A 144,126-nucleotide genomic window follows, 5' to 3' on the forward strand; every position below is an offset into this window, starting at 1 on the left:
TGGGTCTTCCAGCATGACAATGATCCCAAACACACCGCTCGGGCAACGAAGGAGTGGCTCCGTAAAAAGCATTTCAAGGTCCTGGAGTGGCCTAGCCCGTCTCCAGACCTCAACCCCATAGAAAATTTGTGGAGTCCGTGTTGCCCAGCGACAACCCCAAAACATCACTGCTCTAGAGGAGATCTGCATGGAGGAATGGGCCAAAATACCAGCTACAGTGTGTGCAAACCTGGTGAAGACTTACAGCAGGGGTGCACAACTTCTTTTTACCAAGGGCCGATTTCACATAAACACCTTAACCAGAGGGCCACAAATTTCATTTTTACAGACCTGTCCACATGAATTTGTAATACAGTTAGGGCTGGGTGATATTGCAAAAAAAGAAAATCTCTTTTTGTATAATGCAATTGAAAAATTTTAATTTAAAAGACTGCAGAAGTGCAAAAATAGTAACAGCACCACCTATAATTATCCTTTCAAGGAACTCAAACTTTATAACAGTAACAATAGAATAATAATTAACAATAATTTAAACAAAATAGACATCTTAATTAGCTATATTCTTTATATAAATAGCTCACAAACAACTCACTTTAAATAATGTGCAGCATAAGAAAAGTGCAAAACCACAAATAGTTCTTTACAGGTTTTTTAAAAGGAACACGAGCCTGTTTACTGTTTCCACCACTGAAGTGGATCTGTATCAATATCTACACTGGGGGGCATCAAGTAATCACTCAGCTCAGCTTTGATTTTGTCCTCTTGTGACTGGGGGGTGGATAGAGGGGGCAAGTTCTGCTTCTAACAATATGGACTACAATTCCCATGCGCCCACGGACTCTCACGTGACTATCACATGTCCCGGGTCAGCCAATCCTGATCGCGCTCACCATCTCCGGAGTTTTGATTCAGTTCAGCTGTGTTCGGTTCCATGCGCATCTTATTTAAACTCTTCTGTTTAAGTCTCATTGTGAAGTTTTGCTGATCGTGTTTGCATGCCTTATTTCTGAATCTAACCATTACCGTGTATGATCCTTGTTGTCTTCCGTTTGCTGCCGGTCTGTTTATCCTCTGGTTTTGGACTCTACCTGATTTTGTACCCTGTTTTTGCCCTTTTCCCTGATTTATATTCCGCGAGCGTCTCCTCAGTTTCTGCCTCGTGACATGTTAGTATTTTCATTAAAATATAAAGTATGTAAACAATCGCGATTGTCACATTTCTAACATCGGGTGAAAACATTCATTCGAATTAACCGAATTAATCGTGAAAATCGCCCAGCACTAAATACAGTTACATAAAATCAGGTACTTACAAGAAAAGTCTTGGTCAGTGGGAGATACTGCAGCGTCTTTCTGACACCAACTGATGAATGTGGTCGCAAGCACAGCAGACATGAGAAAACGCCATGGTCCGTTTAATTCAAAAAATACTTGTTTGTCCATTCAGGGTTAAATTTCATATGCTCGCGATCCACTTTTCTTTTTTACTCGTACTTGGTTTGGACAAACACATGGTACCGCTGAAGTAACTTGTATTTACATCATTTACTTTTCAGTCGCAAGTTCATGGAATTACCCGGTGAATTTAAAGTGACAGCATCATTTATTTAAAAATGCATCAGCACTTCATCTGGCGGGCCGGATCGAGAGTTTTGCTGGGCCGGGTCTGGCCCGCGGGCCGTATGTTGTGCACCCCTGACTTACAGGAAACATTTGACCTCTGTCATTGCCAACAAAGGTTATGTTACAAAGTATTGAGTTGAACTTTTGTTATTGACCAAATACTTATTTTCCACCATAATTTACAAAAAAATTCTTTAAAAATCCTACAATGTGATTTCCTGGATTTTTTTTTCTCATTTTGTCTCTCATAGTTGAAGTGTAGCTATGATGAAAATTAAGCGTTTTTTTCTATACTATGCATACCATCACAATGTAATTTTTGATTTAGGTTAATAAGGTACAAGTTACACTGGTATTGGCTTAAAATGAAGGTGTATCGTCTTAATTGCTTAGCTATTCATTTATCTGCAAACAGTGCAGAGTTACAAAGGCTATGGTAGGTTACTAGCACACAAAAGCTGAATGAAATTGTGACCTACCGTATGAGACGCATGTTACCATCCATATGCCATAAACTACAAGTGCAAGTTAAAACTCTACCATGCAAAGCGAAAGCCATATATCAACAACACCCAGAAACGCCGGCGGCTTCTCTGGGCCCGAGCTCATCTGAGATGGACTGACGCAAAGTAGAGGTGGGCGATATCCGATACCAAGTAAATGCAGGGCCAGTATCGCCGATACCGATACCGATACTTTTTAATATTTAAGCTTCATAGATACAAAGGATACAAAAGACCTAGGATAGAATTTCGCCAAACATTGTACGTGACAACAAAATACTTTATTATCACAATCAACATTTTTGTTTAGAAACAATGGAACAGTAACAAAACAAAGTTTGCCTTAACATTAGGAAAATAAATATTTTTTGAGGTAGAAAAGGAGAAACCACAATACAAAAATAACATAAAAATTCTCCCCTCACTAGACATCTTTTCTAGTTCTTTCTTTCTTTGTTTCTTTTTTCAAATAGAATTGTTCTTAGGAAAAACAATAAAAAATAAGGAATTTTCTTTCCTTTCAGTGCAATTCCGTTTTTTCTTAAATAAACAGAGTGCAAAAAAAATATCACTCAACACTTAAACTTAAAACAAAATCTCCTGAGGTAGAGGGCTGACAAACCACAATACAACAAAATTAACACACCACAACAAATACTGTAAACAGTTTAAAACGTATTCTGTTTTTTTCTGAGGAGAGCGCTGAGTGGGCGGGCCAGGCTGAGCCTACCTGCATGGCTGTTTGGCTGGCGCCGCTGAGCCACGTGACGGTGCAACAACAAAAACCGAGAGGGGGGGTGCGCTGCTCCGTGCTGTGTGACACAGCGCAGCGCTACTCTTACAGACAGAGAGACTTTGATGAATCCGCGTGCGCAGCAGTCAGCGCGTCTGGGAGAGAAAAAAAGCTTGAGTATCGATCTTTTTACACGAGTATTGCTCAATATCAATACCAGCGTTGGTATCGATATTATCGATATTTGGATCGATCCGCCCACCTCTACAGTAGACTCTTTTCGTACTCTGCTCAGGACGTTTCGGCGGTAAAATGTGTTGGCGTTGCGTTATTTGCTGTCATTTTGTGGCAGTGACATTAAGAGCACTGCTGAACCACATAAACACCGTACATAGTCGTAGTCCAAATTTCCGTGTAATTTGCGGCATCGATGGCTGCGCTCAAGAGTACAGAGTGTACAACTCTTTTTATTACCACGTCAGAAGAAACCACTCTGAGCACCTTCTCAGCCGCAAATGCATCAGGTCAAGTGGAAACCGAATGGAAGATAAAGCAACGGGGGACAATCCAGGGCCATCTACATCCAGAACTTTTCGAGTTCAGCAGAGAGAGAGACTTTTAGAGAATTCTGATGATCCTAGTATTCAGGCAGAGTTTGAGGCAGGTGAACCTACCACAACAAGCACGCTAAATCATGGTGCGCCTGAGGCTTGCAGCATTTCGGACCTCGATGGAGCCTCTGCTTCTACTGATAGAGCAGCAATCACAGCACAGACTGGGCAAGACAGGACACTACACGAATCTACACAGGTAAGCTGACAGGACAGTTTGTTACCTGTACAGCTGTAGTGCGTGCATTTTGGTTCCAGGGCTGTCGCTCGTTTTAATGTATTACACTTATAAGGTCTATAAAAGCATCTGATTTTGGATCTTTTTTTTAGCAAGTAGAAAGTGCTTTACAGGAGCCTGGGGTGAATGTACTGAGGAAACATGCTACTGCCTTTGTGCTCTCTGCAAGAAAGAAGCACCGACTGTCACAGGTAAGCCCCTTTAGTGAAACAGGAAAACTCCACAGGTCTGAAGTTAGCCAGCTTGTAATATGTACCGCATGTGCACCGCCTGCCTGTAAATACACCCCACGCTCTACCACGGAGCTCCCTCTGCCTAATCAAGTGTTGGCTGTAACTATGTAATGAAATCATAATAATTGATTCTTATGTCTGTTACCAAGCATGATATGCATGCTATCAAGACATACACGTAATCAAAATAGTTTTAACTAAAATGTAAGTTAAAGTATAGACATCTACCATGAGAAAAAACACATTTTAGTAACCTCGATTGAAAAGTTGAAATATTTTAGCTGCGCCCACTGCTGTTTAACAGGAGCAACACCCCCATTTGAGTTTACAGTTGAGGATTTAGTTGCGCTGTGCGCCATGCTGTTGCTACTAATAAACAGCCACCTGTTTAACTGTTTCCTAATTATTTACCACCATTATTTCCACCATCATATTTCATTTGGCAAGTTTTCTACATTAACATATGCAGGTATGGTGAGTGAATTAGCTAGAAAGTGTGATTTTTTTTTTTAAGTGCAGAATTAAAAAAATCACCGTAAATCGAAAACTGGTGTTTTGTAATATGAATAAATGCAATAGCTGGATAATAGTTGTCACAGTATTTGGAGTTATGATAAGATTATGAACTTTATTTAACTATAAGCAGTATGTATAAATTGTGGATATTAAAATGTGTTTTTTGTTTTGTTTTTTCAGAGTGCTGTCAATGACATTGTAACAGGAGTGCAGCACTACCAAGCCTCATTGCTGGACACTTTAAAGAATCAGATGGCACTGGTATTTCAGAGACATTTAGAAGTTACAGATAAGCTGCGTAGTGAAGCAATGGACATTTTTGATAATTTTAAAGACCCATTTATAAGAGTTTCCACTACGCATATGCAGGACTCGACTATCAAGGAGCTGTTTGGGGTAGTTGAAGCAGAAGAAGTTGGGATTGCTCAGTCTGCATGCTATAAAAGACAGGGATCCTCTCGGGCTCTAGCTATAAGATCCCAATTCTTTTACTACATTCCTTTAGTCAAAAGCTTGGAACAGTTACTTTCACATCCTCTGGTTCTAGCCATGTTTGATAAAGGTCCAGAAAAGTGCAGGGCTGGATTGATGGCGATATTTTGAAATCACATCCATTATTCTCTGTTAGGCCCAATGCTCTACAGCTGATACTGTATACAGATGAAATAGAAGTGTGTAATCCCCTGAGGTCACATACCTCAAAAAACAAACTTCTAATGGTGTAGTCAAGTCAAGTCAAGTCAACTTTATTTATATAGCGCTTTTTACAATAGACATTGTCTCAAAGCAACTTTACAAAATCCAGGACCAACAGATACAAAAACCCCTGTTGAGCAAGCCGAGGGCGACTGTGGCAAGGAAAAACTCCCTGAAAATTACAGGAAGAAACCTTGAGAGGAACCAGACTCAGCAGGGCCCATCCTTCTTGGGTGGTCTGGAGGATACTTTAAATAAATACACGATTTACACAAAGCATACAAACACATAATTAAATGATCTAAAAGTTACAACTGGTAATAAATAGATAAATAAATAAATAATAATAAAGTTGTTATTCGGTCTAGTCTTAAATAAAGTCTGTAGTGATTTCTTGTCATTCTTGGTGCAGTTACTCCAGACCCGTCACATCCGGCAGGAGCAGCATCGTTGTCACGGCAGTCTCGACTTTTAATCCTTAACCTCGGTGGGTAAACAGGTTTCCATCAGAATGCCTTTGGAATAAAACAACAAAGAATGTAGTTAATAATGTACAATGCTAGTTAAGTAAAACAGTTTTACAGAGAATTTTTGACTCCGGCAGCCCTAATTATTACAGCATAACTAAAAGGGAGAGCGAGCAGGTAACAAGGTCATGAAGGCTTTCATAGGACATCAGCGCCCACCTCTCCTACCCAAACCTGAGTGATCGGACAGGAGAGGCAGAACGACAGCAACCCAACATCCCTGATCACCACAAGTTTCTATGACCAAGAACCCCCAAGCCCTGCGCCTTTGTCTATATTAATCAAAAGCCTGAGAAAATAAATATGTTTTCAGTCTAGACTTAAACATTGAGACTGTGTCCGAATCCCGAACAGAGGCAGGAAGATTATTCCAGAGTTGTGGAGCTTTGTAAGAAAATGCTCTTCCACCAGCTGTGGTCTTTTTAATTTTAGGAACTATAAGTAACCCTGCATCTTGTGAACGAAGTGGACGCGCTGGGTTGTAGTGATTAATAAGTTCACTCAGATACTGTGGACCCAGACCTTGTAGCGCTTTATAGGTTAGTAAAAGTATTTTGTAATCAATGCGGAATTTAACTGGCAGCCAGTGTAGAGATGATAGAACAGGAGTAATATGATCAAATTTTTTAGTTCTAGTTAACACTCGAGCTGTTGCATTTTGAACTAACTGGAGTTTGTTTATGGATCTACCAGAGCATCCAGTTAGAAGAGCATTACAATAATCTAACCGAGAAGTTATAAACGCATGGATCAGTTTTTCGGCGTCATTAACAGATAGTATATTTCTTATTTTAGAAATATTACGCAAACGATAGAAAGCAACTCTAGTAATATTATTAACGTGTGTATCAAAGGAGAGATCTGAATCTATTGTGACACCCAAGTTTTTTACATCTGAGCTGGGAGTAACAGAGAAAGTGTTTAGGTTTAGCACAACTTGTCTCTTGCAGCTTTAGAGCCAACAAGTAAAACCTTTGTTTTATCTGAATTAAGTAAAATAAAATTACACGACATCCAGTTTTTTATGTCGTTTACACAATCTTCTATCTTACTGATTGTGTCAGTATCATTTGGTTTGGCTGATATATACAGCTGTGTGTCATCTGCATAGCAGTGAAATTTTATGCCATGTTTATGAATAATTTCACCTAGTGGAAGCATATAGAGTGTAAACAATAGCGGTCCTAGTACCGACCCCTGTGGAACACCACACTTTACTTTTGTTGTTTCCGAGCATTTATTATTTACATAAACAAATTGAGAGCGGTCAGTCAAATATGATTTAAACCAAGAGAGTGCGAGTCCTTTAACACCTACTGTATTTTCTAGCCTCTCCAGTAAAATGTTATGATCGACCGTATCAAACGCTGCACTAAGATCTAATAGAACAAGAAAAGAGACACATCCATTAATGACCATTACAAGTACTGAAAGCGGTCTTCCACTCATCACCCTCTCACCCACTCATCACCCTCCCTTATACGAATCAAATTATAAGTGCTACGTAGATCTAGCTTAGTGAAATACTTAGCTCCCCGGAGCTGTTCTAAGGCCACCGGCACCAAAGGTAAAGGATAGGGGTATCTTTTAGTAACCAGATTCAAACCCCTGTAATCAATACATGGCTGGAGACCCCCTTCTTTTTTTTTTCAACAAAAAAGAAACCTGCTGAGGCTGGAGACGAGGAGGGACGAATGAAACCCTGTTGAAGAGCTTCCTGAATGTACTCCTCCATTGCTTGACGCTCCACTTGAGAAAGTGGGTATATGTGAGACTTAGGAGGATTGGCTCCTTCTAGGAGTTCAATAGCACAGTCATAAGGGCGATGAGGAGGCAACTTGGTAGCCTTCACCTTACTAAAAACTTCACAAAGTTCAGAGTACTCTAGTACTCTACTTTGGATTCCCTATCGGGGCTTTCCACTGAAGTAGCATGTAACGCTATCTTAGGTTTAGTAATGCAATGTCTCATGCAATAAGGGGACCATGTTAATAATTCTGACCTCGCCCAGGAAATCAATGGATCGTGTTTCCTTAACCAGTGTAAACCTAAAATAATAGAATATTCAGCGGTATCTAAAACAAAAAAACGTATCTTTTCGGAATGTAACGCACTCGTGTCCATCATGATGGGAACTGTCACTTGTGATACCATTCCAGAACCTACGGGATCACCATCCAGAGCTGAAAGAGTAAGACGTGCCCTTAATGCCTTTGTCGGAATGCGCATCTGCTCCACTATCCATGCGTGGATGAAGTTTCCCTCTGCACCGGAATCAATCAACACTGGGAAAACACACACAGAAGCAACACTGGGGCAGTTGAACGTAACCGGGAGGAGAAAGCATCGAGATATCAACCCCTTAGTGGGAATACTCACCACATTAGCGCTTTCCTGGGGTCGGCGCCAATTTACGTGGATTAACAGGGCAGTTGCGCAAAAGATGTCCTGAATCACCGCAGTACAAGCACAAGCCCTCATAAAGTCGGCGACGTCTCTCCTCCTTGGTTAGGCGTGTAGAATCACACTGCATGACGGTTTATGGATCAGTAGAACTTCTAGAGTTAATCTCGCCATTTTGAAACACATGCTGCTGTGCAGGAACATTCCGCTTCTGCACAAGACTGGTGGACGTTCGGTCTGGTTTGCGTGCATTCAATAGATGATCCAAACGAGTAGCTAAATTATAAAGTTCTTCCAGAGTTAAGTCCTCATCTTTGCATGCTAACTCTTTTAAAATGTCTGTGTTTAGTCCATTCCGGAAAATTACTTGCAATGCCGGCTCATTCCAGCCACTATCTGCAGCCATAGTACGAAACTCTAAAACATAGTCCGCCACGGATCGATTACCTTCAGTCAATTGTGACAAAAGTTTGCCAGAGGAACGGCCCTCGTGTGGACGGTCAAAAATGTTTCTAAACTCCTGTTCAAACTGAGCATAGGTGTACTTTTGTACATTGGGCCAGACTGCGGTGGCCCATTTCAAAGCTTTACCAGTCAAACAGGATATTAAAAACGAAATGCGGGCCTGATCAGCACGGGGAGGGGTGTTATTAAAGTACAACAAGCATTGCAACAAAAACCCCTTGCACTTATCAAACGCCCCATCATACTTATCCGGTGCACTAACAGGACAGTAAGGTCCCTGCTGATTAAGTGAGGTGTCCGCAGATGTGGGAGCGACCAAAGGAGTGAAGGTACGAGACCCCAGCAAAAAGGTGGACAGTTCCTTCAATTGGTCCGCAATGCATTCCATTTGAACATGCTGAAGGGTCTGCTGTTGAGATAAGCTCTCAACTGAACGCGAGAGATTTTCAATAACAGTATGGTGCTCACCTAACATCTGTTCTTGCGTGGAAACTGCAGAGATGATCTTTTCTGGGTCCGCCGTCTGCATGATGGCGAAGTATTCTGTCACGCTCAGTACAAAGTGGACAGACGCTCGCGGAAAAAGATCAAAGCAGTTTTAATAAAGTGCACAAACACAGCAAACAAATCCAAAAACACGAGGCAAAGAGTGGTCAAACACGTATACAAAAGTCCAAAGCCGAAAATCCAATAACCGAATAATCAAGCCGAGGAGAATCCAAAAAGCGAAATACGAAAACAGTCAGAAAAGGGTCATACACGATAAAGATTAACAGTAACTTGAGAAACGGTCGGTATGCAACAAGTGTTGGCAATACTTCGCAATCTGGTAGCAGATTGCGCAACCTTAAATAACATTTCTAATTACAAAGTGCAAACAGGTGTGTAACTAGAACTCAGGAGAGGGGGGTCGCTGAAATACGTCCATCTGGTTTCCAGATAGTGTGAACAGTTCCGCACGTTCTCCTACTGCACTCTGGAAGTTGTAGTCATGTGTGACAGTGTTCCATAGGTATTTGTGTTCAACTCTATCAAATGCTTTTTCTTGATCTAGTGAGATCAAACCCACGTTAAGTCCTAAAATTTTTGAAACTTCTATGACATCACAGACCAGTGAAATGTTATCAAATATTGATCTGCTGGGAACGCAGTAAGTCTGGTCCGAATGGATGATACTTCCCATTACTTTATTTAGTCTGTTAGCTAATATTTTGGACAAAAGTTTATAGTCACTGCACAGGAGTGATACTGGTCTCCAGCTCTTTATGTCTGGCAAGTCACCTTTTTTGGGGAGAAGAGTTAATACTGCTCTACGGCAGCTCATTGGCAGACATCTTTCGTTAGACTGTCATTGAGTACTGTCAAAAGATTGTAACGTTCACATTTTACAATTCTAATCCTTGATATATTTGGTTCAATGGAATGGAGATAAGCTAGTACGTACAAACACCTTTTAGGATGGGGCGGCGTAAATTCCCTCTCCTCTAGCTCACCACACAAACAAAGTTTTAACAATCATATAATGTATTTATTAAGCTAAATAATTTCTTAACCCCGATTACCCGACACTTTTGACAAATACACTACAAATACAAATACCAAACAAAGACCAAGTTACGTTGTCATGCACACTCCCAAGTTCAAAAGTTAATGAAGGCTCGGTGGCCACCACATAGTCTCCAGACCAAGGAGAGCAAAATCCAGGAAGATAGTGAGGGCAAGAGTCTTTTAAACTAAACAGGGACTCGGCGGTCACTTCTTAACCCAGGTACCTCACCACCTTTTAGCCAGTTGGCGTGGTGTGGTCCGTTGCAGCTCCCAAACGTGACGCTCCGTTCCTTTGTTGTTCGTCCACGCTATTCCAAACGACCACAAAGAGTGGCGTGTGCGCACACGTGTATGCGTGAAAAAACGACAGTCAAAAGTATATTCCACAAGTGGGAGAAGTTCGCAACGCCGGCCACCATGCCTCCTTTCCCAATCACTGTCTTCCTTGTTTGTATCCAAGCCCCGTTCCTGATTGGCTGACGGTCTAATGACGTACAGCAAAAAAAACCGTCTGGGGCATGTAAATACAGGGAAAAAGCAATACCCTTTTAGATTATTATAATAAGGTAATTACTTCCTACCTTCCCCCACATTTTCTTTTTAAACTAATTAAACACTTGTAACTTTGTTAAAGACCCAGCCCCCCCCCACCCCTTCACCCCCCGCCAGCGGCAAGGGAGGACCATAATATGGTTTAAGGTCTACAACATTGACATTGCCTACCTTCTCTTTATCTGTACCCCAGCTCACGCTGTAATTGTTGGGACCCAACTGTGTAGGTGCACGATGTATACGGCATTCAAGCGAGCCCTTAATAGACCGTCCCAAAGCCGACATTGCAGGCGATACCCCAGTAGATTCGTGAACAGCTGTATTGATGAAATTCGGGTAACCAGCGGTCCCAGTCTTGGTGATTCTTACCCACAAAGGAGGCAATCATAGCCTTTAAGGTGCGATTCACCCTCTCTGTGAGGTTAGTCTGGGGATGGCAAGCCGTAGTTAATTTCTGGGTCACCCCCCAGGTCTCACACAACTTGGCCATCATGTCACTTGTCCACTGTGGTCCACGATCTGAAACGATGTAAGTAGGGACACCCCAGTGTTTAAAAATGTCCTCACGGAGTATGTGGCATACCCGTGGTATCTTGGCATCTCTTAAAGAGAACAATTCCACCCATTTAGAAAAGTAGTAAGGGGCCCCATGAAATCCACTCCGATTATTTCTCCAGTCTGCTTGACTTCAGTTTGTTGTAATAACCCAGCTGGTTTGGTATTTGGATTCTTGTACAGTTGGCATGTCTGACATCCCTTTACATATTATTACGACCCAGTCTAGGGTTAGGCCGTAAGAAGTGAATTTGTTTATGAATGTGAGGGGAAAAGGTGAAATAACAGACTGACAACACAACATATTTACATCTACATTTTCTGCATTTAGTAGACGCTCTTATCCAGAGCGACTTACAGAGGTGCTTCAATAGTAAACATTTCATTTCTCAAGTTAAAGTAAACAACAGTCAAAGAACACAAATCTGCTGAAACCTGTTAGAACCAAAGTGTATTTTTTTTTTTTTTTTTTTTTTTTTTTGGAAATGGAAAAAAAAATTAGTAAATAAGTCAGCTTAAGTGCTTAGTAAAAATGTGATGAAGGTTTTTAATCATTTTTTAAAGACAGCAAGAGACTCAGATGTTCGGACAGACAGAGGAAGTTTGTTCCACCACTTGGGTGCTAGAACAGAAAAGAGCCTTGATGCTTGTCTTCCTTTAGTCCTGGGTGGAGGCTCAAGTCAAGCGAGACTAGTGGCTCGGAGGTTGCGTGGTACAGAGTGGGGTTTGATTAGACCACGAAGTTAGCTTGGGACTGGTCCATTTTTGGCTTTGTAGGCGAGCATCAGTGTTTTAAACTGAATGCGTGCAGCTACAGGTAGCCAGTGAAGAGAACGTAGCAGTGGGGTGATGTGGCAGTGTTTGGGCTGGTTAAAAACCAGACGGGCAGCTGCATTTTGAATGAGCTGCAAGGGTTTAATAGTGGACATGGGAGATTATTTTACTACATCAAAAGTACTGAGCAAAATGAGTTGTGACTGCAAATGATACACCTACAGTTCTTCATATCTGTGAAATCCTTACCTTTGGACTGTGTGTGTTCTAGCTGGCTAAATTTTTGGAACTTACCTTCAACTATTTGCTCCTGTACTTGACTTACTACCTTTAAAGCCCAGCTCATAACCTCTCTTGTTTCAGGTTACAGTTTACTGAATTACTGGTGGTATTTCTTGATTGGATTCTTTCGTGTAAAGTAATGTTGGGTTTGTGAAAGTATGTATTGAATTAAAAAAGGAAATAAAAAAAAACCTTTATAAAATGACAAAGTTTCATTTAGGTGTTTGGTTTTTGTACAGTATAGAATTATTTCCTGTCACTGTGGGCTGCAGAGCACAGTAGTAGAGAGCAGAATCTGATACTGCAGCAGAGGAGATCTTCAGATCCACTCGATTTTTATCTTCATTTATCTTTACAGATATTCCTGGAACTGGAGGATCAGCTTTTTTTTCAAAATTACCCTCAGTAATCAAAATGAGGAAATCTGGTCTGGATGTTGAGTACTGACGATACCACAGCAGTCCATCATCAGCACTACCATCACTGTAATTACAGGATAAAGTAACAGAAGTTTTCTCCAGGACATTTTCAGTTATAGAAAGTGACTGAATGTTTGCTGCAGAATTATAACCTGTATAAAAGGAAAAAGATAAATCAGATTTCTTTCTTTTCTTTATTTCTATCAGATATAAATGTAAAATTAATGTAAAATATTAGTGTGTATTTAGCTGATGTTAAATATAAACATAAATACAAATATTGAACAAGAGCTCATGATGTCTTACCTAAAATAATGTGAAGAACACAGAGATGTGTAAGCAGTGTCATGACTGAATTACAGTGTTACATTGTTCATCTTGCAGTTATGTAAGTTTGAACTCTTTACTGTCTTTCGACTTCCTCTTCAAATCTGCAGCTGGGTCAGATTATAGTAAAATGTAGATGGATGCTGCCACCTTCTGTTTATTTACATTACGTTTTTAATGCAAAATTCCATCTAAAGTTAGAGAGGTCTTTTATACTGCTTTGTACTGAATGATGGAGACTCTCACACCCTGACCAGCTTCATCACATGTGCATGCAATAATCTTTATATCAGAAGTCCTACACAATCACACACCCACACACCCTCACTAGTTTTTATAACTTATATCCCATATAATGTCATTCATTTGCACACACACACACACACACACACATTTGTAAATTAAGCATTACACCCATGTTATGTATCCTTATTGAAGATCATTTTTCTCCAGTATAACAGGAGTCTTTTTACTACAGTAACAGATATTATTTTAGTTATCTATTACTGTTGTTGCTGTGCTGATGTTTTAAATGCAGAAGAGAGAAAGTGAACATTTAGAGAAAAGGAACTGATCATTATTGTTGGATATCTAAAAGCTGATCGTGTTTGAAATGTAGAAAAGAGCGATTAATTGTTGGTTTCCCAATAATGCTTTTATATGTGTCACCCATGCTGTGAGCACTGATGTGAGCACTGATACCATGAGAGATGTTGGCTTTTGCACCTTTTGCTGACAGCACTGTGTGTAAGAGGTCAGTCCATACTGCCGGCCACCAGCAGGGGGCCTGGGCGGCGCAGTTTGTTTGTTTGTTTATTAGGATTTGAACGTCATGTTTTACACTTTGGTTACATTCATGACAGGAAACGGTAGTTACTCATTACACAAGATTCATCAGTTCACAAGTTTATATCAAACACAGTCATGGACAATTTAGTATCCAATTAACCTCACTTACATGTTTTTGGACTGTGGGAGGAAACCAGAGAACCTGGAGTAAACCCACGCAGACACGGGGAGAACATGCAAACTCCACACAGAAAGAACCCGGACCGCCCCACCTGGGGCTCGAACTCAGGACCTTCTTGCCTTCTCTTGCTTTTTATGCGAGCCTGTAGGGTTTGGGGGTTTCAGGTTTCGTTCAGCGCAGACCGTATTTGACGTGTTGTGAAAAACGACAGGTAGGGATGCCCTGTTGTACATTGTTTCACATCCAAAAAATAAATAAACACCGTTGCACTCGGCCTAGTGGTTTATAAGTGAAGTTTAACAACGAAAGAGAAGAAGCGCAAAAGCGCATTTACAGCCATGGCCACATGAGACTTTACGCTCAGCTGATTGGTTCTTCAACTTACACAACCTCGTCAATTTATTTTTAGCCACCCCCTTTACTTGACTTCAGCATCACTTCACCTAGTGAGGAGTTCGCAGCACTGTCACTGTTCATCTTTCAATGTGTCGAATGCTTTTTATTGGTTTCTGAAAGTTTTTCGATAGTTTTGTAATTGTTTTGTTGTGATGTTTAGATGCCTGCTAGAAATCAGCGTTGCCCAATGTGCGGGGTGGAATATGCAAATTTATCCCAGCACTTGCGCAAGTTTCATCTCGTTGCGAACGAGAAGAACCTCTTGCTGCAGATGGCAAGTATGCGGTAATACAGACCTTTAAAATTTCCTTTGAAATGTCATTACAAATGCATCGAAATGATAAGTATGCAGGCGCGTCGTAGTGGGGTGAAATATGGGACTGAGTTACCAGTGACGCAAGTCAGGAGAGGGCCCATGAAGGCTCCAGAAGGAGTGTGGACTGAGGTGAGGGAGGCTTATGGGCACTGCTTGTCACCGTATCATCGTTTCGGTCTATCGCCGTGCACGACTGTCGGTCATCGCTAATGTGTGTGGAGAGCCTTCACCAGGTCTTCGGCATGATGACCGGATACTTTGTGTCCATGTCCGGTCATCGTGCGGGAGTATTGAAGAACCTGAGAGTGGACGAGGTCAAGGACGCCCAGGTGAAAGGCGACCATGTGACCATCGACGTGAGTGTGTCTCTTCGTTGCCCTCGGGTTCCGAGCGGTCCGTGGTACGGGGAGGCGGGATCGGGGTCGTCGGGCCCACTAAAACTGTCGTCTCTTTCTCTGTGATCACGTAGGTGGAAGAGCACAAGTCCGTGTCCACGTACGGCCGAATAATTTACTAGCGTGAGAATTGCACATCATAACGTGGCACCTTATTTTTTTCTACAGACAGACACAAGTAAGGATGTTCCCACGGGAGACCCAAAAACCCGATCCCAGCCAGCAGACGTACACCCTCCGTGTCAGAGGAAGAAACCTCCTTGATCTTCTGGAGGGTGTCAACCGTGCCCTCGAGGCGATGGATGCGGCCCAAGAGGACATTAATCGGTTTTATGCGGCCTACGGAGAACGGGTGTACGTTCTGTCACGGGCTGATTCCACGTCTCATGTAGGTGTACATAACCATTAGCTTTCAGTGTTAGGCTTGAAAATCAACATGATATTGTTTGTTTGTTTGTTCGTCTGTTAGGGTTTCGACATCATGTTTCAAACACTCGGCTCAGCGGGTAGCACCGTCACCTCACGGCGATAAGGTCCTGGGTTCAATCCCCGAATAGGGCGGCCCGGGTGGAGTTTGCAGGTGTTTGAACGCATCGTGAGAAGTGAAAAAAAAAAAAGTACATGTATGTATGTATATATACACATATATTTTCTTTACATATAGCGTGACTGGAAAATTTGAGTGTTGCGTGCCCGGGTGTACGTCCAGGAGCGTAAAAAGGTTGGACCGTCACAACGCCACTGTGCACGGTGACATGGAGGTGATGTTTAAATTTTCTTTTAAACAATGAACTTTTTTGTCGTAAATGATCAGAATGAAAGGACAACGACGAGCTCAAACACATTGTTTCGTTCTGTTTCTGTTCTTCAGCCGTCCAAGCTAGATTACTACACCACCCAGGCGAAGGTGAACCACGTCTTGGGCAAGATCGCGGACCTGAGGGCCAGCCACCCGGTACTGCCGATGGTGAGCACCTTAGATATCGGTCACTCCGGGAGGCCGTACTCCACACCCGCGACCCCTGCCGCACCCGCGAACTCCGCCGCACCCGCGACCCCCACCGCACCCGTTGCCACAGCCACGTCATCCGCCCAGGCGGAGGTCGGTTCCCGGGAACGGGTGGACGAGGCACAGCCGGGCACCAGCGCTGAGTGCAGTAACCCCGCCTGCGTGGCCATGGCGAAGAGGTTGGCGGAAACTGTCTTTGAGCTTGGCCGCCTCCAGAGGATCCTGTCCCACAGCCCCAAGAAAAGCACGCGGAAAAAGTTTTCACGAAGGGACACCTTCCTTCGTAAGGACTCTCCTGTATACGGTGAGTCCCTTTTACGGCCTGTCACGCACAATTACATTTTCCAGGACATGCGAGGCATCGTTTTAATTCTTAATTCCGATTGGGGTTTTGTGCTGGCACCAACCCTTCAAAGAAGAAGCTGGAAAACTCCAAAGGCTCGGTGACCCACATTTGCCGTTTTTTTATATTTGCCGGCGAAGGGCGCCTCTTGAAGGGGAACTTTGGATTTCTAAAGACGCATTCTTGCATCAGAGAGTGAGTCATAGACACATATCATCGTTTCGGTCTATCGCCGTGCACGACTGTCGGTCATCGCTAATGTGTGTTTGGGTGGTGCTTTCACACATTCGTTTTTCAGTTGGGTCAAGGCGTTGATCGAACAAAAGTTGAAGCTGACCACAATACGTTGCAATCTCATGAGTCTGAAGAAGTTCTTCGGCCATCTGACGTACGTGCCACGCCACACCACGAGACTGTCTGGACTCGATTTCCTGAGGCTGAATAATGAGGTGACGAGTCGGCTGAAAGATCTACAGCGCAATGTCACCTGTCATCGCCAGGCAGTCCTCAAAGCCGCCTCCAGGAAGTATGTAACGTGGTGAGTTGAGGATACGCTCACCGAGTCACGGAGGCCGTACCCACAATGACCTCGTGCTCGTCTCACCCCACAGAAAGCCTCGTGTCCAAGGAGGACCAAGTGAGCTTCCGGCGGGACGTTCGTCGGATCCTCCCTGCCAAGATCGGTGAGTGTCGTCCCCTCGATCGTTTCCGAAGTCGTGCGAGACGGAAGCAGAACCCCATCTAACGTCTTCTCTGTCAAACTGTGTCTCTCCGTAGAGTCCCTGAAGAATGGTTCTGTGGAGAGCCTTCACCAGGTCTTCGGCATGATGACCGGATATTTTGTGTCCATGTCCGGTCATCATGCGGGAGTATTAAAGAACCTGAGAGTGGACGAGGTCAAGGACGCCCAGGTGGAAGGTGACCACGTGACCATCGACGTGAGTGTGTCTCTTCGTTGCCCTCGTGTTCCGGACGGTCCATGGTACGGGAAGGCGGGATCAGGGTCGTCGGGCCCGCTAAAACTGTTGTCTCTTTCTCTGTGATCACGTAGGTGGAAGAGCACAAGTCCGCGTCCACGTACGGCCACGCCCAGCTGAGCCTGACCATGTCCGAGCTGAAATGGTTCAAGGGGCTGCTCGATGTGCAAAATAAGTTCAGCAGCGGGGAATCTCCGTACTTCTTTTTTAACACTTCTGGCGGCAGGTGCGAGAAGGTTCTCTCGTACTTCAAGACAGAGTGGACGCGGATGGGTTTTGGAGGAAGTTTCAATTTCCGCAACTTCCGGACCTCCATGGTGCACCACGTGAGTGTACAGTCAGTCATTAAGGTGTCATGAAACGCGTGTGTTAGGACGACGACGATTTCACGAAATTTAACTCTCTCTGATCCGTCTGTCCATTGTTGTGTTCTCTCAGACCAAGAACCTGACCCCTCGGAGGAGGCGGGCAGTGCATCGGGCCATGTGCCATTCTGAGGCGGTGGCCTCAAAGTTTTATGTGCCGCTCAACACGGTGCGGGAGGCCGCTGAAGTACGCTGGTTGAAAGAAGGGATAGGAGGAAGAACGCCCCGGATGCACCGGCGTCCGCCCCAGGGCCCGCCGCAGTCTCCTCCAGGAACACGAGGAGTGGGAGACGGAGGACTCTTCCGTGGAGGGCGAGCTACCGCACAAGCTGGAGAATTCGTCTTCGGACGAGTTCAAGGGTGGGAAGCGCTCTCGTAAGTGAAAGCACTTGGTGGAATCCTCCTCGTCCTCCACATCGCAAGAACCTGTGGTGCCGAGCACGCCCGACAGGCCTGTCACTCTACCGGTGAGACATCACCTCGCTGGGTGTTCTTTCTTTTTTTGTATTTATTTATTTTAATCGTCGTATGCTACATGGCCATCTGACATTGTCTAACCTTTGTCTTTTGTGTCAAGCTAGGGTTACCAAATCTTGGGAGGTGAACCCTCCCTGGAGCATGACTACGTGGTGCCCACGGTCAGGGTGAGCCAGTTCACCCTGAGAGCTCTGGGAGGATTCCGCAGGCCCTCGGTGCGTCTGCTGCCGAGATCGCCCTCTTCTTTCTCGTCCAGCGAAAAGATCGAAAAGGAAGAAATCGGAATGGAACCCAGTGCCACTTTTTAGGACCATGTTTTTTTTTTCTAAGTTCGGTTCCTTTCACCTTGTGTTTTGTCTTGTGAATGTTAAGAGTGTGCCTAGTTGTTTGTGTGTGTTCAATAAACGTTTGATTGTTTTTCTATTGAAAGAATGGCTCGTCTCCTCCATGCTGTGACCGTCCCGACCCACGTTCATGGGTTATGACTTTTTGGTTATCTCACGACACTTTGGTAATACCATCCCTTCCCAGTTCTGACCTCGACTCTTTGCCGACCTCACGACGCCCACGTGCCCTACGACACCATAGAGGGTGGTGTTTCGGGTTTGGTGTCTCTGAGACCTTCTCTGACCTGTCAGAGGGACTTAGGGTTTCGTGATGACAACTTGGTTGTAGGGTGGTGTTTCGGCTTTGGTGTGTCCAAGACCTTTTTTGAGTCTCTCATGAGAAATGACACATTGGGAAGCCCTCTTAGTGATCCAATATTAGACCTCAGTTTGGCTCGGGAAGACTTAGGGTTACGTGATGTCACTTTGGTTATCTCAATGACAGGTTGGTGATCACTTCCTTCCCAGCTCCAAACTCGACTCTTTGCCGACCTGACGACGCCCACTTGCCCTATGCCACCCTATAGGGTGGTGTTTCGGGTTTGGGAAAAATATAGAGTTTATGAAATGTTTGCAATTTTGTGAGCCATTTGTCAAGAAAATAATTTTGAATCTATCATCTTCTATTCAAAAGTTATAATCAATTTAGCAGAAGGCGTCATTTAGCAATTTAGAATGTTCGTGTAGAATGTTCTTTTTTACTTCACTTTTTACCAATGTCAGCATACACTATAAACCAATTAAAGTGTACTTTTATGGAAAATAAAGACTACATATACACACCATTATAACCAGGAGAATCAGTTCTTTAAAATTATATGAAACTCAATGTTTTTCAAGTGTAATATAAATGTTTATAAAAACCTTCAAAATCAACCTAAAAAAATCTCTCATTTTTTACTTAATTCATAAATACTTACATTTTTAACACATTTCTGTGCAATATAGAGAAAAATATAGATTATATAAAATGTTTGCAATTTTGTGAGTCATTTGTCAAGAAAATAATTTTGAATCTATCATCTTATATTCAAAAGTTATAATCAATTTAGCAGAAGGCATCATTTAGCAATTTAGAATGTTTGTGTAGCTCCTTTTTTACTTCACTTTTTACCAATGTCAGCATACACTATACACCAATGAAAGTGTACTTTTTTCTTAATAAGACAGCAGATAAAATATATTTGACAAAATAAGCACTCTAACAACAGTGTATAGTTCAAAAACATTAAAGATTTCTATTAGAATTATATACACTTCTCATTCTATAAATAATTTCAAAACAACAATACAATATAGTTCAGCACTATTGAAGAACAATGAACAATGCATCACTCCATAAAACAAACTCTCAAATAATCCAATTCAACAATACAAGAAAAAGCAATTATTTGTTCAGGATAATCATCAATTCAGTAAACAGTTTTGAGGCAACAGGAGGTCACGAACAGGGGCTAAGGCGAGACAGAAGGGGCGGACACACACGCAGAGATGACAAAACCAAGGATATTTATTAATAACAAAAACAAAACCAGAACAAATGTTAAACAAAACTAAACACAGCTAACTAAGGTTAATCAACTAAAGCTAGAAACATAACTAAATGTGAGCTAGAAACAAGACTTAACATGAGCTATAACATGACTTCACATGGGGGGGGGGGGGGGGGGGGGGCACGAGATGGCGGCAGGTGAAGACGTGTTTCTGTGAGAGGAATTTTATACCCCAGCTATTCCCCTCTAACGTTCTTTTTTGAGGTGGTATACAAACTGAAAATCCGACTTATGACTTGATGAACTTCCACATTTGCAAATAAGAGATTTTATATCAATTTTTAAAATACTTTTACCTCAGACTATTTCTTGATAGCTACCTAGCTTGTGTTAACTTTTGGGCTAAGGACTTAAGGGCTGCTATGGCTAGTAAAGGTGAAAAACTTTCTCAACAAGAAATGCATTCGTATGCTAAGGAGGCTACAAACAACAAAAACACGAAAGAAAACAGGAGTCCTGAGAGTAAGAAAAAAAAAGAGCTCTCAATGACTGACTTATATGATCTTATAAACGAAAGGTCTGACAGAATTGAGTCCAAAGTCTCAAGGAATGCAGCCTGCATTGAAGCCTTGGGAGAGAAAGTGGACTGCATTCACAACGAGGTGGGTGGCATTCGTATTGAAATTGATGAATTGAAGCAGAGATGTACCCTCCTATCAGCAAAAAATTGCTGATTTAGAAGAAAAGTTAGCTGAGACTGAGCGTCATGGGAGGAGATGGAATCTGCGGTTATACGGTCTGCAGGACCAACTGAAGGAAGATGTGAAATCTACTGTTATAGACGTGTGTCGCTCTGTGATGCCCTCGCTGCACGTTGCTATGGTTGATGTAGTTCATCACATCGGGAGATATGACAGCAACAGTTCAAAGCCAAGACCGGTGATTATACGATTCATCTCCCGAACGGAAAGAGACATGCTTTGGAAGACAGCGAAGAGCAGTGAGTACCTGAAGGCAAACAAGCTATTGTTTAAAGAAGATCTCACAGCAGCAGACAGAGCAGCAAGACAGTGTTTATGGCCCGAGGTCAAGCGTGCTAGGAAAGCTGGAAAGGTTGCCTACTACAGAGGTGCAAGAGCATATGTTGAAGGAAAACAAATTTTGCTTAGCCAGAGTGGTATGGAATTTTAATATAATGCAAAGAAATACCAACAGGGTGTGATTAAATTTTATATTTTGAGTTATTATATATTCACACAGCATTCATAGATACATTTAAGTATGTTGTATATCTGATTTCCTTATTATTTACACCCTTAATAACTAGAGTAAGAGAAGGGGTGCTGGAGTTTTTTTGTTCACACAGAACAAGGTTCCTAAAGTCACTTACTAATAATCTAGTGTTCTGTTCATTCTGTCTTTTTCACTGGTTTCGCTTAATGTCAGGGGCTTACGCAACATAAACAAAAGAAAATCAGTTTTTTTATTATTGCAACAAAGAAGGGCTGATTTTTATTTTCTACAAGAAACACAGTATTACTTCAGACTTACATTTTTGGAAAAGTCAATGGGGAAATGAAATGTGGCTATGCAATGGTACAAACAGATCAGCAGGGGTTGCTATTCTTAAGGGGAAATACAGGGGTAAGGTAGTTCACTGTGAAGATGATAACAAAGGTAGATGGCAACTACTTGTGATAGATGACATAGGTAAACAATACATTTTGGTTAATGTTTATGGAACAAATGATTTGCGTTCAAACTCAGAACTTTTAGACAAAATGGAGGAAAGGATCATACACATGTCCAGCAAATACTCAGATGCTAATATTATACTTGGTGGGGATTTTAATACAGTCTCAGATGACGGCCTAGACAGATGGCCTCCTAAAGTAAGGAGTAGTGATAACAGCAATGGGATCTTTAAGTTGAGCACTAATCTTGGTCTTGTAGATATTTGGAGAAAAAACAACCCACTAACTTTGATGTATACATGGCAAAATAGTAACCTGTCTGTGCAGTCTCGAATTGATTTATGGTTGATCTCAGAGGTTCTGTGCTATAAAGTAGAAAAAGTTAGTATTGAACCTGCAGTTCTCACAGACCATCGATCTATTTATATATCATTTAATACAGCTGACAGGACAGACAATTTTAGATATTGTAGAGATTATTGGATGTTAAACAACTCACTACTACTTAATAAAGATTTTGAACACAAGACTTCTGACATTATCAAAAAACATCATAGACAAGCATGTATAACTAATCAATTTGGAATATATTGGGAATTAATGAAATATGAAGTCAGATGTTTAGCTATTAAAATGAGTAAAATGATTGCCAATGAAAAACGAGTAGAAGAGGAAACTATTATTAAAGAAATTATTACGCTTAGTGATAATTCAAATTTAACTGAAAAAGAAGTTCAACGTATGGTAAAATGAGGAAATTTAGATCATATTTATGAGGAAAAAAGCAAAGGGTGCATTTATCAGATCAAGACGCAAATGGTTTGAAAAAGGAGAAAAAAATACAAAATACTTTTATGGCCTAGAAAAAAGAAACTCAGACAAACTTTTGATTGATAAACTGTGCATAAATGGTGTTGTTACAAGTGATATTCAAAATATTTCAAATCATATTACTAATTTCTATCAATTTCTATATTCTAGTAAAGGCACAGATAAAATTTTGTTAGATTCATTCTTAAAAAACTTAGATAACACACGTTCTGTTACTAATGAATTGAAAGATGTATGTGATAGGGAACTTAGTCTCAATGAGATTATTGGTAACATAAATAAACTTAAAGATAACAAGTCCCATGGTAATGATGGACTCTCTAGTGAATTTTATAAGAAATTTCAAGATGATATTAGTCCATTTATTCTTTCAGTCTTTGTTGAAGCAATATATAAGGGAATTTTGCCTACATCACTTAGACAAGGCATAATTACTTTAATACCCAAACCAAATAAAGATATACTTATATTAGAAAATTGGAGACCCATTACTTTGTTAAATAATGATGCCAAAATATTTTCACTTATTTTTGCGAATAGGCTGAAACTGGGTTTGGACAGTCTTATAGATCAATTACAGTCAGGCTTCATGAAAGGAAGGCACATATGTAATAACATTCGTCTTATACTTGACCTTATAGATTATAGTGAATATATTAATGATGAAAGCCTGATTCTGTTTATTGATTTTTTAAAAGCCTTTGACACTGTTGAACATGAATTTATTTTTAAAACTTTAGAATATTTTAAATTTGGTGATTTTTTTAGAAAAGCTGTAACAACTCTTTATGCTAATTGTAACAGTTCTGTTAAACTAGCTAGTGGGACCACAACCAGATTTTGTCTCTCAAGAGGCATTAGACAAGGCTGCCACCTTTCACCTTATATATTTTTGCTGATTGCACAACTCTTTCTTGTCACATGAAAATGAATTTTTTCCAAGGTATAAATGTTTTTGGTAAGGAACTGAAAATTTGTCAATTAGCTGATGACACTGTAATATTTCTTAAAAATTGCATGGAAGTTAGTAAAGCTCTTAAGGCTATGGATGTTTTTTCTAGAGTCTCTGGTCTTAAAATAAACCTTAATAAATGTGAGCTTTTTCCTCTAAAAAATAACAACACTAGTGAAATAGAAAATATCCCAGTAAAAGAGACTGTCACATATCTTGGTATAAAACTTTGTAAAGATGAATCTTTACGTAGCTCTGTGAACTTTGATCCCATTGTTGATTTCTCTAAAAAGAAATTTAATTCTTAGCTGCAAAGAGACTTGTCTATCTATGGACGTGTTTTGTTATCTAAATCTGAAGGACTTTCAAGAGCAGTTTATTTGTCTCAGGCATTATTTGTACCAAAGAATGTTACCAAAAACATGGACACATTAATGATTAATATATTCCCCCATTATTTATTTGAACAACTTTCCTTTTGAAATGTAACTTTGATATTAATAAATTACCTATTATGCTATCTAGATTCCACAAACAAGTGCTACAAACATGGTGCTTGGTCTATAAACACAACTTCTCTCCACACAACTTTTTCATTTGGAATAACAAGTACATCACTTATCAGAATAAATCTTTCTTTTTTTAAGAACTGGTTTCAAGCTAATATTCTACTAGTTTGTCAGCTGTTGAATACAGATAATAACTTTTTAAGTATTAATGAGCTTCGTCTTAAGTTTAACTGCCAAATTTCAGATAAAGAATACTTAATGGTTTTAGGATCAATATCTGACAAGAGTTTGTCTTTATTTAAAAACTACAGCACAAATCATTATATAGACATAAACACAATAATTAAACACTTGTTTCTGGGTGACATTGATATTATTAATGATAAATGTAGCAATAAAATGGTCCGATCCTTATTTAATTATTATTATACTCCTCCTTCTAAATCTTTATGGATCTCAATGTTTCCTGACTTAATATGGGAAGATACTTGGAGTGTACTTAAACGATATTGTATTGCGAATAAAAATAAAGAAGTCTTTTTTAAGATAATACATAAGATTTATCCTGCTAAGGTTACTTTGGAAAGATTCAGACTGGATATAGATTATTGTTGTTGTTTCTGTAATGAAGACAGAAACTATTGAGCATCTTTTTTTTTTAATGTTCCATTGTATCTATGTTTTGGCATGAAATGGTTCAGTTTTTGAATGAAAAACTTAAAATGAATTTGTCTTCGGATATGCAAGTTGTGTTATTACATTTCTACAGAGATGGTACCCCTACAAATAGAAAATATGTGATTGATTTGTTTTTGATACTTGGTAAATATCATATACATCAAGCTAAATTGTGTAGTTTCAATCCCTGTTTCAATGTATTTAATATAGCCCTTCTTAACTACATTGACAGTATCAAATATTCCAAAAACAAGAAAGCTAGAAGAACTTTGGTATTACTGAAAGAGTTTGGAATTATTTCTGTGTAATGCCCACTGTGTAATGTAATGAGTGTTTATGTAGAACGATGTAAGAATGTGTCAAAATAAAGATAAAAAAAACCAAAAAAAAAAAAAAAATTGTAGAAGAGGGTGTGGCAGGAGACAGAGTGTGCTCATGGAGAGGGGGCGTGGCACACAGGAGCACCAAACCACACAGAGACAAAGTGTTACACGGGATATCGAATCTCATCTAAGCAATTTTGCCAAAAATTCACTACAAAATATTTAAGACAATGCACAATGGATAATTACCTCAAATTACCTCCTTCCAATGAACAATGCACACTGAACTTTCACCTGTGAAGAGAAAGAGAAACAAAGAACATATACACAAACACAGGGGTTGAGGAAGGATGAGAGGGACTGACGGTAGAAGACAGAAGCCCTATGTAGGTCTAACTGCAAAACTCATCTCCTTCGCTAGAATGCCAAGACAGTTTTGATTGCCAACTAAACAAAATCTTCTACCTTGGCACTCAGGAGCCATGCATGCAATCTTTGTTTTATTTTCTTTTTTGAATTTTTTGTAGCAAAGCCAGCAATTTCTTGATACTTGCTCCATCTGAGGAATGTGGGTGACGTAAAATGATGAGGAAGTGGTTGGAGCTACTGAAAGCTGAGATGGCAAAATTGAATCGACGACAATGTCTGCAAGCTGGCGCGACAGATTTTCCCTAAAGTTTATCTGGCTGTAGCCTGCTAAACTAAACCCATAACGTGATGCTGGATTGGAACGATGCCAGTCCTGAAACAAAATGAAACTATTAACGACGGCTATGTCCACAAAATGGAAGAAAAGTGCTTTCCACCACTTTTGAGTTTTCTGAAGCAGACTGTATGTGTTTAACATTTTATCAGATCTGTCAACACCTCCCATGTGTTTATTGTAGTCCTTTACTACAGCTGGTTGACGGACTACTTTTCTGTCCCACGTGGCACCATTCTTTACCATCCTAGAAACCTCTGATGAATTATCAGCATTGTGGAAATTAGAGAGGCATGTAACTGCTCGCGTGTCCTTCCACAGAACAACTAAGACATTTCCGTCAATTCTACACCACCTCATATCACCACGGTTAGCTTGCCACTCCCATTTCTTGACATCTTTGAAATCCACTGGGAATTTCTTACGATTAATCGTACATGTCCCACAAGCATTGATTCCCCACTCCTTAAGTCGGACCATAACAGTTGGTGATGTATAGAAGTTGTCAAACCAAACTGTGTGACCTTGATTTTTAAATGGCTGCACAAGGTCTTCGATCACTTTTATAGCCAAATCAGTTATGCGCCCATCAAGACTGCCTGTGTATACATCAAAGTCTAAGGTATATCCCGAATCTGAAGTTGCAATGACCCACAATTTGAAACCCCAGCGAGTAGGTTTGCCCATCATATACTGCTTGAATCCTGATCGACCTTTTGATTTTACCATTCTCTCGTCTATGCTCAGATTTTCATCAGCCTGGAAAAGCTGCTGACACTTGGTTTTGAGGTGGTCCATCAGGTAACGCAACTTCCTAAGACGATCAAGATTATTTTCTGTGGCAGGATCTACAACATGGAGGGCTGCCATTAATTCCTTGAAACGGTCACGGGACATGAATAACTTGGCCCATGAACCCTGAAGAGATCTGGTTCCCCAATATCTGTGAATGCTGTGGAGGGACGTGAAACCCATGTAAATGAGGATCCCAAGAAACCTATAGAATTCATCTGGGGTCACTTCTTCCCATGCCCCATGATGGTTCGCATAAGACGGCCTATTCAGTACAAGCTCCCACCCCTTAGAGTTTGTAAACTGGCAAATCTCAGCAACAATGGTGTACGTGAAAAACAACTTGAAGAAGTCTATTTCACGCAAGGTACTTGTGGCTGACCGTACAGCCCTATGCACACTTTCCAGATCTATGCCTACTGGATGAGAGGGATTAAATGGTATGGGCTCTGGTGCTTCTGTGTCTACATCAGCATAGGAAGGAAAGGATACAGATTCAGGGAAGCGTTTCCGCTTCCTACCTGACATGGGACAAGAAAGACTAACCAAACCCATAAAAGAAAACAAACATTAGTAAAAATCATAATCTGAGTTTGTACTCTTTTGTTGATTTTATATTTTGTTGGCAGCCCTGATTGTGTGTGTGGGTGCAAATGCTGACATTTATTGTCAGCATATATGTACACACACACACACATTTGAAATACATGTATTTACCGATAGGAGGTTGTTGGTTGATCCCTCTGCTCATCTTGCTCTTCTTCATCCTCTTCTTCCATTTCATCCAGGAGCTCCATGTCCATGAAGTCCTCTTCTTCAATGGCCATGCCTTCATGATCTTCATCGCTGTCATGTTCAGCAATAAGCCTAAGCTCGTCAGGGCCTATCCGCTGTCTCCTCTTCAGAGACTCCATAAGGCGTGCATATTGAGCCTTGTCTCCATCCATCTCAGAATAATAAAAGAAAAGAGATTACATTGAATAAAGGCGGTGACAGTGATATTTTAAAAATAATTACATATATGTAGAATTCAATCACAAAAACTCTATGTTTTTGTCAGAGAAGCTAATGTCCACAGGCTCATGTTTTGAAGTAAACTCAAGTACACTGAACCAATACATATGACAAAAGTTTCTCAAATCTGGCACATGGTTTACACATAAAACAATAATTATCTAAGAGGAGCAATAATTACAAGACAAAACTTGATGCTATGGTTATATTTTAAAATGTTGTAAATAGTCACAGACTGAAATGTTATGCACCTGTATGCTTTCAAAAAAAGCTTTCAAAAAAAGTTTGATACCATATTTTAGTCCCTTTCAAATATCTCTTGCAATACATTAGAAAATTATGCAAATCTGACAGAAATATTTTATAGATAAAACTATATTTTACTGATACAAGTAAGAATTACCACAGAAAAAAATATACCATGGAAATAAAGGTTACAAATTGCCCAGACTGACATGCTATCCACCTTTATGCTTTCTGCCTCAGCTAACTTACATTAGCCAGTCATGCTAAATGCATGTAATGCAAAATGTAATGCTATTATGAGCAAAGCTAAGGTGATTTCTAAGCAGACTTTAGACAGTATTTAAGTAAAACAAGTAAGCTATAACTGATTTCAAGATTACATGCATAAAATCTAACTTTGGACTTAGTTGAGCACCCTGTTGAAACCACATGGCTGCAGTGCAACACACAGCTCCAGTAGCTTAGCTTAGTTCACTACTATTCCCTTATTTGTGTAAAACTGCTGCATACTTTACAAACTACTAAACAAACGAGACTAAAAAGGTATCTGATAAACTCTCCACACGTATTTATTTCTATCTAGATGGACATAAAAAACATTACAATCGATTCAGAAAGGAGAGTTGTGCAGCTGACTGACTAAACTTAGAACGCAGCTCTCAAAAACACCTCAGCTTTTCCAAAGCGTAAAGCACTAATAATATTACAATTTTACCATTAAAGCCAAGTTTTCTGAGTAGAAATGAAAAGTAATAACACTAATAAACAGTTTTAAAATAGAACTTACCTCATTTCACTGACAGAATTTCTCTTTCTGTGTTGTTATCCAGTCGACTGTCTCAGCTGCGTCCGTGTTAGGGCGGGGCGAATGAAACAAAAAATTCTCCTTCTCATTAAATATGCAAACCAGCCACGACACAAACCGCTTGACCAATGATATTGCCTTTTAGCCTGGGTTGTCAGCTACCTGGGGCAGTTTTCAGATTTACAATCAGTGATTGGACGGCGGAGATATAAGGCTTTAAGCCATCGAAATTATTGTTTCGAAATTTGAATGGGCCGGCTTTAAAGGGTTAAGCTGGTTACTGTTTATCGACCCCCTGGTCCTTACTCAGAATTTCTTAACGAATTTGCAGATTTTCTTTCTAAATTAGTTTTATCAACTAAAAAAGCTTTAATTGATGGTGACTTTAATATTCATTATGAGGATAAGTGTAATCCACTGAAAATTCTGTTTGATTCTATTTTAGAATCTTTAGGCATTACCCAAAATGTAACGGGACCCACTCACCGCTGTAAACATACCTTAGAATCAATACTTACTTATGGTATGAACATAGACAACCTGGAAATTGTACCACACAATGACTTAATTTAATGATCCACCTTTTTGTTTATTTTTGCACACAGCTGTAGGGAGGGAAAATATACAAATGATGGCAGACTCCATCTACCTTTTGTCAAATGCTGCACTTTTAGAGAAGGAGAGGACATGGTTCAGATATATATAGGAATGATAGCAGTCTTTGAGTGATTCTGCAGCACAAATATTACATTGCTTGAATTTGTTTGCCTTTTTTCTATCCTTCTATTGAGTAAAAGATTACATCTAATCTGCATTGAATGGCATTTCACATAGGGTGATATGTTGGTTTTCAATAAAAAGAACACTTGGCAGGGTGGCAGCATAGGTCAGACGGACACCTGCACTGGGTTGAAAGTTTGGTTCAGAAAGTAATTTCATGTAATTGGTGGCACCATGGCAATGTGTATAAAGTAGGGCTTAAATATTTAACAAATGCAAAGCATTGGGTGATTAAAAAATTTGACAATTCAACACTTTAGAAACCACAGCATAGTGTTTTACTTCAGCATTTAACAAAACAATAGATTAAAATGCCAAAGATTACTGTAAGTTACAAACCAGAGAAAATGCATCGGTGCACATAAAAAGTACTACAGTATCTGTGACTGAATGAAGGAGCGAGTAAGCGATTAAAAAAATTAACCTGGTCTATTTAAAGGTGCCACAGATCTAAAAATGATGAGAAAATGCATCAGAACCTGCTTTTATTCCCCACTCAAATCAACTGAAAATAGGAGGAGTTTGTATAGAACTGTAAAGAAGCACAATCACCCCGTCCTTCTTTCACTTCTCACAATACAAACATGATGTTCCTGTGTTCTCTTCTTCTCAACTATACAATGTAAGTACATCTCAGTATTTTTATCCAGTCACAGTACACAATGTGTTTTAGTTTTACTGTACGAGTTTGGCACAGTCAATAACACCACTGAATGATGTATTAAATGCAGCAGAGGGACACAGCATTGTTCCCTCTTGTGAATATAAGAGTACAGATGATCTGCAGTGGTATCGTCAGTATCCTGGATCTACACCAGAGTTTATTGTTTCTATTGGTACACATCAGTCCTATGAGATCTCTAGCATTCCTGGTTTATCAGCTATAATTGATGGGTCAGAGAACTTTGTGAATCTGAAGATCTCTGCTGCAGTATCAGATTCTGCTCTGTACTACTGTGCCATGAGCCCCACAGTAACAGAAAACTCCTCTATGTTGTACAAAAACCAGTGTATACAGATCACAGACTGAGTACCATGCATTCTTTTTATAACTATATGCTACGGGATAAAGGGTGGTGGACCCAAGAGCAGAGCTCCCGGTTTATTTATTTTATGGGTAAACAGTGAAAGTGAACTAATATAAAACAGAAAACAAGGTATGGAGACTGTGTTTGTGTACTTTTACTGTTGTGAGTGTCTGAGGCTGGATTTGAACCAGTAACTCACTGAACCAGAGAGCAGTGCTTTACCACTGCTTTACAGGAGGAGTGGAAAAAGCACATGGAAAACAAACTCAAAAAGCGGTAGTAAAAAAATGGCGGGAACGGCAAACAAAAGAGATGCTGAAAATGGCATGCTCAAACAAAGGGAGATAATAGTAACTAATCCAACACAAAATTACCATCAGCTTCAGGGCCGGAAACTCTCCTTTAACTAAAATGTTTGTTTTTTGAGAAATAAACTTAAGACAGGGAGCTGAACCCTTTAAGATTTGCTCACCCTTTTAACACAGATTTTCTTACTGAGTTTACACCTCAGTTAATCTGTCTATTTCTGTTTGTTTTAATTTTCTGTTCTTTTTCTCTCTTTTCTTTCACTTGTTTGTTGTAGCTTTTCTTTTTCTTTTCTTTTACTTTTCTTTTCTCCTTTTGCTAAATACCATACCGTCTGCCCCTCTACAAAGGTGCAGCACTGAGCAATGGTTTGAGTGAGCTTTAATGCAGAGCCCTGCAGGTGTGCCTGATTAGCAATAATCAGTGCTGGGGCTTCTGGGAACTGGAATTCTGAGAGCTGCTCCCAGCTGCTCTCTTACTGTGCCGCCCAGGCCCCCTGCTGGTGACCGGCGGCATGGACTGTCCCCTTACACTATATTACCAAATCTAATGGGTTTCTCTTTGGATCTTGGTTCTTTGTGAGGTTTTTTGTGTGGATTTTGTTTGCTTAATTTAAAATCCTGACACACACCAGCAGGACAAAGACCTAAGCATAAACATAAAGTAATAGAAAAGGACAAAACACAGAGAGGGCAAGAAGGCAACCTGCAAATGTAAGAGACATGTAGACCTGTTGACGTAAGAAATGTCCCTAAATTAGGTGATAGGTGAAGAGTAAGTAATTACAGGAAGAGATCATTTCAGTTATTGATTCCAAAAGGTGTGCTATCAAATAAAATAAAAAAATTAAGTTACCTAAGTCATCATCCTCTATAATGACTTCAATCCTCAAATTAAAACAAAAGCAATCCATGTAACACTAATGTGACATTTAATGTTGTTAAACAAACTCACCAGTGTGTCCTGGGGCACTCATGGCATCATCCACAGCTTCAAATTCAGTCTTCAACATCACTGTCATCAACTGTGATCTCATCTTTAAAACAGGAGCAAGCAAAACTGAATAGGCAACCGATATTGTACGTAAGACTATGTGTGCACGAAAACCTTATGTCCATAATAAAATTTAAATTTAAAAGTATAAATAAAATTGCTTTTTCACTTTCATGTGTTCTTTGAATGCAAAATTAGGTTCATATTTGCTTCAGATGCATACCTTCAATCTCAATGTCATCAAGTGATTTGCCCTGTAGATCAGGGAGACACCCTTTTTCCATGGCCAGTAAAAGTTTGAATATTTTAGCCAACTGAGTTGTTGCTTCTGGGAGCCTGTAATAGTCATGGTGCACACGAAAGTCATGTCCCAAAAAGTCTGCAACTTGATCCAATTCATTGTTTTTTAGATTAAGAATTTGTGAGAGAGTGGCCACATGTTTATGCAAGTGTGTTGATTGGAGATGGAGAATGTAGACTCTGCCAGAGCAGCCAGACCCAAAACCTTGGTTCTTCCCTGCTGTTTGCTTACTACCCCTGGTTTTGAGGAACATCTTCTTACATGTCGCCAGAGGTCTTTCCGAGAAGCGATCCGAGAAGCAAAGCGCGCACACGGCCAGAACATCCACAGCCACTTCCAGAACAGCGGTGACACACGGCGCTTGTGGCAGGGCATCCAGGCCATCACCAACTACAGGACGACTCCACCCGTCTGTGACAGTGATGCCTCCCTTCCAGATGCGCTGAATGACTTCTACGCTCGGTTCGAGGCGCAGAACAACATGTTGGCGAGGAAGATGATCCCACCTTGTGACGACCAGGTGCTTCGTCTCACCACAGCGGACGTGAGGAGAACTCTGCACAGAGTCAACCCACGGAAGGCTTCTGGACCAGACAACATTCCTGGCCGAGTGCTCAAGGGATGTGCAGACCAGCTGGCAGATGTATTCACTGACATCTTCAACATCTCCCTGAGCAGCGCCATCGTTCCAACGTGCCTCAAGACGACCACCATCGTACCCGTGCCAAAGAAGTCATCTGTGTCATGCTTCAACGACTATCGTCCCGTAGCACTCACGCCTATCATCACGAAGTGCTTCGAGAAACTAGTCATGAGGCATATTAAGACCCTACTGCCTCCCACCATGGACCCACTGCAGTTTGCGTACCGTCCTAACCGTTCAACGGACGACGCCATATCCACCACACTTCACCTGGCTTCTACACACCTGGACAGAAAGAACACTTACGTCAGGATGCTGTTAATAGACTTTAGCTCAGCATTCAACACCATCATTCCTCAGCATCTAATTGGAAAGCTGAGCACGCTGGGCCTGAACACCTCTCTCTGCAACTGGATCCTGGACTTCTTGACTGAGAGACCTCAGTCCGTCCGGATCGGTAAGAACACCTCCAGCACCACCACACTGAGCACCGGCGCTCCCCAAGGCTGTGTGCTCAGTCCACTGCTGTTTACTCTGCTTACGCACGACTGTACAGCAATGCACAGCTCGAATTCCATCGTTAAGTTTGCAGACGACACAACTGTGGTGGGACTCATCAGCAACAACGATGAGTCAGCGTACAGAGAGGAGATACAACATCTAACGGACTGGTGCCAAGTCAACAACCTGTCTCTGAATGTGGATAAAACCAAAGAGATGGTCATTGACTTTAGAAAGACACTAAGGGACCACTCCCCACTGCACATCGACGGCTCATCTGTTGAGATCGTCAAGAGCACCAAATTTATCGGTGTTCATCTGGAGGAGAATCTCACCTGGACCCTTAACACCAGTTCCATCACCAAGAAAGCCCAGCAGCGTCTCTACTTTTTGAGAAGACTGAGGAAAGCTCATCTGCCACCCCCCATTCTCACCACGTTCTACAGAGGAACAATCGAGAGCATCCTGAGCGGCTGCATCACTGTCTGGTTCGGAAATTGTACTGCGTCGGACCGCAAGACTCTCCAGCGAGTAGTGAGGACAGCTGAAAAGATCATCGGGGTCGCTCTTCCATCTCTCACGGACATTTTTAACACCCGCTGCATCCGCAAAGCTCTCAGCATTGTGGACGATCCAACCCATCCATCACATGGACTTTTTACTCTGCTCCCGTCTGGGAGACGATACCGCAGCATCCGGACTAACACAACCAAACTGTGTAACAGTTTTATCCCTCAAGCAATCAGACTTCTAAACTCAGTACTGTAACAATTTCCTCCGGAAATTTTCTGCTGCCACACACTGATCTGTATTGACTATGTTACTTGCATTTTTGACTGTTACTTGCATTTTTGCACACCTCCTGGAAATGCACAATAATTTCTGCACCTTACTTGTATTTTGCACCATATTTACTTTTTAGGCACCTTATCTGCATTGCCAATTTTACGCTGCTAATGTACAACATGTCACTACCTCATGAACCATTGTACCATCTATTCACCATCATGTACTAACACTTGTCTTTAGTCCTGTGTTCTAATTACTTGTTTAGATTAGGGATAATTAGGAATATCTTTTGTAGTTATTTATTATAGGATTTTTTGTATTATTGTTGTATTTGCACTGTTTTGTATTGTCTTGCACTTTTTGTACCGTGTAACACCGTGATCCTAGAGGAACGCTGTTTCGTTTCAATATGTACTTGTATGTAGCTGAAATGACAATAAAACCTCTCTGACTCTGACTCTGACTTTACGCACAAACATCCCTTTGCAATACATGCAGTGCACAAATTGCTTTGAATCACAAGCTCTGTTAGGTCTTCGTTTTATTTTAAGAGACCCACTTCCTTTCTGTAAAACCTCTGAATTATGCTGATAGTTACCCTTGTTTCTATTTTTTTCCAGCAAACTTTTACTTTCTTTTGAGTACTTTGGAAATGACAGTGCTTCTGCAACTTCAACTTCTTTCATGTGCGTTTTTAAGTGGGGAGAAATTTTAGACTGTGGTTTCCCACAAATGTAACAGTAGTTTTTTCTTGTTTTCTGAACAAGAAATTACAGATGACTGAAAACATGTTTCAGCATTATCCACTGCATCCTCCTGTGCTGTCACTGATATGGCCTGGAAATCAGTCTCACTATTTGCACCTCTTGTCATCTGAGTCTACATTTGTCAACTGCTCCTCATAACAAAACAAGCCAGATTCTTCATTCAAACAAGCTTCTTCCCTGTCTTTCAGACACTGTTTGCCATTGCCTTTGCTCGCATAATTTGGGACCAACTTCAAAATGCAAATTCCACTGAACTGTCTGATTCACTGTCTGACTCTGGCACATATTCTTCTTCTGATAGTGACCTATCCTCATCAGAACTAGAATTCCTTTCCTCCTAGTATCAGAAAATAGAAGATCACTAAACCACACGGTATTAAATGGTAACAGTTTACAAAACAAACTGTAAAAATACTTACCCTTGGCACAAGATCTGTATGATCTTTTTCAAATTTTTCAAAGCAAGACTTTGCAGAAACAACAGCAAACTACAAGAGAGAAAAAATAAAGCTTATTAAAGAAAAAACAATTATGCTTAAAATAAAATTAAGGCAAGGCAAGTTTATTTGTATAGCACCTTTCATACACAGTGGCAATTCAAAGTGCTTTACATAAGGAAAAATTAAAAGCATTAAAACATTCCTGAGATCTAGAACCTCAGAAAGACTTCTTGCAAACATTTAGTTACAATTAAGAACATGAAATTCAAACAAGAGAGATAACAATTAAGAACATGAAAAATTAAAAGAAAATATTGTAAAATATACCCTACAATTTAAGACATATGAAATTAAAACAAGAGAGATAAGCAATTAAGAACATGAAAATTAAAGGAAAATATAGTAAAAAAAAAAAATTATTAAGAGCATGAAAATCACAAAGAAATATGGTAAAATGAGGGTAATAGCAAAAATTTCGAGCTCAATCATAGGCACAAGAAAAAAGAAATGTTTTTAACCTGGATTTAAAGATTTCTACATTTAAGGAACATCTAATATCTCCTGGCAGTCTGTTCCAGTTATATGCAGCCCAACAACTAAATGCTGCTTCACCATATTTAGTTTGGACTCTGGGCTCAACTAGCTGACCTGAGTCCATCGATCTAAGAGATCTACTGGGTTTATATTCTCTAAACATTTCTGAGATGTATTCTGGGCCTAACCCATTCAGTGATTTATAAACCAGTAGCAGCACTTTAAATTCTATTCTGTAACTAACCGGAAGCCAGTGTAGAGATTTTAGAACTGGAGTGATGTGCTCAGTTCTCTTTGTCTTAGTTAAAACTCTAGCAGCAGCGTTCTGAATGAGCTGTAACTGTTTAATGGTCTTTTTGGGAAGTCCAGTTAAGAGACCATTACAATAGTCCACCCTACTAAAGATAAAAGCATGGATCAGCTTCTCTAGGTCTTGTTGGCACACTAGACCCTTGATTTTGGCTATATTTCTAAGATGGTAGAAGGCTGTTTTGGTAATGGTTTTTATATGGCTGGTGAATGTGAGATCTGAGTCTATTAGAACACCAAGATTTTGGACTTGGTCTTTGGTTTTTAGAGCCCGGGAACTGAGGTGTTCACTGACACTAATGCTCTTCTCTTTGCTGCCAAACACAACAATCTCTGTTTTGTCCTTATTTAACTGTAAAAAAATTCTGGCTCATCCAGTTATTGATGTCCTCCAGACACTGACACAGTGAATCAATTGGTCTGTAGTCATCTGGTGAGAGAGCCAGATATATCTGTGTGTCATCTGCATAACTATGGTAATCAATGTTGTTAACCTGTAGCATTTGGCCTAATGGCAGCATATAAAGATTGAACAGAAGAGGTCCGAGAACTGATCCCTGGGGGATTCCACATGTCATAGCCACCCTGTCCGATTCATAGCTGCCAATAGTGACGAAGTAACTCCGGTCTTCTAAATAAGACCTGAACCAATTAAGGACTGTTCCGGAAAGTCCAACCCAGTTTTCCAACTTATCCAGCAGTATTCTATGATCTACAGTGTCAAAGGCAGCACTATGATCCAGTAAAACCAGAACTGATATTTTACCCGAGTCAGTATTCAGCCGTAGATCATTTAACACTTTTATGAGAGCCGTTTCAGTGCTGTGGTGAGGTCGAAAGCCTGACTGAAATTTGTCAAAATAACCACTGGAATTCAAAAAACTGCTGACTTGACTGTAAACAACTTTCTCAATGATCTTAGCTATGAAAGGAAGATTTGAGACCGGCCTGTAGTTGTTTAACACAGACGCATCCAGAGTTCTTTTTTAGGAGTAGCTTAATTTAATTCCTGCAATGTATTTCTGAACATTACCCTAACTGAAGTGTACCTACTTAAAGTCTACTGTAAGTGCAAATAAGTTGGGGCAACATTCAGTAAAGTTACCTTCAAGAGACCAAAAACAACATGCAAACTGATGTTGGATCTTTTACACAGTAGAGTTATGTGGAATCTGACCAGGTTCTTCTTCAACCTTAGCAGCTTTACATTTAAGAACTTAAAATGAAAGACTTTATTACAGTGTACTAAAACTGTAAATTTACTATAGTTCTAATTTGACTAAACACTGGCAGTTATTGCTCAATGGGCATAATCTTATGTGATGTCACAATTGAGAGCCTAACAATGGCTAACAATGGTACTAAAATTTTAAATTTACTATAGTTCTAATTTGACTAAACACTGGCAGGTATTACACTATGGGCTGTTACTGTTAATCACCTGTCTTTCATATGGTACTTTTGAAAATGATCAGTTCTTTTGTGACAAAGAAATTTGATGTGGGCGGAGCTGTGAATTATCCCAATCAATGATCACAGTCTGAACAGTTATAAGAAGAGCACCTGATTTATGTTCCTCAGAATGAAGGACTGTAGGACTGAGCAAGATGTTTTGAGCTGAGTCAGGTTTGTAATTATTACATTTCCATTTGTTCTTTTCAAGCTGAACTCAAGAACATGATCTTCTGTGATGTCACAATTGAGACCCTAACAATGGCTCTGACATGTCTTACTGTTATTTTTGTAAGTGCTATATGTTGGGGTAGTTTTTAGTGATTCAAGCAACTGAAGACATTCAAGTGTTCTATCTTTTTTCTAATTTAAGAGATTGAAACAGACTGGGATTACTTTAAACAAGAGCACTATTTTGTATTCTTAATAAGTGCTCTTGTTTGGGGCAGTCTCATCTGTGCAGATCCAGTTCAGTGTCCTGCAACTTTTTAATGTTTAATTTAATTCCTGCAATGTATTTCTAAAGTGTACCTACTTAAAGTCTACTGTAAGTTCAAATAAGTTGGGGCAACATTCAGTAAAGTTACCTTCAAGAGACCAAAAACAACAAGCAAACTGATGTTCGATTTTTTATACAGTAGAGTTATGTGGAATCTGACCAGGTTCTTCTTCAACCTTAGCAGCTTTACATTTAAGAACTTAAAATGAAAGACTTTATTACAGTGTACTAAAACTGTAAATTTACTATAGTTCTAATTTGACTAAACACTGGCAGGTATTACACTATGGGCTGTTACTGTTAATCACCTGTCTTTCATATGGTACTTTTGAAAATGATCAGTTCTATTGTGACAAAGGAATTTGATGTGGGCGGAGCTGTGATTTATCCCAATCAATGATCACAGTCTGAACAGTTATAAGAAGAGCACCTGATTTATGTTCCTCAGAATGAAGGACTGTAGGACTGAGCAAGATGTTTTGAGCTGAGTCAGGTATGTCATTATTACATTTCCATTTGTTCTATTCAAAATGAACTCAAGAACATGATCTTCTGTGATGTCACAATTGAGACCCTAACAATGGCTCTGACATGTCTTACTGTTATTTTTGTAAGTGCTATTTGTTGTGGTAGTTTTAAGTGACTCAAGCAAGACATTCAAGTGTTCTATCTTTTTTTAATTTAAGAGATTAAAACAGACTGGGATTACCTTAACCCTTTAAAGCCGGCCCATTCAAATTTCGAAACAATAATTTTGATGACTTAAAGCCTTGTATCTCTTCCGTCCAATCACTGATTGTAAATCTGAAAACTGCCCCAGGTAGCTGACAACCCAGGCTAAAAGGCAATATCATTGGTCAAGTGGTTTGTGTCGTGGCTGGTTTGCATATTTAATGAGAAGGCAGAGAATAAATTTTTTTCATTTGCCCCGCCCTCACACGGACGCGGCTGAGAGAGTCGACTGGATAACAACACAGAAAGAGAAATTCTGTCAGTGAAATAAGGTAAGTTCTATTTTAAAACTGTTTATTAGTGTTATTACTTTTCATTTCTACTCAAAAAACTTGGCTTTAATGGTAAAATTGTAATATTATTAGTGCTTTACACTTTAGAAAAGCTGAGGTGTTTTTGAGAGCTGCGTTCTAAGTTTAGTCAGTCAGCTGCACAACTCTCCTTTCTGAATCGATTTTAATGTTTTTTATGTCCATCTAGATGGAAATAAATACGTGTGGAGAGTTTATCAGATACCTTTTTAGTCTCGTTTGCTTAGTAGTTTGTAAAGTATGCAGCAGTTTTACACAAATAAGGGAATAGCAGTGAGCTAAGCTACTGGAGCTGTGTGTTGCACTGCAGCCATGTGGTTGGAACAGGGTGCTCAACTAAGTCCAAAGTTAGATTTTATGCATGTAATCTTGAAATCAGTTATAGCTTACTTGTTTTACTTAAAAACTGTCTAAAGTCTGCTAAGAAATCACCTTAGCTTTGCTCATAATAACATTACATTTTGCATTACATGCATTTAGCATGACTGGCTAAAGTAATTTAGCTGAGGCAGAAAGCATAAAGGTGGATTACATGTCAGTCTGGGCAATTTATAACCTTTATTTCCATGGTATATTTTATCTGTGGTAATTTGTACTTATAACAGAGAAATATTATTTTATCTATGAAATATTTCTGTGAAATTCGCATCATTTTCTAAAAAATTGCTGCATTTATTTGAAAGAGACTAAAGTATGCTATGCTACCATATTGGTGCATATAGGTAGATAACATGTCAGTCTGGGCAATTTATAACTTTTTTTTTACCATATTTTTTTTCTGTGGTAATTCTTACTTGTATCAGTGAAATATAGTTTTATCTATAAAATATTTCTGTCAGATTTGCATAATTTTCTAATGTATTGCAAGAGATATTTGAAAGGGACTAAAATATGGTATCAAACTTTTTTGAAAGCTTTTTTTGAAAGCATACAGGTGCATAACATTTCAGTCTGTGACTATTTACAACATTTTAAAATATAACCATAGCATCAAGTTTTGTCTTGTAATTATTGCTCCTCTTAGATAATTATTGTTTTATGTGTAAACCATGTGCCAGATTTGAGAAACCTTTGTCATATGTATTGGTTCAGTGTACTTGAGTTTACTTGTAAACATGAGCCTGTGGACATTAGCGTCTCTGACAAAAACATATAGAGTATTTGTGATTGAATTCTACATATATGTAATTATTTTTAAAATAACATCACTGTCACCACCTTTATTCATTGTAATCTCTTTTTTTTTTATTCTGAGATGGATGGAGACAAGGCTCAATATGCACGCCTTATGGAGTCTCTGAGGAGGGAACAGGGGCTAGGCCCTGACGAGCTTAGGCTTATTGCTGAACATGACAGCGATGAAGATCATGAAGGCATGACCATTGAAGAGGAGGACTTCATGGACATGGAGCTCCTGGATGAAGGGGAAGAAGAGGATGAAGAAGAGCAAGATGAGCAGAGGGATCAACCAACAACCTCCTATCGGTAAATACATGTATTCCAAGTGTGTGTATTTGTAAATGTGTGTGTGTACATATATGCTGACAATAAATGTCAGCATTTGCACCCACACACACAATCAGGGCTGCCAACAAAAGTTAAAATCAACAAAAAAGTACAAACTCAGATCATGATTTTTACTAATGTTTGTTTTCTTTCATGGGTTTGGTTAGTCTTTCTTGTCCCATGTCAGGTAGGAAGCGGAAACGCTTCCTTGAATCTGTATCCTTTCCTTCCTATGCTGATGTAGACACAGAAGCGCCAGAGCCCATACCATTTAATCCTTCTCGTCCAGTAGGCATAGATCTGGGAAGTGTGCACAGGGCTGTACGGTCAGCCACAAGTACCTTGCGTGAAATAGACTTCTTCAAGTTGTTTTTCACGTACACCATTGTTGCTGAGATTTGCCAGTTTACAAACTCTAAGGGGTGGGAGTTTGTACTGAATAGGCTGTCTTATGCGAACCATCATGGGGCATGGGAAGAAGTGACCCCAGATGAATTCTACCGGTTTCTTGGGCTCCTCATTTACATGGGTTTCACGTCCCTCCACAGCATTCACAGATATTGGGGAACCAGATCTCTTCAGGGTTAATGGGCCAAGTTATTCATGTCCCGTGACCGTTTCAAGGAATTGATGGCAGCCCTCCATGTTGTAGATCCTGCCACAGAAAATAATCTTGATAGTCTTAGGAAGTTGCGTTACCTGATGGACCACCTCAAAACCAAGTGTCAGCAGCTTTTCCAGGCTGATGAAAATCTGAGCATAGACGAGAGAATGGTAAAATCAAAAGGTCGGTCAGGATTCAAGCAGTATATGAAGGGCAAACCTACTCGCTGGGGTTTCAAATTGTGGGTCATTGCAACTTCAGATTCGGTATACCTTAGACTTTGATGTATACATAGACAGTCTTGATGGTCGCATAACTGATTTGGCTATAAAAGTGATCGAAGACCTTGTGCAGCCATTTAAAAATCAAGGTCACACAGTTTGGTTTGACAACTTCTATACATCCCCAACTGTTATGGTCCGACTTAAAGAGTGGGGAATCAATGCTTGTGGGACATGTAGGATTAATCGTAAGAAATTCCCAGTGGATTACAAAGATGTCAAGAAATGGGAGCGGCAAGCTAACCGTGGTGATATGAGGTGGTGTAGAATTGATGGAAATGTCTTAGTTGTTCAGTGGAAGGACACGCGAGCAGTTACATGCCTCTCTAATTTCCACAATGCTAATGATTCATCAGAGGTTTCTAGGATGGTAATGAATGGTGCCACGTGGGACAGAAAAGTAGTCCGTCAACCAGCTGTAGTAAAGGACTACAATAAACACATGGGAGGTGTTGACAGATCTGATCAAATGTTAAACACATACAGTCTGCTTCAGAAAACTCAAAAGTGGTGGAAAACACTTTTCTTCCATTTTGTGGACATGGCCGTCGTTAATAGTTTCATTTTGTTTCAGGACTGGCATCATTCCAATCCAGCATCACGTTGTGGGTTTAGTTCAGCAGGCTACAGCCAGATAAACTTTAGGGAAAATCTGTCGCACCAGCTTGCAGACATTGCCGTCGATTCAATTTTGCCATCTCAGCTTTCAGTAGCTCCAACCACTTCCTCATCGTTTTACGTCACCCACATTCTTCAGATGGAGCAAGTATCAAGAAATTGCTGGCTTTGCTACAAAAAATTCAAAAAAGAATATAAAACAAAGATTGCATGCATGGCTCCTGAGTGCCAAGGTAGAAGATTTTGTTTAGTTGGCAATCGAAACTGTTTTCAGTCTTGGCATTCTAGCGAAGGAGATGAGTTTCGCAGTTAGACCTACACAGGGCTTCTGTCTTCTACCGTCAGCCCCTCTCATCCTTCCTCAACCCCTCTGTTTGTGTATATGTTCTTTGTTTCTCTTTCTCTTCACAGGTGAAAGTTCAGTGTGCATTGTTCATTGGAAGGAGGTAACTTAAGGTAATTATCCATTGTGCATTGTCTGTTAAATATTTTGTAGTGAATTTTTGGCAAAATGGCTTAGATGAGATTTGATATCCTGTTGCCTCAAAACTGTTTACTGAATTGTTCAATGATTATCCTGAACAAATAATTGCTTTTTCTTGTATTGTTGAATTGGATTATTTGAGAGTTTGTTTTATGGAGTGATGTTCTTCAATAGTGCTGAACTACAGTATATTGTATTGTTGTTTTGAAATTATTTATAGAATAAGAAGTGTATGTAATTCTAATAAAAATCTTTAATGTTTTTGAACTATACACTGTTTGTCACACTGCTAGCCTCGGTGTGCTCATATGTGCCACGCCCCTCTTCTCTGTGTGCACACTCACTCCCCTGCCATGCCTCACAGGTGATTGGCTCCCTGAGCTAATCAGCCCCAGCTGCTCCTCATCAAGGAGCATTTATAAGGAGAGCTGGGGCAATGGGCAGGTGGGAGATTATTGTCGGTGTAACTCTGTTTGTGTCTGGTATCTCTGTCCTGGTATCTCTGTCCTGGTATCTCTGTCCTGGTATCTCTGTCCTGGTATCTCTGTCCTGGTATCTCTGTCCTGGTATCTCTTTCATGGTAACTTTGTTTGTGTCTTGTATCTCTGCTCCTGGTACCTCTGCCCGTTCTCGTCTTGTTTGCTCTGTTTGCTCTGTTTGCTCTGTTTTCCTGTTTAGTCTTTGATTAGCCTGTCTGTTAGCCTGTGTAGTCTGATTAGCCTGTTTAGTCTTTGTTTAGCTTGTCCGTTAGCCTGTTTAGTCTGTTTTGCCTGTTTAGTCTGTGTTTAGCCTGTCCATTAGCCCAGTTAGTCTGTTTAGCCCAGTTAGTCTGTTTAGTCCTGTTCTGTCAGTTTAACCCTGTCTTGTCTTTATTATCATTAAATATAGTTTATCACACATCTCCGCGTTTGTGTCCGCCCCTCCTGTCCGTCTAGCCCACACACCGTTACAGAATAATCTCCCTAAGAGGACACAGCGAGATGTTTTTTGTCCATGTTTTTCCGGACTTCGGCTCCATGAGGTTTCCTCAAACCTTCCCGCTTAGTAGGCCAGCTCCATATGATGGAAGCGACTCAGGCGTCGAAGGCTTCCTTCTACAGAGCCAGCTCTACCTGCAGAACCTTCTGGACCCCCAGCCAGCTGAAATCGACAGGGTGCGATTTATGATGTCTCGGCTGAGGGGTGCTGCTCGTGAGTGGGCTAAGCAGCTTTGGTCTGACAGGGGAGTTGAGCTGAACTCGGTTAAGGTGTTTGAGGGCCTCATGAGAGCAAAATTTTCCTGCAGCAGAGCGCCCACTGCTAATGTGGTCCGGGTTCCAGTGTCTCCAGGGTCCAAACAGCTGACTTCTGACGCATATCCAGGGTCCAAGCAGCTGATTCCGGACGCCTCTCCAGTGTTTTCGCAGCTGACTCCAGTGTCTCCAGGGTCCAAACAGCTGACTTCTGACGCATATCCAGGGTCCAAGCAGCTGATTTCGGATGCCTCTCCAGTGTTTTCGCAGCTGAGTCCAGTTTCTCCAGGGTCCAAACAGCTGACTTCTGACGCATATCCAGGGTCCAAGCAGCTGATTTCGGACGCCTCTCCAGTGTTTTCGCAGCTGAGTCCAGTTTCTCCAGGGTCCAAACAGCTGACTTTTGACGCATATCCAGGGTCCAAGCAGCTGATTTCGGACGCCTCTCCAGTGTTTTCGCAGCTGAGTGACTTTTCTCCAGTGTTTTCGCAGCTGAGTCCAGTTTCTCCAGGGTCCAAACAGCTGACTTTTGACGCCTCTCCAGGGTCCAAGCAGCTGATTTCGGATGCCTCTCCAGTGTTTTCACAGCTGAGTCCGGTCTTTCCAGGGTCCAAACAGCTGACTTTTGACGCATATCCAGGGTCCAAGCAGCTGATTTCGGACGCCTCTCCAGTGTTTTCGCAGCTAAGTGACTTTTCTCCAGTGTTTTCGCAGCTGACTTCGGACGCCTCTCCAGGGTCCACGCAGCTGAATGACGTTGCTCCAGTGTTTTCGCAGCTGACTTCGGACGCCTCTCCAGGGTCCTCACAGCTGAGTGATGTTTCCCTAGTGTTTTCGCAGCTGAGTGATGTTTCTCCAGTGTTTTCGCAGCTGACTTCGGGTGCCTCTCCAGGGTCTTCGCAGCTGAATCAAGGAGTTTCTCAAGGATTTTCGCAGCTGACTTCGGACGCCTCTCCAGGGTCCTCGCAGCTGAGTGACGTTTCTCTAGTGTTTTCGCAGTTAACTTTGGACGCCTCTCCAGGGTCCTCGCAGCTGAATGACGTTTCTCCAGTGTTTTCGCAGCTAACTTCGGACGCCTCTCCAGGGTCCACGCAGCTGAATGACGTTGCTCCAGTGTTTTCGCAGCTGACTTCGGACGCCTCTCCAGGGTCCTCACAGCTGAGTGATGTTTCTCTAGTGTTTTCGCAGCTGAATGACGTTTCTCCAGTGTTTTCGCAGCTAACTTCGGACGCCTCTCCAGGGTCCACGCAGCTGAATGTTTCTCCAGTGTTTTCCCAAGTGACTTCGGACGCCTCTCCAGGGTCCTCGCAGCTGAATGATGTTTCTCCAGTGTTTTCGCAAGTGACTTTGGATACCTCCCCAGGGTTCTCACAGCTGAATCAAGGAGATTCTCAAGGATTTGTGCAGCTGATTAATGACGTTTCTCCAGTGTTTTCGCAAGTGACTTTGGACACCTCTCCAGGGTTCTCACAGCTGTTTTAAGAAGTTTCTCAAGGGTTTTTGCAGCTGATTCCGGACGCCTCTCCAGGGTCCTCACAGCTGAATCAAGTAGATTCTCAAGGATTTGTGCAGCTGATATGACGTTTCTCGAGTGTTTTTGCAGCTGACTCCGGACGCCTCTTCTCAAGGGTCCACGCAGCTGACTCCGGACGCCTCTTCTCAAGGGTCCACGCAGCTGACTCCGGACGCCTCTTCTCAAGGGTCCACGCAGCTGACTCCGGACGCCTCTTCTCAAGGGTCCACGCAGCTGACTCCGGACGCCTCTTCTCAAGGGTCCACGCAGCTGACTCCGGACGCCTCTTCTCAAGGGTCCACGCAGCTGACTCCGGACGCCTCTTCTCAAGGGTCCTCTCAGCTGACTCCCGGAGCCTCTTCGCCAGGCTCACCGCAGCTGACTCCCGAAGCCTCTTCGCCAGGCTCACCGCAGCTGACTCCCGAAGCCTCTTCGCCAGGCTCCACGCAGCTGACTCACGAAGCCTCTTCGCCAGGCTCCACGCAGCTGGCTCCTGTTCCCGAGTTGGTGTCCTCCGACGGCACTTCTGTTCCCGAGTTGGTGTCCTCCGACGGCACTTCTGTTCCCGAGTTGGTGTCCTCCGACGGCACTTCTGTTCCCGAGTTGGTGTCCTCCGACGGCACTTCTGTTCCCGAGTTGGTGTCCTCCGACGGCACTTCTGTTCCCGAGTTGGTGTCCTCCGACGGCACTTCTGTTCCCGAGTTGGTGTCCTCCGACGGCACTCCTGTTCCTGAGTTGGTGTCCTCCGACGGCACTTCTGTTCCCGAGTTGGTGTCCTCCGACGGCACTTCTGTTCCCGAGTTGGTGTCCTCCGACGGCACTTCTGTTCCTGAGTTGGTGTCCTCCGACGGCACTTCTGTTCCTGAGTTGGTGTCCTCCGACGGCACTCCTGTTTTTGAGATGGTGCGCCCCGATGGCGCTCCTGTCCCTGAGTTGGTGCATCCCGATGGCGCTTCTGTTCCCGAGATGGCGCCCCCGGATGGTGCTTCTGTTTCTGAGTTGGCGCTTCCTGACGGCGCTCTTGTTTTCGTGTTGGCACCCCTAGATAGTGCTTCTGTCTCCCTGTCGGCGCCCCCTGATGGTGCTTATGAACTCTCGTTGGCACCCCTAGGTGCTTCTGGCTCCTCGACAGCGTTCCCCGACTGCGCCTCTGGATTTCTGTCGGCAGCCTGCGTCCCACCATTTTTATCACGCCTGCCTGAGGACATGTTTAATGACTTCAAATTTACCCCGCAGGGCCCAGGACCTCCTTGTTTTTGTTTTTTAAGGCACTCCAGGTGTAGTGCCTTTGGGAGGGGCATCTGTCACACTGCTAGCCTCGGTGTGCTCATATGTGCCACGCCCCTCTTCTCTGTGTGCACACTCACTCCCCTGCCATGCCTCACAGGTGATTGGCTCCCTGAGCTAATCAGCCCCAGCTGCTCCTCATCAAGGAGCATTTATAAGGAGAGCTGGGGCAATGGGCAGGTGGGAGATTATTGTCGGTGTAACTCTGTTTGTGTCTGGTATCTCTGTCCTGGTATCTCTGTCCTGGTATCTCTTTCATGGTAACTCTGTTTGTGTCTTGTATCTCTGCTCCTGGTACCTCTGCCCGTTCTCGTCTTGTTTGCTCTGTTTGCTCTGTTTGCTCTGTTTTCCTGTTTAGTCTTTGATTAGCCTGTCTGTTAGCCTGTGTAGTCTGATTAGCCTGTTTAGTCTTTGTTTAGCCTGTCCGTTAGCCTGTTTAGTCTGTTTTGCCTGTTTAGTCTTTGTTTAGCTTGTCCGTTAGCCTGTTTAGTCTGTTTTGCCTGTTTAGTCTGTGTTTAGCCTGTCCATTAGCCCAGTTAGTCTGTTTAGCCCAGTTAGTCTGTTTAGTCCTGTTCTGTCAGTTTAACCCTGTCTTGTCTTTATTATCATTAAATATAGTTTATCACACATCTCCGCGTTTGTGTCCGCCCCTCCTGTCCGTCTAGCCCACACACCGTTACACTGTTGTTAGAGTGCTTATTTTGTCAAATACATTTTATCTGCTGTCTTATTTCAAAAATATGGATGTTGACAATTTAGTAATAATTAAGAAAAAAGTACACTTTCATTGGTGTATAGTGTATGCTGACATTGGTAAAAAGTGAAGTAAAAAAGGAGCGACACGAACATTCTAAATTGCTAAATGACACCTGCTAAATTGATCATAACTTTTGAATAGAAGATGATAGATTCAAAATTATTTTCTTGACCAATGGCTCACAAAAATGCAAACATTTCATATATTCTATGTTGTTCTCTATATTGCCCAGAAATGTGTTAAAAATGTAAGTATTTATGAATTAAGTAAAAAACGAGAGATTTTTTTAGGTTGATTTTGAAGTTTTTTTATAAACATTTATTATATTACACTTGAAAAACATTGAGTTTCATATAATTTTAAAGAACTGATTCTCCTGGTTATAATGGTGTGTATATGTAGTCTTTATTTTCCATAAAAGTACACTTTCATTGGTTTATAGTGTATGCTGACATTGGTAAAAAGTGAGGTAAAAAAGGAGCGACACGAACATTCTAAATTGCTAAATGACACCTGCTAAATTGATCATAACTTTTGAATAGAAAATGATAGATTCAAAATTATTTTCTTGCCAAATGGCTTACAAAATTGCAAACATTTCATATATTCTATATTTTTCTCTATATTGCACAGAAATGTGTTCAAAATTTAAGTATTTATGAATTAAATAAAAAACGAGAGATTTTTTTTAGGTTGATTTTGAAGGTTTTTTGTAAACATTTATTATATTACACTTGAAAAACATTGTGTTTCATATAATTTTAAAGAACTGATTCTCCTGGTTATAATGGTGTGTGTATATAGTCTATGCTATGTACGGTATTTACACAATAGGGTTTTTTCTATGACTGTTACATAGTGTCCGAAAATGGAATGTTCCACTCAGGCATGAAAGGGTTAATTTAATTCCTGCAATGTATTTCTGAACATTACCCCAGCTGAAGTGTACCTACTTAAAGTCTACTGTAAGTGCAAATAAAATGGGGCAACATTCAGTAAAGTTACCTTCAAGAGTAAAATAAAGGTAAATAAAGAGACCAAAAACAACAAGCAAACTGATGTTGGATTTTTTACACAGTAGAGTTATGTGGAATCTGACCAGGTTCTTCTTCAACCTTAGCAGCTTTACATTTAAGAATTAAAATGAAAGACTTTATTACAGTGTACTAAAACTGTAAATTTACTATAGTTCTAATTTGACTAAACACTGGCAGGTATTACACTATGGGCTGTTACTGTTAATCACCTGTCTTTCATATGGTAGTTTTGAAAATGATCAGTTCTATTGTGACAAAGGAATTTGATGTGGGTGGAGCTGTGAATTATCCCAATCAATGATCACAGTCTGAACAGTTATAAGAAGAGCACCTGATTTATGTTCCTCAGAATGAAGGACTGTAGGACTGAGCAAGATGTTTTGAGCTGAGTCAGGTTTGTAATTATTACATTTCCATTTGTTCTATTCAAGCTGAACTCAAGAACATGATCTTCTGTGATGTCACAATTGAGACCCTAACAATGGCTCTGACATGTCTTACTGTTATTTTTGTAAGTGCTATTTGTTGGGGTAGTTTTAAGTGACTCAAGCAACTGAAGACATTCAAGTGTTCTATCTTTTTCTAATTTAAGAGAGTAAAACAGACTGGGATTACTTTAAACAAGAGCACTATTTTGTATTCTTAATAAGTGCTCTTGTTTGGGGCAGTCTCATCTGTGCAGATCCTGTTTAGTGTCCTGCAACTTTTTAATGTTTAATTTAATTCCTGCAATGTATTTCTGAACATTACCCTAACTGAAGTGTACCTACTTAAAGTCTACTGTAAGTGCAAATAAGTTGGGGCAACATTCAGTAAAGTTACCTTCAAGAGACCAAAAACAACAAGCAAACTGATGTTGGATTTTTTACACAGTAGAGTTATGTGCAATCTGACCAGGTTCTTCTTCAACCTTAGCAGCTTTACATTTAAGAACTTAAAATGAAAGACTTCATTACAGTGTACTAAAATTCAAAATTTACTATAGTTCTAATTTGACTAAACACTGGCAGGTATTACACTATGGACTGTTACTGTTAATCACCTGTCTTTCATTTACATTTACATTTACATTTTCGGCATTTAGCAGACGCTCTTATCCAGAGCGACTTACAGAAGTGCTTCTATAGTGAACATTTCATTTCTCAAGTTTAGGTAAACAACAGTCAAAGAACACAAACCTGCTAAAACCTGTTAAAAGGCTTTTTTTTTTTTTTTTTTTTTTTTTTTTTTGAAATGGAAAAGAATGGAACGAAATGTTAGTAAATAAGTACAGTCAGCCTAAGTGTTTAGTAAAAAGGTGGGTTTTTAATCGTTTTTTAAAGACAGCAAGAGACTCAGATGTTCGGACAGACAGAGGAAGTTCATTCCACCACTTCGGCGCTAGAACAGAGAACAGCCTTGATGCTTGTCTTCCTTTAGTCCTGGATGGGGGCTCAAGTCGAGCAAGACTAGAGGCTCGGAGGTTGCGTGGTACAGAGCGTGGTTTGATTAGGCCACGAAGGTAGCTTGGGGCTGGTCCATTTTTGGCTTTGTAGGCGAGCGTCAGTGTTTTAAACTGAATGCGTGCAGCTACAGGAAGCCAGTGAAGAGAACGTAGCAGTGAGGTGATGTGGCAGTGTTTGGGTTGGTTAAAAACCAGACGTGCAGCTGCATTTTGAATGAGCTGTAAGGGTTTCATATGGTACTTTTGAAAATGATCAGTTCTATTGTGACAAAGGAATTTGATGTGGGCGGAGCTGTGAATTATCCCAATCAATGATCACAGTCTGAACAGTTATAAGAAGAGCACCTGATTTATGTTCCTCAGAATGAAGGACTGTAGGACTGAGCAAGATGTTTTGAGCTGAGTCAGGTTTGTAATTATTACATTTCCATTAGTTCTATTCAAGCTGAACTCAAGAACATGATCTTCTGTGATGTCACAATTGAGACCCTAACAATGGCTCTGACATGTCTTACTGTTATTTTTGTAAGTGCTATTTGTTGGGGTAGTTTTAAGTGACTCAAGCAACTGAAGACATTCAAGTGTTCTATCTTTTTCTAATTTAAGAGAGTAAAACAGACTGGGATTACTTTAAACAAGAGCACTATTTTGTATTTTTAATAAGTGCTCTTGTTTGGGGCAGTGTCATCTGTGCAGATCCAGTTTAGTGTCCTGCAACTTTTTAATGTTTAATTTAATTCCTGCAATGTATTTCTGAACATTACCCTAACTGAAGTGTACCTACTTAAAGTCTACTGTAAGTGCAAATAAGTTGGGGCAACATTCAGTAAAGTTACCTTCAAGAGACCAAAAACAACAAGCAAACTGATGTTGGATTTTTTTCACAGTAGAGTTATGTGGAATCTGACCAAGTTCTTCTTCAACCTTAGCAGCTTTACATTTAAGAACTTAAAATGAAAGACTTCATTACAGTGTACTAAAACTGTAAATTTACTATAGTTCTAATTTGACTAAACACTGGCAGGGATTGCTCAATGGGCATGATCTTCTGTGATGTCACAATTGAGACCGTAACAATGGCTAACAATGGTACTAAATTTACTTTAGTTCAAATTTGACTAAACACTGGCAGGTATTACACTATGGGCTGTTAATGTTAATCACCTGTCTTTCATATTGTACTTTTGAAAATGATCAGTTCTATTGTGACAAAGGAATTTGATGTGGGCATAGCTGTGAATGGACTACTTGCACTCAAGGCTATGACGCATTTCCGTTTTCAAATAGTGCGGCTTGATCGTTTCCGGTAGTATTGTTTACATTCATCGGCATATGCAAAACCTTCGTGAGATTAAAATGAGTGTCCGGTGTAAAGTTTTTATATCAGAACGTTTTCAGAAACAGCTCAAGAAATATTCAGAGCACTGTTGTGTTCCTCTTTGCTCGGCGTCGGCGAAGTTTAATGGAAGTTTTCATAGCTTCCCAGCTATGAACTCAGGAGGCAGTGGCTAATAAACATCCGTCGGGACCACTTTACTATTTCGCCTTATACGAAGGTCTGTAGCAGACATTTCTTACCAGACCACTTGGTTGAACCAAAAATTCCAGATAATCGGAGAAGATTGACGAAGGGTGCAGTACCATTGCTTTTTTTAATGGAACAGCTACAGCACTCAGGCTCCACGGCAAATTAATTTCCCTTTCCCATACAGTAAACATTAGCCAGTTATTTACAGTGGCATGCCTGTTGTCAAACTATCAAAACAAAGCACTAGTTAAGGTATGGGTTAAATAAAAAATAAAGCAGTAGTTATCAACTCCAGTCCTAGGGACCCCATGCCCTCTGTAATTTATACTGTTGTATTTCTCAACACTTTAAATTCAGCTCCTGATTTCATTAAGCAAACATGTAAATAATTTGCATTACACACCGGTTCTTTACATAAAAACACAATGCACTGTTTCACAAAAACACAAACAATCTTTTATTAAGTAAACATATGATTTAATTTTGTTTGTTTATTAGGATTTTATTATCATGTTTTACACTTCACAAGTTCACAAGTTATATTGAAAAGTTACAGACAATTTTATATCTCCAGTTCACCTCACTTGCACGTCTTTGGACTGTGGGAGGAAACCGGAGCACCCGGAGGAAACCCACACAGACACGGGGAGAACATGCAAACTCCACACAGAAAGGACCCGGACCGCTCCACCTGGGGATCGAACCCAGGACCTTCTTGCTGTGAGGCGACACTGCTACCCACCGTGCCGCCCTATAATTTAATAAGTATACAGAATATTCAATATTTACATTTTCTCATTTCTGTCCACAAATTATGTATTTATTAAACTGTAAAAGAGCATATTTTAGACACACCAGGTTCTGTAAATATTTTGTATACTTTTTGTACATTAAAACATTAAGTCTAAACTAATTCTGTTTCCAATATTTATTATTTTTTATTATTTATTATTATTATTTATTAATTATTTGTTACTCTAGGCTTGCGGAGCAGATGCCACTCAGCCCAAGAACTCTGCTCCCGAGTTGACACCTCAATTTTGTGAGCCATATAAAAAAGCTCCTGTTCAGTGCACACAAAAGCACAGGTGGGTGCATCAAGGTGGTGGTCTTTCAGAGGCAGAAGTGGGGTTGATGGAACATCAGGATGCAGCGTGATGTGTCGTGATGGTAAAACAGGCTGCTGATATGACAGAACACTGCCCTCCTGCACCATACCAAATGCACACTGCACAGCTGGCTTGTTGAGGTCCATGCCCATGGTGGTCACCAGCGGCTTGTCTTCAAGGCTGAATTTTTCATAAGCCTCTGCCACTCTAAACATGCATGGATCCGGTAAAGGGCCCACCATGCCCCTGTAGAGTCCACTCCTACAAATTTAAGTAGAGACAATACCCCAAACTATAAGCATTCAGGTTAATAATTAATTAAAGTTAATTATAACTATTTATACATTTCAGGTGTGGTAGAGCAGGTAAATTGTACAACTGCAGGTCTAATGAGCAGATTTGTAAAGTAATTAATCACCTTACCTAACTACGCCTTGAGACTTTTGATTTGGCACAGGTGATCATGTTGTTGATTGGTCCTGGCTTTACACCCTAATAAGAGAGACAAACGTTGCTGCAATGTAGTTCAGACAGTGCATTAAATTAGAATGCTTATCAAGTGTGATTATTATAAACTTACAATTGTCCGAGGTTTGTGCCAGCGCTGTTCAGTTTCAGTACAGCTGTGCACAGGAGGAACTACTGGCACACTGAGCTGAGAGAAATGTGCAGTTTGAAAAAGCAAAGCCACTATGTGGTTGCATAGGGCAGTGCCTGCAACACATGAACTGCATGTGTGTGTCAGCACAACAGGAGATGAATCACGTAGCCCGATCTGTAAGGGGGTAAGCAAATTAGTAATGACTTTGTTTAATTCATGGGTTCCTATACCAGTGCTGGTGATCCCACATCACATTTTTTGTTTTAACTTATCTAAAACCTGATTGAACTAATTAACAAATTAAGTTCCTCGTGGGTGAGGCTGAGTAAAGTGTTTTAAAATGGAGAGAAAAAACATGTGTATGGCATAAGCACCCCAAGAATGGAACCTGGAACCTCTTGCTTAATTTATAGCAATAGGTTTTGGATATAGAACCTAGAACATCAAAGAACAGTGAAGACTGATTTGAACATCTGAACTTCAGAGCAAAAAGAGATCCCAACCCAGTCATTAAACCCTATATGTTGCATATTTTTCCACCAGATTTTTCCACCAGATTCAGCTCATTACCTAAGTAAAGGCTGGTCATGTGGGGGAAACACAAAAAATTGCTAAGTATGGCGTTCATAAGACTGACTTTAGGAATCCTGGATTGCCAATATGTTCATTGCTAGAGCAGTGTCTCTTAATGCTACTTCTGGTAACTCTAGATTAGGTATATTGAATTCTTGGTACGTTGAATCATGGAATATTTAAAACTGTATGGAGTGGTCAGGAACATGACTGAGAAACACTGCCATAGAGGGTCAAACTCAGCTCCTGGATGCCAACAGCTTTTTCCAATTTTAGAACAAGACAGTTATATAAGAAGTGAACATTAAATGAAGTTAATGCTAAACTCTGCAGTGCTGTGGACACAGGAGTGAAGTCTGTAACCCCTGGTTTAGCCCTACACTTCCTCCCTACTCGTAAACTGTGCGCTGACTCGTTCTTCTTCATGGATCTGTAGCACAAGGCTCTCACACTGGCCTCCCCTGACAGCCTGTCCCTATTCGACACTAAATAAAAATAACATACAAATTAATTGTACAGTTTGTACATTAGATAGCTAGTTACCTCATCGTTAGTAAACAAATTAGCAACGTTGTCATGCTGTTAAGCTGTGTTAGCAATACTGACCATTACAGCATAACAGGGTGAAAAAAGACATAAAACGTAATAATTTTAATGGAAAACATGCCTAGAAGTAAATATCATGAACAACAGCAAAGTTGCAGTTTCAACATAATACTTCCACTTGTCAACAGGACAAACTAACCCAGCTAACACTAATGTAGTTACCCTTGCTAACGCTAGCTAAGTAGCTTCTTTCTGTACTTCGCGGGCTAACCTAAAATATAAGATAAGCGTTTCCTTACCTTCGTAGTTGTGGATGTATGACGAGGCATACAGTTTAAAGCCCTTCTCCAGCTTGCTAGATGAGGCTTTACTGGTCTTCTTACATATCCGATGAATGTCGTTAATGTTCATTTTTGGAAGCTCTTGCAAACACCGACTGAAAAATACCGCCATTGCGAATGTAGTGGAAAACCGGAAACGCTGGAGCAGCACTAAAGAAAATGCGGAAGTAGTTGTGCAAGTAGTCCATTATCCCAATCAATGATCACAGTCTGAACAGTTATAAGAAGAACACCTGATTTATGTTCCTCAGAATGAAGGACTGTAGGACTGAGCAAGATGTTTTGAGCTGAGTCAGGTATGTCATTATTACATTTCCATTTGTTCTATTCAAGCTGAACTCAAGAACATGATCTTCTGTGATGTCACAATTGAGACCCTAACAATGGCTCTGACATGTCTAACTGTTATTTATGTAAGTGCTATTTGTTGGGGTAGTTTTAAGTGACACAAGCAACTGAAGACATTCAAGTGTTCTATCTTTTTCTAATTTAAAAGAGTAAAACAGACTGGGATTACTTTAAACAAGAGCACTATTTTGTATTCTTAATAAGTGCTCTGTTTGGGGCAGTCTCATCTGTGCAGATCCAGTTCAGTGTCCTGCAGCTTTTTAATGTTTAATTTAATTCCTGCAATGTATTTCTGAACATTACCCTAACAGAAGTGTACCTACTTAATGTCTTCTGTAAGTGCAAATAAGTTGGGGCAACATTCAGTAAAGTTACCTTCAAGAGACCAAAAACAACAAGCAAACTGATGTTGGATTTTTTACACAGTAGAGTTATGTGGAATCTGACCAAGTTCTTCTTCAACCTTAGCAGCTTTACATTTAAGAACTTAAACTGAAAGACTTTATTACAGTGTACTAAAACTGTAAATTTACTATAGTTCTAATTTGACTAAACACTGGCAGGGATTGCTCAATGGGCATGATCTTCTGTGATGTCACAATTGAGACCGTAACAATGGCTAACAATGGTACTAAATTTACTTTAGTTCAAATTTGACTAAACACTGGCAGGTATTACACTATGGGCTGTTAATGTTAATCACCTGTCTTTCATATTGTACTTTTGAAAATGATCAGTTCTATTGTGACAAAGGAATTTGATGTGGGCGGAGCTGTGAATTATCCCAATCAATGATCACAGTCTGAACAGTTATAAGAAGAGCACCTGATTTATGTTCCTCAGAATGAAGGACTGTAGGACTGAGCAAGATGTTTTGAGCTGAGTCAGGTTTGTCATTATTACATTTACATTTGTTCTATTCAAGCTGAACTCAAGAACATGATCTTCTGTGATGTCACAATTGAGACCCTAACAATGGCTCTGACATGTCTTACTGTTATTTTTGTAAGTGCTATTTGATGGGGTAGTTTTAAGTGACTCAAGCAACTGAAGACATTCAAGTGTTCTATCTTTGTCTAATTTAAGAGAGTAAAACAGACTGGGATTACTTTAAACAAGAGCACTATTTTGTATTCTTAATAAGTGCTCTTGTTTGGGGCAGTCTCATCTGTGCAGATCCAGTTCAGTGTCCTGCAACTTTTTAATGTTTAATTTAATTCCTGCAATGTATTTCTGAACATTACCCTAACTGAAGTGTACCTACTTAATGTCTACTGTAAGTGCAAATAAGTTGGGGCAACATTCAGTAAAGTTACCTTCAAGAGACCAAAAACAACAAGCAAACTGATGTTGGATTTTTTACACAGTAGAGTTATGTGGAATCTGACCAAGTTCTTATTCAACCTTAGCAGCTTTACATTTAAGAACTTAAAATGAAAGACTTTATTACAGTGTACTAAAACTGTAAATTTACTATAGTTCTAATTTGACTAAACACTGGCAGGTATTACACTATGGGCTGTTACTGTTAATCACCTGTCTTTCATATGGTACTTTTGAAAATGATCAGTTCTATTGTGACAAAGGAATGTGGGCGGAGCTGTGAATTATCCCAATCAATGATCACAGTCTGAACAGTTATAAGAAGAGCACCTGATTCATGTTCCTCAGAATGAAGGACTGTAGGACTGAGCAAGATGTTTTGAGCTGAGTCAGGTATGTCATTATTACATTTCCTTTAGTTCTATTCAAGCTGAACTGAAGAACATGATCTTCTGTGATGTCACAATTGAGACCCTAACAATGGCTCTGACATGTCTTACTGTTATTTTTGTAAGTGCTATTTGTTGGGGTAGTTTTAAGTGACTCAAGCAACTGAAGACATTCAAGTGTTCTATCTTTTTCTAATTTAAGAGAGTAAAACAGACTGGGATTACTTTAAACAAGAGCACTATTTTGTATTCTTAATAAGTGCTCTTGTTTGGGGCAGTCTCATCTGTGCAGATCCAGTTCAGTGTCCTGCAACTTTTTAATGTTTAATTTAATTCCTGCAATGTATTTCTGAACATTACCCTAACTGAAGTGTACCTACTTAAAGTCTACTGTAAGTTAAAATAAGTTGGGGCAACATTCAGTAAAGTTACCTTCAAGAGACCAAAAACAACAAGCAAACTGATGTTGGATTTTTTACACAGTAGAGTTATGTGGAATCTGACCAAGTTCTTCTTCAACCTTAGCAGCTTTACATTTAAGAACTTAAAATGAAAGACTTCATTACAGTGTACTAAAACTGTAAATTTACTATAGTTCTAATTTGACTAAACACTGGCAGGTATTGCACAATGGGCATGATCTTTTGTGATGTCACAATTGAGACCCTAACAATGGCTAACAATGGTACTAAAATTCTAAATTTACTATAGTTCTAATTTGACTAAACACTGGCAGGTATTACACTATGGGCTGTTACTGTTAATCACCTGTCTTTCATATTGTACTTTTGAAAATGATCAGTTCTACTTTGACAATGGAATTTGATGTGGGCGGAGCTGTGAATTATCCCAGTCTATGTACTAATACTGGAGGTTTTGATAGTTTTGTAATGCAAGCACCAACCACACTTACCAGCTCAACCAGACAACATAGTTTTGAAGGTCAGTCACACAGATCAAAGTAACACAAAGCCTCTTTTTCCTGCTGGCTGGTTGGTCTAGGGGTATGGTTCTCACTTCGGGTGCGAGAGGTCCCGGGTTCAAATCCCGGACTAGCCCTTGCTTAAGCCAAAAAACTTATCAAGTGTCCCGTTACAATCTAATGATTAAACAAAAATGACACATGCTGATACACTGGTAGAAGTTGGTGAGCTTATGTGGATGTAAATACCTTTCATAACAATTCTTCCAGTCAGCTTTAATTTTTGTTTTTCTTCTACCGATTTTAGAATCTTTGGGCAAATTCGAAGCATTGAAAATGTTACGAAATCCAAACAGCAAGAAGCATGAAGTCAACACGACAAGATAAAATATCATGGTAATGTAAATGCTACAAAATCTCTTGTATAACTAACCGATTAAAGACAGCGTCACAACGTTTGTATCGTACAGTTTGGGTGGATAAACATGATACATAACGTAAACAGTGTGAAGTATAAAGTCAGTGGGACTGCACACAGCTCCTGTCAAATGCTTCCAAGTCTTTTTATTTGACAAAGCGAGTCTTTAATGAAACCTCATGCTTATTTGTATTCTTAATAAGTGCTCCTGTTTGGGGCAGTGTCATCTGTGCAGATCCAGTTTAGTGTCCTGCAACTTTTTAATGTTTAATTTAATTCCTGCAATGTATTTCTAAAGTGTACCTGCTTAAAGTCTACTGTAAGTGCAAATAAGTTGGGGCAACATTCAGTAAAGTTACCTTCAAGAGACCAAAAACAACAAGCAAACTGATGTTGGATTTTTTACACAGTAGAGTTATGTGGAATCTGACCAAGTTCTTCTTCAACCTTAGCAGCTTTACATTTAAGAACTTAAAATGAAAGACTTTATTACAGTGTACTAAAACTGTAAATTTACTATAGTTCTAATTTGACTAAACACTGGCAGTTATTGCTCAATGGGCATAATCTTATGTGATGTCACAATTGAGACCGTAACAATGGCTAACAATGGTACTAAATTTACTTTAGTTCAAATTTGACTAAACACTGGCAGGTATTACACTATGGGCTGTTAATGTTAATCACCTGTCTTTCATATTGTACTTTTGAAAATGATCAGTTCTATTGTGACAAAGGAATTTGATGTGGGCATAGCTGTGAATTATCCCAATCAATGATCACAGTCTGAACAGTTATAAGAAGAACACCTAATTTATGTTCCTCAGAATGAAGGACTGTAGGACTGAGCAAGATGTTTTGAGCTGAGTCAGGTATGTCATTATTACATTTACATTTGTTCTATTCAAGCTGAACTCAAGAACATGATCTTCTGTGATGTCACAATTGAGACCCTAACAATGGCTCTGACATGTCTAACTGTTATTTATGTAAGTGCTATTTGTTGGGGTAGTTTTAAGTGACACAAGCAACTGAAGACATTCAAGTGTTCTATCTTTTTCTAATTTCAGAGAGTAAAACAGACTGGGATTACTTTAAACAAGAGCACTATTTTGTATTCTTAATAAGTGCTCTGTTTGGGGCAGTCTCATCTGTGCAGATCTAGTTCAGTGTCCTGCAACTTTTTAATGTTTAATTTAATTCCTGCAATGTATTTCTGAACATTACCCTAACTGAAGTGTACCTACTTAATGTCTACTGTAAGTGCAAATAAGTTGGGGCAACATTCAGTAAAGTTACCTTCAAGAGACCAAAAACAACAAGCAAACTGATGTTGGATTTGTTACACAGTAGATTTATGTGGAATCTGGCCAAGTTCTTATTCAACCTTAGCAGCTTTACATTTAAGAACTTAAAATGAAAGACTTTATTACAGTGTACTAAAACTGTAAATTTACTATAGTTCTAATTTGACTAAACACTGGCAGGTTTTACACTATGGGCTGTTACTGTTAATCACCTGTCTTTCATATGGTACTTGTATTTTAAAATGATCAGTTCTATTGTGACAAAGGAATGTGGGCGGAGCTGTGAATTATCCCAATCAATGATCACAGTCTGAACAGTTATAAGAAGAGCACCTGATTCATGTTCCTCAGAATGAAGGACTGTAGGACTGAGCAAGATGTTTTGAGCTGAGTCAGGTTTGTCATTATTACATTTCCATTAGTTCTATTCAAGCTGAACTCAAGAACATGATCTTCTGTGATGTCACAATTGAGACCCTAACAATGGCTCTGACATGTCTTACTGTTATTTTTGTAAGTGCTATTTGTTGGGGTAGTTTTAAGTGACTCAAGCAACTGAAGACATTCAAGTGTTCTATCTTTTTCTAATTTAAGAGAGTAAAACAGACTGGGATTACTTTAAACAAGAGCACTATTTTGTATTCTTAATAAGTGCTCTTGTTTGGGGCAGTCTCATCTGTGCAGATCCAGTTCAGTGTCCTGCAACTTTTTAATGTTTAATTTAATTCCTGCAATGTATTTCTGAAGTTTACCTACTTAAAGTCTACTGTAAGTTCAAATAAGTTGGGGCAACATTCAGTAAAGTTACCTTCAAGAGACCAAAAACAACAAGCAAACTGATGTTGGATTTTTTACACAGTAGAGTTATGTGGAATCTGACCAAGTTCTTCTTCAACCTTAGCAGCTTTACATTTAAGAACTTAAAATGAAAGACTTCATTACAGTGTACTAAAACTGTAAATTTACTATAGTTCTAATTTGACTAAACACTGGCAGGTATTGCACAATGGGCATGATCTTTTGTGATGTCACAATTGAGACCCTAACAATGGCTAACAATGGTACTAAAATTCTAAATTTACTATAGTTCTAATTTGACTAAACACTGGCAGGTATTACACTATGGGCTGTTACTGTTAATCACCTGTCTTTCATATTGTACTTTTGAAAATGATCAGTTCTACTTTGACAATGGAATTTGATGTGGGCGGAGCTGTGAATTATCCCAGTCTATGTACTAATACTGGAGGTTTTGATAGTTTTGTAATGCAAGCACCAACCACACTTACCAGCTCAACCAGACAACATAGTTTTGAAGGTCAGTCACACAGATCAAAGTAACACAAAGCCTCTTTTTCCTGCTGGCTGGTTGGTCTAGGGGTATGGTTCTCACTTCGGGTGCGAGAGGTCCCGGGTTCAAATCCCGGACTAGCCCTTGCTTAAGCCAAAAAACTTATCAAGTGTCCCGTTACAATCTAATGATTAAACAAAAATGACACATGCTGATACACTGGTAGAAGTTGGTGAGCTTATGTGGATGTAAATACCTTTCATAACAATTCTTCCAGTCAGCTTTAATTTTTGTTTTTCTTCTACCGATTTTAGAATCTTTGGGCAAATTCGAAGCATTGAAAATGTTACGAAATCCAAACAGCAAGAAGCATGAAGTCAACACGACAAGATAAAATATCATGGTAATGTAAATGTTGTAAAATCTCTTGTATAAGTAACCGATTAAAGACAGCGTCACAACGTTTGTATCGTACAGTTTGGGTGGATAAACATGATACATAACGTAAACAGTGTGAAGTATAAAGTCAGTGGGACTGCACACAGCTCCTGTCAAATGCTTCCAAGTCTTTTTATTTGACAAAGCGAGTCTTTAATGACACCTCATGCTTAAACTGTTAGAAATGCTTTAATGAAGCTCTGCACTGAATTTTCTTTTGTCATGAATACACTTCCCAGTGCAACCAGTCGACATGGTTTTGACGCTAAGCCACGTCGGTCAAAGAAATGCCCTGGCATCTGTCCAGGCTGGCTCGTTGGTCTAGGGGTATGATTCTCGCTTAGGGTGCGGGAGTTCCCGGGTTCAAATCTCGGATGAGCCCTTGTTAACCCACGTTTAATTTATCAACTGCCTCTTCAGGTTCTAATCCCAGTGTGCAAATGGAAATGAATTGGGGATTAAATGGCAAAACTGAACAGCTTTCTATGTGGATGCCAGACCACGTTATTAAAATTCTAACCTTTAGCTTAAACTTTGTCCTCATACAATTAAAACAAACAAAACAAAAAACCTTTATAAAATCATGCTGCCAGAGTTATTCTAAAAGCCATCGAGAGGTTTTGTGAATCCATGTTTAAATGTAAAGCACTGTCATTGTGAAGGAAAGTCAAACAGTGCAGAGGATGAAGTCAACACGACAAGGAAAATCTCATGTCAACGTACATTTCTTTCAATCTTTAGTATTAATAACCGATAACACAAAACATCATAACGTTTGTTTTATGTAGAAAAAGAAATAAATATTACTAACTTTATTATTAAAATATTAAATGCTGATTTTTTTTGTTGCCACTGAACTAAATTGTTAGACAAGATCTGTTTTATTTTTTTTATTTGTACAGTTGTGTTCAAAATTATTTAACCCCCACTGCAGTAAAGTGTTTTAGCAAGTTTTACATTTATTTTTTATCTTGTTCACAATCAGATCAAATAAGGACTTGTATAATAGACAAATGCAACTGAAATTACAACAATATTTTTTCTAATATACCAACAAATGTCCTTTTTGTGATTTCCTCATTGACAAAATTATTAGTCACATACATCATTAGTACTCCCTTTGGCAGTAATAATGTCCTTCAGACGTGAAACATAGCTTGACACAAGTTACTTGCAGCGATCTACAGGTATCTTAGCCCATTTCTCATGGGCAAAGGCCTCCAGTTCATTGACATTCTTGGGCTTGCTTGCTGCAACTGCCTTCTTCAAGTCCCACCAGAGATTTTCTATGAGATTTAAGTCGGGCGACTGTGATGGCCACTCCAGAATCTTCCAGCCCTTCTTCTGCAACCAAGCCATGGTAGAATTGGAGGTATGCTTGAGATTGTTGTCCTGTTGGAAGGTCCAACGTCTCCCAAGCTTCAGCTTTGTCACTGACTTCATGATATTTCCACCCAAGATCTCCTGAATTCATGGTACCTTGCACACGGTGGAGATTCCCTGTACCTGAAGAAGCGAAACAGCCCCAGAGCATGACTGACCCACTGCCATGCTTCACAGTAGGCAAGTTGTTCTTTTCTGTATAGGCCTCGTTCTTCCTCCTCCAGACATATTGTTGAGCCATAGACCCAAAGACCCATTGTCTCGTCGCTCCAGAGAACAGTATCCCAAAACCTTTGTGGTTTGTGCACATGGTTTTTGGCATACTGGAGTCGACTCTTCTTGTGCTTTGGAGTCAGCAGGGGGTTGCGCCTGGGAGTTCTGGCAGGAAGGCCTTCATCTCGCAGTGTTTGCCTTATTGTCTGGGCTGAAAACTGATTACCTTCCTCTGACAAGTCCTGTCACAGTTCCTCAGCTGTCAGCCGGGGATTTTTCTCCACCTTTCGTTTCAGGTAACGGACAGCAGTCACCGACAGCATCCTCTTTCTGCCATGCCCAGGTAGCGTTTCCACTGTGCCTTTAGCTTTAAACTTGCAAATTATGCTTCCATAATCCAATTCCATATCTTTTTATGTCCATATCCTTGCTTTTTGAAGAGAAATTACCTCCTCTCTTGACTTCTTTGACCATTCCCTGGACTTCACCATGTTGCAGAGACACCATTAACTGTCTAGAGGGAGCTGAGTATCTCAGTCCTTTTAAATCTGCTTAATTGCGGCTCGTTATGGTTCTGTTCACATCTACAGGTGCTTTCAACGCCTGATTGAAAACACCTGATTGAAACATTTGTTCTTGAGAGTGGTAATCTTTAAGGGGTTGAATATTTTTGTCAATGAGGAAATCACATTTGTTGGTATGTAAGAAAAAATATTGTTGTAATTTCAGTTGCATTTGTCTATTATAAGATAAGATAAGATGAGATAAGATAATCCTTTATTAGTCCCACAGTGGGGAAATTCACATTGTTGCAGCAGCGAAGGGACAGTAAAGCACTCAGTACAAAAAATAGACAATAAAAAGTACAATGTACGTATAACAATAATAATAAAAAGTCAGAAAAAACTCTGAAAAATATTTACAAATAATTAAAAATAATTGCACAAGTGAAAAATATTGCACATTATAATAATTACACATGGGGAAAAAAAAGTCACACATTGTAATAATGAATAATTTAAAGTGTGTGTGTGATCTGTCTGGAACAGTGCTGATTGTACAGCAGCAGGAAGGAAGGACCTGCGATACCGCGCTTTCCCACATTTGGGGTGAAGCAGCCTGTCACTGAATTAGCTGCCCAGTGCTGCCAGAGTCTCATGCATGGGGTGGGAGTCATTCTCCAGCATGGATGCCAACTTGGCTAACATCCTTCTTTCTCCCACCACCTGCACTGGGTCTAAGGGGCTCCCCAGGACAGAGCCGGCCCTCTTAATAAGTTTGTTCAGTCTCTTCCTGTCCGCTGTAGAGATGCTGCTGCCCCAGCATACCACTCCATAAAAGATGGCTGATGCTACCACTGTATCAAAGAAAGTCCTTATTTGATCTGATTGTGAACAAGATAAAAAAATAAATGTCAAACTTGCTAAAACACTTTACTGCAGTGGGGGTTGAATAATTTTGAACACAACTGTAAATAATACCTGCTCTGTGGGGGTCCTGACCATTGAAGAACAGGGTGAAAGCAGGCTAAAAACGTATGCAGAGAAACAGACGGACTACAGTCAGTAATTGTAGAACTACAAAGTGCTTCTATATGGTAAGTGGAGCTGATAACATGGACAGTAAGTGTAGAAACAAGGAGGTGGTTTTAATGTTATGGCTGATCGGTGTATATAAAAGTAACAGATAGGAAACTGACATTTAATTTCTGAGTAAATACAATTTGTTGCCTTAATATTAGCATAGCATTACCCACTTATTATCTGTAATGTGAAGTACATCTGAAATGTACTTATTTTATCTAAAGCAACTAAAATATGTAACTTAGTGTTTAGTTTTTGTACAGTATAGAATGATTTCCTGTCACTGTGGGCCTCAGAGCACAGTAGTAGAGAGCAGAATCTGATACTGCAGCAGAGATGATGTTCAGATCCACTCGATTTTTATCTTCATTTATCTTTACAGAAAACCCAGAAACTGCAGCTTCTTTCTTATACTCACTAACCAGAATAATGAACTCTGGTCTGAATGTGGAGAACTGATGATACCACTGCAGGTCCTTACTTGTACCAGATCCTTTGTAATTGCAGGATAAAGTAACAGAGTCTCTCTCCAAGAAAGTTCTAGTGGTTGAAACTGAATTAATTTCCTGTGCGCTGTTATAACCTGTGGACAGATAAAGAACAATGTTTATTTATTGAAAGATATAAGTGTAAGGAAAAAAACTGAGAAGAATCTAGCAGCAGATACATTGTAACTTCTATTTAAGGTTTGGATAAAGGTTCTCATGTGTTATGTGATGTTATTTCTCACCTAAAACAATGGAAAGAAGTAACAGAAATCCAAACAATACCATGACTGAACTGCAGAATAATGTAGCTCAACACCTGCTATCATATCTTATACATAATTAAACCATTTCCTCTCTTTAACTTCCTTTTCCAGCAGTACAGCCCTGTTACACAGTTTAGTAACATGTAGATGGAGCCTGCCATCATGTGCACACTTACACTCACTACATCTGTGTGGAACAAAACCTACCATCTATTTGTACTGTATAACTGATCATTTAAGCAAATATTGTATGTAATATGTTTATTCTTACAGAACTGCTGTCATTTTTATATTTGATGTAAACATTAACTTAAACTCTTGATTTATGTCTTATTATGTATTATGGATTTAATGTATTGCACTGACACAACTGTTAGTACATTTGATGAATAATAAGTGAAGTATTTATCATGGTAAGCAATAAGCCAAAGACACTTGCAAAAGTGCACTGAAAGACACGTCAAAAATCTGCACACAAGCATTTAGAAGAAAAAAAAAGAAGACTTGCCATATAATCACAACAGCTTAGTTACTGTAAAATATGTACAGGGTGAGTCAAAAGTCTTTTATTTCAGAAACGAAAGGGAAAATGACATATCTGAAAACCCCAGCAAGTAATGGGTGAGGGGGCCTATCTTTTAGGCTATGTCCGGAACATGGCCGCCATCTTGAAAGCCGCCATATTGGACCAAGGGCAAGTTTTTCCAATGGGAAGGTGGACATGTAGCATATAAAAAAAATTTTTTTTCTCAGAAATCGATTGCCGCAAGATCTCTCTTGTGTATGGTTCTCGGTACCTCAGATCCAACAATGCAGGTCTTGTCAAAGTGGTAAGAAGTGACTGATGCTGGCGTCAGCTGATGGTGAGCCCTTCAGTATAACATATGGTCTAGCTGTCAGGATTCCTGGTTTTTACCCAGGTGGCCCGGGTTCGACTCCTGGTATGGGAATTCGCCCTTGTTACCTCAGAACCAACAATGCAGGGCTTGTCCAAGTGGAAAGAAGTGACTGATGCTGGCATCAGCCGATGGCAAGATTTTCAGTTTCCCATATGGTCTAGGGGTCAGCATTCCTGATTTTCAGCCAGGCAGCCCCGGTTCGACTCCCGGTATGAGAATTCGTCTTCATGATAGGACTCGAGCAAAACTTTGTCTGTTAGTTCCTCTGTGCCATGTTGCTGTAGCTCAAGAGGTTTGTTCTGTTGGAACTATGACTGCAGTCTATCAGGAAGCAGTCGATGTGAGCTGGACGTGGCTGACCGTTGGAATGCCGTGATCGTATAGTGGTTAGTACTCTGTGTTGTGGCCGCAGCAACCCCGGTTCGAATCCGGGTCATGGCAGTGTGTTTTTGTATGCCGTGCTTTAAAGTTTTTAATTCTCTTTTTGGTCAAAAGACAGAAATGAGGCTGGAGCTTCAGGGAAGTCACAGGCACAGTCCCTCAGGGCCGGTGGTGCAATGCATATGTGTCCGACTACGGATCAGAAGATTCTAGGTTCAACTCCTGGCTGGCTCGGTTACCTTGTGCACTTTTTGTCTTTCTAACGCCACAAAGTGGAGACCTTTAAACAATGTCACGTAGGTTCGAAAACCAGACCACTGAACAAAACCCCTGAAACTCTTGCTTTCAGATCCGGTGCTGCTCACAAAAAAAATCACAACAGTAACACCAAACAGAAGCAGTTCATCTTATACAGACATTCTTTTAATATAATGTTAATGACATACAGATTAGTAACCACAGTGCAGAGAACAATAGATTAGCCATCCATCGCCTTAACCACTTGGTCACCTCGTCTTGCTTTACCTGCTTGTTTCTGGTCTGATTGGTCTGATTGATCAATGTAGATTTTGTAGATCTTTAAAAGACTAGGGATGTAACGATACACTCTACCCACGATACGATACGATTCATGATACTGAGTTCACAATACAATTTATTCCCGATTTTTTTAAACAAAATGAAATTAAAGACAAATTATGACAAAGTTTCCTTTTATTATTTCTCTTTAAAAAATAAAATAGAATAATGTATGTGCGCTTATCTTTTAATTATCTAAAAAAAAAAAAAAAAACAATGCTGCACATTTCCCCTCACATTTCATATTTTGTGTAAAAAAAACAAATGAAATTTTAAAACAAATCCCACATTATATAATAAATAAATAAATAATACCAACAAAGAAAGTAACCTCAAATAAATAAACCTAAGGTTTTGCCTGTGCTCCTTCCAAGCTTGGTAAAATGTCCTCATATCTTTTGCCACGAAAATACCAATGCACCTCATGTAAACGCGCTTGTCAGCGTAGTTTGCCCTTTTATGAATGATTTTCGCTTACGCGGGGTGACCGGAGCTTCTCACTGTGGTGAATTATATGTTTATTATGTTCGTTGCGCTATGTGTAGTTCAGTATCCTGTTGTTTTGTCCATTATCTTTTTTCATTTTCGGTCTTGAGGAAACCACACTTCTGATTTGAAAAAGAAGGGGGCATTTTCAAGTTCCACATCTTCACCTGTGGTCGCCTTTTTTCTGGAACTGTGTAGTTCTAGGGTTGCCAAGTCAGGCATAAATTACCACCGCAACCTTTGAATAAAGCTAGATTTGGCAACCAGGCGAGGTGGCTGGCGCAAGTGCCCTTCGCTGTTTAAAGTGAATATCGATTCATTTTACCTGAATTATTGATTTAAATCGTGGCAAAAATGCATCGATTTTTAACTGTGTATTGGTGCATCGTTACATCCCTATAAAAGACTGAACAAATAATGCACTAATGCAGTGTGCGTGCACATTCTGGTAAACACCCAGATATTTCTTAAAAGGCAATGTAGCTGTTCAAGCCATCTGGGTTGATCAATCAGACCAATCGGCACAGAAACACATTTTCCTAGGCAGGTTGAGACGAGGTGGCTGAGTGGTTAAGGTGATGGACTGCTAATCCGTTGTGTTCTGCATGCGTGGTTTTGGAAACAAGACCTTTAAACATTGATCAAAAGCACTAAAATTCATGCTTTCAGCTCTGATAATTAAGCTCCACCTTTACAACATATTGGTACTACTTACATAAAATACAACTGTAACACCAGAGAGAAACAGCACATCTTATATTTTTACATTATATATTTTTAATGCATTTGTGTTTTTGGCTTACTTCATGGAGGTAGAGCATGTTCTGACGTGGTGTTAAGGCGATAGCCTGCTAATCCATTGTGCTCTGCATGTATGGGTTCGAATCCCATCCTCATTGAAGTCCAAGCCTTTAAACATTGAACAATACCCCTGAAACTCTTGCTGTCAGCGCTGTGCAAAATATTGGCACTACTCACAAAAAAATCACAACTGCAACACCAAATAGAAACAGTTCATCTTATACAGCCGTTCTTTTAATATAATGTTAATGACATACAGATTAGCAACCACACATTGTTTAATGGTCTCCACTTGTGGATTTGTAGAGCTGGATTATTGTGCATGCATTAAGAATTTAAAAGGTATTGTTTTTGACGAAGATAGGATTCGAACCCACGCGTGCAGAGCACAATGGATTAGCAGTCCATCGCCTTAACCACACTGGGGTGAAGGTTTACCTTCCAACATGACAACAACCCGAAGCTCACAGCCGAGAGACCAAAGGAGTGGCTTCGGAGAAAGTCTGTGAATGTCCTTGAGTGGCCCAGCCAGAGCCCAGACCTGAATCCAATCAAACATCTGTGGAAGGAGCTAAAAAAAACATGACGGAACTTGCAAGGACATGCCCAAGAGGAATGGGCAAAAATGTCCAGAAACAAGTGTGCCAAGCTCGTAGCTTCCTTCCCGGTATGGGAATTCATCTTTATGATGGGACTCGAGCAAAACTTTGCCTATTAGTTCCTTTGCACCATGTTGCTGTAGCGCAAGAGGCTTGTTCTGTTGGAACTATGACTGCAGTCTATCAGGGAGCAGTTGCTATGAGCTTGACGTGGCTGATCGTTGGAATGCTGTGATCGTATAGTGGTTAGTACTCTGTGTTGTGGCAGCAGCAACCCAGGTTCGAATCCGGGTCACAGCAGGGTGTTTTTGTATGCCGTGCTTCAAAGTTTTCCATTCTCTCCTTAGTAAAAAGACAGACATGAGGCCGGAGCTTTAGGGAAGTCACAAGCGCTGTCCCACAAGGGCCAGTGGTGCAATGGATAACGTGTCTGACTACGGATCAGAAGATTCTAGTTTCGACTCTTGGCTGGCTTGTTTACTTTGTCCCTTTTTTGTCTTTCTAACTCCTTGTGTATGGTTCTTGGTACCTCACATGCAACAATGCAGGTCTTGTCAAAGTGGTAAGAAGTGACTGATGCTGGCGTCAGCCGATGGCAAGCCCTTCAGTATAACATATGGTCTAGCTGTCAGGATTCCTGGTTTTTACCCATGTGGCCCGGCTTTGACTCCTGGTATGGGAACTTGTATTTCGAATCCGGGTCACGGCAGGGTGTTTTTGTATGCTGTGCTTCAAAGTTTTCCATTCTCTCCTTGGTCAAAAGACAGAAATAAGTCCGGAGCTTCAGGGAGGTCACAAGTGCTGTCCCACAGGGGCCAGTGGCGCAATGGATAACGCGTCTGACTACGAATCAGAAAATTCAAGGTTCGACTCCTGGCTGGCTCGGTTACCTTGTGCCTTTTTTGTCTTTCTAACTCCTTGTGTATGGTTTTTCGTACCTCACATCTGACAATGCAGGTCTTGTCAAAGTGGTAAGAAGTGACTGATGCTGGCGTCAGCCGATGGTAAGTTCTTCAGTTTTCCCATATGGGCAAGCGGTCACCCACCCCCGGTTTGACTCCCGCTATGGGAATTCGCCTTAATTCCCTCAGATCCAACAATGCAGCTCTTGTCAAAGTGGAAAGAATTGACTGATGCTGACAAGAGCTCCCCCTACTTTTCTAATAATAAAGAAGGGATATTAATTAATTACTTTTCCCATAAAAAGGTAATGGTGAGGTGATGAACTGCTAATCCATTGTGCTCTGCACGCGTAGATTTGAGTCCCATTCTCGTTGAACACAACACCTTTTAAACTCTTAATGCATGCACAATAATCCAGCTCCACAAATCCACAAAGTGGAGACCTTTAAACAATGTGTGGTTACTAATCTGTATGTCATTAACATTGTATTAAAAGAACGGCTGTATAAGATGAACCACTTCTATTTGGTGTTACAGTTGTGAGTTTTTTGTGAGTAGTGCCAATATTTTGCACAGAGCTGAAAGCAAGAGTTTCAGGGGTTTTGTTCAATGCTTAAAATTCTGGTTTTCAACAAGGATGGGATTCCAACCCACACATGCAGAGCACAATGGATTAGCGGGCCATCACCTTAACCACTCAGCCACCTCGTCTTGCTTTACCTGCTTGTTTCTGGTCTGATTGATCAATGTAGCTTTTGTAGATTTGTTAAAGACTGAAGAGCAGAAAGCTCATTTTATTTTAGTTCTCTTTAGTTCTCCTTAAAACCGACTGTTAACAAATGATGCACTTATGCAGTGTGTGTGCACATTCTGGTAAACACCCAGATATTTCTTAAAAGGCAATGTAGCTGTTCAAGCCGTCTGGGTTGATCAATCAGACCAATCGGCCCAGAAACACATTTTCCTAGGCAGGTCGAGACGAGGTGGCTGAGTGGTTAAGGCGTTGGACTGCTAATCCGTTGTGCTCTGTATGTTTGATTTTGAAAACCAGACCTTTAAACATTGATTAAAACCCCTGAAATTCTTGCTTTCAGCTCTGATAATTAAGCTCTCACCTTTACAACATATTGGTACTACTCACATAAAATACAACTGTAACACCAGAGAGAAACAGCACATCTTATACAGGCATTTTTTTTAATGCAGTTGTGTTTTTGGCTTACTTCATGAAGGTAGAGCATGTTCTGACGTGGTGGTTAAGGCGATGGACTGCTAATCCATTGTGCTCTGCACGAATGGGTTTGAATCCAATCTTCATTGAAAACCAAGCCTTTAAACATTGAACAATACCCCTGAAACTCTTGCTTTCAGCTCTGTGCAAAATATTGGCACTACTCACAAAAAACTCACAACTGTAACACCAAATAGAAACTGTTCATCTTATACAGCCGTTCTTTTAATACAATGTTAATGACATACAGATTAGTAACCACACATTGTTTAACGGTCTCCACTTTGTGGATTTGTGGAGCTGGATTATTGTGCATGCATTAAGAGTTCAAAAGGTAGTGTTTTCGACAAGGATGGGATTCGAACCCACGCGTGCAGAGCACAATGGATTAGCAGTCCAGCGCCTTAACCACTCGACCATCTCATCTGGTCAAGCTATGAGAAATGCTCTTCTGGTCTGATTGCAGGTGTGTCATTTGTAATCAAGTGTGGCAGGAGGAGCTTCAGAGGGCTGGATTGGCCTGAAAACGGGTGGAAAGAGGCAACATAGACGATCTAAACTACTACTCTTATGTCCGTTTGCTTTTCCACATATGGTCAATAGGCTGCAATGTTTTCAAAGCACTCTGAGGTCATTTGAGAGAGCTTTTAAAAGTGCTTTCACCTCAATGAGGATGGGATTCTCCTGCACTTTTAAAGCTCTCTTGAATTACTTTGGTCTGCTTTGAAAACATTGCCGCCTATTAAGCATATAAGGAAGAACAAACATACGTAGGAGTAGCAATTCAGTACGTCAGTGTTACTTATTTCCAATGTTTTCAAAGAAGACTGAGGTTATTTAAGAGGGCTTTTAAAAGTGTGTTTACTTCAACGAAGATGGGATTCAAACCCACGTGTGCAGAGCACAATGAATTATCCATCCTTTGCCTTGTTCATCCAGTTGTAGACTTTCCAATTCTTTGTAGTTCATAGCCAAATTTATCAGCCATGCACTGATCTCTGTTACTTAAATTGTAACCATCAACCAGTAGGGGTCAAAACTTTTATGTTTTGAGGTAGTTTGGAGACTTTTAGCAGATGCAAAATTCAAACACACGATTTTGACATGTCAGTTGCTACGTCTTAGCATGTTTTACTGCTGCACCACCGAAGCACCATAATCACACATGTAGTAACACCTACCCTATGGAGCTTTTGTATTGTTTTTGTACAGTTATAGTATAATTAACACTCTTTAAGTGTATTGATCACTAGTGTCACTTAAGTGCACTGTAGCATATTGAAGATAAGTATACTTAAGTCTACTTTATAGCTTTATGAAAAATACACTTAAGTAAACCTTTGTATATGGTAAACTGAGCGATCGGGGAAGACGGGCCTTGGCCAGGGAGGTGAGCAGGCACCCAAGGTCACTCTGACAGAGCTCCAGCGTATCCTTGTGGAAATGGGAGAACCAGCCATCCAGGCAGAACTCCACAGATCACACCAGACGGAAGCCACCGCCACTTAACAATAGCTGATATAAGCACATGGGTGAGGGATTACTTTGGCAAACCTTTGTCAAGCACTACAATACAGAGTTACATGCACAAATGCCACTTAAAACTTTACTGTGAAAAAAAGAAGCCTTATGTTAACCATGTCCAGAAGCAGTATCAACTTCTCTGGGCTCAGGGGTATTTAAGACCACTGAGCTAAAACACTGATTGTTTATTAGATAAACAGACCTGGGATACAAGAAGCAGCAAGTGATAAAATGTAAAAAACATGCTAATAGCTCCCTCCTCTGATAACAGGTTTTTGTACAGTATAGCTGTATTTCCTGTCACTGTGGGCTCCAGAGCGCAGTAGTACAGTGCAGAATCAGATACTGCAGCAGAGATGATCTCCAGTTCCATTGTTTTTTTTGTTTTTGTTTTGTAGCGTTTCATTGAGATTCTTCTGTCAGACGCTTGAGCTGTTTCATCATCTTCACCATCTCCACTAATCAGCACTAAAAACTCTGGTTTTGATCCAAGTTTTTGTTGATACCAGTGAAGACTATAAACTGATCCATCATACGTACAGGACAGTGTGATGCTGCTTCCTTCAGTTGAAGAATAGCTGGTTTGATCTGGTTTAATGCTCTCAGCAGCTTCTGATATAAAACATTATAACAATTTATAACATTTAGTTAATACTATATTAAACACATTTTATTTCTAAATATAGAATTTATGCTTCTAATAGTAGGAAATACATAATATTTAAATATGATGCCTCTTATATATCACTTACCATTATCATCAACAATAATGAAAATGAAGAAGAGGAGTAACATCATTGTGCTGAGTGTCTGATTCAGATCTGGCATCCATAATTGAAAGTGTCTCTGCTGTATGTAACCACATCTGGCTCCCCACCCCCAATCCAGTTACATCCATGTCAACTCATGTCAACCTTTATCTGATATTGTGAAGATAGACTAACAAACCATTGTATATAAATAAAAACAAAACCTTTATGTAGAAAATAAAGTATAGCTGCAGTTTATGATGTGTTTGTTGCTACACTTCAACAGCATACAGATGATACTAATATTTATATTGGCACATTACTGAAACACTATATACTGTGTATTAATTGCACTTTACACATATCACTATCAATCCATCCATCCATCTGTTAGTTTTATATTATTGATTTTGAATCTTTGGATGACTGTTTAAGGTGTATGTTTACAGGTGAGTTTAATGGTATATTGTGTTACAGATTTATTCATAACAATGCTGATGATTAATTGAATCATCATTTATTTACCTACCCAAGTTTATAGACCATAACTAACTCAGGTAAAATGTCAATAGATATTAATAGGGGCAGTAGTACTTTAATTGTTAAGATGCTGGACTAGTAATTTGAGGTAATTGAAGGGGTTTAAACATCTGACTTGTCTTGCAATTTCAAACAATCAACTATTTTATCTTTGCTCGAAATAAAACGCTGCTTGTCAAAATACACACATATCCAGCCAATACATAAACACTACACAACAGTCATTACACTACATAAAACAATACAAAACGCTGTGCCTTTATTATAGCAAAACCAAACATCTTTATTCAGGAATTTTTTTTTGTATATTTGAAAACATATTTACACTGATGTGTTTATATATTTATATACTAGAGAACCAACAAAGAAATACAGTATATGAACTGTAGTATATTTATTTATTGTATATACAGTTTGCAAAATCATTTGTTTATTCTGCTTCAGGATCGTGTCTCTGGGCTGGGTCAAGGCACAGGACTTCATCTACATCACAGGCAATATTCTGCCTATCTAGACAGCGGGAAAAAATTAGTCATGCAGAATCCAGGCTTCAAAAGAATTCACTCTAATGTCATCACATGCTGCATCCATGCTGCATTGACTGGAGTAGATATGGGTATGCTGAGAAGAATTTTGCATTAAAGTGCACTATCATGCAGAATGTGTGTTTGTCAGTGAGAATGTGTTTAGAGTTTTGCAAAAAGGTTGAATCAGATATGAAAACTGTCTAGGATAAAATAGTTTAAGGTTTTGTGAAAAGAGTAATTAATTTAATAGACAAGTTTTGGCAGTTGACAGATGTGTTTCAAGAATGGGGTTTAGTGTTTTAGCGATTGAGAAAAACTGTAAAAGAAAGGCAAATAGCTCCCTCTTCTGAGAAAAGCAGAGTGAGTCTTAGTGGCTTTTTGTACAGCGTAGTTCCTGTTTAAACTGTGCAGATGTTTCAGTGGTTTGTAAGATGTAGATGGATTCTGCCATCTGGTGTATAATTTATCTTGTGACAACACTGTAAAAACTATAAAAACACTGGAAAACACTTTACTTCACTACTACTTGTAGTTTGTGTTGGCATGCAAGTCCTTACGTTTATTTTTAACGCACAACCTCTGTTTTAACAATAGTTTAACTGGTGCAGTTTAGCAAATGGAATTTTTGCCCAATGAGCTTGGGTCCAAAGATTGTTACTGCATAAAACTGATGTGAGTTTAATTCATCATTTCTTAATGCAGTGGTTGGCTGTGTTAAGTGGCACAATACCCCGATCAGGCATAACATAAGTGTTGCTCCACTATTAAATGATATAGATAAACATGTGATGTTATGGGGGTGCATCTGTACCCATAGCATTGTGCTTTCATACCACACATTGAGTGGTGTACCACTGATGCATAAGTGTATGTTGAGGTTTTAGAGAGACACGTGCTGCCATCAAGGTAATATCATTTCCCAGCAGGTTCATGGTTATTTCACTAAGACAATCCCAGGCCTCATTCTGCATGTGCTACAACAGTGTAGCTTTGTAGACTCTGAGTGCTTGTGTTTGACTGGCCGGCTTTTATTCCAGATGAAGCTTTTATATCAAGCAAAAATGTTTTGAAAAAAGTATTTTCAGTTTCCAAATTATTATAATGTGTAATAAAGTGTATAAAATGTATAAAGTGTCCCATTTTTTTATGCAGAATTTTATTATTTTTATACTTTATGCTATAAAGTTTGTCAGTATCTTTGTATTTAATATAAATAATATGACTTTATAAGTCTGTTGTGAATCTAAAAAACAAAACCATGTGATTCTCAGTCTGTGATCTGTATACACTGGTTTTTGTACAGCATTGTGGAGTTTCCTGTTACTGTGGGCTGCATGGCACAGTAGTACAGAGCAGAATCTGATACTGCAGCAGAGGAGATCTCCAGATTCACAAGGTTTTTTGTTCCATCAACTGTAGCTGATAAACCAGAGATGCTAGAATTCTGCTGTGATCCAAATGCACCGATAAGAACAATAAACTCTGGTGTAGATCCAGGATACTGACGATACCACTGCAGATTAGTTGCACTCTGATATTCACAAGAGAGAACAATGCTGTGACCCACTGCTGCATTTAATGTATCATTCAGTGGTTTTATTGACTGTGCCAAACTCTTCCCTGCAAATCAGATAAATATGTTTTATGTGATGTAATAAATAAATAGTCAAACAGCAAAACTAAAACACATTGTGTACTGTGACATTAATAATGAGATGCACTTACATTGTATAGCTGAGAAGAGAAGAAGAGAACACAGGAACATCATGATTGTATTGTGAGAAGTGAAGGAAGGACGGAGTGATTGTATTACTTTACAGTTCTATACAAACTCCTCCTATATTTAGTTGATGAGTGGGGAATAAAAGCAGAACTCTACATTAATCACTCACAGCCATATTGAGTATTTTAACTGAATACACTGTATTTTTTCACATAGATAAAAACATTCTATCTAATTACATTATATACATTTTTGTTTGCAACATAATTACACAATGTAGATTAATTAATGAACTTTTGACTGGTACTGTATACATACACACATCTGTTTAGCATTCACATTTTTTATCAGAGAAGATCAGAAGTGGAAGTGGAAGAATCTATTCCAAATTCATATGTGGAAAAATACTTAAATGATAGATGATTGTACAATTACTTTACCAATATCTTAATGTAACCCAAGTTCAGTGCAAGGTGTCATGCTGCCCCCTATCGGTGGTATCTTTCCTCTGGGTTGTGTTATTTTTTCATGTAGAAACAGAAATAAGTATTTTTGTTCAATTCTGTTCTAATTACAAATTGTGAATTGCTTCTAAACTCTCTCTGCTGTGTTTTCGATCCATGACTATGTAACTCATTTCTATGGTTAGTAAATGCACATGTACCCATCATCCTGGGATCACAAAGCCCTTCCATGGGGGCACCAAGGAATCTGTTTGTGAGGCTCAGCAGCAGGATCCTGATGTTGGTAGTGTCCCTTTGAAACTATATTCATGGCCACTACAGTGTATTGGGTTCATGTGTCCCCTGTTGTGAGACACCCAGGCAGTTAATGATGGATAAACTTTTGCTGTTAAAAATTTAAAAAGCGCTTAGGTGGCACTCAGTGGTGTTAATGACTGTGCCAAACTCTTCCCTGCAAATTAGATAAACAGGATGTTTTATGTAAGATCAATGAAAAGAAGTTATACTCACACTCTTACACAAAATGAACACATGCACATTGTGTTCTGTGATTGCATGAAGTATAATGAGATGAACTTACATTGTATAGCTGAGAGGAGTAGAAGAGAATACAGGAGCATGATTACAAAAATCACAATCACTTTTTACAAGGGTAATATGGGTGTTAAATATCATGTTTTGTTAAATAATACAAGATACTAACAATCAATCAGAGAGAGCAGGTGCTATTTATATTGTACTGTGTGTGTGTGTGTGTGTGTGTGAGAGAGAGAGCAAGTTTTGAGTTTTATTTTTTCAATTTGGAGTGGGTTTAATTTACCTTAAAACAATATGCACAAGGTGAGAGTATAATTATCACTGTTTGAAACACTGAAACTCCATCACAGTTCAAAATCATTTAGATGTCATTATCTCCCATTTGCCACTTTGTTTCAGGTTTTTATAAACTGTTCCACATTGTATGTCAAAAATAATGCCTGTTGGTCACTCTGTTTTATTTACATTTATCTGGCTTGACAGACTAAGTACAATAAGAATAAGAACCATAAGATTATAGTCAATGTCAAATGTAGATTTACAAAAAAAAAAAAAAAGAACAGACTGTTGGAGCTGTCTCCCTGGGTCCTATGTAACTTTCACATTTAATACAATAAAATGTGGCACATAGTGGCCAAACTGCCCGCAGGCTTTATCAAAAAGATACTGGGTAACTGGAAAGCCTGAACAATGTTCAGTAAAAATGTCAAGAAGATGCAGAAGAGCTACACCAGTCAGGTTGTGCCTTTTTACATACGACATGAGCAACAGCAGACTCTATCCTTTAGTGAGAGATGCACCAGGGTATACTGGGTCATCGCCATGTTGTATCTGTGATAGCAGACAAATTGCTTACTTTCATACATCAAGAAAACTAAAATGATTTAAAGATCCATAAGCCTCAGATCCATAAACCGATTTGTATTCATGACAGGAAGAAGAGAAGTAGACTGAGCACACAGCCCTGGGGCACATCAGTATTCAGGATGAGGGTGGTAGAGGTAAGATTGATGAGCTTAACAGACTGTGGTGTGTTAGTAAGAAAGTCCAAAGTCCAGTTACAGAGTGAGAAACTGATGCCCAGATCTAAGAGCTTTTCAAGTTTGGAAGGTCTAACTGCTTCCAGTCTGTGTGCTGCAGCTGATGTTGTAGGGAGGAATCAGCCCCCTCGAGCCATACTTTAATACTCCTTACAATGGGTTTCACATGACAGATGATGAGGGACAAGAAACACAAAAAAGTGGTCCAATTGTCAAATGTGGGTAAGGGGAGCAGTGCTGGTGTACACATGATCACGGTTGGGTCTGAGGATGTTTGGAATGTACTCCGTAAGCTACACCTTGGGTTAGGATAATAATGTTGTAAAGGATAATAATGTAAGTGAAGGTTGTGTAGGTTTCCTGATAAAATCCAGGTGGATCCCTTCTTTAATCCCCTGCTCTTTCACTAAAGAATGTTGACTTATCAAAATGTATCACAGTGTGCAATTAGAAATCAAAGGTGGCATTAAATTGGTAAACATGTAAAGCCTGCCTAATCACATGGGGTTACAAAGGTACTTTATGAAAACAGCACAAAGCTTTCAAATGCTTCCTAGTCCTGACAGTTGACTAATTAAAATAAGTTTTTACTATTTGGAGCCTTTAAATATTTTTCATGTTTCAGCTCTTTAAAAAGAGGTTATAACCAGTCTATGTACTGATACTGGAGGTTTTGATAGTTTTGTAATGCAAGCACCGCCCACACTTACCAGCTCAACCAGACAACATAGTTTTGAAGGTCAGTCACACAGATCAAAGTAATACAAAGACTCTTGTTCCTGCTGGCTCGTTGGTCTAGGGGTATGATTCTCACTTCGGGTGCGAGAGGTCCCGGGTTCAAATCCCGGACGAGCCCTTTAGTTGAATGCTTTGTTGAACTATACAAAAAACTTATCAAGTGTCCTGTTAAAATCTAATGATTAAACAAAAATGACACATGCTGATACGCTGGTAGAAGTTTGTGAGCTTATGTGGATGTAAATACCTTTCATAACAACATACCTTTCTTCCAGTCAGCTTCAAGTTTTTTTTTCTTCTACAGATTTTAGAATCTTTGGGCAAATTCAAAGCATTGAAAATGTTACGAAATCCAAACAGCAAGAAGCATGAAGTCAACACGACAAGATAAAATATCATGGTAATGTAAATGTTACAAAATCTCTTGTATAACTAACCGATTACAGACAGTGTCACAATGTTTGTATTGTACAGTTTGGGTGGATAAACATGATACATGATGGTAAACAGTGTGAAGCACAAAGTCAGTGGGACTGCACACAGCTCCTGTCAAATGCTTCCACGACAAAGCGAGTCTTTAATGACACCTCATGCTTAAACTGTTAGAAATGCTTTAATGAAGCTCTGCATTGAATTTTGTTTTGTCATGAATACACTTCCCAGTGCAACCAGTCAACATGGTTTTGATGCTAAGCCACAGAGGTAAAAGAAATGCCCTGGCATTTGTCCAGGCTGGCTCGTTGGTCTAGGGGTATGATTCTCGCTTAGGGTGCGAGAGGTCCCAGGTTCAAATCCCAGATGAGCCTTTGCTTACCCACGTTTAATTCATCAACTGCCTCTTCAGGTTCAAAATTTTAACAGCTTTCTACTTGGATGCCAGGTCACTTTATTAAAATTCTAATCTTTAGCTTAAACGTTGAAAAATAAAATTATGCTGTCAGAGTTATTCTAAAAGCCATCGATAGGTTTTGTGAATCCATGTTTAAATTTAAAGCTCTGTCATTGTTGACTGTAAATTTTTTATCAACAATTGATAAAACATGTTTATCTCTATTTTGTTGATAAAAAAAGGGAGAAATTCCTCACATAGATCAGGAGACTCATCAAGGTGCGGGGTCTCGACCGGACTTAAAATTGTACTAATTGTATTGTAAAGAACATGCAAGATAATTAATAGAGAAAGTACTGTTCCATCATTATGAAAGACACAATATAAGCACTACATGAGCTAACAAAGAGGAAATGTGATAAGGAAAAGATTTAAATTGACATGAATTTACTACCTGTGCCTCAGTACACCAGACTGAGGCTCAGGTAGCACCTGAAATACTGTGTCTATTAATATAGAATATAGAATAAAACAGATAAAACTTGTTTTACTTTGTGAACTTTTCCAGTAAACGATTATCTGTTAAGAAGCAAACAGCTCCACCTAGTGAGAACAAAACACTTATCACATGAAAGAGTTTTTGTGCAGCATCACTGGAGTTGCTGTTACTGTGGGCTCCATGGCACAGTAACACAGTGCATAATCTGTTACAGCAGCAGAGGAGATCTTCAGCTCCACTTTCTTATCTTCTGTATTAAGAGTTATAGACAGACGTGGATCAGCTGGTTCAGCATATGTGACATCTTTTGTGGATCGTCTAATCAGCCCCAGAAACTCTGGTTTTGATCCAGGTTCTTGATGATACCAGTGGAGACTATGTGGTGATCCTGTATATGTGCAGGACAGTGTGATGTTGCTTCCTTCTGTTGAAGATAAACTGGGTTGGTCTGGTTCAATGCTGTCAGCAGCCTCTGCTATAAAAACATAATTTACACAAACCAATATCAAATAAAGTGTATTAAAATAAAGAAATAAATAATTAAATAATAATAACAACAATACAAATACTACTACTACTAATAATAGTAATACTAAATGTTATTAACAAAGAGTAAATATATATTTACCAGTGTGAGCAACAACAATAAATGCTAAAACAAGGAGTAACATGGTTGTTCTGTGTGTCAGGTCAAATAACCAGCTTTAAGGAAAATGCACATTTTTACATTTTGTTCTCACATCTAGCTACCCTCCACAGTGATAGTGAATCATAAGGAGGGTCTAAATCTAGAAGCAGCTTCCTTAATGCTTTTCTGCCTGTGCTGACATACAGTATTATACAGTGTATTAGTATACAGTGCTGGGCTACTTACAAAGACTGTGTTTAAATCAGCTGCTTTTTACTTTCCACAGAAGATGGTAAAAAAAAAATTCCAGAAGAAGAAAATTTTAGATTACAATTTTATACATTAAAAAATATAATTGAGCACACCTGGTAGTTTTAAGAGCACTTATTATTATGCCAGATTTCTCAGTTGAGTTGTTAAGTAATTAATAATCTAATGCCCTCGCTTGTTTTATCATATATAAAAAGCACAATTAAAACACTATAAATGCCAGTCTACAAAACCAATACAGATCAATTCTTAGTATATCACTGTATGCCCACAGCAAAAAAAGAAAAATGGACTGCAGATAATTTAAGTTGTTAATTATCACATTTATAATAGTAATTTAAAAGATAAATAAATAAATATATGAAAGAGTCAAAAGTATACAGATTATCTACAAAACCAACACAGAGCAACTTTCATTGTGCTCGTCCATGTCATCACTATAAAATAAAAAATAAAAAACAGTACAGATATCAGATGTAATTTGATTGAATAAATGATATGAATTCAAATGGCAATTGTAAAAAATAAAAATTATTATAATAATAAAATGGATAGTCTACAAAATCATTAAATGTTACTTCACAGTGTGACAGTCTACGGCCACAGCAGAGCTTAAAACCCTAAACATCAAATCCCATTTTCAGAATTTTTTTTTTAAGATTCACTAAAACAAGAACCTGGGATTTGTTTGTTCTCTTGAACTTTTATTAAGATAAAAAAGTACAAAGAAAAGATTCCCTGTGTTTTTACTGACCTTTAACTGTATTTTATAAAAATAAACATTACATCACCATTTCAATTCATTCCACTTTTTAATTGTATGAGAACTGAGGATACTAATTCATCGCCTTTTGTTGCTTGATACAAAATTAAGACACAGAAAACTCTGGTAATTGTTGACTGACCGACCTCTTCATGATGCAGCATTTATTTACCATAGGAGACAGATCTGCACTGCAGGCAGGCCAGTCAAGCACATGTAATCTGTGTCTACAAAGCCATGTTGTTGTAGTGCATGCAGAGTCTTGCTGAAATAACCATGGACCTTTCTAGAGAAGATGTTGTCTTGATAGAAGCTTATGTGTCTTTTAGATCATTATATATGCCTCCAAGTCAGTGTTACCTTCATACATATGCAGATCACACACTTCATAGGCATTAATGACTGATGATAAATTTGTTTTTGTTTTTTTATAACAGTCTAGAGTCATTTTCATCTTTAGCACTGAGAACCCAACATTTGGTGAAAACACATCTTATCTGAGATTGTGCCCAAAGAAACAGGTATCATTTTAGGTTGCATTACTTGATGCGGTGATAGACTGTGTTACTTGACAACAATTTCCCAAAGTATTCCCCAGCCTTTGTAGCTATATTTATTAAAGTAACATGACAGTACGTGCAGTTGTGAGGGTACACATACTGCTCTACATGGATTGAGATTTCTTTAAATTCTTTATTGTTTTCAGAATATTATGTACAAATAGCAGTTAATTTACCAATTACCCTGCTATTGTAAAATGTTTCCAGACAGTGTCACTGAAATATTCCAAATTACCCACTCCATTGGGGACAGGTTAGGAATGCAGACAGGCCAGTCAAGTCCCCCTACCCTCCTGTGATTTTGCACTGTGTTGTTGAAATATTTATGGACATCTCTGGAAAATATGTTGTCTTAAAGGCAGCATATGTTGCTCTAAAATCTCACTGTACGTTTCTGCATTAATGCTGCCATCACAGAAGTGCAAGATAGACAGATGGGGCTAAGCAGCAATATAAACATGCATTAAGTAGGCATGGTGAAGCAAGACCATACTGTCTAATGAAATAATAAGTCTATGAAATAAGTCTTTCGTCTGGAGCACACAGCATCTATTTCTTTCAAACAATATCTGGTCTACTAATTTATCTTAGCACACACATTTACTCTGTGTGATGATCCATCACAGATGCATCTAAGCCCAGAGAACTTGATGCTGTTTCCGGACATGGCTAACATGAGACTTCCTTTTTTGCACAGTAATGTTTTAAGTGGCATTTGTGCCACTCCGTATTGTGATGCTTAACAAAGGTCTGCCAAAGTAACACTTACACATGTGGTTATATGAGTTATTGATGAATGACAGATCTTGATGCAGTGCTCTCTGAGGGATCAGAGATCATGGGTGTTAAGCACTGAAATTCATCCAGGTTTCTTAAATTGTTTAATGATATTATGCACTGAAAAAGGACAATATGCAAATCCATTCCAATCTTTCTTAAGAAACAGACAAGATAACTGAATAAACCAATATAGATTTAAAATTAACTTGTTTAAGATGGTTATTTGAAGCATGACAAGCCAAAACCCACATAATGAATAAAAGTTTAATTTAATTAAAGAATATTTAAAATGATATGCATCCCCTCTTGGGCAGCACAGTGGTGCAGTGGTTAGTGCTGTTGCCTCACAGTAAGTGGAGCCTGAATTTGATTCCCTGGCTGGGTGGCCAGGATACTGTGTGCAAGGGTTTGACCTGTGATGGACATTTTGCACAATGACTCAAACTTATCGCAACCCTGACCAGGATAAAGCAGTGGTAAAACTGACAATGAATGTTAGAATGCTCAATAATGCCATTGTGGCATAGCTGGTAGAGTGAATGCTGCACAGCAAAAGGGGACCTGGAGATCATAAATTACCTCTGGTCACTGCCTATGAGGACAATGAGCATTGCCACATATGTCCATTTTTGTTTTCTGGGTATTATAGCAGTAGTTTTTTTCACTTTCCCAAAACATGCAGATGGTGAACTAGCTGCTTTAATCCCTTAATGTGAAGGCAACATCCAGCCCAATATTTTAATCATCACTGTGATACTCTTGTTTATTTTTTTGTGTATTATAACTGGGAAAAGGGAAAACTCTTTATACATCTTGTATTTAGGGAAGACATGAATTAATGCATCTAAATCAATTAATGCACATACTGTATGTGCAACTATTCAAACATGTTGCATACAAACATTTCCTAAACTGAAACAGTCAAAAATGTATACCAACCATAATACAACATTTTCTTAGATTATATAGTGTGAGGCCACAGCTTCACCTTATTGGTAATGCCAAAGATTAGTAAGTTTTTATATTTTACAGTCTGGTGGAGATTAAGTTTGGTTGTATAAAACTAGCTAAAGTAGCTTACCAAGTTAAATACAGCTTAATTACAACAATTACCAATTAATTTTTACAAGGATGATATGGGTGTTAATTACCATGTTTTGTTTAATAATACAATATACGTATATACAGAGAGCAGGTGCTACTTGTATTGTATTGTGTGTGTGTGTGTGTGTGTGTGTGGTTAACTGATAAGATGTAAAAGGAAAAAACTAACTTTGATCTTCTGAGCTTTAAAGAGCTTCATATATGTGAGTTTTTGTACAGCATCTCAGTAGTTTTGTATCACTGGACGTCTCTAAGAGCACAGTGATAGAGAGCAGAATCTGTCAGCTGTAGATTGTTAATAATAAGTTCAGTAGATGTATCATCTGTGTTTGACTGTAATCGAGAGCCAGTGGGATTGTGCTCCAAATGGCTATATGATTTGGCACCTTTATACAGTAAAAACTGTGGTGCGCTGTTGGGATTTTGTTTGTACCAGTAAAGATAAATGTTGCTGCTGCTGGACTGATATGAACATTTTAGAGTAACAGTCTCTGTTTCTTTTGCAACAATATTTACTTCTATTGGTCCAATTTCATCTGCAAATCCACCTGCTGTAAAGAAAAAGAAAGTAATTTAAACAAAATTGATTTGTCAGCAAACACAATGTAATAAATAAATAACTTTCATTTTTTAATAAATGTGTTCATTATTACCTGATGCTACAGTGAGAATCAGTGTTATGTATCTCCCAGTGTGCAGCATGTTGCATAGTTGAGGCATTTCTGAACACAGCTTTGTGAGCACTCGGCATAACAGTTCCGTATGAAAGTCAACACTCACATAAGTATTTAGGAAGCCACACACAGGAAGTGCAGAAGCTTCAGCACAACTACACACATCAGTATCAGTTGTTCACTAAGTATAAGTATATTAAAACACTTGGTTTATGTTTGGATTTAGTTTGATAGCAATTACCTCTGACATTTTCAACATTAAGAAGTTTTACTGAGACCCCTATGAGCGAACACACACACCTACATACACACAAAATAAATAAATAAACCATAAAAATTTTAACATGTAGCCCTGATGGAATAAAAGTAGACATAAGTATACTGAGCTTTAAGTACACTATAGTGTACTTACTGTCACACTAATGATCAAGAGTGCTAAAATGGAACAACTATTTTTGTACTTATTATACTTTAATTATACAAAAATAATACAAACGCTTGTCTTTAATTGTGTTAAGTGTACTAAACTGTACTTCAATAGGACTATTTTAAGTACATTTCTTTAATTTTTATGTGTACTACAGCATGTGTATATACCTCCCAGTTTCACATACACTTAAAGTGAAATGAAAACACATTTAATCACTGTTCATGTGTATTATTATTATTCACTGAGTACATTAGAAATGGCTTAGACATCAAATATATTAATTTGAAATAACACTGTCAGAAAAACTTCTTTCTAGTCCCTATTATTTGTAGTGCATAGCAATGTGTTTATGAATCACGCACTGATCTCCATTTTTTGTTGTCTGCATGGAGGCACCATCGAGGTCAAAATTACTTCAGTTATGGTAATCCGTGATGCCATCTGAGAACCGCAAGCACACATTTATTAATTCCAACTAAAGTTTATACCAGCTTGTTGTTAAAGTGAATGTTTTTACATGTTATTAAAATTAGTAAGTCAAATTGATCTGTAATACTGATGATATGATACATAAACTGTTTGGTCACTTGAAAATACACTTGAAATGTATATTTTAACTCGTTCATTCATCAGCTTCTTATCATAATTAGGGTCATGGTGGTGCTAGAGTTTAACCCAGAGCTCATTAGGTAAAATGCAGGGATACGCCTAATAAGTAGTATTTTTAAAAGCACTTATCTAGTGCAGTTCACACAGGTTACAATATATAGTCCTTCAGAGAACATGATAAATATTTATGTAGTAAATTATTTGCAAGCATAATTACAGCATCATGTGAAATGCAAGGAGACATCTAATACATTGTATTTTTAAAAGCATTTATTTAATGCAGTTTATACAGGTTACTATTTGTACTCTGTAAGTACACTGAATGAATATTTATGTAGTGAATTCTTTACAAGCATAATTACAGCATCATGTCAAATCCATTAATTCCATGTGAAGTAAAAATACATAACATAGTAAAAAATTAAATATATTTAAAATTATTATATTTTAAAATATAATATATATAAAAATAAGTCACTTAAAAATACACTTTAGTAAAACCCTTGTATACCTTGTTAATATACATTGCAAAAAATTATCAATCATCTATTTGAAAACAAATATTTGTGAAGTATATTAAATTAAATGAAAGTATTTGTTGAAAGTATACTTTGTTTTTTGAAAAGTATGATAAAAGTGTACTTGCTATAATTTGATCAGTATGACATTAATATATTTTTAATGTTTAAAAATAAGTACAGACATTTGCTAGTTTATTAACACTATACCTAAACAAATCTCAGTGTATTTTAAATACAAGTGCATTTTTTTTTACTAGGGTGGTGTATCTGTGTGGTGCTGCTACTAGTATAACATAGTTGTGTGTGTGTGTGGTGTTAGTATTAGTGTATTATGGTAGAGTTTGTGTTGTACTGGTACAGATGTTGCATGTGCAATTAATAAAAGCATTTCAAATTTTGGTTTCTTTTTCCAGTTTGTTACATTTCACTCCCCCATGGTAAAGTATGAAAATGAGAGAGAGGAAAATAGAGGAAAACCAGTTTAGCTGGAATAACATAACTGTGTTAAAGTTTTTGTACAGTGCAGCTGTGTTTCCTGTCACTGTGGGCGTCAGTGCACAGTAATATATTGCAGAGTCTGATACTGCAGCAGAGGAGATGTTCAGATCCACTTGTTTAATGTCTTTATGAACATCAGCAGATAAACCGGGTGGAATGCTTTCACTCAGAGATCCATCTGGATAGATGTAAAGAAGGAACTCTGGTTTAGATTTTGGATATTGCCGGTACCAGTGCAAGTTCCCTACATTCTGAGTGAAGTCTTTGTAGCTGCAGGACAGAGTAACAGTTTCAACTTCAGTTACACTTTTATCTGCAAAAAGTGGCTTTACTGGATCTGCCATAGAGTCACCTGTCATAGAGAACAGAGCAAAATCACATTCTGATTACAGGCTTCTGTTTCTTAATTTAATAATTCTAACAATAGAATAATAATAATAATGAAAATAATATAAAATTGTATTAGTGCTATTAATCTTTAAGATAACTATGGGTACTCACCTAGTGAAATCCACATACACATGAATATAAAGGTGAACATGATGGGTGTGTATCAGTATGAGAATATTTCTGTAAATGCTTCTCTACAGTGGTGGTAGCATCATACATTATAATGAAGCTCCACCTCATGGCATCACATGGCAGTGACAACACCATCTTATTTGCTCCATATTCAGAGCTGCATGTGGAATCTTGAGTCATGAGTACATTGTAAGCAAACACAAGCCACATGGGATCAACTTTGTTATAGAAATGTGGTATATATAGTAGGTGTTCACTTTTGCAACATGCTTCATCTGTTATTGTATTTTACCATAAAATAATCTTGGAACTCTTATCTATGTGAACTCTTGGAATTTGCTCGATTTACAAATAATTAAATTCTTGGCTGAACTTATTGGCTAACGATCTAAAAGCAAATATACATCATATAACACATGAGGGACAGAGTATTTTGACTTATAGAGGTATACTTGAGTCAGTGGTGTAGTAAAAATCCAGGATAATAACAATAATAATAATTTGTAAATAAAACAATGATTTCACTTTGTAATTATTTCTAATATCTAATGCAGTGTCTCTGCTGAATGAGCTCGGCAGTCAACTGCACTGGCGTCTCGTCTTTCTGCGTCGCCTCTTTTGGCTGGCAGAGAGGGCATGGAGGTGCAGATGAATAATGTGTAGGTTCCTTTAAATGTCAACCATCTATATCAGATTTTTTTTCTTTCACAGATTTGTGCACATTTCTAAAAGAACAGTTACAATTGTTCTAATATATTGCAAATAATTTTAAAGGTTTAAATTGTAAATAAATGTCATTGTGTGTGTGTGTGTGTGTGTGTGTGAAATTGTTATGCAAAAATATGGCTTCACATGATTAATTTGTGCATAAATATAAATAGATTTTAGCTTCTGTATATGTATATATATATATATATATATATATATATTCTGTATAACTACCTGTGTGTCTATGTTTTATGAATAGGGCCCTATTAAATTCATGGGAATATTTAGTCATTAAATTACACTCATAAACTGCATGACAGAATCAATGGAAGCTACAATATACAGCACAACCTACCTTAATAGTTGAAAGATGAAAATTCTCATCCGTGTTTTCACAAGCCCCCCTCTGCGTCCACATAATCGGTTGGGAATTTTTTTGGAATTGGTTTGGTAGTGTTTTTAGCTGCTTTACACCTTAACAACTTGGACATTTGTTGTACCCAAAGTTGTCTTGGTCACTCTAAAGCTGTCCCAAAAAAAATTTAAAATTATTTTAAAATGCTTGTCTAGTGTCAAATGTGTACTTTTCAGTTTAATAGGGTTTAAAAATATCACACACTGTGCTAAGCTGTGATCTGAGAAATAAAACACTTCCTAAAATGTTGAGCTTTTAAAAGTGGAGATTTGCTCCCAATCAAGATCTTTTTTCACTGGGGAAACTGTTTTTCTGTATCAGGATAAAACTCCAATCAGCTGTTCGTCTTTAATGAACGGCGGTACGTTTGATATGGTGATTCTTTTTGCCGGCCTAAGAAGGGGAAGAAGACTGACGTGTGAACCGCTTATAACTACACCGTTCTCCTCTAGTTTGTTAGCTATTTCTTTTGTACTTAGGAAAACAACAATCGCGCTGTTCATTCTAGACCCAGATATAACACAGTCATGTCCAACAACTTCTGACGCCACCTTAACTGTGTGACACCACGTGAAGAAACTAAAATCACTTGCACCTGCTGCCATTGCTCCCAGTATGCACTCTGACAGAGAGAGAGAGAAACAATAAAAATCTTGTCTGTATGCATGTGGTTTTCATGTGAGTGAATGCTGTTAACTGATAACAAGGTGTAAGAATAAATAACTTTGATCTTCTGAGCTTTGAGGAACTTCAGTGTGTGAGTTTTTGTACAGCATCTCAATAGCTTTGTATCACTGGGCTTCTTCAGTAAAAGCACAGTGATAGAGAGCAGAATCTGTCAGCTTTAGATTGTTGATGATCAGTACAGTGGAGTCCCCGGTTGTTTCTGTTTTTAAGCGAGGGTCATCAGGAGTGCTCTGATATGTAGCACTTCTTGCACCTTTATACAGTAAAAACTGTGGTGCACTGTTAGGATTTTGTTTGTACCAGTAAAGATAAATGTAGCTGCTGCTTGACTCATATGAACATTTTAGAGTAACAGTTTCTGTTTCCTTTGCAACAATGTTAGAATCTTTGTCTGTTGGACTAATTTTAGCTGCAAAACCACCTGTTATAAAGACAAAAAAAAAGTTAAAAATACTTAAAACACTGTAAGGAAACTAAAGTAAGATCTTAACTTTAATAAGAAACATGGGCATTAATTAAAATGGTAATGAATTACCTGATGCTACAGTAAGAATCAGTGCTGTGTATCTCCAAATGTGCAGTAAGTTACATAGTGGAGCCATTTCTGTACACAGCTTTGTGAGGACTCTGTATAATAGTGCTGAACTCATCACATGAGGAATAAAGTTTCTAGGAAGCCACACACAGGAAGTGCAGGTGTTGCTGCAACTTCATAACTTTAGTCATTTTAAAGTATTTATTCTTTACCAAAACACTGGTGGAGAATTTTATGTATGAAGTTTATGTGCCCTGTTATTAGTCAGTATTTAAATATTAGTGTATATTAAACTCTCTCTTTATGTTTAGGTTATAAATCTGTTGCACTGCAATATATAATACCGTTGATATTAGTTTTATTTGTGTAAGACTTTTAACAATAGACATTGTGAAATATCTTTATTGAGATTGGTGTCACGATCCTAACTGCACAAACTTGAAATCGTGATAGTAACCAAGCTCATAAGAGGAACCCAAACCTCCTCTGAGACTGACACTGGACTGTGAGATTCAGAAATCTTAGTATAACAATAATAACAGTAAAGTTACCAGTACTGTAAAGAAATGTTAGAGATTCAAGCAGTAGTTTATGAATGAGAGGCTGAAAGACCATGTTAAACATGGACTTATCAGTAATTCTTTTTCTTTCTCTGTTTCATCATTGGTCTAACAGTAGCATAGTTATACCGGTACCCTGCAGTTCAACAGTACAAGTAGCCATCATTTAACAGGGGCCTCGACCGAGTCGGTATGTAAATCTGATTCTGATCTGCATATTTAATGTGGCATGAGTTTTTAAACTAAATGCCCTTCCTGACTCAGTCATCTATCTATCTATCTATCTATCTATCTATCTATCTATCTATCTATCTATCTATCTATCTATCTATCTATCTATCTATCTATCTATCTATCCATCCATCCATCCATCCATCCATCCATCCATCCATCCATCCATCCATCCATCCATCCATCCATCTATGAACTTTTTTGCACCTGGTAACAGCTGTATTTCTAACTGTAATTTAGACAGACAATGGCTTTCCTTGTCATTTCCAAAATAAGATACTAATATACACTTTAGTTTGTTAATTTGGGACACAGCCCCTTTTCTTGTGTCACATCACAACATCCTGCCAGCATCAGTTTAATATCTCATCCAGTGTAAACAAAGCACCTATGCATGGCTTCTGCAGGAACACCATACATGGTAGCACCCATGCAAGCAGCCGCACCCATGAATCAAGTATAGTTCTTTAAAGTGCATGATCTACTGAATTTCTACTAAGATCTGATTTGCTTTCAGGGGCATAGAAATAAAGATGTTATTAGCAAATACTGTATTTTGTCTAAAGGGCTGACGCAAGCTAGCAGAAATCCAAGACTGGACTTAACATGCTGACTATTCACTCCATTGTGCTACACATCAAATTTACACAGTATACCTAGAATGCCATTTGTTTCCTATTTTTAATCCTCAGGGATTCCCACACAGTTAAAGGTTCCTTTGAGAGCAGGCTTCTAGGCATCGATTAGATCAAAAGACGCGTTGAGCAAAGCTTTGTGTTTAATGTTAATGCTACAGTAGAAACTGAAAAGGGCATTTGATCTTGCAGCTATTAAATAACTTAAGCATAAGCTATTAAAGGGCCCATAGCATGCTGTTTAAATGGGTTATGGAGTGAGATTGAGCAAAAGGAGCCAGTTACCACAGTCCTCTGTCTCCTTGGAAAGAGCTCACTTTGTTTAAGTGAAGAAGAATGGTCTGTCATTAGTCTCTCCATCGATGCACTGAGACCATTTGAGGAAGCAACCAGGGAGATATCAACTGAAAAGCATGTTTCAATTTCAATGGTGACTCCACTGGTGTCACTTCTTCTCAGAACCATTAAAACGTCTCAGCGCCAAGGTAGCAAGCTAGCTGCTGAGCTGTCAGTGTAATGTCACCGTCGTTTTGGGACTATTGAAACGTTTTATGGTTTTGCTGTCAGCACCTACCTGGACATTAGATTAATAAACCTGGGATTCTGTGACTCTGCAAATGTTGAGCCTGTAAAAGCTCAACTTGTCACTGAAATGCAGTCAATAAGTCAGACTTCAGCATCTTCATCATCTGCATTAAGCTCAAACACTTTGCTGCATCCCCACCTGGTGGGATATGGACAGAATTTGACTCTCAAGTCCTTGCATCTCAGCAGCATTGGATAACTGGCACTGATGCCCTAATTGAAATGTGCAGGTACTCAGAAGAAAGGCCAATTCCTCTGGAACAGGATCCACTACTTTGGTGGAAAAACAATGCACCTCAAAAACATTCCCCTCTCTGAGCAAACTTGCCAAGAAACATCTGGGAGCAGTTGCAACATCAGTGCCAGCTGAGAGGATTCTTTCAAAGGCAGGACAGTTACTAAGTCACAGGCGATGTGCAATAAAAGCAAAAAATGTAAACATGATACTGTTCCTGAACCAAAACCTCTAACCAAAACCTTTGTTCTGCACAGGGGGACAGCGCCCACAGGAGGACTTCTGGGAATATTTCTTTGAACTCAAGCCTTTGGGGGTTGTTTAGTTATTTATACTTTATTTAATTTTTGTACCTGAAATAAAGAATGTATTTTAATTTGTTCACGAGTGATACTTTTGTGCACTTTATTTATTTAAGAAAAAATCCAGACATGACAATGTATGAGAAAGAAATGGTTTTGTTACTGTTCTATTGTTTCTGGACAAAAACTTTTATTATAATAATAAAGTATTTTCAATTTACCTATAAACTTTACCTAAATTCTGTCCTGGATTTAAACTAATTAATAAAGTATCTGCAATAATGGCCCTGTATTTACTTGGTATCAAATCGATAGTGCACACCACTACTGTGTAAATGTTTTACACTGATCAGTCATAACATTAAAACCACCTCCTTGTTTCTACACTCACTGTCCATTTTATCAGCTCCACTTAAATACTTTGTTAGCCCCCTTTCACTCTGTTCTTAAATGGTCAGGACCACCACAGGACCACTACAGAGAAGGTATTATTTGGGTGGTTGATCATTCTCGGTACTGCAGTGACACTGACATGGTGGTGGTGTGTTAGTGTGTGTTGTGCTGGTATGAGTGAATAAGAAACAGCAATGCTGATGGAGTTTTTATACACCTCACTGTCACTGCTGGACTGAGAATAGTCCACCAACCAAAAATATCCAGCCAACAGCGCCCCGTGGGCAGCGTCCTCTGACCACTGATGAAGGTCTAGAAGATGACCAACTCAAACAGCAGCAGTAGATGAGCGATCGTCTCTGACTTTACATCTGCAAGGTGAAACAACTAGGTAGGAGTGTCTAATAGAGTGGGCAGTGAGTGGACACAGCATTTAAAAACTCCATCAGCATTGCTGTGTCTGATCCACTCATACCAGCACAACACACACTAACACACCACCACCATGTCATTGTCACTGCAGTGCTGATAATACACCACCTAAATAATACCTACTCTGTGGTGGTCCTGACCATTGAAGAACAGCATGAAAGGGGGATAACAAAGCATGAAAAGAAACGGATGGACTACAGTCAGCAATTGTAGAACTATAAAGTGCTTCTATATGGTACGTGGAGCTCATAAAATGGACAGAGAGAGAGAGAGTCAGAGAGTCAAAGAGGTTTTATTGTCATTTCAGCTACATACAAGTACATATTGAAACGAAACAGCGTTCCTCTAGGATCACGGTGTAACACGGTACAAAAAGTGCAAGACAATACAAAACAGTGCAAATACAACAATAATACAAAAAATCCTATAATAAATAACTACAAAAGATATTCCTTATTATCCCTAATCTAAACAAGTAATTAGAACACAGGACTAAAGACAAGTGTTAGTACATGATGGTGAATAGATGGTACAATGGTTCATGAGGTAGTGACATGTTGTACATTAGCAGCGTAAAATTGGCAATGCAGATAAGGTGCCTAAAAAGTAAATATGGTGCAAAATACAAGTAAGGTGCAGAAATTATTGTGCATTTCCAGGAGGTGTGCAAAAATGCAAGTAACAGTCAAAAATGCAAGTAACAGTCAATACAGATCAGTGTGTGGCAGCAGAAAATTTCCTGAGGAAATTGTTACAGTACTGAGTTTAGTAGTCTGATTGCTTGAGGGATAAAACTGTTACACAGTCTGGTTGTGTTAGTCCGGATGCTGCGGTATCGTCTCCCAGACGGGAGCAGAGTAAAAAGTCCATGTGATGGATGGGTTGGATCGTCCACAATGCTGAGAGCTTTGCGGATGCAGCGGGTGTTAAAAATGTCCGTGAGAGATGGAAGAGCGACCCCGATGATCTTTTCAGCTGTCCTCACTACTCGCTGGAGTGTCTTGCGGTCCGACGCAGTACAATTTCCGAACCAGACAGTGATGCAGCCGCTCAGGATGCTCTCGATTGTTCCTCTGTAGAACGTGGTGAGAATGGGGGGTGGCAGATGAGCTTTCCTCAGTCTTCTCAAAAAGTAGAGACGCTGCTGGGCTTTCTTGGTGATGGAACTGGTGTTAAGGGTCCAGGTGAGATTCTCCTCCAGATGAAGTGTTTAGTGTCCTGCAACTTTTTAATGTTTAATTTAATTCCTGCAATGTATTTATGAAGTGTAACTACTTAAAGTCTACTGTAAGTGCAAATAAGTTGGGGCAACATTCAGTAAAGTTACCTTCAAGAGACCAAAAACAACAAGCAAACTAATGTTGGATTTTTTACACAGTAGAGTTATGTGGAATCTGACCAAGTTCTTCTTCAACCTTAGCAGCTTTACATTTAAGAACTTAAAATGAAAGACTTCATTACAGTGTACTAAAACTGTAAATTTACTATAGTTCTAATTTGACTAAACACTGGCAGTTATTGCTCAATGGGCATGATCTTCTGTGATGTCACAATGGAGACTTTAACAATGGCTAACAATGGTACTAAAACTGTAAATTTACTATAGTTCTAATTTGACTAAACACTGGCAGGTATTACACTATGGGCTGTTACTGTTAATCACCTGTCTTTCATATGGCACTTTTGAAAATGATCAGTTCTATTGTGACAAAGAAATTTGATGTGGGCGGAGCTGTGAATTATCCCAATCAATGATCACAGTCTGAACAGTTATAAGAAGAACACCTAATTTATGTTCCTCAGAATGAAGGACTGTAGGACTGAGCAAGATGTTTTGAGCTGAGTCAGGTATGTCATTATTACATTTCCATTTGTTCTATTCAAGCTGAACTCAAGAACATGATCTTCTGTGATGTCACAATTGAGACCCTAACAATGGCTCTGACATGTCTTACTGTTATTTTTGCTATTTGTTGGGGTACTTTTAAGTGACTCAAGCAACTGAAGACATTCAAGAGTTCTATCTTTTTCTAATTTAAGAGAGTAAAACAGACTGGGATTACTTTAAACAAGAGCACTATTTTGTATTCTTAATAAGTGCTCTTGTTTGGGGCAGTCTCATCTGTGCAGATCTAGTTTAGTGTCCTGCAACTTTTTAATGTTTAATTTAATTCCTGCAATGTATTTCTGAACATTACCCTAACTGAAGTGTACCTACTTAAAGTCTACTGTAAGTGCAAATAAGTTGGGGCAACATTCAGTAAAGTTACCTTCAAGAGACCAAAAACAACAAGCAAACTGATGTTGGATTTTTTATACAGTAGAGTTATGTGGAATCTGACCAAGTTCTTCTTCAACCTTAGCAGCTTTACATTTAAGAACTTAAAATGAAAGACTTTATTACAGTGTACTAAAACTGTAAATTTGCTATAGTTCTAATTTGACTAAACACTGGCAGGTATTACACTATGGGCTGTTGCTGTTAATCACCTGTCTTTCATATGGTACTTTTGAAAATGATCAGTTCTATTGTGACAGAGGAATTTGATGTGGGCGGAGCTGTGAATTATCCCAATCAATGATCACAGTCTAAACAGTTATAAGAAGAACACCTAATTTATGTTCCTCAGAATGAAGGACTGTAGGACTGAGCAAGATGTTTTGAGCTGAGTCAGGTATGTCATTATTAAATTTCCATTTGTTCTATTCAAGCTGAACTCAAGAACATGATCTTCTGTGATGTCACAATTGAGACCCTAACAATGGCTCTGACATGTCTTCCTGTTATTTTTGTAAGTGCTATTTGTTGGGGTAGTTTTAAGTGAATCAAGCAACTGAAGACATTCAAGTGTTCTATCTTTTTCTAATTTAAGAGAGTAAAACAGACTGGGATTACTTTAAACAAGAGCACTATTTTGTATTCTTAATAAGTGCTGTTGTTTGGGGCAGTCTCATCTGTGCAGATCCAGTTCAGTGTCCTGCAACTTTTTAATGTTTAATTTAATTCCTGCAATGTATTTCTGAACATTACCCTAACTGAAGTGTACCTACTTAAAGTCTACTGTAAGTGCAAATAAGTTGGGGCAACATTCAGTAAAGTTACCTTCAAGAGACCAAAAACAACAAGCAAACTGATGTTGGATTTTTTACACAGTAGAGTTATGTGGAATCTGACCAAGTTCTTCTTCAACATTAGCAGCTTTACATTTAAGAACTTAAAATGAATAACTTTATTACAGTGTACTAAAACTGTAAATTTACTATAGTTCTAATTTGGCTAAACACTGGCAGGTATTGCACAATGGGCATGATCTTCTGTGATGTCACAATTGAGACCCTAAGAATGGCTAACACTGGTACTAAAATTCTAAATTTACTATAGTTCTAATTTGACTAAACACTGGCAGGTATTACACTATGGGCTGTTACTGTTAATCACCTGTCTTTCATATTGTACTTTTGAAAATGATCAGTTCTACTTTGACAATGGAATTTGATGTGGGCGGAGCTGTGAATTATCCCAGTCTATGTACTGATACTGGAGGTTTTGATAGTTTTGTAATGCAAGCACTTACCACACTTACCAGCTCAACCAGACAACATAGTTTTGAAGGTCAGTCACACAGATCAAAGTAACACAAAGACTCTTGTTCCCGCCGGCTGGTTGGTCTAGGGGTATGATTCTCCCTTCGGGTGCGAGAGTTCCAGGGTTCAAATCCCGGACGAGCCCTTGCTTAAGCCAAAAAACTTATCAAGTGTCCCGTTACAATCTAATGATTAAACAAAAATGACACATGCTGATACACTGGTAGAAGTTGGTGAGTTTATGTGGATGTAAATACCTTTCATAACAATTCTTCCTGTCAGCTTTAATTTTAGTTTTTCTTCTACCGATTTTAGAATCTTTGGGCAAATTCGAAGCATTAAAAATGTTACGAAATCCAAACAGCAAGAAGCATGAAGTCAACATGACAAGATAAAATATCATGGTAATGTAAATGTTGTAAAATCTCTTGTATAAGTAACCGATTAAAGACAGCGTCACAACGTTTGTATCGTACAGTTTGGGTGGATAAACATGATACATAACGTAAACAGTGTGAAGTATAAAGTCAGTGGGACTGCACACAGCTCCTGTCAAATGCTTCCAAGTCTTTTTATTTGACAAAGCGAGTCTTTAATGACACCTCATGCTTAAACTGTTAGAAATGCTTTAATGAAGCTCTGCACTGAATTTTCTTTTGTCATGAATACACTTCCCAGTGCAACCAGTCAACATGGTTTTGACGCTAAGCCACGGAGGTCAAAGAAATGCCCTAGAATCTGTCCAGGGTGGCTCGTTGGTTTAGGGGTATGATTCTCGCTTAGGGTGCGAGAGGTCCCGGGTTCAAATCTCGGATGAGCCCTTGTTAACCCACGTTTAATTTATCAACTGCCTCTTCAGGTTCTAATCCCAGTGTGCAAATGGAAATGAATTGGGGATTAAATGGCGAAACTGAACAGCTTTCTATGTGGATGCCAGACCACGTTATTAAAATTCTAACCTTTAGCTTAAACTTTGTCCTCATACAATTAAAACAAACAAAACAAAAAACCTTTATAAAATCATGCTGCCAGAGTTCTTCTAAAAGCCATCGAGAGGTTTTGTGAATCCATGTTTAAATGTAAAGCACTGTCATTGTGAAGGAAAGTCAAACAGTGCAGAGGATGAAGTCAACACGACAAGGAAAATCTCATGTCAACGTACATTTCTTTCAATCTTTAGTATTAATAACCGATAACACAAAACATCATAACGTTTGTTTTATGTAGAAAAAGAAATAAATATTACTAACTTTATTATTAAAATATTAAATGCTGATTTTTTTTGTTGCCACTGAACTAAATTGTTAGACAAGATCTGTTTTATTTTTTTTATTTGTATAGTTGTGTTCAAAATTATTTAACCCCCACTGCAGTAAAGTGTTTTAGCAAGTTTTACATTTATTTTTTATCTTGTTCACAATCAGATCAAATAAGGACTTGTATAATAGACAAATGCAACTGAAATTACAACAATATTTTTTCTAATATACCAACAAATGTCCTTTTTGTGATTTCCTCATTGACAAAATTATTAGTCACATACATCATTAGTACTCCCTTTGGCAGTAATAATGTCCTTCAGACGTGAAACATAGCTTGACACAAGTTACTTGCAGCGATCTACAGGTATCTTAGCCCATTTCTCATGGGCAAAGGCCTCCAGTTCATTGACATTCTTGGGCTTGCTTGCTGCAACTGCCTTCTTCAAGTCCCACCAGAGATTTTCTATGAGATTTAAGTCGGGCGACTGTGATGGCCACTCCAGAATCTTCCAGCCCTTCTTCTGCAACCAAGCCATGGTAGAATTGGAGGTATGCTTGAGATTGTTGTCCTGTTGGAAGGTCCAACGTCTCCCAAGCTTCAGCTTTGTCACTGACTTCATGATATTTCCACCCAAGATCTCCTGGTAGTTAACTGAATTCATGGTACCTTGCACACGGTGGATATTCCCTGTACCTGAAGAAGCAAAACAGCCCCAGAGCATGACTGACCCACTGCCATGCTTCACAGTAGGCAAGTTGTTATTTTCTGTATATATGGTTCTTCCTCCTCCAGACATATTGTTGAGCCATAGACCCAAAGAGTTCCAATTTTGTCTCGTCGCTCCAGAGAACAGTATCCCAAAACCTTTGTGGTTTGTCCACATGGTTTTTGCCATACTGTAGTCGACTCTTCTTGTGCTTTGAAGTCAGCAGGGGGTTGCGCCTGGGAGTTCTGGCAGGAAGGCCTTCATCTCGCAGTGTTTGCCTTATTGTCTGGGCCGAAAACTGATTACCTTCCTCTGACAAGTCCTGTCACAGTTCCTCAGCTGTCAGCCGGGGATTTTTCTCCACCTTTCGTTTCAGTTAACGGACAGCAGTCACCGACAGCATCCTCTTTCTGCCATGCCCAGGTAGCGTTTCCACTGTGCCTTTAGCTTTAAACTTGCAAATTATGCTTCCATAATCCAATTCCATATCTTTTTATGTCCATATCCTTGCTTTTTGAAGAGAAATTACCTCCTCTCTTGACTTCTTTGACCATTCCCTGGACTTCACCATGTTGCAGAGACACCATTAAAACCCCATGTTAGTCCGGCCTATTTTTGTGCATTTTTCGCCTGAAAGACATACCTAGTTTCTAAGGCTTCTCATTCAGAAAGTTTATAAGATAACACAAAAATTATACTTCAGTGTTATAGAAAACCCTTTAAAGTATCAGAAAAACACAGCCAAATGCCATAATTATATTTTACCATGCTCAAATGATAATAAAATAACCCAAAAATGTGGGCGCTTTTTACTTTTTTTTTGAAAATCCAAAGTTTCAGTGAGTATAAGTAGGACTGCAGGTCTGTATATCTCCTAAACAACACCATATAGTTGTGCTCAAGGGTGTTTTCTAACATTAAATTAAATTTTAGGCCTCTAACCCATTCTGATCTGGAGTTATTGAAGTTGGAACAATGTGAGACCCCGCTGCTCTCCAAATCTATCCAAAGCTTTCCAACTCAATATAAACAGATTATACTGCAGATTAAATGTGTAAAAAGCATTATTTATACTTTATAAAGTGCTTATTTATAACATATGTATGTGTTTTGGGCTGTAAAAAGTTCTCACGGTCTGTCCCTGCAGCTATAATGCACCCCTCCCCCTCTCCCTTCTCTCCTGCCTGAAAGCGATACATTGGGTGTGTTCGAAAAGCTAGTGTGCTGTCTACATAGACAGCATTTTACGTCATCCTGTGCGTGCTCCCGAGAAGGAGGCTGTTCGAAATCCTAGATGCCTTAAAATCCTCACTACTGAGGTATCTTCATATTTCAATGTTATTTTGGCTCAAGAACGAGTGAGCATCCGACGCTGTCTTATTGATCAAGGCATTCACAGCATTCATTGCAGGTCGGATGCGCTTCTCACAGAAAAATAAACATGGCTGATGGGGCGGAGAAACGAATGGAGTTATTATCAAACGTAAATAAAATATTATTAATTTTTAACTTGTATAAACTTGTACCGAGTGTTTTTATTTGCAAGTTCGGGCTTGTCAGGAAATGTAACCGTTATCGGTAAATGTTATATTGACGTTAGCGTGCTGTGCTACCTCAGTTCATTGGTTTTAACGACAAGATGCTAAACGCGAAATGCGAAACCCGATGGAAGCGCTGTCTAGTGCGTTCGAATAACCTGCCTTATAAGTAACTGAGTTATTAGAATCCTCTCTACTAAGGCAGCTGCCTATGTAGACAGTAAGACAGCAAGGCAGCTCCCTAGGTTTTCGAACACACCCATTGTATCACAAGCTGCACGGTGTCAGAAAGAGTCGTTTCAAACCAAAGATTCGTTTCAATCGAATCAGAGGGCTTTCACAAGCATTTCTGCTAAAGAATCACTCACTGATTTGACTCAGTGATGAGAAATGTGTTTGCGTAAACACAAGCGCGAGTGTTTCCATGGGTGACAGTGGCTGTTTTGACCAATCCGAAAGGCTAAATTTAAAATGAAGGGCGGGATATTACCTGGTCCTCCAATCACAAGCAAAATATGCTAATATTTTTGCATTTCTCCAATGAAAATCATTTATTTCATAGTTCTATGAATAACTGTCTCAGCATTGGCTGTATAGACAGAAGGTGACACTAACCGTAACCAATGAGCAGAATCAGTAGGAGGGACGTTTTCTGAACGTATTAAGCGCTGTTTTGAATAGTTAGGCTCATAAACGCGCTTTTTAATGACTATTTAAAATTAATTTAATTTTGCCCAAAAACAAAATGGCGGCGAAAGTATGTAAACATTTACAAAAAAGTGGATTTTATCTGAATAAAACGACTAATGGATATAAATGTGGTCTCAGAGTGCAGATTACAGCACCAGGTATGCGCTCATTTAGCTCCTGTGCTATTGCTGGCTATAACTTTGTCACAGTTTTGTTGTTTACCGAGTGCTTTGATTTATGCATGATGACATGATGATGAGATGCTTTATCAGATATGAAACTTTTCCGTGATATTTTTGATGCTGATTTATTTGAAGTAAAACAGACAGCAGAAATGTGATTGTGAAGTTGCCCTGGTTTGTTTGGTATAAAAGTTGTCGGTATTCATGTAAGTTCCGCCTTATATAATAATACAAAATATAAACGCTGTACTTCTGGCAGAATTTATCAGACCTACAATTCTTTTGTGTTTTTAAAAGAACTTATAAACAAAATAAGCTCAATGTTTACGTTGCTAAAAACTAGAGATTTTAAGCTATCAGAAGGTAGCTTGTTTACCAGCAATGATATTTTGACGGTGTAGCAGTATACAGAGAAACACAATAATAAAAATTCCTAGCCCATCGACGGGCTAAGGACCAACATGGGGTTGGGAGCTGAGTATCTCAGTCCTTTTAAATCTGCTTAATTGCTGCTCGTTTTGGTTATGTTCACATCTACAGGTGCTTTCGACGCCTGATTGAAAACACCTGATTGAAACATTTGTTCTTGAGAGTGGTAATCTTTAAGGGGTTGAATATTTTTGTCAATGAGGAAATCACATTTGTTGGTATGTAAGAAAAAATATTGTTGTAATTTCAGTTGCATTTGTCTATTATAAGATAAGATAAGATGAGATAAGATAATCCTTTATTAGTCCCACAGTGGGGAAATTCACATTGTTGCAGCAGCGAAGGGACAGTACAGCACAAAAATAGACAATAAAAAGTACAATGTTAGGGCTGGACGATATGGCTAAAATTTATATCACGATATAACTCCTAATTTCGTTCGATACGATATAATTCCGATATCGATATGAATAATACAAATGTCAGAAAAACTGCCACCAAAATTGGATGGCTGTACCTGCAAACCTCTTTTCTGGTTTCTGGCAAGAAATACAAGCTGAATACACCACTGATATTCCTTTGCAATACTTGATCATTTGACTGCAAACTTGTGTGTACTGATGAGACTCATTTGAACCCCAGAACATGCTAGCGTGAATGCATGGAAAACAAATTGTAATTTTCTTTCAACAATATAATACAGACTGACCAACACTTTTAAGCCAAATCAGCATTGAAAATTGACTTTACTTTTAACAGCCTTCCACAATGCTGGAGCTTCCTAAAACTGAATATTTTCTTTTAAATGGAAGTGTTATTTAACTGCTATTAATTTTTTATTTATTTATTTATCTTTATTATTTTTTTAAACGCCCAATTTAGAGGAAAACCGCCCAATCTGGCAACACTCAGGGCTCTAGACTAACTTTTTGCACTGGTTGCACTGGTGTGCCTAACTTTTTTTCTTAGGTGCACCAGCACAAAAGTTAGGTGCACCCAAATTTTCTCGCATTTAACACCTGTTTTACAGGTTCACTTTTTTTAAATACTGATTGATATTGATTAACTAACAATCTGGTCAACATAAAGTTCTTTATTTGAAGCACAATTCTACAAGAAAGGTAACTTACTGAAAAAGTGTTGGTGTTTAAAGAGCTGCACTGAGCTGAAATTTAAACTCAAGATAAATGAAATAAGAAGAAAATCTAATTTAAAAGTGCAAGTGTTTTAAGGGCTTCAAACTGCACATCTCATTTAATGATAAGAATATTACATATGGTTAATGCAGTAACGAGACGCATATTATTGACACAGGCTACATCACATGACATTATTACATTTTGAGTCAGTTTGCTGCTGATATTTTTAAAGTGCCTTAAAAAAAAGATGAACTGTGTGATATGACGTGGTAAAAGTAACCCGGACAGAACGAACAACGTTTAACGTGAAATATAAACACCACACGTGAAGTAAATCCAGCTAAACACAGATACATGTGGAGCTGTTAGACTGGATTTGATGGTTATTTCACACAGATGGATGTTTGTATTATGGAACTTTAATGATGTTTTATCTCTCGAGTCGAGCGCTGAGCAAATCGGTTATTTACGTCGAGAGTCGCGGTGAAAGCGGAGCGCAAAACTCTTCTCACGTCAATAAACTAAAGAAAACAACAACCGAGACAAACACGTCACGTCTTCTTATCATCGATATTTGATTGATGTTTTTACATTAAAACGAACATCTATAACAGCAGCACAGATGCTCACACATATCCTACACACTCCACCATGATATTTTGCTGTGTAACGCCTGCCGTTGATGACGCTGGTCCCGCCCTTCACTATCTCTGATTGGTTTAGACATATAGATATGATTAGATATGGGCTTAATGTGTGTGTGTTGGTGCACCGGAGACTTTCAGAGTCACAGGGGGTGTTCGAAAACCTAGGGAGCTGCCTTGCTGTCTTACTGTCTACATAGGCAGCTGCCTCAGTAGAGAGGATTCTAGTAAGTCAATGACTTATAAGTCAGGTTATTCGAACGCACTACTTAGATAGCGCTTCCATCGCGTTTCGCGTTTAGCATCTTGCCATTAAAAACAATGAACTGAGGTAGCACAGCGCTAACGCTAACGTCAATATAACATTTCCCTTCATGTACCGATAACGGTTACATTTCCTGACAAGCTCGAACTTGCAAATAAAAACACTCGGCACAAGTTTATACAAGTTAAAAATCAGTAATATTTTATTTACATTTAAAAATAACTCCATTCGTTTCTCCGACCCGTCAGCAATGTTTACTTTTCTGTGAGAGCGGGTCGCAATGAACGCTGTTGCCTTGATCACTAAGGACGCTTCCGATGCTCACTCGTTCTTGAGCCAAAATAACATTGAAATATGAAGATACCTCAGAGGTGAGGATATTAAGTCATCTAGGATTTCGAACAGCCTCCTTCTCGGGAGCGTGCACAGGATGACGTCAAATGCTGCCTATGTAGACAGCTCCCTAGCTTTTCGAACACACCCACAGAGACTTTTTTTCCCCTCGAACGGCTGGTCGCAGATTGACTGTGGATGCTCGTTCACTCACAGCTGTTGAACTAATTTTGCCGCTAATATCCACCGTGTTGTAGGTAGCGTGGTGTAGGTGGTGTAATCAGAGCGGTAACTCTGGCTTCGTGCCTGTGGCATGCACTTACGTAAGCATATCGATCGAATTTGTTTAAAAATCATATCACCGTTATTGAAACATTTTCTATCACGATATAAATCGATATCGAATTATTGTCCAGCACTATACAATGTATAACAATAATAATAAAAAGTCAGAAAAAACTCTGAAAAATATTTACAAATAATTACAAATAATTGCACAAGTGAAAAATATTGCACATTATAATAATTACACATGGGGAAAAAAAAGTCACACATTGTAATAATGAATAATTTAAAGTGTGTGTGTGATCTGTCTGGAACAGTGCTGATTGTACAGCAGCAGGAAGGAAGGACCTGCGATACCGCGCTTTCCCACATTTGGGGTGAAGCAGCCTGTCACTGAATTAGCTGCCCAGTGCTGCCAGAGTCTCATGCATGGGGTGGGAGTCATTCTCCAGCATGGATGCCAACTTGGCTAACATCCTTCTGTCTCCCACCACCTGCACTGGGTCTAAGGGGCTCCCCAGGACAGAGCCGGCCCTCTTAATAAGTTTGTTCAGTCTCTTCCTGTCCGCTGTAGAGATGCTGCTGCCCCAGCATACCACTCCATAAAAGATGGCTGATGCCACCACTGTATCAAAGAAAGTCCTTATTTGATCTGATTGTGAACAAGATAAAAAATAAATGTCAAACTTGCTAAAACACTTTACTTTACCTGCTCTGTGGGGGTCCTGACCATTGAAGAACAGGGTGAAAGCAGGCTAAAAACGTTTGCAGAGAAACAGACGGACTACAGTCAGTAATTGTAGAACTACAAAGTGCTTCTATATGGTAAGTGGAGCTGATAAAATGGACAGTAAGTGTAGAAACAAGGAGGTGGTTTTAATGTTATGGCTGATCGGTGTATATAAAAGTAACAGATAGGAAACTGACATTTAATTTCTGAAATGTACATATTTTATCTAAAGGAACTAAAATATGTAACTTAGTGTTTTGTTTTTGTACAGTATAGAATGAGTTTCTGTCACTGTGGGCTGCAGAGCACAGTAGTAGAGAGCATAATCTGATACTGCAGCAGAGGAGATGTTCAGATCCACTCGATTTTTATCTTCATTTATCTTTACAGAAAACCCAGAAACTGCATCTTCTTTCTTATATTCATTAACCAGAATAATGAACTCTGGTCTGTATGTGGAGAACTGACGATACCACAGCAGGTCCTTACTTGTACCAGATCCTTTGTAATTGCAGGATAAAGTAATAGAGTCTCTCTCCAAGACAGTTTTATTGGTTGAAACTGAATTAATTTCCTGTGCATCATTATAACCTGTGGACAGAGAAAGAACAATGTTTATTTATTGAAAGATATAAGTGTAAGAAAAAAAAAAAACTGAGAAGAATCTAGCAGCAGATACATTGTAACTTCTATTTAAGGTTTGGATAAAGGTTCTCATGTGTTATGTGATGTTATTTCTCACCTAAAACAATGGAAAGAAGACACAGAAATCCAAACAATGCCATGACTGATCTGCAGAATAATGTAGCTCAACACCTGCTATCATATCTTATACATAATTAAACCATTTCCTCTCTTTAACTTCCTTTTCCAGCAGTACAGCCCTGTTACAGAGTTTAGTAACATGTAGATGGAGCCTGCCATCATGTGCACACTTACACTCACTACATCTGTGTGGAACAAAACCTACCATCTATTTGTACTGTATAACTGATTATTTATGCAAATATTATATGTAATATGTTTATTCTTACAGAACAGCTGTCTTTTTATATTTGATGTAAACATTAACTTAAACTCTTGATTTATGTATTATTATGTATTTATTGTATTGCACTACTGACACACAACTGTTTGAACATTTTTTAATAATAAGTGAAGTATTTATCATGGTAAGCAATAAGCCAAAGACACTCGCAAAAAGTGCACTGAAAGACACGTCAAAAATCTGCACACAAGCATTTAGAAGGAAAAAAAAGTCTTACCATATAATCACAAGAGCACTGTACCTACTGTAAAATATGTACAGGGTAAGTCAAAAGTCTCGGGACACTGTTTTATTTCAGAAACCAAGGGAAAATGACATATCTGAATACCCCAACAAGTAATGGGTGAGGGGGCCTATGTCCGGAACATGGTCGCCATCTTGAAAGCCGCCATACTGGATCAAGGGCAAGTTTTTCCAATGGGAAGGTGGACATGTAGCATATCAAAGAAGACCAGAATTTTCTCAGAAATCGATTGCAGCAAGATATCTCTTGTGTTTGTTTCTCGGTACCTCAGATCCAACAATGCAGGTCTTGTCAAAGTGGAAAGAAGTGACTGATGCTGGTGTCCCATATGGTCTAGCGGTCAGGATTCCTGGTTTTCGCCCGGGTTCGACTCCCGGTATGGGAATTTGTCTTTATTATAGGACTCAAGCAAAACTTTGCCTATAAGTTCCTCTTCACCATGTTGCTGTAGCTCAAGAAACTTGTTCTGTTGGAACTATGACTGCAGTCTATCAGGGAGCAGTGGACGTGAGCTGGGCATGGCTGATAGTTGGAATGCTGTGATCGTATAGTGGTTAGTGCTCTGCGTTGTGGCCGCAGTGACCCCGGTTTGAATCCGGGTCACGGCAGGGTGTTTTTGTATGCTGTGCTTCAAAGTTTTCCATTCTCTCATTGGTCAAAAGACAGAAATGAGGCCGGAGCTTCAGGAAAGTCACAAGCGCAGTCCTACAGGGGCCAGTAGTGCAATATATAACGTGCCTGACTACGGATCAGAAGAATCTAGGTTTGACTCCTGGCTTCTAACTCCTTGTGTATGGTTCTCGGTACCTCAGATCCTACTATACAAGTCTTGTCAAAGTGAACAGAAGTGACTGATGCTGGCATCAGTGTTGTACCCATGGAAAGGGTAGAAAATAGATGAGGAGACTCAAATGTGATGTTTTCTCACTGCTGTATTGAGAGTTGTGTTAACATATAAAATAGGCAAATAAAAGAATTTCAGAACATTACAGCTTCACCAAACAGTAATTATCACACAGTATAGGTCACTACTTTAACCAAATCTATTGCACATCAAAAAAATTGATGTGCAAAAATTATTCTCATAAGAAATCACTTTTTTAACCATAAAGAAGGGATATTAATTGATTACTTTTCCCATAAAAAGGTAATGGTGAGGTGATGATTGTGATTGTGCTCTGCATGCGTAGGTTTGAGTCCCATTCTCGTCGAACACAACACCTTTTAAACTCTTAATGCATGCTCAATAATCCATCTCCAAAAATCCACAAAGTGGAGACCTTTAAACAATGTGTGGTTACTAATCTGTATGTCATTAACATTATGTATATTAAAAGAACGGCTGTATAAAAGAACATAACTGTTTCTATTTGGTGTTATAGTTGCCTTTTTTTGTGAGCAGCGCCAATATTTTGCACAGAGCTGAAAGCAAGAGTTTCAGGGGTATCGTTCAATGTTTAAAAGGTTTTCGACGAGGATGGGATTCGAACCCACGCGTGCAGAGCACAATGGATTAGCAGTCCATCACCTTAACCACTCGGCCACCTCGTCTTGCTTTACCTGTATGTTTCTGGTCCGATTGGTCTGATTGATCAATGTAGCTTCTGTAGATTTGTAAAAGAGTGAAGAGCAGAAAGCTCATTTTATTTTAGTTCTCTTTAAAACTGACTGTTAACAAATAATGCACTAATGTGTGCGAGCACATTCTGGTAAACACTTATATTTCTTAAAAAGGCAATGTAGCTGTTCAAGCCGTCTAGGTTGATCAATCAGACCAATCGGCCAAGAAACACATTTTCCTAGGCAGGTTGAGATGAGGTGGCTGAGCGGTTAAGGCGTTGGACTGCTAATCCATTGTCTTCTGAATGTGTGCTTTTTGGAAACCAGACCTTTAAACATTTATCAAAACCCCTGAAATTCTTGCTTTCAGCTCTGATAATTAAGCTCCGCCTTCACAACATATTGGTACTACTCACATAAAATACAACTGTAACACCAGAGAGAAACAGAGAAACATCTTATACAGGCATTTTTTTTTAATGCAGTTGTGTTTTTGGCTTACTTCATGAAGGTAGAGCATGTTCTGACGTGGTGGTTAAGGCGATGGACTCTCTAATCCATTGTGCTCTGCACGTATGGGTTCGAATCCCATCCTCATTGAAAACCAAGCCTTTAAACATTGAACAATACCCCTGAAACTCTTGCTTTCAGCTCTGTGCAAAATATTGGCACTACTCACAAAAAATCACAACTGTAACACCAAACAGAAACTGTTCATCTTATACAGCTGTTCTTTTAATACAATGTTAATGACATACAGATTAGTAACCACACATTGTTTAACGGTCTCCACTTTGTGGATTTGTGGAGCTGGATTATTGAGCTCGCATTAAGAGTTTAAAAGGTATTGTTTTCGACAAGGACAGGATTCGAACCCACGCGTGCAGAGTACAATGAATTAGCAGTCCATCGCCTTAACCACTCGGCCACCTCGTCTAGACAACTACTGATCAGAAGATTCTAGGTTCGACTCCTGGCTGGCTCGGTTACCTTGTGCCTCTTTTGTCTTTCTAACTCCTTGTGTATGGTTCTTGGTACCTCGGATCCAACAATGCAGCTCTTGTCAAAGTGAAAATAAGTGACTGATGCTGGTGTCATCCGATAGCAAGCTCTTCAGTTTCCTATATGATCTAGCGGTCAGGATTCCTGGTTTTCACCCAGGTGGCCCGGGTTCGACTCCTGGTATGGGAATTTGCCTTTATGATAGGACTCGAGCAAAAGTTCTACTGCCACACAATGACGCTCATATAGCGATTTCGTCCATGGTGATATCTCTGTCTTACATAGACAGGCGTCCCAGGCATCTTTGCTGTTTATCCCTAAACTACGGGTCAGGTGGAACACACAGCGTCACCTTTTCTAGTACTATGGGCCAGACGGTATCACACAGCCTCGTCTGATTCCCACCGGGGTGGAACACACAGCATCACCTAGTACTGATACAACACAGGTACTATGGGCCAGACGGTATCACACAGGTGATAGGTTCGACTCCTGGCTGGTTAAGTTACCTTGTGCCTTTTTTGTCTTTCTAACTTCTTGTGTATGGTTCTCAGTACCTCAGATCCAACAATGCAGGTCTTGTCAAAGTGGAAAGAAGTGACTGATGCTGGTGTCAGCCGACGGTAAGCCCCAGTTTTCCATATGGCCTAGGGGTCAGGATTCCTGGTTTTCACCCAGGCGGCCCAGGTTCGACTACCAGTATAGGAATTCGTCTTTATCCTATATGTGCAGTAAGTTACATAGTAGAGCCATTTCTGATCACAGCTTTGTGAGGACTCTGTATAATAGTGCTGAACTCATCACATGAGAAAACAAGTCTCTAGAAAGCCACACACAGGAAGTGAAGGTGCTGCAGCAACTTTATACACATCATTATTGTAAAGTATCTGTTCTTTATCAAAACACTGTTGAGACCTTTAATGTTGTTATTGTGCTGTTATTAGTCATGATTTAAATAATTGTACATGACAAAATATTTCTTTGGGTCATTCAGTAGATAACTAATAAACAACACAGTGAATATTGGTTTTATGTTGATCAAGCAACACCAGTATGAAATTAAAGAGGTTTTGGAATTGCAGGAATGCCTATATTTTTGGCCATGACTTCTGAAGATCAATTACCTGTCTTTTGTGATTAATTACCACCCTTATAGTGTTCACATCACTGTGGAAGAATTGTGGTGCACTTGTTTTAAGGTCTTACCACAACATCTTAATGAAGTCAAATCAGTACTTAAAAAACCCTAATTTTGTTTATTTTAATACACTCAGGTCTACATACAGACATGATTGGGTATGTCTGGGGGTTAGGACAAGGCCCTGTGTTTGATTGTCACATTTTAAGTTTAAGTATTAGCAATTTTACTGTAAAGACTGTTTCAGAATTAACACAGTCATTAACTGTTACTTTAGGTGAATAATAAAAACTCGTACCGAACGTCATCAAAAATATGTGTTAGGTGAACAAAAGCAAGATGTTATTATATCAAGTTTTATTGAGAATATTGTACATGTAATGTAGGTGTTTGGTTTTTGTGCAGTATCATTGGATTTCCTGTCACTGTGGGCCGCAGAGCACAGTAGTAGAGAGCAGAATCTGTTACTGCAGCAGAGAAGATGTTCAAATCCACTCGATTTTTAGCTTTATTTATCTTTGCAGAAAACTTAGAACCTGGTGTCACGTGGGAGAAGGAGGACTCAAATGCAGATTATAAAGAAAATAATAATTTTATTTTTTAATGCAAATCAAAGAACAAATAGAAAAAACAAGAAACAAAAAACCCAATCGGAAACTCCGATGGAAGCCACTGGCGCTGCAGGCAACGAAAACTGAAAATGAAACTAAACAATAGTGAGGGACGCAAACCCTGGTCGCCGAGGCGCGCACCGGGTGCGTTAACACCGCGCTATCAGAGCGCGGGTGAAAAAAGAGAGGGGAAGCGCTATTAAGTGCTACAGCAAACTGCTGCGAGAGCAGGAGAACGGCTCACTGAAACCAGCCCCAGCAATTCGGTTGGCCTGGGCGGAACGCGATCGGCAGCCACTTTGCTGGGGTTTACAGCCGGGGAAGCGCGCCGATCTGAAAAAGACAATTAGACAAGTCAATGAAGTGGATTCGAACCAGGGACATTGGCATGTCAGCCGAACGTTTTACGGTGTCGCCACCCAGCAGTTACGGCAATAATAGCTATAAGCACTATGAAGAGGCTCGCCACAAGCTAACACGCTGAAAACAAAAGCAGCTCGAGGGCTGCGCGGCGTCGCACCACACTGTCCCTAACGGAGATAAAGCAAAAGCTATTTACCTCGGCCTTTCAGCCTACACGCCCGACTGACCTAACGCCACCCGGGGTAACCTTCTGGCCCTAACAAAAGGAGTGAGGACGAGCTGCCACTTTAGAGCAAGAGAACAAAAGGTGCGACGCCCGCTGCTGCGCAGAGCTGGCTTAAATAAGCCAGCTCACAGCTGCGGGCGATCAGCCCTAATTGGAAGGCCTACTATTAGAAGCCTTCGTTTGCTAAGCTCTGTAATGCCTACTTCGCCGGGAACCCGGGGTAAATTCACCAGCTACCACAGGCATCCTAATACCTGGAGCTTCTTTTTGATAGTCAGCAACCAGAATAATGAACTCTGGTCTGAATGTGGAGTACTGACGATACCACAGCAGCTCATCACCTCCAGATCCACTGTAATTACAGGATAAAGTAACAGAGTTGCCCTCCAAGACATTTTCAGTGGTAGAAACTGAAGTAATAGTCTGTGCAGAGGTATAAACTTAAAAAAAGGAAAAGAAAAGTTAATTTAATTAAAAACAAATAAAAAACATTAGATTATTAAAAATACATTACATATAATATTATTTCTCACCTAAAATGACTGAAAGAAGGCAAACAAACCCAAGCAATGCCATGACTGAACCGCAAACTAGTGCAGTTAAAAGTCTGTTATCATTCTTATACATGTTTGAATCACTTCCTTTCTTCAGCTTCTCTTTCCAACAGTGCAGCTCTGTTACAGTGTTTAGTAAAATGTAGATGGAGTCTACCATCATGTGTTTACTTTCCCTCCTACATCTGTGTGCAGAAAAAAAACAATTTCCGATCCCTTCTTTAATCCCCTGCTCTTTCACTAAAGAATGTTGACTTATCAAAATGTCTCTTCAAAATGTATCACAGTGTGCAATTAGAAATCAAAGGTGGCATTAAATTGGTAAACATGTAAATTCTGTCTAATTACATGCGGTTACAAAGGTACTTTATGAAAACAGCACAAAGCTTTCAAATGCTTCCTAGTCCTGACAGTTGACTAATTAAAAGAAGTTTTTACTATTTGGAGCCTTTAAATATTTTTCATGTTTTAACTCTTTAAAAAGAGGTTATAACCAGTCTATGTACTGATACTGGGGGTTTTGATAGTTTTGTAAGGGTGGCTAAGTGGGTAGCACTGTCGCCTCACAGCAAGAAGGTCCTGGGTTCAATCCCCAGGTGGGGCGGTCCGGGTCCTTTCTGTGTGGAGTTTGCATGTTCTCCCCATGTCTGCGTGGGTTTCCTCCGGGTGCTCCGGTTTCCTCCCACAGTCCAAAAACATGCAAGTGAGGTGGATTGGAGACACTAAATTGTCCAGGACTGTGTTCGATATAACCTTGTGGACTGATGAGTCTTGTGTAATGAGTAACTACCATTTCCTGTCATGAATGTAAGTGTAAAACATGACGTTAAAAATCCCAATAAAACAAACAAAAAAAAAGTTTTGTCATGCAAGCACCGACCACACTTACCAGCTCAACCAGACAACAGAGTTTTGAAGGTCAGTCACACAGATCAAAGTAACACAAAGACTCTTGTTCTCGCTGGCTCGTTGGTCTAGGGGTATGATTCTTGCTTCGGGTGCGAGAAGTCCCGGGTTCAAATCCCGGACGAGCCCTTGTTTAGTCGAATGCTTCATTGAACTATACAAAAAACTTATCAAGTGTCCTGTTAAAATCTAATGATCAAACAAAAATGACACATGCTGATACACTGGTAGAAGTTGGTGAGCTTATGTGGATGTAAATACCTTTCATAATTTTTCCAGTCAGCTTCAAGTTTTTATTTCTTCTACAGATTTTAGAATCTTTGGGCAAATTCAAAGCATCGAAATCCAAACAGCAAGAAGCATGAAGTCAACACGACAAGATAAAATATCATGGTAATGTAAATGTTACAAAATCTCTTGTATAAGTAACCGATTAAAGACAGCATCACAACGTTTGTATTGAACAGTTTGGGTGGATAAACATGATACATAACGTAAACAGTGTGAAGCATAAAGTCAGTGGGACTGCACACAGCTCCTGTCAAATACCTCCAAGTCTTTTAATTTGACAAAGTGAGTCTTTAATGACACCTCATGCTTACACTGTTAGAAATGCTTTAATGAAGCTCTGCATTGAATTTTGTTTTGTCATGAATACACTTCCCAGTGCAACCAGTCAACATGGTTTTAATGCTAAACCACAGAGGTCAAAGAAATGGCCTGGCATCGTTGGTCCAGGGGTATGATTCTCACTTAGGGTGCGAGAAGACCTGGGTTCAAATCCAGGACGAGCCCTTGTTTACCCATGTTTAATTCATCAACTGCCTCTTCAGGTTCCCATGCAGGCCACTTCAGGTCAGTCATGCAGATCAAAGTAACACAAAGATTCTTGTTCTCGTTGGTCTAGGGGTGTGATTCTCGCTTCGGGTGCGAGAGGTCCCGGGTTCAAATCCCAGACGAGATATGACGAAAATATAGCTAATTATGTTTGAAAAAAGACGGGTTGCCATATGATCTCAAAAACATCATTTTGTAACAGGACGGGTTGTGCCTCACCACTAAGGTGCCAAGTGTAGACCTGCACCTGCAAGAACTAAAAATGGGCCCAATTTGCAGGATGATTTATCCAGGGTAGAGCAATAATGTGGCTAAAATGTCTAAAACAAACAGGGAACAGGATAAATAAAAGTTGTGGCTAAAATAATAGAAACAAAATAACAAATGAAAGACACAATCATATTGTAATGAATAAGCAGCACTCCACCCCACCAACTGGTGCAACCCACACTCAGCACTGCAGATCCCATCCAAACATAGGACCTGCTCCAGAAAGAACCATGATGCCTCTGGGGCAGCTCGCTTGTCCAGAGAGGTTATATTGTGTCGGGTAAAAAGTGCCAAGTCAAGCACAAGACAAGTCTGCATCTGTGCAGGTGAAAACCTGAACCAGATCAAGCCTGGCATCACTGGTACAGGAGAAAGTATGACACTAACAGAGGAGCCAGCAACTCTGTGAGAAAGAGAACATGCTAAGTAGAAACACTTCTATTGTAGTTCCTGCCTGTAGTTTTGACCTGTACTCAGTAGAGAATGTGTGTTTTTAATGTTGTGAGAAGGAATGGCAACATTACAAAGTGGTAAATGCTTTACTTGCCCAACTTGTTTGGAATGTGTTGCAGGCTTGAAAAGCAAGAATGAATGTGCACTAATTACTTAATACTCAGTGTCCCATCATTTTCTGATTTGGGGTTGTAGCTAATGCTCTGAGCCAGGTCTGATTATTTATGCTGTAGGGCAGAGGTGCGCAGTATGTTGATCGTACAGTGCATGCTGGTAGATCGCGACTCATTTAAACAGGTCAACTTGATTGACATAAAATGTGACCACTGTTTCTTTAATTTGGGGTTTGTTACCATAGCTACGCCTCAGCCCACCTAAAGCACTGCGAATCGAGAAAGTTTTCATTCATCAGTAGCCAGTCTGTGCCATTTTTGCATTTTTCCTTTTGTAACCTACACTGTTTGTGAAGGTGAGTGCACAACCAAGCACAACGATTTTGATTATTATTATTACTAGATTAAAGCAAATATCTCTTCTTTGTGCTGTTCTCATTTAAATACAGTATAAAAGGAAATTCTAAATCATTACAGTTTGTTTTTCAGCACATGTCTAAATGAAATAAAGAAATACAACTGATTATAATGAGTGATTCAACAAGAATGTGTATGTGAGAGAAAGAGAGAAACAACTAAATCTTTTCTGTGTGTGTGTGTGTGTGTGTGTGTGTGTGTGGTTGTGGTTAACTGATAAGGTTAAAAAAAAGAAATAAACTTTAATCTTCTGAGCTTTGAGGAACTTCACATATGTGAGTTTTTGTACAGCATCTCAATAGCTTTGTATCACTGGGTGTCTCTAAGAGCACAGTGATAGAGAGCAGAATCTGTCAGCTTTAGATTGCTGATGGTGAGTTCAGTAGATGTACTGGTTGTTTCAGACATGAATCGAGGATTATCAGGAGTGCTCTGATCTGTTTGGCTTTTTGCACCTTTATACAGTAAAAATTGTGGTGCACTGTTAGGATTTTGTTTGTACCAGTAAAGATAAATGTAGCTGCTGCTGGACTGATATGAACATTTTAGAGTAACAGTCTCTGTTTCTTTCCTGATAATGTTGGTGTCTGTTGGCCCAATTTCATCTGCAAAACCACCTGTTGTAAAGAAAAAAGAAAATAATGTGTCATTTATTAGAAAAAAATGTCAACACAATAAACGTCTTAACTCCTAATAATATGAGCATAAATTAACATAATTTTTTCTACCAAACATAAATAAATATTGTATTATTACCTGACGTTACAGTGAGAATCAGTGTTATGTATCTCCCGATATGGAGTAAGTTGCATAGTTGAGCCATTTCTGAACACAGTCTACTGAGGACTGTATAATAGTTCAGTATGAAAGTCATGACGTCTCTAAGAAACCACATACAGGATGTGCAGATGTTACAACATCACTACACACATCAATTTACAGTAATAAAAAATGTCTCTATTGTGCTGTATGAACTGGAGCATGATACAGCAAGTTTGGGGAAATTTTACCTAAATGTTTGGCAGGTGGCACCAGCAGTAGAGTAAGAGGGGGGTACAGACTTAAGTTCCTGCTGAGACATTAGTAACAAATGTGAGTGATGGTGTGCGAGTGGCCAAATGAGTGGGAGTGGGTCCAATTTACCTTAAAACAATGGGCACAAGGTGAGAGTACACCCCTGACAGGTGCCAAGCCATCACCGGGCTTCGGCCACTCCCTCAGACATGGCCAATCATGTTTGTGTATATATCCGACCGGCTGATTGCAATGCTGATAATTAAACCCTGGATCTCAGTGGTAGTGGGATAATGCATTTTATCACTGCACCACCTGAGTGCATCACTGCTAAACATCAAAAATCTTACTGTTCTGATTGTGAGGGAACTTATCAGCAGTGAGGTATTTAGAACAATCTGAACACACAGTGTGTGTTTAACAAGTTTGTGGCTACTGATTTTAAAAGAAAGGCCTGAATTAAGGGGTTTCAATAAACATTCTTATTTATCCCATCATTGTTCAATATCATTGACTTTAGGGCTCAGCTGCAATCTCCAGCTGAACAAACGCCCCACAGAGGACATTCTGATAAACTGTAGGTAATACAGTACTCTGGTTTGCATAGTTCAAATCCCTAGCAACAGTAAATGCTGTTTGAAGTTTGCACAAGGCAGCACAGAGTTCTTTTATGGCTTGTTTAGTGTAAGTGTCCAGAGATACATAACCAGCAGCAGTGATAATGCACATTATATCTCGAGGCTGATAGAACGATCTGCAGGTCAGATCTAAAGTTGTTGCGGCGTGCTTGGTCAGTCATGGTGTTTGGAATGTACTCTGTAAGCCATGTCTCAGTTAGGATAATAACTTTGCAATCCCTGAGTGATTTCTGAGTGATCCAGAGCCAATTTTTTAATCTTTAATCAATAAATTGTACTTTAAATATACTGAGATTTGTCTAAGTAAACTATAGATCAGGATTCACCAACCTTTTCGAAACAGAGCTACTTTAAGGGTACTGAGTAAGCCGAAGGGCTACTTGTAGGATAAAAACTTCCTAAATACCATAAAGTTGCATGGTTCACCTTTAATGATAATATTATGATTAATAATAATAATAATAATATATTCATATATGTGACGAGACTATCTGATCACATGTTAATCATTCCTCACAATAATTAATAACAATGATTTACCATGGTAGGAAACACACATATATTTAAACATGTAACATAATTTATTTCTGTTCATCTCAATCAGTTTTAATATTTGAAATGACTATTTGAGTCATGACATCTCTGATATTTTTGTAAATATTGTTCCTGACAGTTTTGTATGAATGAGCACATTTGTAGCATGTTGATTAAAATCACACCATTTTTATTTTTTACAAATCATCACTTCTGTACCATTTTTTTAGGAAATCATTAACAGTCACATCTTCAAATCATGTCCCGTTTGTACTTATCACTTCCTTTGTAACGTTTTAAAACAAATCATGAACTCTGTCCCATGTTACATGTTCAAATGATCAGTTAAGTAATTTTTTTTTAAAGCTACAATTTAAATGGACGTTTTTGTGACACGTACTGAAGCCACATTGTGCTGCTCTCTGCCGTCGCCAGTCGCCCCGCGAATGAAACACACACTTTTCCCAATCATTGTAAAAATATTAAGTTTTCTTTCGCTTTTTTGACGTTTTTTATTTTTATTTTTTCATGGTAAAATCCGCATCTTGCTCCCCATGCGTAGCTTGCTTGTCTCAGCGTCATGCGCACGATATAAAACACCGCACCCAGACTCAGAGCTTATATAAACATAAAACATTTTTGTTTTTAAAATTTTATATTCAGTATTGTCATTTTCAAATCTACATCAATCCAAGTGTTATTGATTAAAAAAGAACAGCAACACAAATAAAATTTTTTGATGGAGCTCTATAGTTACTAGTGCTATTTTAGAACATGCCGTGCGGGCGACTCACGTGGTCCCTGCGGGCACCGGGTTGGTGACCCCTGATCTAATCATTGCAGATGATGTGGTGCACCGGATATTAATTTTAGACATTTTAAGTAGTAATAAATGTGGGGGTGTCCTAACTTTTTCCTCACAATAAATTTCTATTTTTGTTTATTACATTTTACATCTCTACATTCTACACTCTACATTTCTTTAACCTTAAAAAAAAAAAATTATATATATATATATATATATCTTTTTTTAATAAATGTATTTATCCAGGTGTGGAGCAACTCCTCCACTTTTCCTTTCAAAACACAATCATTAGTTGGACCTTTAATAAATTATTCTAATTAGTCCAGATGTGTTTATCTGGAACTGATGTTTAAAGGTACAGTGTGTGCGTGGTGCTGTTAATACTGCATCATGGCACCATGTGTGCAGGCACTAGTGTGTGTGTGGTGCTGGAACCAGTGTGTACTAGTGTATCATGACTGTGTGTGTATTGTGATAGTTCTAGTGTATAGCCAGACTGCTACAATAACATAAAGACTCTATGGTGAGAAAAAATTATTTTAGAACATATCACACCTTAAGATGGATGGACTATAACAGCAGATTTACTGACCACTTAATGTAAAATAAATTATTGCAAAAGAATTGTACACATAGCAAAAAAAAAAAAATTAAGTGCAACAATTGGAACTGCAATAAAATTCCATATTTAAGTATGTTACTTGTAAAAGATACATTCTTGTGTAATTACAGCTTGTTTAAACTTGCACAAGAACATAAATATGAAATAAACTCTAGAACAAAAAATGAACATCGAGTTAAGTAGTGGATCTGCCAAAACATCTGTGTTGAAGTTTTTGTACAGTGCAGCTGGGTTTCCTGTCACTGTGGGCACCAGAGCACAGTAATATATTGCAGAGTCTGATACTGCAGCAGAGGAGATGTTCAGATCCACTTGTTTCATATCCTGATTACCTTTAGCAGACAAACGTAATGAGATGTTTTTACTTGGATCTCCAAAGGGAACGGTGGAAAGAAGGAACTCTGGTTTAGATTTTGGATATTGACGATACCACTGCAGATTGTTAACATTTCCACTGAAGTCTTTGTAGCTGCAGGACAGAGTAACAGTATCACCTTCAGTTACACTTTTATGTGGATCAAGTGGCTTGATTGGATCTGTTGTAGAGTCACCTGTGATAGAGAACAGAGCATAATCACATTCTGATCACAGACTAATGTTTCCATATTTCATAAGTTAACATGGTTTTTACTCACCTAGTGAAATCCACATACACATGAATATAAAGGTGAACATGATGGGTGTGTATCAGTATGAGAATATTTCTGTAAATGCTTCTCTACAGTGGTGGTAGCATCATACATTATGATAAAGCTCCACCTCATGGCACCACATGAGAGTGACAGTTTCTTCCTGGCTTTATAATTAAAGTTGCAGATGTGTTACATGAGTTGTTGTATTGAGCACATTGTAAGTAAACACAAGCCACATCAACTATACTAGAAATATTTTGTATATACAGTATGTGTTTAACTGTTAAAGCTACATCAATTATTGTACGAACACCATTTCCAAATAAACAGTTTGAACATTTTGTAAAATGCTAAACATTTGATTTTTGTTTACAGTTTTTAACTGACAAACCTGGTCAGAGTCGTGACAAGTCTGGTTCCACCTGGAAACACTGTGTACAGGACAGGAATACCCTGGACATACCACCAATCAAAGGGCTTTGGCCACTGTCCCTTTGGACATAGCCAATCATGTATGTGTAGACAACCGTCAAGCCAAAACGATTGACTTCTTGTTTCTTTGATGGCTGCATATGCCTCTCTAAAATCCAAATGTATGCCCCTGCACCAATGGTACCTTCTCACATAACCAAATTTACTTGGACGTTGCTGCATACCCATACCATGACAGATGTTTTGCTAGTAACAGTTTTGAGGGTCTTTGACATTGAACTAAACTGACACATCTGAATGATGTATCTGTGTGTAACTGGTGCTATTTAAAAAAATAAAGATGTTTTGATGAGCATTTTACGTTCCAGCAGTTTAAGTTCTGGTTTTCTAACCTCTAGAACTGGATGAATTTAATGTTTGTTCATTTTGTGTGATTTTTACTTTAGATTATAATGTTAAATATTAGTATTTTAGAATGAGTGATGGTTCTTACTAATAAACACAATTGCAGTGTAATGAATACTAAGAAATGTTAAAGCAGCTTGACATCTTAAAAAGATTTAGGAGTTAAATTGCTAGACAGATACTGTAGCTCCCTCTTCTGAGAAAAGCAGGTTCTGTCACCAACATCTAGGGTTGCCAACCGTCCCATAAAATACGGAATCGTTCCGTATTTGGAAACTAAATGTGGTGTTCCATAAACTGCTGCTCTCACTCAGCTGGCTGTAATGTTCCAGCACCCAGAGAATGTACATGAGTCACGACCAATGAGAAGCGCTATCAGCGTTGCTACGATACGCCTGATAAAGGCGCGAGATTTTAAAAATGGCAACCACCGAGCATAATGTTAGTCCGCCGGTAAAAAAAACAGAAAAGATTACAAAAATATAGAAAGGAGTGGGAAAATGACCACCAATGGCTGGAATGTGTAAGAGGCAACAAATACAAGGCCAAGTGCACCGTCTGCCATCGGGCTTTTTCTATTAGTCAAGGCGGAATTTGTGACATCAAACAGCACGCATCAGGAGAAATTCATAGGAGGAGCGAGAGGCTGCGGAGGAGACAGGGGGAGGGAGCACTCTCAAAGTTCCTTATCCACCAGGTGTCTCCAGAGGCGGATATGGTATGTATAATAATCATATTGATTTTTGTAACCCAGATCTGGTTGCTGGTTGGTAGATAACAGGGTTAACCACTACACTATGGAACCGCATGATAGATACCAGAGTTGCTTCTTTGAAAGCCACCAATTGCTTCACACTGGAAGAAGCTGAACTACAGCAAAAATTACCCTAGGAAGAAATCTAGTTTGGTTAACTAAAATTACTTAAACTAGTTGAAATTACATTGTGGAGGAAATGATCAAATTGACAGTGTACATGTGATATGAAATTCTAACAAAATATAATACAAAAAAGTAACATGCCAGCAAAAGATGCCACACAGTAAAGTTTATTCCAAACATTCCCCACTGTAATACATAACCTTAACAAAAAAAAAACAAGTATTTATGGAAAAGTGTGAGAAATGTTCAGCATTTTATGGCCCAAATTGTATGTAGTTTCAGTAGTTAACTACACACACACTTTTATAAAAATAATAATGCACCATATTTATGGTTCATACTGTATAATATAAATAGCAACATTTGAGTAGTGAATAATACAGGTATTTGCTATTTAATTTATAAATGTTATTTATATATGCAACATTACATACATCTTACAAGTTTAAACAGTTTATATACATATACTGTACTATACAGGTAGTTTTAATACAATACATAAAGTATACATATATCATATACAGTGCAATTGCATCCCTTTTTTTTACAGGTGACTGCTGCTGAACTAGCACATATCTATCATACTGTGAAGCACAACTTGAGCTACAATAGTTCTGACTGTGCACTTAAGCTGACTCACCGAACAATGAGTGACTCCAGCATTGCCAAGAAGATGTCCTGTGGGAGGACAAAAGCCAAGGCAGTAGTCACAGATGTCCTTGCTCCAAAAGCTGTAGAAGAGGTGATCAACAAATTAAAAAGAACTGAGAATCCGCTTCCATTCTCTATACAAACAGATGCTTCTAACAAGGGCAATCGCAAGATGTTTCCCTTGGCTGTACAGTTTTTCACTCCAGAAAGCGGGGTCATCAACAAGTTGATAGATTTTGTTGAAAATCCAAATGAGACTGCTGAAGGAATTGTCAATACCATCCTGAGCTCTCTTGAAAATCTGAGCCTGACTTTGGATAATGTGTCTGCATTCAGTGCATACAATGCAAATGTCAATTATGGCATCCACAATTCAGTCTTCACAAAACTGAACATAAAGTCCAACAATGACCTCCTCCAAGGCAACTGCCATGCACATATTGTCCATAACACTATTAAAGTGAAGGTTACAGTAATTAAATGTGCAAATATTTAGTGACTAGAAAAGGTTGATGTAAAATTTGATGGTAATTTATTAAAAAAATATATATTGTTAATACAACAGGTCAATAAAAGTCTTCATTCATCATTAGCATTTTAGATGGTGCACTGTCACCTCACATTGATCAAAGCTCAAGGGTTTGATTTCCAGGTCCGGGTCCTTTCTGTGTGGAGTTTCCATGCTCTCCCAGACAGTTCTCTCGTTGTCTGGTTGAGAGGCAGGTGTGTCCTGTGATGGACTGGCAGCTTGTCCATGGTGTTTCCTACCTTTCGCCCACTGAATCAGACCCATCGCAACCCTGAATAGGATAAAGTGGTGGTGAAAGGGACAATGAATGAATGATTTACAAAGTCACCAGTGCACAGACCTTCAACAATTACAGCATCAGTTATATTTCTTATTTATGTTGTATTGTAAATCCTGGTGTAAAAGAAACTTTAACATTTAAAACAGCTTTGAATCTATAAACATGTAAAACAGACAGATAGCTCCCTCTTTTGACAAAAGCAGGCTCTGCCAGTTGCTTTTTCTCCAGTGTTTTGGATTTCCTGTCACTATCATTTGCAGTGTGAGTTGCATATTGCAAAGAAAGATACAGCAGTAAAGATCCACTGTCTGGCTATTTATGTAAGGTTGGCAGAATTTGGAGGAATTTTAGTGCATAAAGAGCAATAGCTCAAGCCTAGGATGAAAACCTGTAATGTCTCTCAGGCGACACTGTATCAAGAACCGTTATCATCAATAGTTCATATACACTTCATGGGCAAGGGATTACTTTGGCAAACCTTTGTCCAGCCTTACAATCCAGAGTTACATTTACAAAAGCCACTGATATCAGCAACAAGTTCATATGGCAGGTTCTATCATGGTATGGGTATGTGTCAGTGCCCTTGTCAAGAGTAATTTACACTTCTGTGTTGGCAGCATTAATGCAGAAAAGTACATTGAGATCTTAGAGCAACATATGCTGCCTTCAAGATGACATCTTTTCCAGGGATGTCCATGCATTTTTCAACAAGACAATGCAAAACTACATGATGCATACATTAGAAAAGCATGGCTGTGGAATAAGAGGGTACAAGTACTGGACTGGCCTGCCTGCAGTCCTGACCTGTCTCCAATAGAGAATGTGTGGAGAATTTTGAAACAAAAAATTAGACAGCAACAAGTACAATGACCATATAATGAATCTATAATGATTTCTTAGTCGGTTTAGATTAGAATACAATGTGGAACCCTAATTATAATTTTGCTCATATAGTGTGTGTATAATGACTACTGCATTGAAATGCACCATGCCACAAACCACAAGACTTATCAGACTTGGCCTATGAACGTAAAATTAAAATACTTTGCTGATTTGTATATTGTCATAATTCTGTTACAAAGCATTTAAATGCTATAAATTAATAATAATTAACCAAAGTGTTTACATTATAAGTGCATGAGTTATTGTATTACCACAAAGAATGTATTCCAGATCTATGTATGGCTAAATGCTCACATTATAAAGTACATGATTATACAATTGTTTTACTATTATCTAACATTTAGTTGAGCACTGTGCAATGACAATAAAGGCATTCTATTTAATTCCGTTATAATCTATTTTATTCTAGTATATTCTATTTTATTCTATGAAATGAAATGAAAGAAGCAAAGTGCCAAAACTCAGAAGAGAGTAAAGCATCAGTAGAAGAAATGTTTTGTTTTATTGTTATTTAAAATGTTTCATCACATCCATCACTTCCTGTTTAGACCACACTGTTGCATTAATTTTGCATTACATGCAAAATGCTATACTATTACAAAGGTCATTACTATTGTTTAAAATATACTGCCTGGCCAAAAAAAGGTCACACGCTCTAATATTTCGTTTGACCGCCTTTAGCTTTAATTACAGCACGCATTCGCTGTGGCATCGTTTCCACAAGCTTCTGCAATGTCACAACATTTATTTCTGTCCAGAGTTGCATTAATATTTCCCCAAGATCTTGTATTGATGATGGGAGATTTGGACCACTGCACAAAGTCTTCTCCAGCACATCCCAACGATTCTCAATGGGGTTCAGGTCTGGACTCTGTGGTGGCCAATCCATGTGTGAAAATGATGTCTCATGCTCCCTGAACCACTCTTTCACAATTTGATCCCGATGAATCCTGGCATTGTCATCTTGGAATATGCCCGTGCCATCAGGGAAGAAAAAATCCATTGATGGAATAACACCTCTTCTTACCCTGATGCACCCATCACTCTGGAACAGGGTAAATCTGGACTCATCAGACCACATGACCTTCTTCCATTGCTCCAGAGTCCAATCTTTATGCTTCCAAGCAAATTTAAGCCGTTTTTGCCGGTTAGCCTCACTGACAAGGTTTTCTTAAGGCTACACAGCTGTTTAGTCTCAATCCCTTGAGTTTCCTTCACATTGTGCGTGTGGAAATGCTCTTACTTTCACTATTAAACCTATCTAGCCATAGAGTTCTACTGTAGTTTTTCTACCATTTGATTTCACCAAACGTTTAAGATCATTCAAGATTTTTTTCAGACCACATTCCTTCCTCGAAGATGATGTTTCCCCACTGTCCTTCCACTTTTTATTAATGTTAAGACAGTTCTTAACCCGATTTTAGTAGTTTCAGCAATCTCCTTAGATGTTTTCTCTGCTTGATGAATGCCAATAATTTGACCCTTCTGAAACAGATTAACATCTTTTCCACGACCACAGGATGTGTCTTTCAACATGGTTGTTTAACAAATGAGAAGCTACTCCCTGCATCACTTAGGGTTAAATAACTTGTTGTCAGCTAAAACATAATCACCCATGCAGTAATTATCCAATGGGAGGCTCTTACCTATTTGCTTAGTTAAATCCAGGTGGTGACCTTTTTTTTGGCCAGGCAGTGTATATACAAATGTTCAATATGAAATATGTTTTATTACATATTGATGAATGTTGCAACTGCCCACTGTTATGGGGTCAGTTGCAACATTCATCAATATGTAATAAAATCATTCTTTAACATCATTTTGCAAAGACTTTTTTATATGTGTACAGATAGGGTATTTACTCATTCATTTGGTTGTATAAAGACTGATACTGGTAAAAGGAAAAATATTGGCCCGGTTTTTAAGTAACAATCATGTTTGGTTAATTATTACAATCCATTTGTAACTACAAATATTTTAGCTTACTGAACAGTGTGTGTAATAATGTTAGAATTAATGTTATAACAAGGCTTTTCATTAATATTGTGATAGGCGACAATTGCAACAGCATGTTGTAACTGTCCCAACATTGACATCCATAATAAAACTTGTTGTGTTAGGCTTTCTTTAATCTCTGTTTCTATTGGATAACATGTCTGACTATGGCTCTAAAGATTCTAGGTTGGACTCCTGGCTGGCTCGGTTACCTTGTGCCTATTTTGTCTTTCTTTTGACTATTTGCAGTCTTTATGAATATTAGTATCTATGTGCCATGTTGCTGTAGCTCAAAAAGCTTGTTCTGTTGGAACTATGACTGCAGTCTATCAGGGAGCAGTGGACGTGAGCTGGACGTGGCTGTGAACGTTGGAATTGTATAGTGGTTAGTACTCTGCGTTGTGGCCGCAGCATTCCCGGTTCGGATCACGGCAGGGTGTTTTTGAATGCTGTGTTTCAAAGTTTTCCATTCTCTTGGGCAAAAGACAGAAATGAGGCCGGAGCGCGTAAGCGCAGTCTCTCAGTGGCGCAATGGATAACGCGTCTAACTACGGGTCAGAAGATTCTAGGTTTGACTCCTGGCTGGCTCAGTGGCTTGTGCCCTTTTTGTCTTTCTAACTTTTTGTGTATGGTTCTTGGTACCTCAGATCCAACAATACAGGTCTTGTCAAAGTGGAAAAAAGTGACTGATGCTGGCGTCAACCGATGGTAAGCTCTTCAGTTTCCCATATGGTCTAGCGGTCAGGATTCCTGGTTTTCACTCAGGTGGCCCAGGTTCGATTCCCGGTATTGGAATTTGTCTTTATGATAGGTCTCGAGCAAAACTTTGCCTATTAGTTCCTCTGCGCTATGTTGCTGTAGCTCAAGAGGCTTGTTCTGTTGGAACTATTACTGCAGTCTATCAGGGAGCAGTGGACGTGAGCTGGACGTGGCTGACCATTGGAATGCCGTGATCGTATAGTAGTTAGTACTCTGCGTTGTGGCCGCAGCAACCCCGGTTCGAATCCGGGTCATGGCATGGTGTTTTTGTATGCTGTGCTTCAAAGTTTTCCATTCTCTCATTGGTCAAAAGACAGAAATGAGGCCGGAGCTTCAGGAAAGCCCTACAGGGGCCAGCGGCGCAATGGATAACGTGTCTGACTATGGATCAGAAGATTCTAGGTTCGACTCCTGGCTGGCTCGGTTACCTTGTGCCTTTTTTGTCTTTCTAACTCCTTGTGTATGGTTCTTGGTACCTCAGATCCAACAATGCAGGTCTTGTCAAAGTGGAAAGGAGCGACTGATTCTGGCATCAGCTGATAGTAAGTTCTTCAGTTTTTCCATATGGGCTAGCGGTCACCCAGGCGGCCCCGGTTCAACTCCCGCTATAGGAATTTGCCTTTATTACCTCAGATCCAACAATGCAGGTCTTGTCAAAGTGGAAAGAAGTGACTGATGCTGGCATCAGCCGATGGCAAGCTTTTCAGTTTGCCATATGGTCTAGCGGTCAGGATTCCTGGTTTTTACCCAGGCGGCCCGGGTTAGACTTCTGGAATGAGAATTCATTTTTATGATAGGACTCCAGCAAAACTTTGCCTATTAGTTCCTCTGTGCCATGTTGCTGTAGCTCAAGAAGCTTGTTCTGTTGGAACTATGACTGCAGTCTATCAGGGAGCAGTGGACGTGAGCTGGACGTGGCTGACAGTTGGAATGCCGTGATCGTATAGTGGTTAGTACTCTGTATTGTGGCCGCAGCAACCCCAGTTCAAATCCGGGTCACGGCAGGGTGTTTTTGTATGCCGTGCTTCAAAGTTTTCCATTCTCTCCTTGGTCAAAAGACAGAAATTAGGCCGGAGCTTCAGGAAAGTCACAAGCGCTGTCTCTTAGGGGGCAGTGGCGCAATGGATAACGTGTCTTACTACGGATCAGAAGATTCTATGTTCGACTCCTGGCTGGCTCGGTTACCTTGTACCTATTTTGTCTTTCTAACTCCTTGTGTATGGTTCTTGGTACCTCAGATCCAACAATGCAGGTCTTGTCAACGTGACAAAGCCTTGTCAAAGTGGAAAGAAGTGACTGATGCTGGCGTCAGCCGATGGCGAGCCCTTCACTTTCCCATATGGTCTAGCGGTCAGGATTCCTGGTTTTCACCCAGGCGGCCCGGGTTCGACTCCCGGTGTGGGAATTTGTCTATGTGATGAGACTCGAGCAAAACTTTGCCAATTAGTTCCTCTGTGCCGTGTTGCTGTAGCTCAAGAGACTTGTTCTGTTGGAACTATGACTGCAGTCTATCAGGGAGCAGTCAACATGACCTGGACATGGCTGACCGTTGGAATGCTGTGATCGTAAAGTGGTGAGTACTCTGCGTTGTGGCCGCAGCAACCCCGGTTCACGGCAGGGTGTTTTTGTATGCCGTGCGTCAAAGTTTTCCATTCTCTCCTTGGGCAAAAGACAGAAATGAGGCCGGAGCTTCAGGAAAGTCACAAGCACTGTCCCACAGGGGAAAGTGGCGCAATGGATAACGCATCTGACTACGAATCAGAAGATTCTAGGTTCGACTCCTGGCTGGCTCGGTTACCTTGTGCCTATTTTGTCTTTCTAACTCCTTGTGTATGGTAACATTCATTTTGTTCAGACAACAGATGTTTTAACTCTTTAAGAAGAGGTTATAACCAGTCTATGTACTGATACGGGAGGTTTTGATAGTTTTGTAATGCAAGCACCAACCACACTTACCAGCTCAACCAGACAACATAGTTTTGAAGGTCAGTCACGCAGATTAAAGTAACACAAAGACTCTTATTCCCGCTGGCTCGTTGGTCTAGGGGTATGATTCTTGCTTTGGGTGTGAGCGGTCCCGGGTTCAAATCCTGGACGAGCCCTTGTTTAGTCAAATGCTTCGTTGAACTATACAAAAAACTTATCAAGTGTCCCATTAAAATCTAATGATTAAACAAAAATGACAAATGCTGATACACTGGTAGAAGTTGGTAAGCTTATGTGGATGTAAATACCTTTCATAACAATTCTTCCAGTCAGCTTCAATTTTTTTTTTCTTCTACAGATTTTAGAATCTTTTGGTAAATGCAAAGCACTGAAAATGTTACAAAATCCAAACAGCAAGGAGCATGAAGACAACACGTCAAGATAAAATATCATGGTAATGTAAATGTTGCAAAATCTCTTGTATAACTAAGCGATTAAAGACAGCGTCACAACGTTTGTATTGTACAGTTTGGGTGGATAAACATGATACATAACGTAAACAGTGTGAAGCATAAAGTCAGTGGGACTGCACACAGCTCCTGTCAAATGCTTCCAAGTCTTTTTATTTGACAAAGCGAGTCTTTAATGACACCTCATGCTTAAACTGTTAGAAATGCTTTAATGAAGCTCTGCATTGAATTTTGATTTGTCATGAATACACTTCCCAGTGCAACCAGTCAACATGGTTTTGATGCTAAGCCATGGAGGTAAAAAAAAAAAAAAAAGTCCTTGCATTTTTCCAAGCTGGCTCGTTGGTCTAAGGGTATGATTCTTGCTTAGGGTGCGAGAGGTCCCGGGTTCAAATCCTGGACGAGCCCTTGTTTACCCACGTCCTATTTCATAGTTCTGTAAACGTCGTTAATTCATCAACTGCCTCTTCAGGTTCTAATCCCAGCGTGCAAATGGAAATGAAATGGGGGGTTTAAGTGGCAAAACTTGAACAGCTTTCTACGTGGATGCCAGGCCACATTATTAAAATTCTAACCTTTAGTTATTCTTAAAGCCATCGAGAGGTTTTGTGAATCCATGTTTAAATGTAAAGCACTGTCATTGTGAAGGAAAGTCAAACAGTGAAAAGTATGAAGTCAAAACGACAAGGAAAATCTCATGTCAATGTAAATTTTGGGCTAGTAATGAGGTGAAAAAACGAAATAATGATGTGAGTTTAAACAGGTGATGTTAACAGGTGATTGTAATCATGGTTTGGTACAGAAGCAGCATCCAGGAAAGGCTGAGTCTTTGATGAGCAAAGATGATCAGAGGATCTCCAGTTTGTCAACAAATGTGTGAGAAAATAATTGAAATGTTTAAAAACAATGAACCTCAAAGAAAGATTGGAAGGGATTTTCATATTTCTCCCTCTACAGTGCATAATATCATTAAACCATTCAAGGAATTGGGAGAAATTTCAGTGCATAAAGGCCAAGGGTGCAAGATTAAGCTGAACGCCCGTGATCTTTGATCCCTCAGACAGCACTGCATCAAGAACCACCACTCAACAATAGCTGATATAACCACATGGGTGAGGGATTACTTTGGCAAACCTTTGTAACGCTCTACAATACAGAGTTACATGCACAAATGCCACTTAAATCTTTACTGTGCATTAAAGAAGCCTTATGTTAACCATGTCCATAAGCGGCGTCGACTTCTTGGGGCTCGGAGGCATCTAGGATGGACCATCACACAGTGGAAATGTGTATTGTGGTCAGATGAATCAGCATTCCAGGTCTTTTTTGAGAAAAAATGGATGCCGTGTGCTCCAGACCAAAGACGAAAAAAAAACATCCAGATTGTTATCAGCAACAAGTCCAAAAGCCAGGGTCTGTCATGGTATGAGGCGTCATTAACACTTCTGTGATGGCAGCATTAATGCAGAAAAGTACATTGAAATCTTAGAGCAACACATGCTGCCTTCAAGACGTCATCTTTTCCAGGGACGTTCATGCATTTTTCAACAAGACAATACAAAACCACATGCTGCACACATTACAAAGACATGGCTGCAGAAGAAGAGGGTACGGGTACTGGACTGGCCTGCCTGCAGTTCTGACCTGTCCCCAAATGTGTGGAGAATTTTGAAATGAAAAATGAGACAATGACGACCCCGTACTGTTGCACATCTTAAGACGTGTTTGCAGGAAGACAAAATAAAAGTTGAAACACTAAATCACTTGGTATCCTCGGTGCCAAAACGTCTTTTAAGTGTGGTGAAAAGGAATGGCAACATTACAAAGTGGTAAATGCTTTACTGTCCCAACTTTTTTTGGAATGTATTGCAGGCCTGAAATGCAGGAATGGATGTTTAATAATAAATAAAATGAAGTTGAGAGATAAAACATGAAATATCTCAGGTTCATCCTGTCTGCAATTAAATAAAAGTGAAAGTAAATGTAAGAAACTCTGTGTTTTTTATTTGCTTTTTCCATGCTGTCCCAACTTTTTCTGATTTGGGGTTGTAGATGAAGCTTTTATATTAATTAATGATTATTGTTATTATTAATTATTATTTATTTGTTATTATTATTATTAATTATTATTTATTTGTTATTATTATTAATTATTTGTTATTATTAATTATTATTTTTATACTTATACTAAAATGCTATAAAGTTGGTCAATAAAACATCTTTGTATTCTTTTTTTATTGAAATCTACAAACAGTCCAAACTTTTCATGAAATTTGGTTTGTATTTAATATATATAAATTTAATATATATATATAATATGGCTTTATATGTCTGGAATTCAAAAAACTAAAGCATGTGTTACTCAGTCTGTGATCTGTATACACTGGTTTTTGTACAGTGTAGAGAAGTTTCCTGTTACTGTGGGCTGCATGGCACAGTAGTACAGAGCAGAATCTGATACTGCAGCAGAGGAGATCTTCAGATTCACAAGGTTTTTTGTTCCATCAACTGTAGCTGATAAACCAGGAATGCTAGATGGTTTGAGGGTCTCACTTTTAAGGATAGAAACTATAAACTCTGGTGTAGATCCAGGATACTGACGATACCACTGCATATAAGTTGCACTCTGATATTCACAAGAGAGAACAATGCTGTGACCCACTGCTGCATTTAATGTATCATTCAGTGGTTTTATTGACTGTGCCAAACTCTTCCCTGCAAATCAGATAAATATGTTAAATGTGATGTAATAAATAAATACAGTCATACAGTAAAATGAAAACACATTGTGTACTGTGACTGCATAAAAATAATGAGATGTACTTACATTGTATAGCTGAGAAGAGAAGAAGAGAACACAGGAACATCATGTTTGTATTGTGAGAAGTGAAGGAAGGACGGGGTGATTCTGCTTCTTTACAGTTCTATACAAACTCCTCCTATTTTATATTGATATGAGTGGGAAACAAAAGCTGAGCTTTACATCAATCACTCACAGCCATTTTTAATATTTTAATAAAATACACTGTATTCACTTCACATAGATAAAACAATCTATCTAATTATTCTATCTATCTATCTATTTATCATCTATCTATCTATCTATCTATCTATCTATCTATCTATCTATCTATCTATCTATCTATCTATCTATCTATCTATCTATCTATCGAATTTTTTGTTATTTATGCTGCAAATGGAAGCCATTAATTTGTCAACAAATTTAGATCTCAATTGTTCCTATAATTAAGTAGCAGGTCCTGATGCATTTTCTCATCATTTTTAGAACTGAGGAACCTTATCCACGATTTTCCTGAACTTTGACCTTTCCCGTGATTCGTAGCTGAAGCCGGTTTTTGACTTCCGGTTACAGTGTTTACGTTCTGAACGACAGAAGTAGTGGTCATTCGTAACTGGTTTTTTTTAACAAACATGGCCAAAAACGCTAGGTGGTTGAATAGTAAGTGTAGAGCGACTGTCTATTTATGCATTTTGTTAGACGAGTGCACTGTTGTACCCTTATTCCCTCCTCTCGGTGTGTTGTTGGAACGCACTCTGCTCACTCGCATGTTCTGCGTCTGCAAGCTGATACTCCGAACAATAATAAAGTAGTTTTGTTTGAGTTAAAACTGAGTCCTTTCTTAATTCCTAGCACTCGACAGTAAGGACATTTTAAGAAGCTGTGGTGACCGTGTTCTGACAGTGCTCCACGTCTACAGAGTGGGTAGATGACATGAGGTTAGCTATATTGATATAAGTGAACCATTTCGTCTTTTCCGAAGCTGTAGACGGTGAGGAGCTACAGGACTATAAAAGCACAGAGGCTTACATGCGTAGGAATTGCTGAAGGTAAACATCAGGCGTGGGTAATGCTGAGGGAAAACATCAGGCGTGGGTAATGCTGAGGGAAAACATCAGGCGTGGGTAATGCTGAGGGAAAGTGGAGTAGTCGAGACGGTGGGTTACTCGTGCATTGCAGGGTTAGCGAAGTTGTGGAAGGTAGGGATGAACCGAGGAACATTCTAATAGCTGTGAAACATTGGAAATAATAAACGATGTATCACGACTGATTTGTTGATTGTTTTTACTTCTACAACAGTGTATACTTATATTGGTTCATGAGTGGATGTAAAGTAGGAAAGGGGAGCTGAATGGACAGAATAAAACGCGTTGCGTTGTTTAATTTACTAAAACAATGAACTGGGAACAACACTTGCACAAGCCGTGTCTGTCTGGGTGTCCGGATTTAAATGTTATTTGTGCAATTTCTGCAACGCTCTCTAAAATTTTGGACTATACAAAGTGAAACTGCATTATACGATATTAAATTTTTTTTATTATTATTTCATTAATAAATATTATTATATTATTAATATAATTAATATTATTATTATGGAATGTAACGCGTAAGGCGCAGCGCACCGACAATGTTTACAAATCCGCTGCTGTTAAAAGCTCGTCCTTTCCAATAACAGCTTTAATTTCTTTGAGTTGTTGTGGCACCCGAGAGCGGCACACGTCGAGCCCGAGTTCATATTTGAACCATGCAGTCCTTACCAAAAGTAGTTTAATAATGTTGTAGTTAGTACTACAGCAAATCTAACGCGACCGGAAACGAAAAACCGGCAAACGGAAATAGGGAGGTGTCATGGCAGCCCCCATTGTGTTGCCAGGAAAATCGTGGATAGATCAGGTTTATTTTTTACTCGCTCACTTACTCCTTCATTCACAAGTCACAGATACTGTAGTAGTTTTTATGTGCACTGATACATTTTCTCTGGTTTGTCATTTTGCTAAAATAAAATACTACACTGTGGTTTCTAAAGTGGTTGCTGGTGAGTTACATAAATTGTCAAATAAATATTTAAGTCACCCAATGTTTTGCTGACTCAGTACCTCCTCTGGAATTAACATCAGCACAAAAACTGCTCCAGGAGTTTTATGGTATGGGGTTCCATGGCTGAGCAGTTGCATTCGAGCCTTACATCACCAAGCATAATGCCAGCTGTCAGAGGGAGTGATGTAAAGCACACCACCCCTGGACTCTGGGCAAGCTAAAGGCTGAATTGAAAGTAATAAGATTATCTGATCATAAATGCATTTGTTAGTTGTCTTGTTAAAAAGTAGTTGTTTATTATTAAAGTTCAGTAAAAAGTTTCATGGTTATTGATGCATTTGTCAAATATTTAAAACTCTACTTTATACACATTGCCATGGTGGCACCAATTACATATAATTACTTTGCTAATCCCCCCCACCACCAAAACCAAGCTTTCAACCCAGTGCAGGTGTCCGTCTTGCCCATGCTGCCACCCTGCCAAGTGTTCTCTTATCTGAAAACCAAAATATCATCACCCTATATGAAGTAGTATTTAATGCACATTACATGTTATTTCTCACTCAATGGAACAATTAAAAAAGGCAAACAAATCCAAGCAATGTCATATTTGTGCTGCAGAATCACTCAGCCCAAAGACTGCCATCATTTTTATGTTTGTTTGAATCATGTTTTATCTTCAACTTCTCCAACAGTACAGCTTTGTTACTGTGTTTGACAAAAGGTAGATGGAGTCTGCCATCATGTGTTTACTTTCCTTCACTACATCTGTGTGCAAAAATAAACAAACTGGTAACTGATCATTTATGCCAAGTTGTTTCTGCCTGTAGAGCTTGTACAAGAACTGTTTGTGTCTTTCTGTGTAACTAGACAGTTTCTGACTTAAATCAGTCCATCCAACACCAACAACCCTGCCAGAGTCAAAGTCAATCAGACAACTTTTATAAAATTTCAGATATAATGTTATTTTCATGTTGGATATGAAGAGTAACTGAACTTCTTCACCCAGGTCTGTATGATCTCATGCACTGCACTGATGTCACACTGGCATGGCTGACTGAGTTATTATATTAATCTAAAAGTGTTATTAATAAAATGGACAATATACATCCTTTAAAAAGTGCACATTTCTTACAGTATAATTGGTTTGATAATCTAAAAGTAAAAGATTTATATTGTTAAGCAATATGCAAAATCATATGGCTGGCTGCAGCATTGTCTCTACAAACATTTAGACAAATCAGAACAATGATGATATTATTGTTATTCATGAGGAGGAAGGGTTACCATATTATACCACAAATAATCACAGTAAAGTTTGGAGCTGAGAAGATTTAAATATGGGGCTGAATCTTTATCAACCCTAGTAAAAAAAATTTACTTAATTGTACTAAAAATATACTGAGATTTGTCTAAGTATACTGTAAATAAACTTGCACATGTCTGTACTTATTATAAACATGTTAAAATATATTGTCATACTTTAACAAATGAGTGCAAGTAAACTTTTATCATACTTATTAAAAATGATAGAAAGTATACATTTAATAAATACATTACCATGAAGTTTACTTTTAGTTGAAATTAAGTTTCATTCATTTAATATATTTCTCAAATACTTTTTTTTAAAAATAGATGTTTGGTCTGTTTTTCAAAGTATATTAAATAACTGCTGTAGTAATTCACTTAAATCACTTTTAACAAATACAAATGTTTACTTAAGTGTATTTTTCAAAAAGTGACTTATTGGTACATTAGTAAAATGTTTTACAATATTTTTGTTGTATTAAAATTTAATCATTTTAAATATATTTCAATGTTCTTTACTTTGAATAGAAAATATAAATGAATTATATTAAAGAACATATTCAGGTACTTTTAATACTATGTTATGTATTTTTACTTCACATGATATTAATGGATGCTGTATTTATACTTGCAAAGAATTCACTACATAAATATTCATTCAGTGTACTTACAGAGTTTAAATAATAACCTGTATTAACTGCATTAGATAAATGCTTTTAAAAATACAACTAATTATGTGTCTCTCTGTGTTTCACCTAATGAGCTCTGGGTTAAACTTTAGCACCCCCATGACCCTAATTATGATGAGAATCTGATGAATGAATAAGTTAAAATATACATTTCAAATGTACTTTTAGGTGACTAGCGCTCACAATAATGCTAAACAGTTTATTTAACTTTAGTATGACAGATCACTTTTACTTACTAATTAAAGAAGATAAAAAAAAAAAAGAAAAAAAACATGTAAAAATATTCACTTCAACAACACACGTTAACACATAAGAACTGACAAATGTAAATCCCAGACTTTGTGCTGACTTTGTGCAAGTGTACCTAGAAGAATTGATGCCGTTTTGGCAAAGTGCAGTCACACCAGGCTGCAGAGCACAATAGTACAGAGCAGAGTCAGATACTGCAGCAGAGACGATCTCCAGTTCTACTTTCTTATTCTCTTTAGTTTTGATGGACATTATTGGATCAGGTGATGAAGCCTTGGTGACAAAACCCTCATTAATCAGCAGTAGAAACTCTGGTTTTGATCCAGGTTTTTGTCGATACCAGTGGAGTATATTAACTGATGATTCATATGTGCAGGATAGTGTGATGTTGCTGCCTTCATTTGATGTTAAGCTGGGTTTATCTGCTGTAATACTCTCAGCAGCTTCTGCTATAAAACATGTTAACAATATAGAACATTTATTTCATTCTAAATTAAAAACATTTTAACTAAAATTGCTATAATGCTTGTTATAGTGGAAAATTAATACAAACTCAATGAAATATGAAAGTTATTGTATAACACTTACCATTTTCATCAGTAATAAGTAAAATGAAGAGAAGGAGTAACATCATTGTGCTGAGTGTCAGATTCACATCTGGTATACCAAAAGTTGTCTATACTGTATGAAAGAACATAACCCCGCCCCACCCCCAATCCATGTGCATTCGTGTTAACCCTGTCTTCATATGTCATGCATCTAGATGCATCTGTTTCCAATATCTTAAGTAATCCATGCCACGAAGACCTAATAACTTTTGGAAACCAATGGAGATCCTTCACACTATTAGTATAGTGTTCCCAAAAAGTGTTTAGTGAGTAGAGACAGTTAATAAAAATATATAATTAATCATTAGTGTTTCAGATGCAGATGCTGTTTTTAGCTTTAGTCACATCACAATTTAATGCAGGAACAAGTATGTTGACTCCTGACAAATGACTGTCATGCTGTTATCACTCCACATAACTGTCTTATTTACATTGAAAAAATAGTGACTAACATCATATTTGGACATGACTAGTTGCGTTCCTCTAAATATTGGTGAAGCAGACTATGGATGCACAGATTATATATAAAGTTTAAAGTCATCAGTTGACATACAGCATTATGAATTTATTTAGAAGGATTTTAATGTTATAGTTTACACTTTGGTTACACATTTATAATGTCATAGGCATTTTGTTTTACTGTTAAGCATCAACTGTTAAGCAGCTGTATTACTGTATAAGGCAGTCATGATTATCAATCATAATAAACAGGCATGTGCACAGACATTTTTGGGGGCAGGTGCTGAAGCCAAAAAAAAGGGCACCCATCGCCAAAATTATTAATAAAATAAAAAAAATAAAAAACACAGTAGGATATTTAACTTATATATTTATTTTTGTTAACACAATCGATACACATCTAATCAAATAACTCAAATTATCAAATTGCATAAATAAATGAAAAACAGGCCAAAACAAGGCCATATTGTGCACGCTTTTTAGTAACCAAATAACTGATACTGACACATCTCCCTCATTTGCTTTACTGGTAGATGGCCTAATCCAGGATAAAAGAGAGCTGCTACCCTGAGCTGTCTTTGACATTGAACTGAACTGACACATCTGAATTATGTATCTGTGTGTAACTGGTGCTTTTTAAGAGAAGCGAGATGTTTTAATTAGCCTTTTAAGTTCCAGCAGGTTGTTCTGGTTTTCTAACCTCTAGAACAGGCTGAACTTAATGTTTGTTCATTTTGTGTGATTTTTACTGTAGATTATAATGTTAAATATTAGTAGTTTAGGATGAGTGATGGTTCTTACAAATAAATACTATTGCAGTGTAATAAATACTAGAAGATGTTAAAGCAGCTTGACATCTTAGAAAGATTTAGGAGGTAAATTGCTAGACAGATACTGTAGCTCCCTCTTCTGAGAAAAGCAGGTTCTGTACCAGTTACTTTTTACACTTTGTTGGGTTTCCTGGCATGATGAGCTGCATGGAACATCAGTACAATATAGAACCAATTACTGAAGGAGAGAAGAATTTCAAGATGAACTGATGAACAGACTGCAACAGCTCATGAACAATAGTTTCAAATTTGATAAAAAAAAAAGTATTAGTTATTAGTTTTTTGTGAGTAGCCTAGTCCACACTGACAAATCTACATTTGAAAATGTTGTCTTGATGTTTTGACCACATTAAGGTATTTAGTCATATCATTTTATTTTGCTATTTTTATTTATTTATTTATTTAATCAGCAGAAGTGCACTATATGGCCCATATAATATCCATAACCTATGTATTATTTTAATATTATTATTCGGATGAGTTTAATATTGATAGTGCCAAGCAGTTACAACCGGTATTTTTATTTGTATTAGGGATGTTAATAATTAAGTAATTAATTACCAAATACAATTAAAATCACTAATTACATTTTGTTTAAATAGTTAAAACAAAGTCCAAGTGATTGATGATTATAATACAGGGGAGTCCAAGTATCCAAGCATCCAAGTATCGTCCCCTAAACTCAAAATCTTTAAAATTTGACGCCCCTCATCAAGAAATGTGTACCCACCCTTAAACTCAACGTGTTCAGCGTTTTTTGTTTTTAAAAAAATATATTTATTTCATTTCAAATTAACAATGAACAGCCATTTTGTACAGCGCTCGACTTGAGCTGTGCGGTAAAACATCATCAAAGTGTGAATGTGAGACGAATCTGCATTTGTGTGGAATAACAGTCAAATTCACTCTGAAAGCTCTGGGTTCTAAAACGCTTATCGTTACAAAAAAAAAAAAAAAAAAAAAGCTTAATGTGAATTAATGTATTAAAATAACAAAATAGAAACACTAAATAATGGCACAGCCAGTGCAAAAGCTATTTTGTCACTTCTCATGTGAATGCGCCTTTACTGAATGGAATACGGTATTCCAAGATCAAGCTTCTCCACGATTAAGAAGCATAAGGAAACAATAAAGAAGTAAAGGTAAACAGGTTTTATTGTATTTTTTATTGATTTTTTACTGTTTTAAAATGTATTTCAGTGTTTCTATATCATATTTGTGTTATTTTCAGTGTATAAGTGTCAAAAACAACCCCATTATTTTACATTAGCCTAAAATACATGCAGTTTCATGGGACAGTTGAACACATTAACAGGTTTCCTATACATCCTTATGGGAAGAAACACTTTGAAACTCAACGCCTTTTAAACTCAACGCCAATCCCAGAACCAACTGACGTCGAGTTTCAAGGTAACACTGTACTTTCACTTATTATGTTTTGCTTAATACAAGACTTCAGTCTGTGGTCAGTGTAGACTGATCAACCTCTTCATGATGCAGCATGTATTTACAATGTATGTAGAATGTATGTACAGATTATAATTAAAAGCCATTGCAATCTGTTGTTGAGAAATTTTATTTTTATAATGATTAATAATTATTTACCACAGAGTGGTAATCCACGACCCATCTTTGCTTGCAAAAACTTTGCTGACTTTGGCGGATATACCTCCTAATGATATCCTTACCTGTTACCAGTTACTCTGCTTATTGTAGAATGTACATTTACATTTTCTGCATTTAGCAGACGCTCTTATCCAGAGCGACTTACAGAAGTGCTTCCATAGTAAACATTTCATTTCTCAAGTTTTAGTAAACAACAGTCAAAGAACACAAATCTGCTGAAAGTTTTTTTTTTTTTTTTTTTTTTTAAATGGAAAAAAATGTTAGTAAATAAGTACAAGTCAGCCTAAGTGTTTAGTAAAAAGGTGGGTTTTTAATCGTTTTTTAAAGACAGCAAGAGACTCAGATGTTCGGACAGACAGAGGAAGTTCATTCCACCACTTGGGTGCTAGAACAGAGAAGAGCCTTGATGCTTGTCTTCCTTTAGTCCTGGGTGGAGGCTCAAGTCGAGCGAGACTAGAGGCTCAGAGGTTGCGTGGTACAGAGCGGGGTTTGATTAGGCCTCGAAGGTAGCTTGGGGCTGGTCCATTTTTGGCTTTGTAGGCGAGCATCAGTGTTTTAAACTGAATGCGTGCAGCTACAGGAAGCCAGAGGAACACCGGTTGAGAGAGTGCATGGGGGAGTTATGGATCCCCTCCATTACACTTGGTAGGAGCGCCCTTCGAGGTAGGAGGTCATCCATTGCCATGCTGAACCTGTTACTCCAAGGTTGGAGAGAGTGGACAAGAGAATGCCGTGATTCACTGTGTCGAAGGCTGCAGAGAGGTCAAGAAGAATGAGGTCCGATGACAGTTTGGCTGCTTTGGCTGCATGAAGCTTCTCAGTAACAGCTACAAGTGCTGTTTCCGTAGAATGCGCTGCTTTGAAGCCAGACTGGTACGGATCGTGGAGGTCATTCTGAGTAAGAAAGGCAGATAGTTGGTTATAGACAGCACGTTCAAGAATTTTGGATAGAAAACTGAGGAGTGAGACAGGTCTGTAGTTGTTAATGTCTGTAGTGTCTAGTGTAGGTTTCTTAAGAAGGGGAATGACCTGAGCCTTCTTAAAAGCAGTAGGGATGACACCTGATGTCAGGGAGTTGTTGATGATGGGTGTGATGAAGGGGATTAGGTCCTGTGAGATGTCTTTACGGATGGTGGATGGTATAGGGTCGAGTGTGCATGTAGTGGGATTGCTGGATGAGAGGAGCTGTGTAACCTCATCCATGGTGAGTGGGGTGAAGCTGGCGATTGTGTTGGTGGGTTGAGGGTCAGTTGAAAGTGGGTCAGTCGGAGAGAAGGATTGATTGATTTAGTCAATCTTGTCCTGAAAGAATGTTGCAAAGTCAGTAGCAGTGAGAGAGGCAGAAGGGGGAGGAGGAGGAGGGTTTAGAAGAGAGGAAAAGATAGCATGAAGCTTACATGGGTCAGCAGCAGATTGTTCAAGCTTGGCTTTGTAAAAAGATGTTTTTGCAGCAGTCACGTCGGATGAGAACCTGGACAGCAGATCGTGGTAGGAGTGGAGATCAACACCGAGCTTAGATTTCCTCCACTTTCTCTCAGCTGCCCTTAATTTTCTTCTGCTGCTGCGCAATGCATCTGAAAGTCAAGGAGCAGAATGTATTAATACAATGTCACTTAAATATTTTTAAAATTTTTCACAGTGATGTTGCTTTTGTCCCATCTTTATTAGAGTGTTGCAGGCACTAAATTCAACATTTGTTAAAATGTATCAAATTTAATCAACCAATGAGAATCATCTCTTTGCACCTTTGTCATTTAAATAAAGGTTCATCACCAAATCACAGATTCTTGTTTTTTTACATTTTACAAAATGTCCCAACTTTTATAGATTTACAACTTTTATAGTATTATAACTAGGGCTGTCGAAGTTAACGCGATAATAACGCATTAACGCGATCTCAATTTAACGCGATTTAAAAAAATAGTGCCGTTAACGCAAATTCTAGTTCATGTTGAGACTTGACTGGTAGAACAAACGTTTTAATGTCGGACTTGCCACCGTTTTTCATTTGCGGTTTGTTAACATAATGTAACCGAGTGTCGTAGTGATGCACTTGCATAATAAAGAAATAAATACACGCTATATTCACAAGTTGTCGGGAGCAGAACACTTTATTAACTTATTCTGTTACTGTACCAAATACCGGAAAGCTGAGTCAAGCACGTTAGTCCATGAACTATGGAAGCCCCAAAGGGTCAAAACACACTCACTTCGTGTAGAAACGTCCATCAAACCAGTGTCACAATACAACCACAGAAAAGTCTGTTACAATAACTACGCCGTATCCCACCTAAAGCACCGCTGATCTACAATGTTTGCTGATGGAGAAATTCTAACCTACAATCTGACATTTACTGCCTAGTATGTGAGTGAATAAAACTCCCTTACAGTTTTCTCTTGTCCCAGCAGTTTTTAACATAAGTACATTTAGCATAAAATGTGTTCACCATTTTAATTGTAACATTTCACTTAAAAATCCTTGTTTTGTATAACATTTACACAGATTTTTTTAAATGTGATTAATCGCGATTAACTATATGAAATTCTGAGATTAATCGCGATTAAAAATTTTAATCGTTTGACAGCCCTAATTATAACATTTAAAATTTTAATTCATCCTATCTTAATTTTAATATACCATATGGTTATTTTCATACAGCCCCAAAACAGAAAAAGTTGGGACAGTGTGGAAAATGCAAATACATTTACTTTGACTTTTATTTGATTGCTTCATTTCATTTATTAATAAACATCCATGTCACAGAGAGCAGGTGCTATTTGTATCGTATTGTGTGTGTGTGTGTGTGTGTGTGTGTGTGTGTGTGTGGTTAACTGATAACAAGTAAAAAGGAAAAAAAAACTTTCATCTTCTGAGCTTTGGCGAACTTCACATAAGTGAGTTTTTGTACAGCATCTCAATGGCTTTGTATCACTGGGCTACTACTTGAAGAGCACAGTGATAGAGAGCAGAATCTGTCAGCTTTAGATTGTTGATGGTGAGTTCAGTAGATGTATCATCTGTGTTTGACTTTAAGCGAGAGTCTGTTGGTTTTTTCTCTGCACTACTACGTGATTTGGCACCTTTATACAGTAAAAACTGTGGTGCGCTGTTAGGATTGTGTTTGTACCAGTAAAGATCAATGTAGCTGCTGCTGGACTGATATGAACATTTTAGAGTAACAGTCTCTGTTTCTTTCCTCACAACGTTGGCATCTACTGGCCCAATTTCATCTGCAAAACCACCTGTTGTAAAGGAAAAAAAGACAATAATGTGTAATTTTAAAAACAAACAATATAGTAAATCAATAACATTTATTTATTAATAAATATGTTTGCTTTTACCTGATGTTACAGTGAGAATAAGTCCTGTGTATCTCCAGATGTACAGCAAGTTGCATAGTTGAGGCATTTCTGAACACAGCATTGTGAGCACTTGTTATAACTGTTCTGTATAAAACTCATCACGTAAGTCTCTAGGAAGCCACACACAGGAAAGGCAAAAGCTACAGCACAACTACACACATCCACAATTTCAGTATCAGTTGTTTACTAAGACTCTGCTGGAGACTTTTGGAGTTAGTTGGCTGAGCGAGTCAGTATTTGACAAAAATATATAAAATATCTCAAAACACTTTCTTTATGTTTGGCTTTTAAATTAGTTTGATAACAATGGAAATTGAAATAAGTTTTTAACATTTTTAATAGTGTCACAAAGAAGCTTTACAGAGACCCCAAATTAGCGAACCAAATTACATAATGATTAGTGATAATTAATTAACAACTATAAACAGGGATTAGAAATAACCAAAATGAGCTCAAGTAAGTGATGATTATAATGACAAGTATTTACCAGCATTTATAAAAGTGCTCTAAACATGAGCTCTTGTAATCTTTCAGCAACAAAATACTGAAACAAAAGTCAAACAGTGGGTGAATGATTTGCTGGTTTACCAGTCACCAACATCCCACACCAAACCATTCAGGGCTTTTTACTGCATTCCAATATTAATGAAAGTTGTTCTGGAGTCAAAGAGCTACAATATTCCTCATTACAGTGGGTAGCACTGCTGTCTTACAGTAAGATGAGCCTGGGCTTGATTCTAGTTATATAAGCTAGATATATTCTAGTTATATGTTTAGTTATATAAGCTTAATCTCTCAGTACTGTTCAAATGAAGCTCAAATGTTCATATGTTTAAATATGTTCAAAAAGACAAAGTTTTTCATGGGGTGTCCCAATTTTTTCACATGACTGTGTATATATGTATATAGGCTATGGCTTTTGCACCTTTCATTGATAACAGCCCAGATGGTTCTTTTCAATCTTTGGCATGGAGAGCTAGACTTTGGAATGAGCTCCTTTTACACCCAGTCATGATTCTCTCGCCTGCTTGTCAACTTTTCGCTCATATTTTGCCCCTGTCTTAACTTCTTTGGAGTGTGTTGCAGGCATCAAATTCTAAATATGTTCCTGTTTACAAACTACAATGAAGTGCATCAGTGAAAGTTTAAAGTGGACTGAACTGGAATGTAATTACATTATTATATGGAATATTAATGATGAGAACTTTAGAACTTGTATAATATATTGTACAGATTTGGGTTTTGAATGAAATAAATCATCACAGAGTGTAAAAAATTCCATCTAAAACAGAAACTGTGGAGAATTTCTATCATAAACTGAATCTACAGACCTGAGTAACTGATAAGTGAGACATTATAAGCACTCAGGGCTCTCAAGTTTTCAAGTTTGCTTGGAGTGAGACGGTGGGGGGGGGGGGGGGGGGGGGGTTGGTTCGGGGTTGTCAGAGGTTGTTCTGTTGATGTCCCTTTTGGGGGGGGGGGGTTTGCAGGTGTGCGGTCCCTCCCAGTGTCCCATCAGCATAAACACAATTTGCCTCAAATGGGCCCCTTGAACTGCAGTGGTCATTGTCTCTTCACTTTACACTAAATTCTGTAATATTAAATAAATTGTTCTAGCTATGCCTTTCTAAACAAACAAACAAAAAAACCCAGACAAATTAAATAAAGAAAAACAAATGGGCCCCTTGAACAGTGGTGGTTATTCTGTCCCTCTGTGTGTGTTTGTGTTTATGAGTGATGTTGTGTGTTGTAAGTGTTTGTGGCAGATTTTGATGCCTTGATGACCGATATTGGGGGCTCCCATTTAAAGCACTGTGGTTCAATGTCAGTCATTTTCACGGTCATGATGGATGACAGAGTACCATCCAGAGCCAACATGTTCCTGGGTTTGGTTTTATTAAGCCCCACCATGGAAAAAACCCTCTCTACATCTGCATTTGAGTGTGGCAGAACTAATACCAGTTTGGCAATTGTAGACAGCCTCGGAAATCTGCTCATACCAGTCACCTTTGAAAAAAATGAAGCAAGGAAGCCTAATTACACTCCTACATATTTTTAATTTAAAGTTTTGCAGTTATTAAGCTGCTCATGTCAATGGGTGTGTGCTGAGTATAGGTCTTATACAAAGAGTAGG

The 144,126-nt window shown here is 38.8% G+C and overlaps 1 long non-coding RNA gene, 15 other non-coding genes and 1 gene segment (V, D, J or C); 12 read left to right on the top strand and 5 right to left on the bottom strand.

Annotated features, from left to right (window-relative positions):
- Positions 1-52,584: 52,584 nt before the first annotated feature.
- Positions 52,585-53,392, bottom strand: LOC134305190 (uncharacterized). The gene is made up of 3 exons (XR_010008526.1): positions 53,045-53,392; positions 52,888-52,956; positions 52,585-52,725 (listed from the first exon to the last, which is right to left on the bottom strand). It is a non-coding gene; the product is annotated as an uncharacterized LOC134305190 (long non-coding RNA).
- A 4,180-nt stretch (positions 53,393-57,572) lies between these two features.
- On the top strand, positions 57,573-57,644 carry trnap-cgg (transfer RNA proline (anticodon CGG)). The gene has a single exon. It is a non-coding gene; the product is annotated as a tRNA-Pro (tRNA).
- A 2,951-nt stretch (positions 57,645-60,595) lies between these two features.
- trnap-cgg (transfer RNA proline (anticodon CGG)) lies at positions 60,596-60,667 on the top strand. The gene has a single exon. It is a non-coding gene; the product is annotated as a tRNA-Pro (tRNA).
- A 5,492-nt stretch (positions 60,668-66,159) lies between these two features.
- Positions 66,160-66,231, top strand: trnah-gug (transfer RNA histidin (anticodon GUG)). The gene has a single exon. It is a non-coding gene; the product is annotated as a tRNA-His (tRNA).
- A 3,217-nt stretch (positions 66,232-69,448) lies between these two features.
- On the top strand, positions 69,449-69,521 carry trnar-acg (transfer RNA arginine (anticodon ACG)). Its single transcript has one exon. It is a non-coding gene; the product is annotated as a tRNA-Arg (tRNA).
- A 1,593-nt stretch (positions 69,522-71,114) lies between these two features.
- Positions 71,115-71,196, bottom strand: trnas-gcu (transfer RNA serine (anticodon GCU)). The gene has a single exon. It is a non-coding gene; the product is annotated as a tRNA-Ser (tRNA).
- Positions 71,197-78,658: 7,462 nt separating this feature from the next.
- Positions 78,659-78,730, top strand: trnap-cgg (transfer RNA proline (anticodon CGG)). The gene has a single exon. It is a non-coding gene; the product is annotated as a tRNA-Pro (tRNA).
- Positions 78,731-79,346: 616 nt separating this feature from the next.
- trnap-agg (transfer RNA proline (anticodon AGG)) lies at positions 79,347-79,418 on the top strand. The gene has a single exon. It is a non-coding gene; the product is annotated as a tRNA-Pro (tRNA).
- Positions 79,419-97,351: 17,933 nt separating this feature from the next.
- Positions 97,352-97,423, top strand: trnap-agg (transfer RNA proline (anticodon AGG)). Its single transcript has one exon. It is a non-coding gene; the product is annotated as a tRNA-Pro (tRNA).
- Positions 97,424-107,567: 10,144 nt separating this feature from the next.
- trnas-gcu (transfer RNA serine (anticodon GCU)) lies at positions 107,568-107,649 on the bottom strand. The gene has a single exon. It is a non-coding gene; the product is annotated as a tRNA-Ser (tRNA).
- An 863-nt stretch (positions 107,650-108,512) lies between these two features.
- Positions 108,513-108,594, bottom strand: trnas-gcu (transfer RNA serine (anticodon GCU)). The gene has a single exon. It is a non-coding gene; the product is annotated as a tRNA-Ser (tRNA).
- Positions 108,595-108,777: 183 nt separating this feature from the next.
- trnae-uuc (transfer RNA glutamic acid (anticodon UUC)) lies at positions 108,778-108,849 on the top strand. Its single transcript has one exon. It is a non-coding gene; the product is annotated as a tRNA-Glu (tRNA).
- A 3,666-nt stretch (positions 108,850-112,515) lies between these two features.
- On the top strand, positions 112,516-112,587 carry trnap-cgg (transfer RNA proline (anticodon CGG)). The gene has a single exon. It is a non-coding gene; the product is annotated as a tRNA-Pro (tRNA).
- A 13,004-nt stretch (positions 112,588-125,591) lies between these two features.
- Positions 125,592-125,663, top strand: trnae-uuc (transfer RNA glutamic acid (anticodon UUC)). The gene has a single exon. It is a non-coding gene; the product is annotated as a tRNA-Glu (tRNA).
- Positions 125,664-126,960: 1,297 nt separating this feature from the next.
- trnae-uuc (transfer RNA glutamic acid (anticodon UUC)) lies at positions 126,961-127,032 on the top strand. Its single transcript has one exon. It is a non-coding gene; the product is annotated as a tRNA-Glu (tRNA).
- Positions 127,033-128,359: 1,327 nt separating this feature from the next.
- trnap-agg (transfer RNA proline (anticodon AGG)) lies at positions 128,360-128,431 on the top strand. The gene has a single exon. It is a non-coding gene; the product is annotated as a tRNA-Pro (tRNA).
- A 13,127-nt stretch (positions 128,432-141,558) lies between these two features.
- On the bottom strand, positions 141,559-142,038 carry LOC134305189 (T cell receptor alpha variable 18-like). The segment is given in 2 exon segments: positions 141,559-141,872; positions 141,972-142,038. Coding segments are annotated over 2 exon segments (381 nt in total).
- Positions 142,039-144,126: the final 2,088 nt, after the last annotated feature.

Source organism: Trichomycterus rosablanca, unplaced genomic scaffold (genome assembly GCF_030014385.1).
Source record: "Trichomycterus rosablanca isolate fTriRos1 unplaced genomic scaffold, fTriRos1.hap1 scaffold_128, whole genome shotgun sequence".
NCBI classification, from domain to species: Eukaryota; Metazoa; Chordata; class Actinopteri; order Siluriformes; family Trichomycteridae; genus Trichomycterus; species Trichomycterus rosablanca.